Source organism: Dipodomys spectabilis, unplaced genomic scaffold (genome assembly GCF_019054845.1).
Source record: "Dipodomys spectabilis isolate Male_0828 unplaced genomic scaffold, ASM1905484v1 ptg000054l, whole genome shotgun sequence".
Classification (NCBI taxonomy): domain Eukaryota; kingdom Metazoa; phylum Chordata; class Mammalia; order Rodentia; family Heteromyidae; genus Dipodomys; species Dipodomys spectabilis.
In genome coordinates this window covers 32,229,722-32,373,900 of record NW_024870731.1, presented here as the reverse complement: position 1 = coordinate 32,373,900, position 144,179 = coordinate 32,229,722, and the positions used below count along the sequence as shown (strand labels likewise).

General features: G+C 44.7%; 1 protein-coding gene across 1 annotated transcript; it reads left to right on the top strand.

Moving 5' to 3' along the window:
- The first annotated feature begins 29,555 nt into the window (after positions 1-29,555).
- LOC122108010 (RING1 and YY1 binding protein) lies at positions 29,556-100,182 on the top strand. The gene is made up of 5 exons (XM_042679944.1): positions 29,556-29,735; positions 30,511-30,636; positions 95,475-95,651; positions 95,755-95,853; positions 96,186-100,182. Exons 1-5 carry the CDS (start codon positions 29,704-29,706, stop codon positions 96,436-96,438), a joined length of 687 nt encoding a protein of 228 aa, XP_042535878.1. The 5' UTR covers positions 29,556-29,703; the 3' UTR covers positions 96,439-100,182.
- Positions 100,183-144,179: the final 43,997 nt, after the last annotated feature.

The following is a 144,179-nucleotide window of genomic DNA, read 5'->3' as shown; positions in this document are numbered from 1 at the left end:
ACGGAGAATTTGCTTCCAAGATAGCTTATTCACAAGACTGGCAAGTTGGCAAGAGTCTCTGTTGCTGACTGCAAGGACCTCTCCATATGATTACTTGAGGGTCTTTATAACATAGCATCAGGCTCCACCACTACCACCCCTTCCTTCCAAAACGAGTGATCCAAGAGATAGAGGCAGGCAGAGAAATGCATAGGATGATCTGGTCTTAGAAGTCACACACTGTCATGTCTGAAATATGCTAAGGCTTACTCGGGCCAGCCCTGGTCACTATGCGAGATGACTGTCCAAGGGCCTGAATAACCTTGAAGGTGGGACTCATTTGGGACCATCGGTGGATGGTTGTCTCCTCCAGGTACTAGCTGTGAAACTAGATTTTTAGATTATAGGTCCAAAGTCCAGGATTTCTAAGTTAGATCTGACCACTTGCCCCTGTATGGTAAATAAAGAGACATGGTGAAGGACTGAGAGATTTATTCCAAGCCAGTATAGCTTCAGCCACCTTTAGAGGTATAGACATTGGCTTCAGGTTAAATAGGGAGAACTGAGGGCAGGAGGTGAGAAAAGTTTGCATAGCTAAAATGGTCCCAAGTCAAAAGCCTGGTTGACCATGGAGCTGAGCCTTTGTCCTTGGAGGAATTCTGGAGAAGTTATTCTGGGATCAGAACAGGAACTAGGTGGCCTCCTAAGTTTTTGGTTGTTTGCTTGAAGAGGATTAATAGAAGACATTGCTTGTTAGAGGGCCAAGTTGCCTTCCATGCAAGATTGCTTATCTGTGAACTTGGTCTTTCTGGAATCCAGGTCTGATCAAAGGGCACAGATTCAAAGTTGGGGGGCATTTGTTAATCCCCAGCAAAAGCATCTTTTCAGTAGCCTCTTAGAGCTATGCTACAGTTGTCAGGACCATTATTTCTTCTTTCTCCCTGAGTATGAAAGTAGCCAACTGTCAACCACACATAAAATCATTTTTGACATTTGTGCATCAGTGTCATCTTCTGGGATCTATTATTGCCCCATGCTGCAGATGAAATAATGAAGGCTCAGAAAGGTTCGGTGACTTGCCCAATATCCCAGCATAAGGAAATCAGCTGGGCCCTGGTGGCTCATGCCTGGACCTGAGATCTAAAAATCATGGTTTGAAGCCAGCCTAGACAGTAAAGAGACTCTTACCTCCAATTAACCAGAAAACTGGGAGTAGATCTGTGACTTCAAGTGGTAGAGCACTAGCTTTGAGCACAAAAGCTCAGAGACAGCTCCCCGACTCTGAGTTTAAGTCCCACAACAGACAGACAGACAGATGGAAAGAAAGAGAGAGGGAGAAAGAGAGGGAGAAAGAGAGGGAGAGAAAGAGGGAGAGAAGGAGGGAGGGAGAGAGAAAGAAAGAGAGGTCAGGAGGGAGAGAGAGAAAGAAAAAATAAGGAAGAAAGAAAAGAGAAAAGAAAGAAGGAAAGAAAGTCCTGCAAGGCTAGGGCTAGGAACTAAGTCCATGTGTGTGGTACATTGCCACCAAGTCTCAGAGATATTCTTTGCCTCTTATCTTCCAGGGCAAATGTAGATTAAAGGCTGCTGTAGTATAGCAAGAGAAATCTCATTTTTTTAAACCTTTAAATTCTTTTTATTGCACAGTTGACCTATCATCACTCATTATGGAAAGGTTACAAAATAGAAATAATTAAGGAGGAGAATGAAAAAAAGAAAAAGGAAAGAAGAATAAACATTCCCTTATAATTCTACCATCCCAATCTACCACTGTTAATATCTTACTGTATTCCCCTAAGAACAAAGGAAATGGATTTAAAATGCATTACATTTACAGCATCTCTAGGGCAAGCTCTGGAGGAAACCCCATCCAATCAGCTTCCCCTGCAGGGAGGAAGGCTGTGAAACAGGACCTTGTGTGTGCCACGGGCTGTGTGTGCGAGTGCACATATGTGCATGTGTACACATGTGCACACGTATGTCCATGCACGTGTCCACCAGTGCTTCCTCAGATGGAGAAAGGCTTGGCACACCAGCAGTTAGCTAAGTTGGCAGAGAATTGATGATAACCTCAGTAGAGTATTTTTTTCAAGTGAGAGGCTGGGCAGCAATGTTCCCGGGTGACAGAAATGGCTTGCCCTCCAGTTCAGTTCAAGTTCCTCTGGGCGGAGGAAGGTTGATTATGTTGAATTCAATCCGTTTGACCTCATATACTGCCTGCTGAGCTGGGGTCTCCGTGTGCTCCCAGGGCTCCCCAAGCCTCCTTTCATGATATATATATATTTCTTGTTCACGAACTGACTTCTTTGTCACAAGCAATCCTGCCACTCCCCCGACCTGAGACCAGCCAGAGCGGGGACTCATCTGCCTTCTTCCCAGAGTTCACCACTCGGCACTTGCCCCTGTGCCTGGCAGTCTGGAGTGGTCAAAACGAGTTAAAATGAACTGTACCTAGCCACAAGATCAGTGCTAAGAGCACTCACAGTTTTTGTCTAGAAGGACCCAAACTCTGCTTCAGGGAGGTAGGCAGGGTTCCAAAAGTATCTTCTCTGTTATTCATGTGTAACTCTGAGCCTCCAAAGTCAGGCTGCCACCACTTGGAGACAAAAGGGCCAGATTCACATTTTATTTTTTTCTTCCAAGAAATGCAAGAACTATTGCAGGGTGTTGAGCACCTGTTTTGTCTTGAACTACCGAGATGGAAGGAAATTTGTGGGGCTTCATCCTTCTCCCTCCATTCTGGCTTCAAGGTGTCTGGGAGACCCTGAGGTAGGGTTACACACTTAAGATGAACCAAGAATCTGCACTCCAGCTGTGTGAGCTGGGGGAGTTGTAGTGATGCCTCCACACCTGTTTCTTTTTTGTTTTTGTTTTTGTTTTTTAATTTTATTTTATTTTATTTGAGAACATACTGTACAGAGGGGTTACAATTACATGGGCAGGATAATGCATACATTTCTTACCAAGCATTGCAGCCTCCTCCTTTGTTTACCCTTCACCTCCCTTCCCACCCTCCCCCCCACCCAATGAAACCCCCCTCCCCCCCCCACTCCGACATTGTAAAACTGGTTTTGACATGACATTTTGTACTTCTCATTGTTGCAACAGGTCCACCTGAATCCTTAAACGACTTGTTTGTCCCCGTCTCCTCCACATGTTATACTGACATCAAATATAGTGAAAGCGGGGGTTACACTGTGGGGGAGGGACATACAAAGCAACAAAGAAATAATCTTATAAATTCATTAGAAACACATGCATGAAAGAAACAAAAACATTAAAATACATATTTGAGGGTTCGTTTTCCTAACATCACATTATCTGACTTTTTCCGCTTGACTCATACCTATACTAGATATTGCAAATAAGGGAAACCATGGGACCTATGTTTTTTTGGGCCTGGCTTACTTCACTTAATATAATTTTTTCCAAGCCTTTCCATTTCCTAACAAATGGGGCAATGTAATTCTTTCTGATGGAGGCATAGAATTCCATTGTGTATATATACCACATTTTCTTGATCCATTCATCTACTGAGGGGCATCTGGGTTGGTTCCATATCTTAGCTATGGTAAATAATGCTGCAATAAACATAGTTGTGCTGGTAGCTTTAGTGTGGTCTTTTTTGTAAACATTAGGGTAAATGCCCAAAAGTGGGATTGCTGGGTCATAGGGGAGTTCTATGTGAAGTCTCACACCTGTTTCTTGATCTGTCTAATGGGAATATACAACTTGCCAGGTGATAGTGCTCAAGTGAGATGAACGAGAGAGAGAGAGAGAGAGAGAGAGCGCAATGTGTTGACACATTGCCCCTAAACACGCATTGTACTGCCCCCTGGGAATGTCTCCCTTCGCCCTGACTCCTGTAGATGTACTAGGCATTGGACACTCGTACCTAAGGATGCCTCTCACTGAACAGCACAGAACCACCGTGAGGTTGGAACAGGCAAGAACACAATTGCAGGCAGGTAGAAGGCCTGTCACCCTCTGGGCAGGGACACCTAAGGACATGCCTCCAGCAAGTCAGGGCTGAAAAGAATGTCTGGGTCCTGAAGGGTGATGTGCATTCTGCACTAGGGACCTCGATCTTCAGGGTGGGTGGGGCACAGGAACTGTCTTGAGGAAGAATTAGCAGAGGAAGGAGGGAAAAAGCTGAAATTGTGAGTAGGCCAGGGTCTCAGATGACAAATCCAAGGACCTAGGTAATACAAAATGGATGAAGTTTGTCCCCTGTGGCTCCTCTGCCAATCTCCAGCTAGCCTACAACTTTTCTCCTTGCTCTGCTGGCATCTTTCTTATTAGAGGCTTTTGGTACTTGAGACTCTTTACTCTGACAAAGTCTTTCCCCCTCAAGACTTAGCTGCTAGCATGTCAAGAGTGTCTAATTCCCAAACCTAATACTCTTTCAGTCAGATTCACTTTGTGACAACTTAACATTTTCAGGCTGTAGGACTGCAGACATTATTTCCATCTTTTCTCCTGGATAAGTGTCATTCAAGAATTAGATATATGAGCCAGGTGCTGATGGCTCACGCCTGTAATCCTAGCTACTCAGGAAGCTGAGATCTGAGGATCGCAGTTCAAAGCCAGCCCAGGCAAGAAAGTCCGTGAAACTCTTATCTCCAATAAACCACCAAAAAACTGGAATTGGTGCTGTAGCTCAAGTGGTAGAGCGCTAGCCTTGAGCTGAAGAGCTAAGGGATAGCGCTCAGGCCCAGAGTTCAAGCCCCACGACTGACAAAAAAAAAAAAAAAAGAATTAGATATATGATATTTCTGGTGGTGACCAATCCAAAAATCTCATAATGACTTGTGCAGCTTATGTGTATGTGTGTTTTCTTTCCTCTGCCCTGTCTCTGATTCCAGAAGCTTCCAACTCAGTGTTACCTATGTGTAGACCAGCAGTACTGATGGCACTGGATCTGCATTTCTCCAAGACTCCTACTTCATTCCTATTCACTTCCGGATTTGAGAACCACTTTTGAGAACTCTTCTTTCCCCTGGTTCCTTTTTCTGTGATTAATCCAGCCCTAAGGGCCTATGAATCGGTAGGCTGAGTGGAGCTTAATCTTAACATATAAGACTCATGGAGTCCTAGTTATTAACATGTATAATGTACTGGGAGAAAAGATTTCTGTCTCATTTTCTGACAGTTTTTCCTTTTTTAAAAAAATTTAAACTTCTGAAAACAGGAGGCTTATTAATGGAATCCTTTTTAGACTGGGCAGAAGAATCCAGTATGTTGAACTTCAACAGAGAAGATATGGCTTGATAAATGACCATCACTGGGTGGTGAGATGTATGGGAAAGCACTTATAAATTATTAAGTGGTGCACAAATGTCATGTATATTCCTAGGCTGCAGAAGCATAGAATGATATCCTTCATGAGCCCTCAAAACTTTGGTCAAACTGTTTCTTGAGAATATGGCATGAAATTTAAAATTTTTCAAATAGTCTTGTTAGAAGAGACCCCTGAAGGTACTAGAATGGTAGTAGTCAACATGGCCTATCCATCATAAACACTGGAAAGCTTGATCTAAAAATAGGTAAATCTGGCCTCTGGCCCTGGATTCTGTCATGAGGTCTTGGGACTTACAGTTGATCATTCATATATATATTTGGTACCAGTAGTAGAGTTTGAACTAAGGGCCTAGGCATGTCCTCTAGCTTTTTCATACTGTAGCTCACTATAGCTCCACTTCTGGTTTTCTGGTGGTTAACTGGAGATAAGAGTCTCATGGACTTTCCTGCCCCAGCTAAATCTGGACCACAGAGCCTCAGATCTTAGCTTTTGTGTAGCTAGGATTATAGGTGTGAGCCACTGGCACCTTCTAATACATGCATATTGGTTTTGTGAAACAGAGTAGAAAAAAACAATCAAGCTGCCCGGAATATCATACCTATAGAGGTGTGAGATGCATAAACTGTGTTATTTCTCAGTCACTGAGTTGGGGTAATTTGTTATGGCAGCAATAGAAAACTAATATATATATGTATATATGGTATTTATTGGTGGTTGGTTGTTTTTTTCAATACTTTCCTACTGAGCAGCATTGCAATGCAGATGTTTTGTGATGCTATTTATCACTTTCCACTTACCCTGCTGAAACAATCACTCACTATCTTTGAGCCTCTGCACATTTTAGATTTCAGGGTTGCCTGCATTATTTTTGGGATTCTTTGAGAAAGACACTCCTTCTTTGGGAAACTGGCATCTGGCTGGAGAAAGACTGAGTGCCTTCTAAGGCACTAATCAATACTTACCATTAGGACAACAACTCCATGCATCAGTAAACTTTGACCTTTGTGCCCCAGAGCTGTCCCAAGATGCCAATTGATGCATAGGCAATATACATATCCCACGAACACAATACGCCTTTCATGGACTTCCCTGAATTTAATTTTAGAAGCCTTGGCAGTGGTAAAACAATGATGCTTATGTTGCAGCGTGCCAGGTTTGGAAAGGATGCTTATGCTTTTTAAAGGATCTTTCCGAAGGACTCTGCGCATGGAATATTGAGCGGATGTCCCTACACAATTTGGTGGTAATGGTGTAAAATGTCCCATAATCCAGTCAGAAAAAGGTCAAAGATCTAAAAACAAGAAGATTGGAGCTGGGAAGGTGGCTCAGTGGTAGAGTGCTTGCCTTGCATGCATGAAGCCCTGGGTTCAATTCCTCAGCACCACATAAGCAGAAAAAGCTGGGAGTGGCGCTGTGGCTCAAGTGGTAGAGCGCTAGCCTTGAGCTGAAGAGCTGAGGGACAGCGCCCAGGCCCAGAGTCCAGGCCCCACGACTGGACCCCCCTCCCCAAAAAAAAAAAAGAAGATTGCCACCCCGACCCTTAGAGATGAAAAGACAGGCCTAAAAGAACCTCAACTGTGTTTCTCTTTCATCTGCAACTTCTGGAATTCTATTTTCCCAGAGCATGTGTTTTCCAGGAATGTTAACCATCATCGTCGTCGTTAACCATCACACTGCTGTGTTCCCAGAACACAGTGCTGAAACCTCTGTTTCCCTGGATGAGTTCAAATGGACTCCAATGCCAATCAGCTGTTAGGATTCAAACCAAACCGTTAATCAGGCTATCAGGAGGTAGTTACCTTGATAAGGGGGAATCATAGCTGAATGGCCTTTGGCAGCTTTTTAGATCTACTCAGTGGCCCACACACATCCGCCCATGCAATCTAGAGACACTGATGACTCACTCAAAAGCAGGTCTAGAAGAAGATAAGATGCAGGAAACCCATTTGAAAAAAAGGGTAGCAGAATCTCCAAACAATGGAAAATCCTTGAGGAACTGAAGAAAGCATCCCCTCCATCTCTTTCCCTCTTCTCTCTGCAGTCATGCAGCTTCTCCTTGCTGTTTTCCTCTGCAATTTCCTGCATATTTAAGGCAGCAAACTCCCTCAGCCATCAGTCTCCATCCCCTCCAGTTCTGTGCACTGGCTCCATGGGCACACTTCTTCCTGGGCCTGAATGCAAATCAACGCAATTCAAAATTCCCAGGAAAGAGTTTGATTGGTTTGGTGTGACCACATGTCCAACTCTAGTCCAATCAACTGTGCCTAGGATGAGTCAGGGGTCACATGACAGGGTAGGCTGGCTTTTTCAGGTAGATGAGAAGGAAAGGATAGAAATGTGTAGAACATTTTCTGAACTGACAATAGCAGGTGACTCTGCTGCTGCTTTCCTACCATTTTGCAATTTTTTATGTCTATCTTTAACCATCATATTTTGCTGAATGCCTCACTCACAGAAAATGTTTAATTGTACATATACATACATATATATCATATATAATGTAGATATGATAGTGCTGGCAGCTCACACTTGTAATCCTACCTACTCAGGAGGCTGAGATCTGAAGATGGTGGTTTGAAGCCAGCTGGCTAGGGCAGTCTGTGAGATTCTTATCTCCAATTAACTACCACAAAGCCAGAAATGGAGTCACGGCTTAACTGGTAGAGCTAGCCTTGAGCAAAAGAGCTCAGGGATAGCACCCAGGCCGAGTTCAAGTCACAGGATTGGCACCAATGTGTGTGTGTGTGTGTGGTTGGTCATGCCTACTTTCAGTAGTGCTACTGGATATTGAGACAAATAAAGGATCAAAGGCACTAATCACACACAAGTTCTTTTTTCTAGCACCGCATGGGTTAATAACAGCTATCTCTGATTGCCTAATTTCCTTGAGGCAAACATTATGTAAAGTGCTTTATACATGATTATCTCCTTTATCCACTGCAATAATCCTACGAGGAAACTGGGCTCAGAGAAGTGCAGTAACTTAGCAAGGACACAGAGTTCCAAAGTACTGTTAGCAGGTCTAAGCCAGATGCATAGCTCCCCTCCGGTAGAGCAGAGGTAGCTTGTCCTTCCTTCCTCCAGCAATGTGAGGAGCTGTTGAATGAGGCTCAGAGGTGAGGCCGCAAGCAGATGAGAAGAGGTGTTGGCGAGGTCAGTGTCAATTTTGTGGAACTAAACAAAATTGTTCCATGCTAACAGTTTCTGAAAGCTTTTTGAACGTGGCCTTGGGCCTTTTCATGTTTCTGAGGTTTGCCTACAACTCCTCCAAATTGAATCTTTCCAGACTGAGCTGCATGATTTAAGCATTTCAACAACAAAACAGTTCTCAGAATTTCCCTTTTTGCTGGATGAAAACACGTCCCCAGCTTTCTGCCTTGACTCACTGGAAAATATCCTGGACATCTTCAAGTAGAGCTGGTCAGGGCTGCCATTTTCTGTTGCATCTTCATGGTGAGGGCCAACGTCTAATGACCTCCACTCACTGGGTCATGTTCCCTGACCCACGGCTTGACCATGCATGGGAAGAGGTACCATGTTTTCATGGATGTCCTGTGATGCCCTGTGGGTGGGAGCAGCTTGGGATGGATATAGCATTGTTGCCTGTTTATAATGCTGTCCTGTTATGACTTTTCTCAGAATAACAGTTCTCATCTCTACTTCAACCAGAAGAATCCAAGTGTAAGTCAATTCCCAAGGGAGAGAGGAGGCTTGTCATCGGTCTCTAGAACCTGCTTTCCATGTATTGGTAGGGTAGTTTTCTCCTTGTCACACTCTCCCCACCCAGTTACAAGGAAGTGTAGGAAAGGTGAGGAAAATGAGGATGGCTCAGGGGCCTCCTACAATCTGGAGAGGTCAATGTTAATCTCAATGAAGGCTGGCTTGTCTTCCAGCCCTTTCTTTCTAATTAAACAAAGTCTTCCATCCATCCCAATGAGCTAGCTAGGCGCAGCAAAGGGTTATGGAATATTATTGGCCTTTTTTTTTTTTTTTTTTTTTTTTGGTCACAGGGCTTGAACTCTGGGCTTGGGAGCGGTTCCTAAGCTTTTTAGCTCAAGGCTAGCGCTCTACCACTTGATTGAGCCACAGTACCATTTTCGGTTTTCTGGTGGTTTATTGGAGATAAGAAACTCATGAACTTTCCTGCTCTGACTGGGTTTGAACTGCAATCCTTAGATCTCAGCCTCCTGAGTAGCTAGGATAACAGGCCTGAGACACCAGCATCCGGCTGGCCTCTTTTTATTTCTAGGTACTATTAAAATATTTTTCCAATATGCTGCTGTGGTTTTAATTACATATGCATGAAATATATTTGAGGTATATTTGGAATATATTCTTTGGAATATATTTGGAACAGAATTACAATTTAAAGAAAAAGATTGTGAGTTTCCAAATCTTTTATTTTTCTCTGACACCAGGGTTTGAATTCAGAGCCTTACACACTTGCTTAGTTTTTTTTCTTTTTTTTATTCAAGGCTGGCACTCTGTCATACCCCTAGTTCAAGTTTCCCACTTTTTCCTCTTGCCTCTATTGTCAAGTGTTGAGTGGATATCCAGTATATCAATACTGGATACAATGCCAATGTTTGTAGGGCATACTTAGGCAGTCATGGATAGTAATTAAAAACAGTCATTTGGAGCCAGGTATGGTGGTCTACCCTGTAATCCTGGCATTCAGGAGCTAAGGCAGAAGAATCATAAGTTCAAGGCCTGCCTGAGCAAAAAGGAAAAAAAATCAGAACCAATCATTCTGAAGGGACAGATCTGGGGTTAGGTTCAAGTCTCATCTCTGACATTGGCTGGCTATGTTGATCACCTTCCGCAAACTGCTTGTACTCTCTCAGCATCATTTTCCTCCTGTGTGAATTGGCTAACGGTTCTTCGTGACCTCCTTGGGAGGGTCAGTGAGCTGATGCCTGCGGAATGCACAGCATCACGCCACGATCATCACTTGTGCCCAGAAGTGCCAGTTATCTCCTTGTTCTCAAGTGATGAACCTCAATTCTTTGTTGTTGGTGGTGGTGGTGGCGGTCTTGGGGCTTGAACTCTGGGTCTGGGCGCTGTCCCTCAGCTCTTCAGCTCAAGGTTAGCACTCTACCAGTTGAGCTACAGCACCACTTCTGGCTTTTTATGTTTATGTGGTGCTGAGGAATTGAACCCAGAGCCTCATGCATGCAAGGCAAGCACTCTACCACTGAGCCACCTTCCCAGCCTGAATCTCAACTCTTGACAGGGAGTTTACTGAACACCTAGGATAACCTTTGTCATCTTTGGTTGCAGGTCTCCCCTGTCCTCAGTATGAACCCCTCAGATTTGTTCATTATCCCCAGATCTTGTCTACTCGGCTGCTGCGACAGGGAGAGCTCCGAGTTCCCATGGCATGCACGTATCATGTGAGTACACAGAACAATCTTGTTCCCCATCCCAGGAGCCCAGTGCAGGACTAGTGAGCTTGTTTAAACAAAGGTGCCGAGCTGCTAGGATGGACTGACTCTTGCATTCGCTTTAGTTGCAGATTTATCTGGGAAGCTGAAAAGCTGGAAACACAGGACCCTGACGAGGAGCGTGTGTGCCTGGAAGCCACTTTCTCTATTCCTACACACAACTGTTTCTCCCTCCACAGTAAAACGCATCACAGGGTCCTCTTTTTATTATTTCTTTAATTATTTTTGAGTGTGTGTGCCAGTCCTGGAACTTGAGCTAAGCCTGGGCCCTGTCTCTGAGCTACAACACTCTACCACTGGAGCCACAGCTCCACTTCTGTTTTTTGTGGGTTTTTTTTTTTTTTGGTGGTTAGTTGGAATTAAGAATCTCACTGACTTCCCTGCCTGGGCTGGCTAGGAATCTCCATCCTCAACTCTTAGCCTCCTGAGTAGCTGGGATTACAGGCATGAGGGAGCCTCATACCTGTAAATAACAAGCCCTCTTGTTATTTAAATGGGTAGTGGTAGTCCGGGTACACCATAGTGTAGAAGTAGCTGGTGGGGGGTGGGTTGGGAGGGGAAAGGATGTAATGACTGGGAGATTTTGAGCAAGTTATTGATCTGCAATTTTCTCCTCTATCACATGGAAGTATTAGCAGTCTCTTTCTGCCTTGGAGTTTTAGGATTATCATTTAGGATAAACAGAAAGTGCCCGATGTGTAGTAGGCACTTTAGCACCAGCAGGAGCATCTGAATTCCTGTTCACCTCTTGGTATTACTGAATATTAAGACATAGGATCTGTCAATGATCAGTCCACTGCCCACAGTGGGTTTACAACGCAGTATGTTTCTCATCTGAATATAAACTATAGAAGCCAAGTGTTCTGTTCACAGCTCTGTGAGGGCTCTGTCATTCAGTAGGACCCCCGCTGTACTCCCTGTGGTTTGTATTCACCGCGTGAAAGGACAGTTTCCTTTGGCAGACACTGTGGGTGGTCATTCTGATGGCTTAGGCCCCCTTCTTCCTTGTGGACAGAACACCAGTTTTGTTCTGGCAGCTATGTGCCTAGCTCGGGGTTCAATCATGATCTGTGCAAGCCATTTACGATGATCTCATTTCACTTTACCCAAATTGGTTTAGGGGAGGACATAAGACTGAGTTCTGGCCAATGCAACATGAGAAGAAGGACGACAATATAAGAGAGAGGAGCATGAGACATGCCTCCTCTTGGTACCTGCCCTCTTCCTCCCTGCTTCAAGGACTGACATGAATGTAAGGATGTGATGCTTGGCGCTACAGCTGCTATTTTGTGATCATGAGAATAAGGACAAAAAGCCAAATATGTTTAAAATGGCAGAACAGAAAATGAAGAAAGCCCAGATTCTACGAGATATTCCAAAACCGCCAAATCAGCTCTGAGGCTGCTTGTCTCCAGACTTTCTATTTAGTGTACCATAACTATCCTTATGCTTTGGGCTATTGTTAATCTGCTTTTCTGCTACCTAATTGGTATACTCATTTTCTGTTTGCCAAGCCTGGAAAATGACTGCTATTCAAATTCTGCCTAGTTATAAAGACATTCTGTTCCCATTTTCTTCCTGTACATTTGGGTAATCAAGTGTCTTTAAATAAATTCCACCCTCACCATTGTGGTGAAACTGCTTTTGAAAAGGTCACCGATGGCCTCTTGATTGACACGTCCAACAGCTTTATCGAATTTTGCATCTAGGTTACCCTCTGCTCTGCTGGACAGCTTAAGCAACTCCTTCCCTTCACCCTCTTCCCCTCCCCCATCCTCCTCCTCTCCTTCCTAGGTTCCTTTTGTGCCAATCCTGGTATTAAACTCAGAGCCTGGGTGATATTCCTGAGCTTTTGTGCTCAAAACTAGCATTTTACCACTTGAGACAGCTACACTTGCAGCTCTCTGGGGTTTTTAATTGAAGATAAGAGTCTCGCAGATTTTCCTGCCCAGGCTAGCTTCAAATTGTGATCCTCAGATCTCAGCAGCCTGAGTAGTTAGGATTGCAGGAGTGAGCCACTGGTGCCTGGTTTATCTCCTTTACTTTTGTCTGTGATGCTGCAGACAGAACCTTGGATCTTGAGCACGTTAGACAAGCAAGCTACAATTAAGTACTTGCCTAGTACCACAGAGCTCTAGGTTGTCTGGACTGACCTCAAAGCCTCAGTCTCCTGAGTGACAGGGATAAAAGGTACACCATGGAACCTGGCTCCCATATTCTCATTTTTTTTTCAGAGCCAGACAATGGCTTATTTATTAGACAGGATTAGGTCATTTAAGGAGTGAAAACAGATTTAAAAAATATGTGTTTAGTTTGGTGTTACAAATAACACAACTCACCCCGTCGTGGAAACAGGCCACCACACAACCAGAAAGATACTTGGCATGACATTCAAAATTCAGCTACAATGCTTAGGAAACAATTATAGGGAGTTACAAAGCATACTAGTCTCCAGTTCGCCCACCTGCATTTTGTGCAGCTGGGTCATTAACTTATAGTCACATTTGGCTGGTTCTCTGGTTATTAAGCAATGTGTCTTCCTGTATTTTAGAGAATTTTGATTGGTACATATTTCTGAATGTCAATGAAATCACAGTCCACTGCAGACTTAACTAGCTCACGGGGCTTGAACTCAGGGCCTAGATGCTGACCCTGAGCTTTTTCACTAACAGCTATAGCACTCTATCACTTGAGCCACTGGGCCACTTCTGGATAAGAGTTTCATGGACTTTCTGGCCGGGTCTGGCTTCAAACTGTCATACTCAGATCTCTCCTGCTATTTTCATGTCTAAGACTGTGGCTACTACTGACTCTCTCTTACCCACCCATATTTCCAAGACAGATTTCTTCAGTTCCAACTCCATGTTTCTGTGGTCAGGACCTGTGGCTATCTCCACAGGACCATCAACACAATAATGCCCAAACTGAACTATGTCTCTTTCAAATAAAAGAGCAAAAGAATAAAAATCAAACATTATCCTCTTAATTTTCCCCTTCTCACTGCACTGGTTACATTCTAACATACTAGTTGACCTATTACTCATTTGTTTCTTGATTATTTCATTCCTGTTAGCCTGAAGCTAAGAACCAAAGTCTTCCTAACTCCTTTTCTCTTAGCATCCAATTAAGCACTGAGTCAAAAATGTCCCTATTCTCACCAGGTGGCTCATTACTACAATTCTAGCTACTCAGGAGGCTGAGATCTGAGGACTGCAGTTCAAAGCCATCTCTGGTAGAAAAGTCCATAAGACTCTTATCTCCAATGAACCACTGAAAAATTGGAAGTGGAGCTGTGGCTCAAGAGGCAAGAGCCAGCTTTGAGCAAAAAAAAACTAAAGGAAAAAGGGTCCAGGTTCTGCATTCAAGCCCCAAACACACAGTCTGTTACAGTTTCCCCCTGGTCAGTTCCACGGTCTCCATTGATCATTTCTCCACTACCAAAAGCTTTCACTTTCTTCTAGTCTCTCCTCTTTTCAACCATCCGTATTGCTGTTAGAGTGCATTTGCTAAAATAAAGCAGAATCATACCATTGGCTCTTAAAATGTCCATGTGGGTAGCTGTTTGTGTATGAGAATGGGTGTGGGAATGATATTAGCTGTTACACATAAAGTGCACACTTTATGTCCCATGAAGACTGGTGTTTGTGTTTCTCTCTCACTGCCTAGTCACCCTCTGTCCTGCATCCAAGGCTCAGGATCAGATGCCAGGCGTTACATCTAGCAGTCTGACCCCTAGCATCCTCCAGTCTCATCAAATTGTGCTGCTTTCCTGAAGTATTTCCTGGTGCTCATTTGAGACCTGAGTTTCTTAAGCTAGAAGCTGCTGAGCTTTAGGGCTGGATAGTTTTTGGCTGTAGAGGTCGACCTGTATCTGGCAGATAGATTAATTCGCATCTCTAGTCTCTGTCTACTTGATGCCAGCAGCACCTGCCTCCTCCACTTGAGACAGCCAGAAGTGTCTCTCTTGCCAAATGTTTCATGGTGAGCAAAATGGCTTCTCACTGAGAACTACTGAACTAGATGGAGTCCTCTTCTCATCCTTGGCCATACTACTTGAGGCCCATTTTAGAAGTGGCTACTAAGATCACCTCTTCTGCCTCCACAGATAACAGGGCATCTCCCAGGGCCTGGTTGTGAAGCTATCCAGTCTAGCTTCACAAAAGAGTAGACTGGGGCCAGCAGCTTAAGCCTGTAATCCTAGCTACTCAGGAGGCTGAGACCTGAGGATCATGGTTTGAAGACAACCCAGGCAAGAAGGCTATGAGATTCCTATCTCTAATTAACCACCATAAAGCTGGAAATGAAGCAGTGGCTCAAGTGGTAGGATGCCAGCACACACACACACACACACACACACACACACACACACACACATACACACACAAGTGGGCTTCAAGTGGGGAGTGAGAAAATGAACTTGACCATCATCTCTAATACCCAGTGCAGTACTGTGCATGGTGTGTACTACATATGCAATGAACAAAATCATCAAATGCTCCCATTCAAGACACTTCTTTCTTTTGGCAACTTTTCTTATGTATCCTAGTTAAGGTTTTTAAATCTCATTACTTCATAATAAGTTGCACATGACTCTATTCCTCCAGCTCTTGGCACATCAATCAATGTTAGTCAAGTCAATATATTAATAAACATTTATGGGAGAAAAATCATACTCTGTCCATCTCAAGGCCCTTTTTTTCCCTCATAGAATGAAAAGAATTAGGTCCAGCTCTGTATTCTGGAATCTCATGGTCTAATTTGTCTCTGTACTGCTATATCTTTCTGTGGTTGCTCAACACAACCAACATACCCACAGAGAGAGAGAGAAAGAGAAAGAGAGAGAGAGAGAGAGAGAGAGAGAGAGAGAGAGAGAGGTTAGCAGCAGAGCTGCTGAGAGCTAGAAGTCACTCCTACTTCAACGCATCATTTTGCGCTGCTCTTCCCTATACCCCAGCCAAGGGAACAGAATGGAAGTGGTCTTAAGCACCAGGCTGCCCCTTGCTACCCTCTCCTAGAGATGAGAGACATCTCCAGCACACCCACAGCCTGATGAGCTGCAATGGAAGAGCCTACTTGTGGACTCCACAGTAACAGGAAGCTGAAAGAGCATTTGAGTCCACAAACATTGAAACAAGGAAATCCACCTGCCTGTGAGAGGAGTCCAGGGCTCACAGAAGAGCTGGGTCACTTTATCCACAGTAGGCACTTGATAGTCATCCCTGGGAGAGAAGATGCTGAAGTTAATAATTATACATGGCATCTACCCCTCTGCATAAGAAACAGCCTGGGGACCCTGTGTTTGGTTTGAGATCAACTCCCTTTTAAATAGCCAGGCCAGGTGCAGACACACATTCTAGACCTTTGAACTCTGCACGTTGCAATCCAGATGTTCAGCAAAGGTGATGAACTTGGGTCACTGACAGTTGGAGACTGTGTACTACTGTCTTCTAGTATCTTCCACAGGGAGCCCTGGACAGTAGACCTGGCCCCAAGCCCACTTTCTTCACCAGAGTCAGGAAACAGTAGCAGCTGCAGTTGTTGCTAAGGATGAGGGATCATGCACTGGGGAGTTGAGAGCATTGGGAGGGGGAACTGGGTAGTAGGAAGGAGGTCGTGAAATTGACCTTGCTTAGACTCTGCCCCCATTTGCTTTACCTAGAGACCTTCTGCAAGGAAAAATATTAGGCTTTTAATGACAGCCCTGACAAACAGGATCCATATGACCAAACCAATCTTAAAAAGCAACTGTTACAATTTGTTAAGGAGGAGTCATTAGATTACAAGGATCTTCTAGACTTTTCCTAGTCTGATATTTGGCTTCCAGTATGCACACAGAGCAAGGAGTTCAAACTTTTGGAGTTAAATACCAAGCACCTATGTTGTTTGCATTTCGTTGGATTTTTTTTCCACTCTCTGCAAACCATGCTATCTATCTATCTATCTATCTATCTATCTATCTATCTATCTATCTATCTATCTATCTATCCTTCCACTTTGTGATAAAATGCTAGAGTAAACAGAAACCCTCCAAAAGGTGTACTAGATTTCTAAGGAAAGTAAACAAACACCTTTGCTTTAGCTATATAAAAAAAAGAATTTAAAAATGGAGAAGAAGGGCCATTTCATTCACAGCTTATGGAATCCTACTGTTAACTGCTCTCCAAGTGAGTATATTTCTGAGGCAGGATTTAAATGGGACTTTTTGGGAAAGAAGCTGCTCCTAGCAGGGAAAGCACCCTACTGTTGTTGGCAGCCAGGCACTTTGGATTTGAGCCCTGACTTGAGTCCCCTGCTTCCTGGGCCCTCTGTTGCAACCCTTAGCCGCTGGAGTTCTGGTCCAGGAGAGGAAGGAAACCAAGGATGTGAGTGATTGACCCCAGGTTACATGGCTATGAGGCATCAGAATGTCAAGTCCTCAGGTTGCTCTAGGGGAGCCCTTTCCTCAAATACAAGAGTTCTCCATGTTTGGCTTTTTCTTCCCTCTGCGGGTGTCTCTACAGGTGGCTTAGACAGAGAGCTTGTCTGCAGTTAACTTCTGCCTGTATCTTCCCAAATCTGCCCTCTCATCCTTGTTTCCACCTGTTTCTAAGACATTTCAATTTGCACGTGCCAAAGTTACTTTGTAGAGTCAAGAGAGCAGACTTCCAGACGTCTTCCACCTCTTCCCTGAGAGCCAGCCCACCCAGTGATTACTGAAGGACCCAGTTCTGCCTATAAGACACAGAAGAGAGGATTTCTGAGGACATCTAGTGAGAGTTTTTTTGTTTTCCTCCTAAAAAGACACATGAAAAAATGTTTTTTTTTTCCCTTTAGAGGCATGTGTTGTAATATTGGGGTGGTGACAGCTATCTGCACTATGAGGAGAAACAGCTTTTGGTGAACATCAACAAAATGAGAAGAAAACTTGACCTTGGTTCGTTTGTTTGTAGTGCTAAGGGTTAAACCTGGAGCCTTTGTCGTATTAGGCGAATGCTCTATCAGAGAGCTGCACTCTCAGTCCTTATGTTATTAGGGCAGTGCCTTGCTATTAGCCTAGGCTAGCCTGGAACTCACGATCTTCCTACCTCTGCCTGCTGAGTGCAGGGACTACAGGTGAGGGACACCATGCCCAGCTAGAACTTGTATTCTCAATCACCAGCACTTCAGAGACCTGGGATTTCATTTATGCTAAATAATACATTTCCTATTGTTAGTATAGTTTATGTTTTTAAAAATTCATTTTGTTATTAGTGTTACTATTGTCCTAACATTCTAAGTGAAACTCATAACCTTGCGTGTATGTATTTCATCACGCTAGGCAAACACTCTATCACTGAGCATTAACCAGATCGCCTTAATCAAATTTATCATCTGGACAACTCAACTCATTATCTCCTCCTCTATGCAGTCTCTCCTCCTGATTCAATCTCTGTTAATACCACCATGATGAACTCAGTCACCCACAGGAGAAGCTTCCTAACTCCTCCCTCTGCTTCACGTTAAAATTCAATCTTGACTTAAGTCCAGGAGATTTGACTATTGGAAAAAACCTCTTTCCTTCCCTGTCCTTTCCAATTCTTTGCCCTTTTCACTGGTCTTCTGTCTTCTTTCTCAGCCTAACTCCAAGCTACTACCATCTAGATTCTTTATGAAGAGATTTAAAAATTAAAAAAAAAACAACAAAAAATGTTCAAGATGAATCCTACAACTTCCCTGACAAAATGAGTGAATGGCTCACCAATGTGTACATGTGTACATGATGGAATTCACTAGTGCGTTTTGCAAAATGCTTCCCCTATGTACCCAGCAAGTTCCAGCACACTGGGCCACCACACATGGCTGTTCCCTGATCCATCTGGCCATTCTTTGCTTGCCTCTGTCGTGATTCTGCTAGCCCCTACATTCTCAGGCACTTTCTTTTACTTCTGTCCAACACAGCATAGAAGAATTTCAGGAGAGCCAAAGATAGCATCTTCTATCTCCTCTGGATTTTTGTTTTGAACCCTGGTCTTTCGCCCTTAGTGTTGTGAGGGTATGTGGCAGGCTTCAGACATCTGTCCATCACAAGTTGCAAAGAGACATCCCTGGTTTTCTTCTTGGCAGTGTCTAATCCCAGGATGGTCATGCAAGATGGCTTTTAGCATCATCTGCACAGCTACTCAGGGCACTGCTCCTGCTCTGGGGTCTTGTCCCCTTCCTGGGGTCCTGTTTGTAGGCAGGCACCTCCTGCCATCTGCCTTATGAGTTCTCCACCCTCCCTCCTCACCTCCCAGCACCTGGGAAAAAGACTCCTTCCCTTCCTTCTTCCCAGCTTCTGTCCAGTCTAGCCCTACTTCCTTCCCTTCCCTGTGGGAATGTTGGAAGTTTAGAATTATGGAACATGAAAGGTAGGGGCTGGCAAGTTTTGTTTTGTTTTTCATTTGTTTGTTTGTTTTGCTTCTATTTCCTCCAGACAGAGACCTAAACAGTATGCTGGGGAGGATGAAACACTACCACCACCACCACCACCACCACCACCACCACCACCACCACCACATACACACACACACACACACACACACACACACACACACACCAAAAACCAGGAGACAAAAGAACCAGGAACAAACCACTCCCCTAGCCACCTGGCCACCTGGCCACCCCAGCTTTTCTTATCTCCTCACAAGCCCCATCTCTCCATGGCCCCCTCCCCTCCTGTGTTCCAGCTGCCTAGGCCTACAAGTCTTGTGTCTTCTACTTCAGTATTTTCAGACACTTAATAGAGATCTTAGACTTCATAGAGATCTGTCAATCTTGAGACTAGAAGGACAAAAGGCGTTGACTTTGGAGTCAGAAAACCTGGGTGAATCCAGCCACCTGCCTATGTAGCTGTGTGAACTTGGGCAAGAAACTTCCCTTCTCTACTTTTCCATAGTAGGAATGCATATGGAAGAGGACGAGGGAGGGAGGTGCAGGGTGCATGCCGAGGGGGGCTTTTATCCTATCCTGAGCCTTCTCATGTCTGGCTGATTTTGCCTTCTCCTCTGGTTCAAGCGGCTCATACTCCTGTGCCAGGTGCTCCTCCCATCTGCTAACCACATCCCTGGGGAACTTTGCGCTTCTCCAGGTGGTCTCTCTTCCTCCTCAGATGAACAATTTTCAGGATTCTTTACCCAGATTTTGGTGGGTGATGACATACAAATACTGGAAGTTCTGGTTCTCTCCCTCCCCCCCAACCCCGAGCCCCCCTCTACCCTGCCCCCAGGCTGTGGGACCAGTGTTTGAATCTCAGTTTCCTCATCTGAGCTATGATGGGAATGAAGACAACAAACTAACTAGATCCTTCACCATGTGAGGCCCTCAGCCCAGGTGATTTAGGGCTGATATCCCAGCCCAGTCTGTTTCTGAACCTATGACTCAGAAAAGTTACACACACACACACACACACACACACACACACACACACACACACACACACACACACACACACACACACACACACTCATTTATCCAAGAACACGATAACTGAGTCTCTCTCACAGTGCTATTGTTAAGAGCCCTGGAGTTGAAACACATGAAGTGTGTCTGGTGTGGGGGTACAAGCCTATCATTTCAACCCTTGGGAAGCTGAAACAGGAGTATCATGAGTTCAAAGCCAGTTTTGACACTCTGTCTCAAAAGAAAGAAAAAAGAAAGAAAGAGAGAGAGAGAGAGAAAGAAAGGAAGGAAGGAGGGAAGGAAGGAAGGGAGGGAGGGAGGGAGAGAGAGAGAGAGAAAGAAAGAAAGAAAAAAACTGGGCACGGTGGCTCACACCTATAATCATAGCTACTCAGGAGGCTGAGATCTGAGGATCCCAGCTTGAAGCCAGCTGGGACAGCAAAGTCCCTGGGAGCCTCTCCATCTCCAATTAACCATTCAAAAACCAGAAACGGAGCTGTGGCTCAAAGTGGAAGAGCACTAGTTTTGAGCAAAATCACTCAGGGACAGTGCCCAGGCCCTGAGTTCAAGCTCTGCAACTGACAAAACAAAAAACAAAAAACAAAAAAAAAAAAAAAGGAAAGAAAATAATGTAAAACACTTAACATGCTTAGCACTTGCCCAAGTAAACCCTACACCAGTGTGGGCTATTATTATCCTAGGACAGCCTCTCTTTAGCTACCCACAAATTCATGATGTGTACATTGGTTTGTCTGGACTGCCCCAACAAAATACCACAGCTCTGAGCTTAAATGAACTGAATTTTCTGGGGCTGGAAGTTCCAAATTGAGGTGCAGACCCAGTAACTTCTCCCAAGGCCCCTCTCCTTGAATTGTAGGTGGCATCTCTCTCTGTCCTCTCTCACATGCTCCATTTTGATATCTGTATGTTATGTCCAAATGTTGTCTTTTTCTTCCTTCCTCCCTCCCCTCCCTCCCTCTCTCCGTCCCTCCCTCCCACCCTCCTTCCTTCCTTCCTTCCTTCCTTCCTTCCTTCCTTCCTCTGTCATAGGGCTTTAACTCAGAGCCTAGACATTTGTCCCAGAGGTTAATTTTGCTCAAGGCTAGCACTCTACCATTTTGTGCTACAGCTCCACTTCCGGTTTTCTGGTGGTTAGTTGGAGATAAGAGTCTCACAAATTTTCTTGCCCAGGCTGGCTTTGAACCTAGATTCTCAGATCTCAGGCCTCTTTGAGTAGCTAGGATTATAGGCATGAGCCAGCAGTACCCAGTTTTCCAAATGTCTTCTTAAAGGGACACAAGGAAGGTTGGGCCCACTCTAGTGGTCTCATTAAGCTAATTGCCCCTTTAAGGATCCTAACTCCAATCCACTCATATTCTGACATCTTCACCATATGATTTTGAGTGGACCCAATTCAGGCCTTTGTAAGTTTACCCTGACATAGATATTCCTAATAAGTGTGTGGCTTCTCCTCCTTATGGCCCAAACCCCCACAGCCACCATCCTCTGAATTACCAACATCTGAGGACACTGGCTCTGGAAGGGTATTGGAAAAAGCCAAAAGTAATTCTTGCCAACCAGATTTTATACTCAGGTTTCAAAACTCTGCTTTTCTGGTGGCCAATTTCTTTCTAAGATTTTTTTGTTTGTTTTTTGGTTGGTCATGGGGCTTGAACTCTGGGTCTGAGTGCTGTTCCTGAACTCAAGGTGAGTGCTCTACCACTGGAGCCACAGTGCCACTTCTGGTGTTCTGGTGGTTAACTGGAGATAAGAGTCTCATGGACTTTCCTGCCCAGGCTGGCTTTGAACTGCAATCCTCAGATCTCAGTGAGCCACCAGTGCCTATCTCTTTCTAAGATATTACAAATGGAATTTCCCAGAAATTAACCATTCTGGTCCTCATTCATAAGAAGAGGGGGAGGAGTGTTGGTTCATGCTTGTAATCCCTTCTGCTCAGGAGGGGGAGATGGGAGTCATCGGCTTTTTCCTCTGAAGTAAATGAATGCTCTTGGCTCTAACTTTCTGTCTTCAAGATGTGATGGCTGTGATTGAAAGGGTAGAAATGTAGTTTGAAGGTGATGTTGGGGAAGCAATTTCTTGGCTTAAGGCCCCCAGAAATCTGGTTGGATAAAGGGACGAGATCGTGCCATTCCCAGGATATGAAAGCAGGGCTGGTCCTGTAGCTGTCTTGGGGACATGTGCCTGATCTGTACATCTCAGCCCCAACACAGAGCAGCTGATGAGTCTGCACTGGTCAAAACTGACACTATCACAGACCCCACACACCCTGTGTGGGGCCAGAAATACTTTTCTGTCTAAAAGGACCCCAGAATCCCCACTGCTGCCCTCCCTTCTTCAGTGACCCCAAACCCAGCTGGGTCTTTGAGAATGGGGTGTGTGTGTGTGTGTGTGTGTACTGGGGCTTGAAGTCAGAACTTCTATCTTTTTCACTGAAGGCTGATGGTACTCTACCATCTGAGCCACAGCTTCATTTCAGCTTTTCTTTCTCTTTTTTTTCTGTTTAATTGGAGAGAAGAGTCTCATAGACTTTCCTGCTCTCCCTGGCTTCAAATTGTGAGCTACAGATCTCAGCCTCCTGAGTAGCTAGGATTACAGGTGTGAGACACTGGCACCTGGTCAGCCTTTTCTTTCATAGACTGTGTTCTTTTATATCATTTCAAAGAAGTCTGCTTTCCATTGCCACCAAGCTTTTCTCCTGTATTTTCTTTCTTTTTTTTTTTTTGCCACTCATAGACCTTGAACTCAGAGCCTGGGATGCTGTCCCCAAGCCTCTGTGTGCTCAAGGCAAGCACTCTACCACTTGAGCCATAGCACCACTTCTGGCTTTTTCTGTTTATGTGGTACTGAGAGATTGAACCCAGGGCTTCATGCATGCCAGACAAGCACTCTACCACTAAGCTACATTTCTAGCCTCTCCCATATTTTTTTCTAGCAGTTTCAAGTTGTACTCTTAGGTCTATGATCTAGTTTAATTGCTGTAAATGTCGTGAGATGTAACACAGACATATTTTGTCTTGTGCTTTATTTTTCTTTTCTTTTTCTTTCTCCTACTGTGCAAGAGCTCAAATTGCAAAACACAGACACACACACACACACACAACTCCACGTGCACAGGTAACATTGTGACTGCTTGCAAAATCTGGGTAAGGTTCAACACAGAGGGTCAGTGAGCTCCACCTGACTCAGGGGTTGCTTCTTTAGAAGTTGACCCTATCACCTATTGGCATGCTCCAGATATCCTTCGTGATAGTAGCACCTTCCCTGAGCCAGTCCTTCCGTGCACTGAGTTACATTCTTCTCCTTTTCCAAAAACACTCAAGGTGCTTCATTGTTCCGAGAAATAATTTTCTCTCCCAAAGCACGTGGAAGGAATATTCTGCTCCGTGAAAGGAGAGGTGTGAGTTGTTAGCAATTAGGATCAAGATCTTAGCTTGCTAAGACTCTGTCCTTCTGGAGTGACCTTTCCAGTTGCCCGTGGCACTGTTTCTTCCTTCTTCCCTCCAGAAGTTTCACTACAGCCATTGAGATCTTGGGAGCCAGCACTGCTTTGACAACCTGGTTATTTGGCTACTCAATATTTTTTGAAAGATAACCAACTATTATTGCTATCAGTCTCTTAAAGAATGGACACTGAAATCAGCCAAGCCTTCATAAAAAGAGAAAACAAAAATTCAAGTTCTAAAAAATAAAATGTTGTCTTAGCCCAGTGCAATCCTCCTTAGAAGGCTGTTCTGAGGATTGAAGTTTGAAGCCAGCCTGGGCAGGGAAATCTGAGACTCCTCTCTCCAATAAACTACCAAAAGGCCAGATGTGGAGCTGTGAGTCAAGTAGTAGAGTGCTAACTTTGAGCAAAAAGAAACTCAGGAACAGTGCCCATGCCCTGAGTTCAAGCCCCAAGACCAGCATCAAGGGAAAAAAAAAAGTCATTCTTGGGTTGGAGGCATGGCTGAGTTGGTAATGCATGAGCCAATGAATGAAAATGTCAGGTACCAAGTTCAAGTCAGCTGGGATGCTCTCTCTCACCTGTAATCCTAGCTACTCAGGAAGCTGAGATCTGAGGATCACAGTTTGAAGCCAGCTGGGACAAGGAAGTCTGTGAGACTCTTATCTCCAACAAACTATTCAGAAGAATCCAGAAGTAGCGCTGTGGTTCAACTGGTAGAGTCCTAGCCTTGAGCAAAAGAGGCTCAGGGGCAGTGGCCAGGCACTGAATTCAAGCCCCAGAACTGGCAAAAAAAAAAAAAAAAAAGTCATTCTTTCTGAGAATTAACTACTGGCAATTTATTTGCTGTAGGCATCTCCTGTATTCTCCTCATTGCAAAGCTACAGCCTGGACCATGTTTTGAGGCTCCCATCATCAAGAATAATTTAGGTGGCAGGGGTAAGCCCTAAGGCGGCTTTTTCCTCTCACTGTCTATAGTACCTTCCTGCGGTTTTCCTAAGAGTCAAAGTCCTAGCCTAAGTGTTTAGGGTTCCAGCTAAGAAGTAGCAGTTGCAAACTTAAAGACAGGGGGGAGTTGATAACTTCGTAGAACTTCCCCTTGAGGTCTACCAGTGGCTTTCGGTTCTTTCACGAGCCAAAGAAAGGGAAGAAACTTCCTCAGGCTGCCTCTCTCAGAACAACTCCCAGTCCTGGATATTTGAAGGGTCCTCCCACTGCCTCCCTTCTCTCCAGGGGTCTGCCTCTTGAAGCACTTCATTCAGTAAGGCAGACCCACACACTGTTCTAGATGGATGGATTCTCAGTGGTTCTCATGAAATTCAGAATAAAGCTCTCCAGCCTGTCCTGGAGTACGGCAACTGACCACAGCCTGCTTTACCTGCTTCTTCAACTCTGCTCTGCCCCTTTCTACATCGTCTTTTCCTCCTTCACCACCTTCATCTTTTCAGGGAACTCTACTCACCTGCCCCTCAGCTGCATCATCACCTTTGCTAGTACCCCAATACCCCGCATCCTGCATTTTGTCTTGCTTCATAGCAATAGTCATGATTGCAATCAATCATTTGGGTAAGGCCTGGTGCCGAAAGTAAATGTACACTCTGAAACATTGGGAATTAAGTCTGTCGTGTCTTTTCAATCTTCTAGTCTCAGAAATGAGCATAGCCTATAAGCCTAGCTACTCAGATAGCAATGAGGACCAAGGTTCAAAGTCAGGAAAATCCTGGCAGGTAAATCCTCCAGACTCTATCTGCAAATAAGCAACAAAAAGCCAGAATTGGAGGCATGGCTCACATGGTAGATCACCAGCAATGAGTGAGGGAAAAAGCTGAAGGACAGCAAAAAGCATTGAGTTCAAACCCAATATTGGTGCGTGCGTGTGCGCGCGCGCGCACACACACACACACACACACTATTGCTAAATGTCAACTATTGTCCTCAACTCCTGCCACTGTTCCAGGCATTTGACAGGTAATAGCAGAGGGAGAGAGAAAACCACCGTCAATTTCTGACATTATGGATGTTAAATTCTACTGGTTTGATGATCTCCTAAACAAGGAAAGAGAACTTCGGGCATGTTGTGGTAAATGTCAAAGAGAAAAAAAAAGAAAAATAGAAAGGGACTCTTGAGGCATCAGGTTCTAATTATGAAGTTTTTAGACTCAGTCACCAAGAAAACCTCAATGAGAAGAATGTGACTTTTGAGTCAAGACTTGAAAGGAGTGAGGCAGCTGACAATGTGGATATCTAGGGAAAGAGCTTTGGGGCAGCAGCTAGTGCAAAAGCCCTGAGGCCCTGAAGGTAATAAATTGTTACAAGGAACAGTAAAGATGCCAGCAGGAGTACAGTGGACTAAATGAGAGGGAAAGAGTCAAACTGGTTTTAACCTGCCCTATACACTGATGAAATCAATGACATAAGCATTTCCTGGGGAGTGCTTCTACCTGGCATCTACACTGAAATCATGGGTTCCAAATAATTTTTAAGCAGAGGAACTATTCCTTCAAAGCAAATGACCTACAGTATTTCCCATCATGCTTGAGTTGAAATACCTCATCATAGAGTCAGGTGCCCTGGAGCATACACTACAGGAGTCCCCTCTGTTCCTACAACCCAATGGAGATTTTCCACATTTACCTCCAATACTTCAACAAAATTAGGGCCTCTCTAGTTGCAACCAGAGGATTATCTGTGGGCCTCCTAATGAGTTCTTAGAAATTAGCTCTTTATTTTCTTCCCTTAAAAATCATTTGTGTGTGCATGCGTGTGTGCATGCACGCGTGTGTGCATTGGTACTGGAGCTTGAACTCCAGGCCTGGACTCTGTCTCTTAGCTTTTTTTTGCTCAAGGTTGACACTCTACCAATTGAGATACAGCTCTACTTCCAGCTTTTTTGAATTAATTGGAGATAAAAGTCTCAGAAACTTTTCTGCCCTAGATAGCTTCGAACCATGATCCTCAGATCTCAACCTCCTGAGTAGCCTTAAAAAACTTTTTTTTTGTCAGTCGTGGGGCTTGAACTCTGGGCCTGGACGCTGTCCCTGAGCTCTGGGGGACACTTTACCACTGGAGCCACAGCACCACTTCTGGTTTTCTGGTGGTTAACTGTAGATAAGAGTCTCACAGACTTTCTTGCCCAGGTTGGCTATGATCCTCGATCCTTAGATCTCAGCCTCCTGAGTAGCTAGGATTACGGGCGTGAGCCACTGGTGCTTGGCCTTAAAAAAATACATTAAAAAAAACCCACACAATTAATTTTTTAAGGTACCAATGAACAAAGATACAAAAAGATGTACTGAAAACAGTCAGTGTCCTATGGATAAATAAAGTGTGATGGAAATTATAGTGGGATTCTACACACTTCACCAAGCAAACAAAGAAAAATGAACGATGGAACTAAGCAACAGTTGTGGACATAACACAAATATCATGTTGAGTAAAAAGTGCCAGCCAGACACAAGAGACACAATGTGACTTGTGGATATGCTGGTCATGAACAGGTAAAACTGATCTGGGGGCCAGGTGCCAGTGGCTCACGCCTGTAATCCTAGCTACTAAGGAGGCTGAGATCTGAGGATCATGGTTCAAAGACCAAAAAATAAAAATAAAAAACCTAATCTGGGCTGAGAAGTTGGGATGGTGATTACCTAGGGTGGCAGCCAGATGTGCTAAGGGTATGAAAATGTTGTATACTATCCTGATGCTGTGGCTTATGCCTTAATCAGAGTTACTCAGGAGGCTGAGACCTGAGGATCACAGTTCAAAGCCAGTGCTGGTAGAAAAGCCCACAGGTCTCAATTCTATATATATGTTATTAATATCTTTAGTTGTACAGAGGAGTTGCCATTCAACAAAACAGTTTATGAATACATTGCAACATGATCAATGTCACCACTTTTAACATTCCAATCCAACTAACCAGCAAGAAAGTCAGAAGTGGAACTGTAGTTCAAATGATAGAGCTCCAGCCTTGAATGAAAGAGCTAAGGGACAATGCTCAGGCCCTGAGTTCAAACCCCAGGACCACCAACGTAAAAAGAAAAAGAAAATGGTCTTTTCTTGCATCTGAAAAACAAAATGTTCTTTTCTTGCATCTGAATGATGTGCACGGAGTGGCAAAATGATTTGTGTATTTTACTGTACATTAATAATAATTATTTGTTTCCTTTCCACTCTCTGAGGACTCCTGCCATCCTGAGGCCACTCTCCCAGTAGGATTTTTTTTTTTAAATTAAATCCAGCGATAGGCATATAACCCAAGGCCTCTTGCATGCTAGGCCAGCACTCTATCCTTGATTTATAGGTCCTCCGCCCCTTCAATACTCCTTTCTTTCAGTACCTTCACATTAGGGGCAGTGTCTCCCGGAGTATGCCAGATAGACCCCAGAGACCAAGACTGCTGGCACTGAGCCAAGGCTGAAGTGTGAATTCCTTGGCTATCTCTGGGCCTCTCTTCCTCTAGGACTCCACCTTCTCTCCTCTTCCTCCCTTTCAGCCTCCTTTCACAGGAAGTTTCCGTGGCTGAGGCCTGGAAGGTTGCTGATTTCTTGCTAAACGGCATCGCTGGCCCTCCTCCGTGCGCCTGCTCTGGAGAGGACATAATGTGCAGATCAAGCTTATCACTGTCACACTGGCTCCCTTTTATTCTCTCCTTTCTGATGGGGGGACGGCGGAGGGAGAGGAGGGAGAGCGGGGAGAGGCGGGGTACGGATCCCATGACTTCCTGCTCCCCGCCTTTCCAGCCTCCACGTTCTCCCCCCCAGTCTCTAGTCCGGGTTAGGCTTCCCTCCCAAGGGGCAGTGTGATAACAACCTAGTTAGCAATGGCTTGTTAACTGGGCCTACACGCAGTCTTACTTCCCTGTGCCCCCACCCCCATTCCAGCATCACCTGGGGTTCCAGCCCCACCGGGCCAGTGCCTTTGATCTAGGGTAGTGTCCCCTCAACGCCCACAGGCACAGGGTGGAGTCATGTTCAAGTCTGTTTGGCCACTGCAGGACAGAAACTGAGCCCCCCCCCCCCCCTTCAAGGATCTGCTAAGCTGGGGGCACTGGTACCCCAGCCAGGCCCAGACACTTCGTAAGTGCCAGCCCACCCCCCTTCCACGTGCTTTCCACCCGTTGTGTGCCTGGATTTTCACGACCTCCATGGGAGGAGGGCCCAGCGGCCTCATTTTGGAGGGGAGGGAGCATCGGCACCGGGTTAGAATGCTGGCATGCAGTCGCCAGGGTCTGAATAGCAACTTCTCGGGGGAAACGCCCTATTCAGGCTCTCGGGGAGTCGGAGCCCGAGCCCGGGCCCCGGAGCCCGGGGGTTCGGCCTCGGGGCGGTTAGTTGCACCACACCCTGCCCGCAGAGTTCCCTCCCGCGTCGGAGGGCCGGGCGTCCGTCCCGGGAGCCGGGACTTCGGGAGAGGCACGTACAAAGCTCCGCGTGGCAGAGGAGCACAAGTGCGCGGGGAGGGAGGATGCGGGCCAACGGAGGCCCTGTCGGCTCCCGGGGAATTGCAAGCCTCGAGGCGTCGCGGCTGTTGCAAGCCCCCACGGCGCGCGCAAACTGCGCGGAACTACTTCTCCGGGGCGGCTGCGGGGCCAGGGTCCCAGCCGCGGCTTCACGGGGGCGGCCGCAAAGGGCCCCAAGTCGGTTGCCAGCTCTCGGGCGCGGCCACGTGCGCCCCGCCAGGCTCGCACGCTCCGCCGCGCCGGGCCGCGGGGGCCACCGGCAGGCACGCGCGCCCCCAGCGCGCACACACTCCCGGGCACGCACACCGACGGCCCGGCCCACGTCCGCCCCGCCCCGCCCTCCCCCGCGCCCCGCCCCCGCCCTCGCGGCGCCGGCCGCCGCCCTCCCATTGGCTGCACGGCGCGTGACGCGCGGCGCCCGGCCCCGCCCCTCGTCAGTCACTCGGCGGAGGCGGCGCTGGCGGGGACTAGTCTCGTCCGGAGACTGGCAGCGGCGGCGGCGTCGGCGGCGGCGGCCGGAGCTTGAGCCCCAGCGGCGGAGGGAGGGCGGGCGGGCGGGCGCGGGGGTGGGAGGGGGGCCGGTCCGCGACGACTCCCGGACGGCGGTTCTCCTCCGAGCGGCGCCGGTTTCGGCTTGGGGGGGGGGCTGGGGTACAGCCCATCCATGACCATGGGCGACAAGAAGAGCCCGACCAGGTACCTGCTCCGAGCCGAGGGGGCGGAAGGGGAGGGCGGCTGGGGGCGGGCGGGGGCCGGCGACGACTAGGCCCCGGAGCCACCCGGGGCGGGGGTGGGGGAGGCGCTGCTAAGATGGAGATCCGGGGGCGGGGGGAGGCGGCGGCGGCGGCGGGCGGCGGCGGCGGCGGCGGCAGCGGCGGGAGGCGGTGTCGCTCCCGCTCGGGGCCGGCGGCCGTGCGCGCCGCAGCCATGGCGGCTCCTCCTCAGCCGCCCTCCGCCGCCGCCGCCGCCGCCGCCGCCACTCCTCCCAGACAAAGGGAGATTTAACCAGGTGGGGAGGGAGGGAGGGAGGGCGCGAGCAGGGGAGGGGAGAGGGAAGACGCCGGCCCACTCCCCGCCGCCGGCCTCGGGCCGCCCCTGCGCGCCCCCCTCCAGATCCGGCCCGCGGCTTCCCTCACCGGCCTCCCCCCCCCCCACGCTCAAGTCCACAAGTCCGCCCGCTTCCTGCGCCCGGCGCGGCCCTTCCCGGGGCGCCGCCGCCGCCGCCGCCCGCGGCTCGAGGCCCCCCTCGGCCCCCGGGGCTCGCAGGGTGCCGGCGGGGGCGCCCGGCTGCCGCTTCCCCGGTCCCCGAAAAGGGTGGGTGGTCGCCCGAGAGCGAAGTTTCCAGCGCCGGCTGGATTCCTGCGGAATGACGACGGCTCACCAAGCCCTGTGTTTTTTTGCCTGTCTCTCCTCCTCTCTTTCCTGCCCACCCCCTGGCTCCCCTCCCCTCCGTCCCCCACTCCTCCCGAAGGCCGAAGAGACAAGCGAAGCCCACCGCAGACGAGGGCTTTTGGGATTGTAGCGTCTGCACCTTCAGGAACAGCGCCGAAGCCTTCAAATGCAGCATCTGCGACGTGAGGAAAGGCACCTCCACCAGGTACTGGAGAGCTCCCATCTCGGTGAAAGGACTTGGTTGTTGTTCTTTCAAGGTGGGCGAAGGGAGGGTAGTGAGCCGTACTTTCTTGCCCTCTTTCCAACTTGTTGATTGCTTCCTTTTCTGCATTTGGGGTGGGGGGGCGGGGTGGGTGGGTGATGTGCGATGCGTTTAGCCTTGTGCCTTTGCAGGGTGCAAGGCCCCCTGTTCACGGAAGGGAATTTTCTCAGGTCTTTGGTCTTTCTTCAAGCGAACACTGGGTTTGTTTGACACTTGTATCCTTTGGGTTTATTGGCGCTGACTCTCAAAAGAGGAAACGAGGCTGTTGCTATGGATTGTAGGACATGAGACCTTTATATTTTTGCCTTGTGCTGAATGGTTTTAATTTGCCTTTCCTGAGTTGTTTTTCTTTTGGAGGAATTTAATGGTGGTGTTACAGTAAGACTGGTTGTGCTTTTCCTGTCATGAGCTGAAAATTTCTGTTACTTCCTTGTACTTGAAAATAAATATGGAGAGTGTTGGTGAAATGCATTTTTGGGGGGGAGGGAGGGAAACGCTGATAGGTCGAGGTTTTTAATTAAGTTATGCAGAGGGTGGAGGACGATTGTGCAAAATGGTGATTAGAATGACTATTTTGAAGTGTGTGTCTAAAAGTTCTTTATGATGAAAAGAACGTTGGAAGAATTCCTTTTCATTTAGATGAAGGTGGGAAACTGTATGTAGCATCAAAACAAGTGTAACTACTCTAGATCTAACATTTAGATAAGTTGATAAAATGTCAAGGCTGATTTTACAGTCTTCCGGTCATCTTTTTAAATTTTATTTGGGATTTAAACTGTGAGAATGTTCTTGGTGTCATTTAATGACTTGGCAGTGGGGCGCTTGTGAAAGCCGGACTTAGTTCTTAGTGGATACTTGAAGACTTAAGGTTGATTGCCCAAAGTCTCATTTCATCAGGTATTTGTTTTGAATTGGCAGTGTTTCAGTGTACTCTGTAGTAGACTTCAGCAATTCCTACTGGATGACAGACACTCTTTGGGTGAAAATGTCTTGTTATAAGGCTTCATTGCTTTGTTTATACCTGAGATTAAATTGAATCAACATAATTACTGATGGAATTGTTCTGTGGAGTCCAGTAACTTTTAAGTCATAATACCTTTGAATAAAAAATACTCAAGAACCAAAAATATTTCCTCAGAGTACTTTTGGTTTTTTTTGTTCTCTCCTGAGACAGCCTTCGTGTGGAGTCCAGGCTGGCCTCAAACTCAACCATCCCGCCTTCTCCTCCCCACTTTGTGTGTGTAGAGTTTTTTTGCTATTGTTGTTTTGTTTTGTTTTTGCTCTGGTCCTGGGGCTTGAACTCTGGGCCTGGGTGCTGTCCTTGAGCTTTTCTTTGCTTAAGGCAGGTGCTCTAGCACTTGAGCCCTAGGGCCACTTCAGCTTTTTGGGTAGTTTATTGGAGATAAAAGTCTCTCGAATTTCCCTGCCTGGCCTAGCTTCTAACAGTGATCCTCATATCTCAGTCTCCAGAGTAGTTAGGACTATAGCCTTGGGCCACAAGCTCCAGGCTTGTAGTCCTTTATTTTTTTTTTAATTAGTGTAAACTTTTTATTGATTTAGTTACAATAAAAACCCCACCTCGGTGATTTCACAAATGTTGTTTTACTGTCTAAAATAGGGGATTCCATCAGATGGAATGAAAGTTTAGAAATGTGTTACTTAAATCAATAGTGATTGTGTATTATTTATGAGTAATGTTTTTTTACATGTAGAATCCCTCAGAGGCCAAACCTCTTTATTGTGGTTTTGCTTTGAGTGTTACTGTAGATGATGTTCAAGTAAATGACTAGGAAACTCCTAAGAACTTGAGAACCTTGCTGGTGAAAAGAAACTTAAACCAAATTCAAAAGTTTACATCTGATTTATTGCTGGGAATAATTACTTCATAGGGAAATACTATTCATTTTCTACATGCATTTAAAAAAAACTGACTCATCAACTTTTTGGAAGCACATGGCAAGTTAGACTTAAGTTTAAAGTTTTTTTTCAGAATTGCAGATAACAGTAAAATTCAGTTTTAATATATTGAATTAGAAATATTTTAGAATCTTTTCAGCAAAAGGATGCTGGAGTACCTACCCTTTTTAGATGGTTTTGTGGGGTTTTTTGTTTGTTCCTTTTTTTTTTTTTTTTTTTTAATGTCATGGAGTTGTTGCACACAGATTTCTCAGGGCTTTTAAACCCTATCAATTCTTGATAGTTCTACCTGAACAAAGTTTGTTTCATTTTGGTTACTGTTGGTATTTTGATGTTTTAGATCTTTTCAGAAGGGATCATAAATTGGACTACAAAGGACATTTTGGCTTCCTTATGGATGGGTTTCATATGGAGAGATGAGTTTGACAGGTATTCAACCTGTCCTAGGTGGTATAACAGCTTGGTTTGATTTCTCTGGTTCTGGCTACTGCAATAATTTTTCCCCCCAGGGCTAGGACTTGAACTCAGGGTGTGGGCACTGTCCCTGAGCTTCTTTTGCTCAAGGCTAGCACTCTACCACTTCAGCCACAGTACCCACTTCTGCTTTTTCTGTGTATGTGGTACTGAGGAATCGAACCCAGGGCTTCATGCATGCTAGGCAAGCACTTTACCACTAAGCCACACTTCGAGCCCCAGTTTATCATTTTTATCCTTATTGTTAAATCATCAACCAGCAACTCAGGAAAACAGTTTTGAAGTATAGTGTTGGTCCAGTAGGACACATACTACCTGTATTTGTCCATTGTTGATAGTTTGCTGTCCATTCAGAGATGATGTGTTGATTTCCTAGGATATAAAAGTCATTGGGCCAGGGGAGGAGAGTGGGAGTGTTGAAAGTCTGTTAAGTTGGCTGCCTCTAATTCTATCTACTCAGGAAGCTGAGATCTGAGGATCACTGTTCTAAGCCAGCCCAGGCAGGAAATGTCTGTAGGACTCATCTCCAATTAGCCACCAAAAAACAGGAAGTGGTAGTGTGGCTCAAGTAGTAGAGCATCAGCGTTGAGCAAAACAGTGAAGGGACAATGTACAGGTACTGCTGAGTTCAGGTACTCGGACTGGCACAAAAACAAAAAGGATGTCAAGTGACTGTAACTGAGTTATAAAGTCCTTTCACAGAGGCAATGTAATATAAAGTAAGATCCAGCAGTTTGACACTTTGGGGACACTATCAGGAGTCCCTCCTTCCATTTCATCTGATAAGGAAAATTGATTTCTTTGAAATCACCTGCTTTTTTTTTTTTTTTTTTTACTACTATTGACTTATGCACAGTATTTTAAATTCTGCAGGTGGTATCAAGTAGGTGGTTTTGGATGGGAACTTCATTTCTTTTTGGAGCAACAGAGAGCCGCAGAAAGGAAGGTCGGAAAGCTGTAAAGAATATGTTAAGGGAAAAGGAGGGGATACTTAATAGTCTACTTGGAAGTTCTGGTGCCACTAGAGATCTACATTTTAGATGTAATACTGAAGTGAAATGGGTGTTGGAGAATTTCTGGTTTGATTTTTGGGGAAGACTGAAGACAAAATCTTCCTATATATTTATGATCTTCCTGTCTCCACCTCCCCAATGTAGTAATTAAGAGGCATATGCAGCACCATGCCTGGCTTTCTCTGCTTCTTCCCTATGGTTCTTCTTTTATACTATGCCAATCTGTAGCCCTTATTATTTTTATTTATATAATATATATCTACATATATATGTAAATATAAATTTATATATTTACACATGTAAATATAGATTTATATAATAAATTTATATATAAATATATATAAACATATATAAATGGGAGGGGGGGGTCAGTTGTGGGGTTTGAACTCTGGGCTTGGTGCTGACCCTCCCTCAGCTCTTCAGCTCAAGGCGAGCTCTCTGTTGAGCCACAGCGCCACTTCTGGTTTTCTGGTGGTTTATTGGAGATCAGAGTCTCACAGATTTTCCTGGCTGTGCTGACTTTGAACCGCAGTCCTCAGATCTCAGCCTTTTGAGTAGCTAGGGTCACAGGTGTGAGCCACTAGCACCCGGCTTTATGTGTGGGTGTATGTATGTGTATGTACATATATGCATATATGTACATACACATACATACACCTATTTTATTTTTTTTTTGTCAATCCTGGGGCTTGAACACAGGGCCTGGCCACTGACCCTGAGCTGCTTTTTTTTGGCTCAAGGCTCCCACTCTACCACTTGGGCCACAGAGCCACTTGTGGCTTTTCTGTTAATGTGGTACTGAGGAATTGATCCCAAGGCTTCATGCATGCTAGGCAAGCACTGTTATCACTAAGCCACATTCCCAGCCCTGGTTATTATTTTAAGTGTGGTTTATTTATTGTTTAGAGTGCATCTATTACCACAATCCAGGTTTTAGAACATTGTTGTCTTGTCAGTAGATTTTTTTTTTTACTCCCCTTCTTTGATGGCACTGTAAAGTCTTCATGTGGAGTAGCTATGGACAACTGGGAAAGATGCTTCTCACTGTTCTGATAGACTAATCCTTGCAAGGTGGAAGATGATAAGCTTCTGGAGCTGTGTGGAGTGTGCATGATGGCAGGTGAGGGGGGGAACCCAGTCTCTTTCTCCGTGACAGCTAGTTTTCTCAGTCCATTTTGCCAGTCTCAAGAAGAGGGTGTTAGCTTTTAAAAGAAGTAGGTAGTAAAGCCTACAAATTGCAGGAATTTATCCTAAGACTTCTGAACTTCTCAAGTATCGGGCATAGTAACTTCCTAGATCTGGTTATGGACATATTTTACTTTTGTGCTCGTTATTATTCCTGAGTTCTGTGTTGCAGAAATTATTGGGCATCATGTGCTCATATCTGTAATCCTAGCTGCTTTAGGAGGTTGAGATCTGAGGATCATGGTTTGAAGCAAGCCCTGGCAGGAAAGTCCCTAAGACTCTAACCAGCAAAAAGTCAGAAGTGGAGCTGTGGCTCAAGTGGTAGAGCACTAGCCTTGAGCAAAAATGCTCCAGACAAGTGCATGCATGCACGCACGCATGCATGCATGCACATGAAGAAATTTACCTCTGGACACTGGTGGCTCACACCTGTAATCCTAGCTACTCAGGAGTTGATTTGAGGATTTCTGTTCAAAGCTAGCCAGGGTAGGAAACTTCAGTTAATGAGCAAAAAGCTGGAAGTGGAGGTGTGGCTCAAGTGGTAGAAACACAGCTTTGATACTGAATCTTGAACTGCGGGCCTTGTGCTCTGGCTTAGCTTTCTCGCTCAGCACTAGTGTTTTACTATCACTTGAACCATGCCTCCAATGTCCAGTTAATTGGAGACAAGAGTCTTGAGGACTTTTCTGTGTAGGCTGACTTTGAACCAAGAGCCTTTGGATGTTAACTTTCTAGTAGCTAGGATTATAAACATTAGCCACTAATGCCTGGATAAGAGCTTGTTTTATTTAAACTCTGATTTTTTGACTATTTTCATTCCGAAAAATTTACTGTCTTTAGAGCTTTTATAGACAAGTAGCACATTAGATATTTGTTACAGTTGTGTAAAAATAACCAGATTTACAAAAGTTTGGTACTCAGGGTACTGAATTGGAAGAATTAAAGAAGCAGCTGCTTTATGTGTAAAACATGTTCTTTGGTGGAAAAGTCCCCAATTGTTTGCAGTTATAACTTTGGACATTCCCCTCAAGTTGATACTCTGACAATTCAAAATCCCTTGAAAAGTCAGAGGTAACGTTGTAAAGTTTTAAGGAAAGATAGAACATAGTTGTGATCTTTGCTGGTGATCCTTTTTAGATAGGAAAACTCCCAGAAAGACAACAAGGTACCTATACTGGAACAGAGCCAGCTCTACTACCCATATTTCCTGGGAATATAACCACTGTGGTTTTGTGTTTTGAGTCACATTGCTTTTGTTTGTGTTTGTCAGAAAATTACCACTGTCTTCCAAATCATTAAACCTTCATCAAATCTTAAAACCTCAAAACTGGTATAAAAGCTGGCACAGTTTTAAATATTATTCTTACCTAGGGATGGAATAATTTATTTTGGCTAGGTGCCAGGGTCTCCCACTCATAATCCTAGCTACTCAGGAGGCTGACATCTGAGGCTTGTTGGATTGTGGTTTGAAGCCAGCCTGGAAAGAAAAGTCCATGAGTCTTTTAAGTCTAATTATCTAGCAAAAAAACTGGAAGTGGAGGCATAGTTTAAGTGGTCCACATGGAGCACCAGCCTTGAGCCAATATTGGCACTGAAAATAGGTGGGTAGGTAGGTAGGTGGTAGGTAGGTAGTAGATTGATTGATTTTTGTCTAGGCTCTAGGTGTGCAGTAGTGTAAAGACAGGCAAGGCCCTATTCTCATGAAACTTGAAACACTATATAGGAGAGGAAAAACTAAACAGAAAAATGAGGGAACTTCATCTGATGAAAAGTGATAGGAACTATAGAATGATGAGAACTGGACAGATGACTGCTTTATTAGTGCTTGAGATGTGCATTTGCCTACTTAGAAAACAGTAATGCTGTTTGCTTTTCGAGCAGGGGATAATTACTTCTGTAGGTTTATTTTCTTATTTAGCTATGGCAGTTAAGAGTTGTAGCCTTTATGGCCAAAATACTAAACTTTTCTTGTTTGTGTATTGTAAACTAATTTCAGGCCATTTGATGTTCTAGCATATTCTAATTAATAGGTTGGGAAGTCTTTTTTTTTGGGGGGCTGGTTGTGGGACCTGAACTCTGGGCCTGGGTGCTGTCCCTCAGCTCTTCAGCTCAAGGCTAGCGCTCTACCACTTGAGCCACAGTGCCACTTCGGCGTTTTTTTCTTTTTGTTTATGTGGTGCTGAGGAATCGAACCCAGGGCCTTATGCATGCAAGGCAAGCACTCTACCACTGAGCCACTTTCCCAGCCCAGGATAGGAAGTCTTGAATGGCTTCATTTCTGTAGTAGTCACATAGCATACTTTCATTGTATTTTCTGGGAGGTGCTCCATAATTTAGATACATTCCTCAAGTAATTGTAGTTTGTCAAAACACTTTACCAAAACTAATTCAGTTTTTAGTACTTACTTGGTCTATAATGTCTCCTTCATGATGTGAGCAAATACATAATGTCTTGCTTTTTTCTTGACTACCCCATTACCAGTGGTTTTTCTTTTTGTGGCATCTTTTAACACTCCAAAAGTAATGCTTATCTATTCAGTTAAGGTTTGGACCATTAAAGAGCAATACATAAATCAGTCTAAAGACTTGATGAATAAGTGAGCCCACTTTGTAACTGGCACCTGGATTCTTGATCATATTCAGAGAAGATTTCCAGAAGCCTTTTGTACACGGCCCGCTGTTATTCCTAGGCTGACTTCTGGCACTAGAGATTAATATTGCTTGTTTTCGTTTGAATCATACAGGATATGCACTTCTGGGTTCTTCATTAGCTCATTTTTATGATTGTGAGATTCATCCATGGCATTATATGGAGTTCTTTTCTTTTTTTCTTTTTTTTTTTTGGTTGGTCCAGGGGCTTGAACTCTGGGCCTGAGTGCTGCCCTCAGCTCTTCAGCTCAAGGCTAGCGCTCTGCCACTTGAGCCACAGAGCCACTTCCAGTTTTCTGGTGGTTTATTGGAGATAAGAGAGTTTCACAGCCTTTCCTTCCCCGGTCTGGCTTTGAATCTTGATCCTCAGATATTAGCCTCCTGAGTAGTTAGGATTACAGGCGTGAGCCACCAGTGCCCAACCAGTTCTTTACTAGTGCTGTTTTGTCCTAAGACTACTTTGCATACAGACCCTTCCTTACAAAAGTAGACAGGACTGCTGTTCATTTTCATCACCTGTGTAATGAAAATGTCTCTGGCTCCCTCCCGGGGTCACAAGTCCACAATCACTATGTGAGAAGAATGAAACCTGTATGTAAAACTATCTAGGCATCTAATTTTTGCCCCTCATCAATAGTGTTGATTAGTCATTTTTATTTCAAGGCATTGGTTAAATAAGTGGGAAATGTCTGCTTTTAAGCAATTTACCTAGCCTTTTGAAAAGACTAGAGTATAAAGATACCCAGTGATGGGAAGGTTATGGAGAGCAAAGAGTAAGGGAAGCAACACTGTTAACTGTATTGTGAAGGAGATTGGAGACTAGTCTCTTGGTCTTCATAAAGGAAGCTGTCACTGAATTGGACATAAACTTTGCCTTTGTGACTTTTGGATGTAAGTTAATGGTTCTGTTACTTCCTTGCTGTGCCTGCCCCCTCATTTTTTTTTTTTTGTCGGTCGTGGGGCTTGAACTCTGGGCCTGGGCGCTGTCCCTCAGCTCTTCAGCTCAAGGTGAGCTCTCTACCACTTGAGCTACAGCGCCACTTCCGGTTTTCTGGTGGTTTATTGGAGATAGGAGTCTCAAGGTCTCTCCTGCCCGGGCTGGCTTTGAACCGCGATCCTCAGATCTCAGCCTCCTGAGTAGCTAGGATTACAGGCGTGAGCTACCAGCGCCCGGCATCTGCCCCCTCATTTTTGAGATGGTTCTCTGTAGTTGATTTTCAGAAGTTCTACCTCACCCTCTGCAATCCTCCTGGTTTTGGGATTCTAGGTCCCACCACCATGCTAGGCTCCTTCCCTGTCTTCAAATGATGTTGACTGCTTTTTTTTCTCCTGAGGTGTTGGGGATGTAGAGCCTCATACAGATTTAGGAAGTGCTCTACTACTGATCCCAGACACACCAACCACACTCATGCTTCTCCCATCATCATCCCATGCTTGGATGCACAGGACAAACAAATCCATCTACTTCTTGGGCTTTTCCACCTGGATTGCTTAAAGGCAGTTCAAATGCCACAGGTTGAAAAGTTGAATTCATCTGTGAGAATGTTCAGAAAAATGTGAAATATCACTTCCATTCCTGGTTAAAGTTTTTCCCTGGTTCTCATTGCCTTTAGGATGAAATCCTATATCCTGAGTATCACAAGGAGTTTGTGATACTATACCTTTCTTTAGACTTTCTAGAAGCAATCTGCTAAGACTCTGAAGCAATCTGCTATGACTCTGCCCTCTACACAAAATATGGTTTATACCAAACTGCCTGGTGTTTGCTCAGTGGTGGACCATGATGTTTCACTTCCATATCCTCCACAAGTTCTTCCTCTTGGTTCTCTTTTAAAATGCTTTTCCTTCATTTTTGTATCCTGGCTGGCTTCCATTGGTCCTCCCAGATGCTTTGGAAGCCTTCCTGTCTGTCCCCTCCAGTTACGAGTCCTGGGGCTTGAACTCAGGCCTGGGTGCTATCCCTGAGTTAGTTTTTAGTTTATTTTAAAAAAAAAAATGTACCGAAGTTCTTTTTGCTTAAGGCTAGTGCTCTTATCACTTGAGCCTCAGCTCCACTTTTGGCTTTTTGGTAGAGTATCATGGACTTTCCTGCCCAGACTGGCTTTGAACTGTGATCCTCAGATCTCAGCTTCATGATTAGCTAGGATTACATGTGTGAGTCACTAGCAGTGGGTTTAAGCTATAGTTGAGAATGATTTCCAGTCTATATTTGTTATGATGTTAGTTTTTTGAGGGTAGGGCATTTGTTTTCTTAGTTTTGTTATCCTTTGTCTTTTATAGTCAGGTACTTGGTAGGAGTTCATTAGCTGTAATGATATAAATTGGTGAAAATGAGAAGAAGGAATTCCATTTAAGAGTTCTGGTGTTACAGAACTACTATGCTACATTCTAACTCCATTTTTTAGTTGTAATAAATGCCCTTCCATGTTTTCATCCTGTGTATTTAATGTTTCTGGATTAGGCCAAAGTTGTCTTTACGAAGCATGCCCTTAAAAGTAGTATTCCTGGTTTTGTTTGGAACTTAAACCACGATAACAGTCTTTGGAGACTCTAAGCAAAGCATTTAAAATAGTTCCTGAAGCCAGGTGTCCATGGCTCACACCTAGCCGATGCAGGTGCTTGAGATTTGAGGATGCTGTTTGAACCAGCTAGGAGAGAAAAATAGTTAAGAAGAGTTATCTCCAATTAACCACCAAAAAGCTGTAAGTGGAACTGTGGTTCAAGTCGTCAAGTGCCAGCCTTGAGTGAAAAGGTAAAGGGACAGCACCCAGCCCCTGAGTTCAAACTCTAGGACTGTGGCATAGTTCCAGTACTTTGAGGCTTCAGAGTTTTGGCATACTTAGCCTAATAACATTATTCATATCTTTTTTGGTTGTCCACTTGGTGATTTTCAGCATCCATATGTCACTTTGGCTATTTTGAAGGGGCTACTCATATGATACAAAACAGTTCTGAGGAGTCAGAAATGAACTGTGATAAAGAACTAGATCTAGAGTTGGGTGTTTGTAAACTGACACCTAAGGCAACTTACAAACAGTTGGAAAAACATTGTTTTGTTGGAAATGTTAATCAGTCTCTAACTTGATAGTTGGCACTATATATCTGATGGTTGTATTTTGTACACTGTACATTACTATTCTTTGGAATGACTTAGGTTGAAGTCTTACTCGCTCACTTCATTCAGCTCTGTTTTCATTCCCATGAAGTGACTGACACATACTGTGGTGCCAAAAATGAATTTTCAGGAAAAGCAAATATGACTATACAGTTACTCAGATCATGAATGGTTGAAATCACAAGGTAATCTAGTAAAATTTTTGTTTTTACTTTACTTTTTCCTCTCTTTTCCTCCTTTTGCCAGTTTAAAATATCTGTTTAAATTGTCCTGTGTTTGAGCAAAACTTAACAGAAAAAAAACTTTATAAAATACAAAAAAACTTAACAGAAAGGCTATATAAAAATACATTTGATTTAAAACTTATCCAAAGTATTTTTCTGTACAGTTTAAGAGCATTAGTAATACAAACTCATATGAAACTTTGTTAGCCTTTGGAAAGGACAGGAAATTAAGGATGATGTGAGATGCTGCTTTTGTTACATATTTGGTCTTACAACACAGTGAATGATTAGTCATGGGAAAAAAACTAAGTGGATGATGCTTTCTAAGAACAGTTCTGATATCACAGATGTTATCTTTAATTCTTTTATAAAACCAAACATTGTTTGATACCTATAAGTGCTGTAAGAATAGTAAATGTAAGAAGCAGGACTCTTAACTCAAGCTCCTTCAAAATAAAACTTACTGGCTCACATAGTAATGAGGAGGATAGCATTTAGACTAAGGGAATCAATGGAAGAACTACAAGAATCACTCTGCTGATTGCAGCTGTTAAAAATACTTGATCCATTAGGGAGGCTGAGAATGAGAGGATTGAGGTTTGAGGCCAGTCCATGCAGCAAATCCCTGGAGACCTCTTGGCAACCCATACATACCTGTCATCAAGCTACAAGACAGGCTAAGATTGGAAGGATTTTGAGGTACCTGTCAAGTCTGAGCAGAAAAAAATCTGAGACTCCCATCTACACTATGGGTGAGCTGGATGCAGTGGTTGATGCTACCTGCCTTTGATTTCAGGGGTTGCAAGAAAAGCTGTACATTGTTAGTAAGGGTATAAAACTACATTTCTGCCAGGCCTAGCTGCACAGGAAGCTAAGATCTGAGGATCATGGTTCTGAGCTAGCCTGTGCAGGACAGACTGTGAGACTCTTATCTTCCAATTAACTATCAAAAAAAAATCTGAAAGTGGATCTGTGGCTTGAGTAGTAGAGTGTTAGCCTTGAAGCGTATACTTACTTCTAATAACTTGGCTGGCTTCAAGACATGCTGAACAAAAAAGCCAGTCTTCTCAATATCTCGTATTGTAGGATGCCATTAACATTCTTGAAATAAAAGTTACCAAGATAGAGAACAGATTAGTGGTTGCCAAGCGTTGGGACTAGTGGAGAGAGAAAGATGGGTGTGAATATAAAGGGTAGCAAGAGAGGTCTTTGTGGTAATGAAGTAGATCTATATCTTGATTGTGGTTATAGATATATGAGTCTACATGTGTGATGAAATGGTATGGGGGACATTGAGGTTGAATAACAAGTACCAAAATAAAGTTAGGAGAAGTAAATTCTGTTGGTCTATAGCACAGTAAAGTGATCATAGTTTAATTTTTATTTTAAAAATAGTACTTGGGACCAGGTGCTGATGGCTCATGCTTGTCATCCTAGTTACTCAGGAGGTTAAGATCTGAGGATTGTAGTTCAAAGCCAGTTCAGGCAGGAAGGTTTGTGAGACTTACCTCCAATCAAGTACAAAAGATAAACACCTCAAAATGGTAGTTCACTAGCCTTAAAAGCTTAGGGACTGTGGCCAGGCCCTGAGTTCAAGCCCTAGGATAGGCACATGCACACAAAAAATAGTCCTTGAATCCTTTCAAATATTTCAGTTTCTTCAAATATCACAAAACAATATGTGAAGTGATTGGAATACTAGAGTTGATCATTTCACATTGTATACAAATATCAAGTTATTACTGTATTTAGTATCTACAGAATTAGTAAAAAAAAATTGTAAATGGATTTTTTAAATTACAGAGCACAAAAATCGGCAAAAAAAGATATACATGTACATTATTCCAGTGTTAGTTTTCTAGCTTTGGCATTTGAAGACTACATGACACCTCTAAACTATTTTTGCACATTTCTGATTAATTACTTTAGACTAAGTTAATAAAAAGTTCACTATATAATGATGGAGGAAACATTTGTAATACATTAATAAAAGTAAGTTGAAAATCATTGAGATTCTACTGCATGTCATATTGTCCAAAGTAATATACATAAATGGAATGTCTGATCAAAATATTTACTAATTAAGAAGTGATAGAGGGGCTGGGAAGGTGGTTCAGTGGTAGAGTGCTTGCCTTGCAGGCATGAGGCCTTGGGTTCAATTCCTCAGCGCTACATAAGCAGAAAAAGCCAGAAGTGGCACTATGGCTGAAGTGATAGAGTGCTAGCCTTGAGCTGAAGAGCTGAGGAACAGTGCCCAGGTCCAGAGTTCAGCCCCTATAACTAACAAAAAAACAACACAAAAAACCCACAGAAGTGATAGAGGCGTTTCTATAATTTCTGTAATATGTCTGAGATCCTAACCAGCCAGGGCAGATAGATCAGAGACTCATCTCCAATTAATCAGTGGCAGTATAGCTCAAGTGGTAGAACCACGGGGCTCTTAAGTTAAAGTCCCCGCCAGTCCTGGCACACACACACACACACACACACAAAATAATAAATAATTTTTGCTGTTTGTATTACAAAATACCCTGTATGATGTTACAAGTCAGTGCTGTTCAAAATAAATGCATTGTATGTGGTATACATGTAATTTGAAATTTTGTACTAGCTATAGGAAGAAAATAATAAAAACTAAGTGGAATTATTTTGACTGTTTAGTTTATTATGGTCAAAATGTTAAAAAAAATCTTCAGAATTAATACTTAAATTGTGACTTGACTGAAAGTACAAATACTGTATCAGGCCTTCAATATTTGACCATCAGTCTTAGGATATTTATTTACATTGCTGCACTTTCTGTTTTACTTGTCTTTTTTTCCAATGTAATACTCAAGGCAATCCTGAGAGGAGGTAGTTAACTTGAACTTTTACAACCAAAGAAACTTACACCAAGAAAAGTAACTTTATGGATTTCATACACAATAGAAAAAATGTTTTTACGAGCTTTACAACGTTGGTGGGGGGGGGGGGGAGGAGAAGGATTGGGATTAGGGGGGGAGGGGGGAGGCTGGGAAGGGATGTGAAGGATAAACAAAGGAGGAGGCTGCAATGCTTGGTAAGAAATGTACGCATTATCCTGCCCATGTAACTGTAACTCCTCTGTACAGTATGTTCACAAATAAAATTAAATTAAATTTAAAAAAAAAAAAGAAAAAATGTTTTTAATTAAGTGAGCAAATGAAAATTGGCTTAGTACCAGTGTTTTAACTGCTTTTTTTTTTCCTTTCCAACTTTGTCGTGTAAAGGGAGAATGGATCACCCTATTCCAGGGCCATTTAAGTTAGAGAGGGACAATAGTAAAATGCCAATTGAGTTGTTACCTTGCTCAGAATTATCCTGAGCAGATGAGCTTAATCAGATTACCTATAATGTAAAATATTAATGTAAGCTTATATAGATGAATGATTGATTTTGTTTGACGCTATGCTCTCTATAAACTTGAGAGCTTCTTTTCCTGTCTTTTTGAGAAATAAACCTGTAAAAATGGGCCAAGGAAATTCAGTATTAGCATAGTGCCTCAAAACCAGGTTCTTTGAAGTGCAGCTCATCGCTTGACTTACTCAGAAAATTACACAATTCTTGGAAAGAACATTGCATGCTGCCATTAAAATCACCGTGGAGAAGCAGTGAGTTTGTGAATGATTGACTCTCCGGAGGCAATGGTGCAGTGGAAAGCACAAGTCTCCTGGGCAAAGTCAGATAGAGCATATATCATTAGACTGTTCAGGCTCTGTATTCTGTTCTAACTGTATGCACTGGCTTTATTTGATTACAGTTAAAATATTGAAGATTGTCCTTCAGGGCTATGAGACAAAATGTACATATCATCTCATTTTGTCAAGTGTCTCATTTTCCACTGTTTGTAAAGATTGAGGCCTTTAAATCTTAACATCCATTATAGCCTATGCAAAAAACATACTATTTCTGATCTTGTTGAATATTTTTTGTTGTTGTTTGTCATGGGGTTTGAACTCAGGGCCTGGGCACTGTCCCTGAACAATTTTTCCTCTAAAGCTAGTGCTTAATCATTTTGAGTCACAGTACCAATTTGGTTTTCTGGTGATTAATTGAAGATAAGAGTCTCACAGGGACTTTTCTGTTTGAGCTAGCTTTGTTTGAGCTAGCTTTGAACGGCCATCCTCAGATCTCAGCCTCCTGAGTAGCTAGGATTATCATAAGCCACTAGAGTCTGGTTGATCTGACTGATTTTAAGCATCATGAAATTCTACCCTGTGTGTGTGTGTGTGTGTGTGTGTGTGTGTGTGTTTTACATCAAGAGGGTAAGGACATGGCTATTTTAATTGACTTGGGATGAAATTTGATGCAACATAATCATGTTTGAAAGGTTTCTGTTTTGAAAGAGTTATCTCAGTGCCTAGGATTTCTTAAAAGTTTCCCGGCCCCGGTGGCCGCGGTGGCTCACGCCTGTAATCCTAGCTTCTCAGGAGGTTGAGAACTGAGGATTGAGGTTCAAAGCCACCCGGGCAGGAAGTCCATGAGACTCTTATCTCCAATAAGCCACCAGAAAACCAGAAGTGGTGTTGTGGCTCAAGTGGTAGAGTGCTGGCCTTGAGCTGAAGGGCTGAGGAATAGCGCCCAAGCCCAGAGTTCAAGTCTCACAACCTACCAAAAAAAAAAGTCTTATTTATGTTAGGAAATAAAACCTCTAAAATATTCTATTATTGTAAAGTGTAATTTTATATGTGAGTAGAGATATAGTCTATGGAATTAAAATTAAAATTTTGAAATTCTCAGTACTAACTTAATTTCTGTGTTTACACTAGCTTTAAAATATTGTGATTTGTTGGTTTGAGCTATCTACCTACCTATCAACTAACCAACCAGGCTTATGAATTCAGCCTAATATACTCTCTTTGCTTCCTTGACTGGCTCTTCACCACTTGAGTCAGGCCTCAAGGTTGACATTTTGCTGGCTAATTGGAGATAGTCTTCTGGACTTTTCTCTTTGGGCTGGCTTTAAATCATTATCTCTGAATCTCAGCTTTCTGAATAGCTAGGAATAAATGTGTCAGCCACTGGTGCCCAACAGTTTTGGCAGTTTACATAGAAAATAATTTGTAATACTGTATACTTCCCCAGTAATTGTGTGTGTGTGTGTGTGTGTGTGTGTGTGTGTGTGTGTAAACAGTGTAAGCAGTTTGGCAACTCTCAGTAGGAAAGTTTTATATGTTAAAACCATTTTTACTATGTTGAGTTTATATGTTACCCAACAGTTTTTCTTAGTTATAAGTTAATTTTCTCATTATGTGATCTTTCATTTATGGATTAACTTTCGTTTTGCCGGTCCTGGGGCTTGAAGTAAATTGGAAATATGAGTCTCATGGACTTTCCTGCCTGAGTTGGCTTCGAACCTTGATCCTCAGATTTCAACCTCCTGAGTAGTTAGAATTATAGGACCTCCTGAGTAGTTAGAATTATAGGCATGAGCCACCAGCATCTTGCTTGATGATCTTTTTTTTCTTTTTTTAAAGGATTTGCTACTAAAAGCTAATGCTGAATTGTACCCCCATAGTAAAGCTTTGGGTATTTTTCTCGCTTTGGGTTTATTGCACATCAGTTGTTTATTGAATATGCTAGGTGCTGCAAGTTGAAACCCCAAAGTGACTTAGCCTATTTAGAGGAGTAGGGCTCAGCTCATCATAGACCTCATTAGTGATTTTATAACCAGCAATGATTAGAACTAACATTTATTAGGCATTTCATATATAATAGATACTATGTTAAGCCCATCTTGTGAATTTCCTCATTTAATCTTTATAAGGTCACTTATTTTTTTTTTTTTTTTTGCCAGTCATGGTGCCTGAACTCTGGGCCAGGGCGCTGTACCTCAGCTCTTCAGCTCAAAGCTAGTGCTCTACCACTTGAGCCACAGCACCACTTCCTGCTTTTTCTGCTTATGTGGTGCTGCTGAGGAATCGAACCCAGGGCCTCATGCATGCAAGGCAAGCGCTCTACTACTGAGCCACCTTCCCAGCCCAAGGTCACTTATTTTTATTTTTTGCTGCTAGTCTTGGGAGATGAGCTCAGGGTCTGGGCACTGTCCCTGAGCTTTTTTAAGGCGCAAGACTGGTGCTCTACCACTTAAGTAATAGCTCCACTTCCAGCTTTTTCGTGATTTCTTGAAAATGAGAGTCTAAGGCTGGGAATGTAGCTTAGTGGTAGATGCTTGCCTAGCATTCATGAAACCCTGGATTCGATTCCTCAGTACCACATAAACAGAAAAGGCTGCAAGTGCTGCTATGGCTCAAGTGGTAGAATGCTAGCTGTGAGCAAAAGAGGATCAGGGACAGTGCCCAGGTCCTGAGTTCAAGTCCCGGGACTGGCAAAAAAAAAAAAAGAGTCTCACAGATTTTTCTGCCCAGGCTGGCTTCCAACTGTGATTCTCAGGTCTCCTGAGTAGCTAAGATTGTAGGCATGAGCCACCAGTTCCCAGCTTATTATAATGTTTGCTATTCTGGCTGGGTGCCAGTAGCTTATGCCTGTAATCTTAGCTATCTCTCAAGAGGCTGAGATCTGAGGATCACAGCTCAAATCCAGTCCGTACAGGAAAGTGTGAGACTTTTATGTCCATTTAACCACAGAAAGCTGGAAGTGGAGCTGTGGCTCAAAATGGTAGAGCAGTAGCACAAATGATCAGTGACAATGCCCAGACCCTGAGTTTAAGCCCCAGGACCATCCAAAAAAGTTGTTTTAGCAAAGGAGTTCCAAGAGACGGGCTAAATAATTTTTTTGTTGTTGTTATTGGGGTCGATTATGGGGCTTGAACTCTGGGCCTGGGCACTGTCCCTCAGCTCTTCAGCTCAAGGCAAGCGCTCTACCACTTGAGCCACAGCACCACTTCTGGTTTTCTGGTGGTTAATTGGAGATAAGAGTCTCTGGGACTTTCCTGCGTGGGCTGGCTTTGAACCACAGTCCTCAGATCTCAGCCTCCTGAGTAGCTAGGATTACAAGCGTGAACCACCGTCACCCAGCTAAATAAATTTTCAACAGTGTTGTATTAACATTTATCATCTGTTGTCCAGGGTGATATCCAGGATGATATGTAATTTTAGAACTCTGATCTGAATTTCGTGAGAGAAGACATTTCTCCTCATGAATTGGAATTTTTTTTTTTTTTAATGTTTTTTATTGTTTGTGGGGCCTCAACTCTGGGCCTGGGTGCTGTCCCTCAGCTCTTCAGCTCAAAGCTAGCATTCTACCCCTTGAGCCACACCACCACGTCTAGCTTTTTCTGCTTATGTGGTGCTGAGGAATTGAACCCAGGGCCTCATGCATGCAAGGCAAGCACTCTGTCTTTCTTTTGGTCAGTCCTGGGGCTTGAACTCTGGGCCCCAGTGCTATCCCTGAGCTCTTCAGCTCAAGGAGAGCACTCTACCACTTGAGCCACAACGCTACTTCCGGTTTTCTGGTGGTTAATTTGAGATGAGAGTCTCCTGCCCAGATAAGACTTTCCTGCCCAGGCTGGCTTTGAACCGCGATATTCAGATCTCAGCCTCCTGAGTATCTAGGGTAACAGGCATGATCCACTGGCACCTGGCTCCATTTTAAATTAAGACGCTAGACATTTCATAAGCATTTAATTGTTCAGCAATAACTTTCAGATTAATCAAAGTAGAGACTGTGCAGAACTATGAAGTTAGTTTTCAGAAGATTTGGGGGGGGCGGTAATTTGAATAGTTAGAAAATAGATTTATAGCCAGGTATGATACATACCATCAGGAGTCTGGGGCAGAAGTGTTCTTCGTTTGTGTTGTCAGTATTTTTATTGTCTTTAAATAGTTGTACAGAGGAGTTGTCATTCACCAAAGCAGTTTATGAATATAGGGCATCTTGATCATTGTGTTGCACCTTTCAACATTCTCACCCACCCCTTCCCTGTTTTTTGTTTTCTCTTTTCTTTTTCTCTCTCTCCCTCCCTTCCCCTTTCTTTCTCTTTTTCTCTCCTTTCTTTTTTTCTCTCTCCCTCTCTCCTCCTTCCTTCCCTCCTTCCTTCCCTCCTTCCTTCCTTCCTTCCTTCCTCCCCTCCCTCCCTCCCTCCCTCCCTCCCTCCCTCCCTCCCTCCCTCCCTCCCTTCCTTCCTTCCTTCCTTCCTTCCTTCCTTCCTTCCTTCCTTCCTTCCTTCCTTCCTTCCTTCCTTCCTTTCTTTCCCTTCCTTCCCTTCCTTCCTACCTTCCTTCCCTTCCTCCCTTCCCTTCCTTCCTACCTTCCTTCTCTCCCTTCCCTTCCTTCCCTCCCTCTCTCCCTCTCTTCCTTCCCTCCCTCTCTTCCTTCCCTCCCTCTCTTCCTTCCCTCCCTCCCTCCCTCCCTCCCTCCCTCCCTCCCTTCCTTCCTTCCTTCCTTCCTTCCTTCCTTCCTTCCTTCCTTCCTTCCTTCCTTCCCTTCTTTCCCTTCCTTCCCTTCCTTCCTACCTTCCTTCCCTTCCTCCCTTCCCTTCCTTCCTACCTTCCTTCTCTCCCTTCCCTTCCTTCCCTCCCTCCCTCCCTCTCTTCCTTCCCTCCCTCTCTTCCTTCCCTCCCTCCCTTCCTTCCTTCCTTTTTTCCTTCTTCCCTCCCTCCCTCCCTTCCTTTTTGCCAGTCTCCAGGGGCTTGCACTCAGAGCCTGAGCACTGTACCTGAGCTTTTTGCTCAAGGCTAGCACTCTACCACTTGAACCACAGTGCTACTTCCAGCTCTGTTTATGTGGTATGGAGGAATTGAACCCAGGACTTCATGTATGCTAGGCAAGCACTACACCACTAAGTCACATTCCCAGCCCTTGTTTTTTGTTTTGTGTCAGGCATAGGCTTGAAGTGAGGGGCCTGGGTGCTGTTCCTGAGCTGCTATTGCTTAAGGCTAGCATTTTACCAGTTTAGCCAATGCTCCACTCCCCAGAAGTATATTTTTAATGATTACTTTTGTTGTTGGTGTGGAGGTGGGGGCCTTGAAGGACTGTCCCTGAGCTTTTTTGCTCAAAGCTAAATGCCCTACCACTTCGTGCAACAGCACTACTTTCACTTTCTGGTGGTTAATTGGAGATAAGAGTTACAGGTACTTTCCTGCCCCAAACTGGCTTTGAAACACAGTCCTCAAATCTCATCATCCTGAGCAGGATTACAGGTGTGAACCATGGGTCCACAGCTGTAACATTTACCTTTATTCAGATAAAAATTAAGAAAGTTACTCTGGTTCTGATTTTTTTGTTTGCTTGTCTTTTTTCTCTTAAAAAACTTTCAATATATTTCTGTTTTCATACGTGCATATGATGTACTGTGATTATATTAACTATTAACCTTGTTGCCTATTCCTTCTTGCTTCCCACCAATATTTCTCACTTTAATACTCATAAATTTTTAAGAAAAGATTTACAGTTAGGCCAGATGCCTGTAGCTCTTGCCTGTAATTTTACTGACAAGGCTGAGATCTGAGGATTGTGGTGCGAAGCTAGCCTAGGTAGGAAAGTATGAGACTCTTATCTCCAATTATTCAACAGAAAACCAGAAGTAGCGCTGTGGCTCTAGTACTAGAGCACTCACCTTGAGCTGAACAGCTGAGGGACAGCGCCCAGGCCCAGAGTTCAAGCCCCACGACTGACTCTCCCCTTCCCCCCCAAAATTAATTTCTAGTTCTTAGAATCTGAAGGTGTTGACTCACTTTTCACTAATAATTTGTATCCTCTTGATGTAGTGGCTCACCACATTTTATTTTAATATATATATTATACATCAGAGGATATATATTGATATATTATTTTATACTTATTTGAGGAATCTACATACTGATTTGCATTTCCACCAACAGTGGGTGTGGGTTTCTTCTCATTCACCTCCATCCTTGCCAGCATTTATTTTCTTGATAGTAGATAGCCATTCTGACTGGAATAAGATGGAATTTCCTTCCCATTATGGCTAGGATGTTGAACATTTCTTCATGTATTTGCCATTTGTATTTCTTTTGAGTACCATCCAAGACTTCCACAGTTTTACATTTGAGGATTTAATTTTACCTTCAGTTTAACAGGTTCTTTATATTTGGTTCACTGCAAATGAATGAACATGTTTATTTGCCATCTGTGTGTTTTCTTTAAGTGTCTGTTCATATCATTTACACATTTTTAAAATTGGTTGTCTGACTTGGTGAATTTTGAGGATTCTTTATACCAGATTTGGATATATGTACTTTTAAGAGTGTTTAAGGAAGCTGGGCACTGGTGTTTCACGTCTGTAATCCTAGCTATTCAAGAGGCTGAGATCTGAGGATCTTGGTTCAAAGCCAGCCCAGGTAGGAAAGTCTGTGAGACTCTTTTATTTCCAAGAAACCACCAAAAAACTGGAAGTGGCACTGTGGCTCAAGTGGTAGAGCACTCGCCTTGAGCTGAAGAGCTGAGGAACAGCGCCCAGGCCCAAATTTCAAGCCCCACGACTGACCAAAAAAAAAAAAATGTTTAAGGAAACGTACTAATTTTTAAGAAGTCTAGTTTTACTGTGTTATACTACAATTTACTTTTAGTATTTAAGAAATCTTTGCCACGCCCAAGATTATTAAGATTTCCTTTTTGCTTTGCTTTTGTATGTTTTATAGCTTCACCTCTTATATTGAGGATGTTTGGTTTGATTTTTACATATGGCCTATTCAGTCCAGTACCACCATCTTTTAAGTTGTACAGAGGAGTTTCCATTGACAAAGCAGTTTAAGACAATACATCTTGATCAGTATCACTCCTTTCAGCATTCTTACCTATCCCTCCACTCCCCAACTTTTCCCTTGCTCTTCTTAATTTTGTGTGGGGTATGCATTGAATTCTTGACACATTCTTTCCTTAATGTAGCTTTATGACTAGTTTTGAAATGAAAAAGTATAATACGGCTTTCTTTGTTCTTTTGCAGTTATTTTGGCCATTCTATGTCTTAAGAACTTTTAGAATCAGTATGCATTGTGATGCTTTGACTCTGAGGAAAACTGACAATCTTGATTGTGGGGCTTGAACTCTGGGCCTGGGCGCTGTCCCTCAGCTCTTCAGCTCAAGGCTAGTGCTCTACCACTTGAGCCACAGCACCACTTCTGGTTTTCTGGTGGTTAATTGAAGAGTCTCATGGACTTTCCTACCTGGTTGGACTTTCCTACCTGGTTGGATTTGAACCTTGATCCTCAGATCTCAGCCTCCTGAGTAGCTAGAATTCAAGTGTGAGCCACCAGCACCTGGCTTCACTGTTACTTTCATCCATGTGAATAAACTGTTTGGACCATATCCATCCTCACCCACCCTCTTCTACAACTGGTTGATTTAGTTGTTTTAGTGTCTTTAGCCTACTGGTCTATCTGCAGATGATATACTTCTTTCACATATGCTATAAGGACTTTATAGTAGTTCAGATGCCTGTTTCCTTCCTCTTGGACTTTGTGCTATTTTTGTCCTGCATTTACTTCTATATATGTTGTAAATTATATTGTGACATTTTAAAATAGTAGTTCTTTATATGAAAAAATTAGTCATATTTCCCACGTATTTACATTCAATCTGGTTCAGTGTGGCAGTGTTTTTCTTCTGCCTGGGAGGGACTTCCTTTAATATTTCTTAAGGCATAAAGAGAGTTAAATGTCTTCTTCTCTTAATGTGTGAGGCTTGAATTTTCTAACAGCTTATTAAGATATAAATTCATATATCATACAGTTTATCTTTGAAAAGCATGGAATTCAGTAGTAATTGGTATATTGAGTTGCAAGCCATTGCTATATTCCATTACCCCTGAAAGATAGCCTATCATCTTTAACCATTAGTCTGCAACTTTACCCCAGCCTCAGATATAGGGAGCCTATGTTATACTTATGTTTTTCAATGATAAAGCATTTGGTCTTTTGTGTCTGGCTTTTTTTTTGGGGGGGGGGGCAATCCTGGGGCTTGAATTTAGGGCCTGGGCACTGTCCCTAAGCTTCTTTTGCTCAAGACTAGCACTAGACTAGCACTCTGCCACTTGAGCCACAGTGCCACTTCTGTCTTTTTCTGTGTATGTGGTACTGAGGAATTGAACCCCGGGCTTAAGGCATGCTAGGGCAAGCACTCTATCACTAAGTCACATTCCCAGCACCTCCCCCCACCTTTTTTTTTACTAATAGGTTTTCCAACTAATATCTCTGATGTAATGTGTAATATGTTGTTTGGGGGATTTTTCTCTTGGAAAAAAATCCCTTAAAAGTCTTTAGCTGGGTGCTGGTGGCTCAATCCTGTAATCCTAGCTACTAAGAAGGCTGAGATCTGAGGATCATGGTTCAAAGCCTGGGCAGGAAAGCCTGGGAGATTCTTATCTCCAATAAACCACTCAGAAAAGTGGGAGTGGCTCTGTGGCTCAAGTGGTAGAATGCTAGCCTTGAGCTGAAGAGCTGAGAGACAGCGTCCAGGCCCAGAGTTCAACCGACCAAAAAAAAAAAAAAAAAAAGGCTTTAGAGATCATTTTATCCAACTGTCCTAAGTGATTGTCTCGAGGTGATGGACCAGGGCTATAAAATATAAACTTGATCCTCTCAAAGTATGCTATCTGGCACCTGGAGCCATAGGAAGATAATCTCTGGACGATGATGTGTGACTGCCACCATACTGTTATATATTTTCTGTGTTAGGGCCTCTGTATGTCTAAGACCTAAGGAAAAAAAAATACAACATGCTTCATTTTCCTGGCTTTTCTTCCACTGTTTGTCTTTCACAACTGTGGAAGACATGTATTATTTCATAATGAAATAAATGCAGCCTCCTAATGTCTGTTTCACTTTCTCCAGATGAACACCTCTCTACCATAGTCCCATAAACAGTGCTATTTAGATTTCCAGTGAAGAAATATTACCATGTGTATTGGTACAATAGTATTGGGTTTGCCTTGCTAACATCATACAGCAGTTATTATAACAAATAAACCTTGTGTAAAATGAGGGACTTCAGGGTGTGAACTTTTGTCTTGACATATTTTCTTTTCTTTGTCCACTTAATTGCCTGCAGTGAGAAGTATGTATAAGTTGGTATTTTGTTTTTCAGTTACCATTTGTAGCGCATCTATACTGCTTCCTTTTATAAACTTTATTAGTGAACTTGTTGTCCTGAGTTCAAACCCAGTACTTCCTCCGCAATATAAACTGATTGTCTGATAGCAGGGAACCAGTTTACCTTATTTTACGGAGTATATATAGTAGGAGATATATATACATATATATATATATATATGTATATATATTTTTTTTTTTTTTTTGCTGGTGGTGAGGCCTGAACTCTGGGCCTGGGCACTGTCCCTGAGCTCTTTAGCTCGCCAGTTCCGGCTTTTTCTGCTTATGTGGTGCTAAGGAATGGAACCTCCAGGTCTTTATGCATGCAAGGAAGCATTCTACCACTGAGCCCCCTTCCCAGCCCCAAGATTTTTACATTTTTCCAAACGTTAGGTTCCTTGAAATATTTACATATAATAAGATAACTTTTATTTGGTATTACACCTTATGGAAGGAAATGGTAGGATTTTTTGTTGTTTTTGACTGATCCTGGGAGTTGAAGTCTGCCTGGGCATTGTCCCTAAGCTTTTTTTGCTCAAGGTTGGTGCTCTACGACTAGAGTGACAGTGCTGCTTCTGGCTTTTTGAGTAGTTTATTGGAGATGAGCATCTCATGGACTTTCCTGCTCAGGCTGGCTTTGAAATGTGATCCTCAGATCTCAGCCTCCTGAGTAGCTAGGATTACAGGTATGAGCCACCAACAACTAGCTAGGAAAATTTTAATTTTGAAAAATGTTAGGTTTCTTGAATTTTTTATAGTTAAGATGAACCCTATTTTGTGTGCAGATCTATGGATTTTGATGGGCTTAAATCTTATAGCTTTGTTCAAGAAAAATAATATTTTTACCCTTCCAGAAAGTTTCATTTTGCAATTTCAATGGTATTATCAATTTCAGCTTCTCTGCATCATCTTCAATACTTGATATTTTCAGAGTTTCCTTAAAAGCCACTGTAGTAGAACTGTTCTGATTGTAACTCATAGCTTTAGAGTTTATGAAATAACTAATGATGAATTTCCTTAGATCATTTCTATTTGGGTAAACTCAGATTCCCCCACCGCCCCATTTAAAAATTAAGGTTCTTGTTACTCAGCTTTCAGAGTTTCTCATTGATGTTGGATAATAGTTCATTATCTACTAAGTGTTCCGCAAATAGTTTTTTTTGTCTTTTCATATTTCTAAATACTGTCTTTTGATGAACCACTAATGTCAAATATTTTCAAAATCCAATATATCTTTTTTTCTTTATGGTTTATGCTTTATAAAACATGTTTGCTTAGACACGGACCATAAAAGTTTCCCTTATGTTTTCTTACACATTTTATAATCAGTCACTTTGAGGTTTTGCACTTGGTTCCATTTTGAGAGTTTTGAGGGGAGAGGGATACTGGAGTTTGAATCCAAGGCATCATGCATGCTACACAGGTGTTTCAGCACTCAACTGTACACTTTCCTGAGTCAGTTACAGAGATGTGGATTCTTAAATGTTATAGATGCCTATCCCATTTTTACTTGCCATTTGTTGAAAAGACTCTTTGTTCCATCAGGTATATTGGCATCTGTCAAAAATTCAGTGGCTGTATATATCTAGATTTCTTTGCATTTACCCTGTTTGTCTGACCTTTTATCAACCACAGTCTTGAATGCTGCAAATAATCAAGGCAAGTCATGACATCCCGATATTGTCAACCCTTTAGTGTAGTATTTTATCAGAATTGTTTTGGCTGTTTTAAGTCCCATTTTTCCAAATATATTTTAATCAGCTTTTCAGTTTCCATGAGACTTGGTGGATTTTGGCAAGATTGCCAAAATCTGTACTGCATGATTTTCTGTAATGATGGAAATGTTTTGTATACTGTCCAGTAAGTCTTTTAATCACTAGTTACATATTATAGCTCTCAACTATTTAAGATGTGCCTTGCATGATGCAGGGAATGCATTTTTTCCTCTTAGTCCTGGGGCTTGAACTCAGGGCCTGGGCACTGTTCCTGAGCTTCTTTTGCTCAAGGCTAGCACTCTTACCACTTGAGCCACAGGGCCACTCCTGTTTTTTCTTTGTATGTGGTAGTGAGGAATCTAACCCAGGGTTTTATGCATTAGAGGCAAGCACTCTACCACTAAGCTACATTCCCAGCCCGGGAATAAAGTTGATTTTTGATATAAATTTAAATTCAGGGACAATGATTTCTAACAGTTACTGTAATGGGTAGAACAACTGTCGATCATTTTAAAGCAGTCATACTTCTTAACAATATTTTGAGTTTTCCAACCAACCCACAAATACAGTATTTAATCACTTATTTTAATCTTTTGATTCTCCCAGTGTTTTGACTTTATAATAAAGCATACAATTCTCATATATTTTGCTAGGCTAGTCCCTGAGTATTTTGTGGCTTTGGGATGCTGTTTTAAGTAATTACTTTTCTTTTCAAATTTGCAGTTATTATACAGAAATAAAACTGACTTTGTAAACAATGACTTTGTAAATGATGACTTTGTTAGTATTACTTGTTTTCTAGTAGTTTTTCCTGACTTCTTTGGAATTTTTCTACAGTCATTGTGTCAACTGTTAGTAAACAGGTTTCTTTTTCAATTTGTGTGCCTTTGAAGTATAATTCCCTCTTTCTGTCTACTGGGACTACCAAATAATGTTGAGTGGAAGTCTTTAATTCACTGAGCTTTAAAGGTTTTTTTTTTTCATCCATTTAGATGATCGTGTAGTTTTCCTTTAACTTCTTACATAGTAAGTCACATTTTTTTCATATAGTAAACTCCCACCATACCATGTATTACCCCCTTTTTTTTTTTTTTTTTTTTGCCACTCCTGGGCCTGGGTGTTGTCCCTGAACTTCTTTTGCTCAAGGCTAGTGCTGTACCACTTCAGCCACAGCACCAGTTCCAGTTTTTTCAGTAGTTTATTGGAGGTAACAGTCTCATGGACTTTCCTGCCAAGGCTGACTTCAAACTGTGATCCTTAGATGTCAGACTCCTGAATAACTAGGATTACATGCATGAGCCACCAGCACCTGGCTTATTTATGTATTATCTTTTTTGTACATGCTATGGTCATTGTTATAATATGGGTTGAATATCCTCTATCCAAGAAGCTTGGAACCAGAAGCAGTTTGGAGTTGTGAAAATGTTGGTATTTGGGGGATATTTTCATATTCATACTGAGGGGATACCCTTAGACACATAGTCTGAAGTTAATTTTTTTATCACAGTATTTATAAAGTACTTACCTGTCAATTCTGTCTTAACATAGGACAGGGGTAAATGTTTTCACTTCATATTGGCATGGTATGGTTTCACATGACTGTAGTCACTAGCATGTAGGAAGCTGAGGCAGGAAGGTTGGGGCTCTGCCAGGGGCTATTTTTGGACTGAGATCTTCCAGATTTTGGCCTCCTTAGTAGCTAGGATTACAGGCATGATAGCTATCTGTACTTTGATTGGTTGATTACATACTTTCAAGAGCTGTTGCTAGATTGCAGTGTGGGCTTCTTCCATATTAAAAGCTGTCAAATTGAGTGCTTAAGCCAGCATCAGAGTTACATGAGAGAAGAATCTAAAAATAGGAGATATTTCATTGTTTTAATATATACTTCCCAACAATATGATTAAACTTAAAATTTTTAAATTATTATTTTGGTATAGTTATCGATTTGAACTTCTGAATTTATTAACTTCCTGGAGCACCAAGATGTTTTACTCTTCTGGAGTAAAGGTCATGTGAAACTTCTGTGGTTTTGCCCTCCCCTCCCCTTTAAATTATTCTTTGTTGTCTCCTTTCCAGTGTTTTTAGTTATCTGTTTAGTTGAAGGGACTCTAGAACTGCACAGTTTGCTGTGCTAATCTTGGGGTGCTCTGTCAGGAAAAGTTCAGCTTTTCAAATGGCTCTTTTATAGCTAGATACTCCTTTCTTAGAAATAGAGATGGGGATTTCTTCCTTACTAATTTTCCTTTTCTTGGTGGTTTTCCATTCTATTTAATGACTGAGCACCATCATTAAGTCACCAGTATCAGAGGCTGAAGTACTTTTCTTCAATGGAGAATAAATAATAGGCCAAGATGGAGTCAGGACCCTAGCACTGAATTGTAAGCAAAATGATCAGGTGACCAACCTGTTAGATGTCAGGGCTTTAGAAGCTTAGATAGTGATAAGAATTTACTTGATAAAAATCCATCTGCAACACATTATAGAAAATGCCTTTCTGATTGATGAGATTGTTCTTGCCTTCTGTGAAGTTGTAAATCTACCTCTAGAAGTTGTTATATGTAGCTTTGTGTAAAAAATTGTGTTGAATTTCTTTTTTTTTTTTTAAATGTTGGTCATGGGTCTTGAACTCTGGGTCTAAGCACTGTCTCTCAGCTCTTCATCTCAAGGCTAGCACTCTCCTACTTGAGCCACAGTGCCATTTCCGGTTTTCTAGTGGTTTATTGGCGATAAGAGTCTCAATGGACTTTCCTGTCTGGACTGGCTTTGAACCATGATCCTCATATCCCAGCCTCTTGTGTAGCTAAAATTACAGGCGTGAGCCACCAACTCCCAGTTTGTTGAATTTTTTTCTCACCCATTTCCTTTCTGTTTTTTAGGTATCAAAGTTAATTGTTGATTATCATCACATTTCATAGGTTTCCTACTAGAAAAGGTTTTTCACCCCTAAAAGAATAATCTGTTGCAAGAATTAATTCAGTTTTATGTAATGGCATTCCTTAGATGTACAAATACAGTAGTACATTGATTTGTCCTTTTTGTTTGTGTGTGTGTGCTGATCCTGGGATTTGAACTCAGCCCTGAGCCCTCTCTCTCTTTCTTTTTTCTTTCTTTCTTTTTATCCTTTTTTTTGCAAGTCCTGGGGCTTGAACTCAGGACCTAGGCATTGTCCCTGAGCTTCTTTTGCTCAAGGCTAGCACTCTACCACTTGAGCTGCAACCACTTCCAGCTTTTTCTGTTTATGTGGTACTGAGGAATCAAACCCAGGGCTTCAGGCATGCTAACAAGCACTCTACCAATAAGCCACATTCCCAGCCCTCGGTCCTGAGCTCTCACTCGGCTTTTGTTTTTTGTTTTTTTTAATAGGCTGGTGCTCTGCCACTTGAGCTCTGACTTCAATTCTGGCTTTTTTTTTTGGGTCCGGTCGTGGGGCCTGAACTCTGGGCCTGGGCACTGTCCCTCAGCTCTTCAGCTCAAGGCTAGCGCTCTACACTTGAGCCACAGCGCCACTTCCGGCTTTTTTCTTTTTGTTTATGTGGTGCTGAGGAATCGAACCCAGGGCCTTGAGCATGCAAGGCAAGCGCTCTACCACTGAGCCACCTTCCCAGCCCTCAATTCTGGCTTTTTGTTGCTCGATTAGAGACAGTGTTCTGGACTTTTTCTCTCCCACTGGCTTTGAATCTCAGTTCTCAGATCTCAGCCTTCTTTATATCTAGAATTACAGTATTGATCTGTCTTCATTTATAAGAATTGTAGAACCACATGTAGTTGTAAGAAATATGTAAGGAATGCCGCAAAAAGTCTCATATTGCTTACCCGGTCTTTCTCAATGATGATAATTTACACAGCTGTAGTGTAGTATATCCAGGAATTTGATGTGATACTATCCATATGCTTTCTTCAACTTTTCCTGGATTTCTCTATATTCAACATGCATGTGTGCATGTTTCTATGTGATGCCATCATATGTGATTGTGCTCTGCGAAGAATCTGTCCTGCTACTCTTACATAGCAGCTGTCACTGGGCTTCATATGGTTTTGAGTATACTTAACAATTTTATTGAAGTACAGTTTACATTCCATACAAACTGACCATTAAGCAGATAAATGATTTTTAGTGATCTTATATAGTTATGAACCATTAAAATGAAGTATTGTTTTAAAACGTCATCCCAAAAGTGCCCTTGTGTCTTTTTGCAGTCTTCTCTCAGGAGACAATTACTGACCTGCTTTTAGCTTCTTAGAAACTTCATGGAATCAAATAATACAGTCATTTGAGTCCGGCTTCTTTCATCTAGCATACTGTTCTTGGGAGCTTGTCAGCTTTTGTTGCATTATCTATCAATGCTTCATTCCTTTTTTTTTTCTTTTTTTGGGTCTGGTCGTGGGGCCTGAACTCTGGGCCTGGGCACTGTCCCTCAATCCTTCAGCTCAAGACAAGCGCTCTACCACTTGAGCCACAGCACTACTTCCTGCTTTTTTTCTTTTTGCTTATGTTGTGCTGAGGAATCAAACCCAGGGTCTCATGCATGCAAGGCAAGCACTCTACCACTGAGCCACCTTCCCAGCCCCTGCTTCATTCCTTTTTATTGCTGTATAGTATTCTGTTGCCTTGATAAACCACATTTTCTGTATTCTTTAATAGATAGATTGCTCTCAATATATTAGTTACAAATACTGCTTCTATAAGTGTTTGTGTAGAAAAGTGTGGTCACTTGTGTAGATGCATCATAGTTGTGTGTTATAACTTTGTAAAGGAACTTTCTGGGCTGGGAAGGTGGTTCAGTGGTAAAGTGCTTGCTTGCATGCATGAAGACCTGGGTTCGATTCCTCAGCACCACATAAGCAGAAAAAGCCGGAAGTGGCACTGTGGCTCAAGTGGTAGAGTGCTAGCCTTGAGCTGAAATGCTGAGGGACAGCGCTCAGCTCAGGCCCAGATTTCAGGCCCCACGACCAACCAAAAAAAAAGAAAAGAAACTTTCTTGCAGGGCACTGGTAACTCATGCCTGTAATAGTAGCTGCTCAGGATGCTGAAATCTGAGAATTTAGTCTGCGCAGCAGACTTACCTCCCAAGTAACCTCCAAAAAGATGGGAGTGGAGCTGTGGCTCAAGTGGTAAAGCACTAACCTTCAGCCAAAAAGCCCCAAACTCTGAGTGCCAAAAGAAAAAAAAAACTTTTTTTAATTTCTTAAGAAATTGGATTGCAACATGTTATATAACTACAATTATCATATGAGATATTCTAATTTCTGTTTCTTTATTAGCATTTGATATTGTCTTTTTAAAATGGTTTTAATTTATATTTCTCAAATGGCTGTTAGCATCTCTTCATGTTTGTTGGCCATTTTCAGATCTTTGGTTAAGTTGGTCTTCAAATATTTGCTTATTTAAGGTTTTGGGATACTCTTGGTGAGTTACAAAGAGTGATGTCTATATTCTAGATGGACATCTTAGTCATGACATAACTGTACCATCCTCCCCTGCTCTTTTTGTCTGTTTCTGAAACCATCCAAGAATTAGCTATGCCTTTTTGGAAGTTATTTCTTTCTGTTTGCATTGTACACGCTTAATGGAGGTGTCTTAATAATTGGAACACCTGCCTCTTGAAGCCATCTATCTAACAGTTTTTTTCCCCACCAGGCAAGTATTTTAATAAGCATGTTGTAATCTTTTATACATGCCCAACCTTGTGTGTGTGTGTGTGTGTTTGTTTTTTTTTTTACTGTGTTTCCAAGCTGTTGAATTGACCATTAGCTTTTGGTTAGACTATGTGTGGTTAGCATGTATGTAAAAGATCTTGTCCTCTTAACCAGCGATGTTTTAGTAAATGGAATGGATCAGCTGCCTGCACCCAAGCTGATTTGTTTCCCTAAGTTACAAACCGACTAACATGTTTTCTGGACTTGGGAAAAAAATGGTTAAAAATAGGTAACTAGACTTAACTGTCTTCTTAATTCCCCCCCCCCCCCCCCAGCATAATAGGCTTTGCTTTTTTTGATTACCTTTTCACTGAATGGTTGGAATTAGATTTTCTTTGTAGTGTTAATGCTGCATTCTGTGTGTGTATGTGTTTTACTATCATAATGTAAATCTGCTAGGAAAATGGAATGCTACTTTGTGCAAGATAGAAAATAAGCCAGGCAACAGTGACTCACCTGTAATTCTAGCTCCTCAGGAGGCTAAGATCTGGGGATCATGGTTAGAAGCGAACTTGGGCAAGAAAGTCTGTGAGACTCTTATTTCTAACTACCAAAAAAGCTGGAAGTGGAGCTGTGGCTCAAGTAGTAGAGCTCAGGGACAATACCTAGGCCCAGAGTTCAAGCCCCAGGACTGGGGGGAAGAGGGGATAGAAAATAAAGTTTGGTTTAATCTGTTTTTCTCTTTTGCACTGTTGGTAGTACTCTACTGAAGCTTTTGGGAGTGACAAGCCCACCTGCCTCTCTTATAGATCTTGACCCTTAAGGTATTTGCCAAGGTGACGCATCTGTAGTCATGGTCACCTATGAAAGATTTTCTTGGTAGATAAGCAACCCCTTTCTTACTTTGCTTTCTTTCCCCTGGTAAACATGGAGGTAGTGTCCTACCAATGAATTAAAAGTTGACTACATCATCCTGAATCTTACCTTGCTGGTTGGGAATTTGTCTTTTGGGCTATGCAGTTGATTGCTTATTCGCTCTATATATTAAATATACTTAACTTTTTCTGAGATGTGTATATTATTTAGAATATGTTTCAGAGTTTCTAAATAGCTCACAATGAAAGAAATAAACATTTAAAATCTATGACATAATGAAAATAAAACACCTTTTTCTTTTCTGGAACCCACAGAAATTCAAACTTGCTTATTCCCTTTGCTGAAGTGAAGGGGTAAATGAGATTGATATTAAGGTTGAATTTATAAAGTGTCTTAATATAAAGCCTTAAGGATGCAAGTTTTATTTAACTTTCTTTAAAGTTCCTACAGAATTGGGTGTTTCCTTGCTTGGCACATTAGGGACTGCTTCCTCTCATAGTAAGCAGATTTTCTCCTTGATCAGAACAAGTGTATAATACAGTAAACAAATTTATAAATATATTCAGACTGAGAAGTTTGACATTGAAACACAGTGTTACTTTATCTTCTCAGTTATTGCTCTTGCTGATTATTGCTCAAAGAAGACCTTCACACAGTGGAAGGTGCGTGTGATAGACTAAGAGTACTACTAGATTAGGACACAGACTGGCAACTATGCAGGAATCTGTGTGCTCCCTGTGTTCTCTGCTTCACCATGTTACGTGCATGTGTACATGTGTAGCTCCTCACATCCTGGGTCTTGAACTCTAGGCCTGGGCTGTGTCCCTGAGCTTTTTTCTGCACAAGGCTAGGGTTAATTGGAAATAAGAATCTCAGGGACTTTCTGCTGGCTTTGAAACTTGATCCTCAGATCTCAGCCTCCTGGGTAGCTAGGATTACACGTGTGAGCCACTGGTGCCTGGCTCTTTAGTATACTTATTTTTTCTTTTTGGCCAGTACTGGGGCTTGAACTCAGGGCCTAGGCACTGTCCCTAGCTTCTTTTGCTCAAGGCTAGCACTCTACCACTTAAGCCACAGCACCACTTTTGGCCTTTTCTGTTTATGTGGTACTCAGGAATTGAACCCAGGGCTTCCTGCATGCCAGGCAAGCACTCTACCACTAAGTCACATTCCCAGCCCTGGTATACTTTTAAAGCTAACTTTTCTGGCTTTTGTTTTCTAATGTGTAATACAAAATGCTCAAATTTGTCAGATCCTAGCAGTACTTTTCAGCCCTAACTTCTCTGTTTTGTGGTATGATCTGAAATAAATAAATGTAGCTGGGCTTCCCATCAATGGATTCTGCATTTATAGAATCAGCTAACTGTACATCAACAAGATTTTTTTTTTAAAAATCACATCTATAGACCATTTTTCGTGCTATTATGCATGGTATAATGCGCAACATTTTCATTTCATTATTCTATTGTATTATAAGCAATCTAAAGATAACTTAAAATATGTAGGAGGATATGCATTGGATTTTTGTTTTGTTTTGGTTGGTTGTGGGGCTTGAACTCTGGGCCTGGGCGCTGTCCCTCAGCTCGCAGAGCCACATCAGGTTTTCTGGTGGTTAATTAAGAGATGAGAGTCTTGCAGACTTTCCTGCCCCGGCCTACTTTGAACCAGGACCCTCAGATCTCAGCCTCCTGAGTAGCTAGGGTTACAGGTGTGAGCCACCAGCGCCCAGCTATGCACAGGTTTTATGGGAATACTGAACATCTGATGATTTTTTTTAATTTTTTTTTTGGTTGGTTGAAAGGCCTGAACTCTGGGCCTGGGCGCTGTCCCTCAGCTCTTCAGCTCAAGGCTAGCGCTCTACCACTTGAGCCACAGCGCCACTTCCGATTTTCTGAGTGTGTATGGGAGATAAGAGTTTCACAGACTTTCCTGCCTGGGCTGGCTTTGAACCACAATTCTCAGATCTCAGCCGCCTGAGTAGGATTATAGGCGTGAGCCACCAGCGCCCGGCTAACATCTGTCAATTTTGATGGGAGCTATCCTGGAGCTACTCTCTCGTGGATACCTAAAGATAACTAATGCATGATATGTTACTTACAAATTAAATTAATTATAAATACTTTGCAGATTATATTGAATAGCATATTTCATTGTTTTCCCTCTTTTGTGTCTAAAAGGAAAGTACAACAGCAATGAAAGTTCTTCATTAATTTTCAGATATGTCCTAAACCTTAAATTGATAAGCAAGTAGGTTCAGCACTCAACTGAAAATACAGAATATTCTCATCCCACAACCTTTCATAACATGTTCAATGAGAACTGAGTTTTTACTTTCTTACTTCCTTGTAATTACCTTTTTACCTATGCTTACCATAGGAGACTTGAGAAAAGTAATTATTTGTGTGTGTGTGTGTGTGTGTGTGTGTGTGTGTGTGTGTGTGTGTGTGTGTGTGTTCTGTGGTTCTGACTGAAAAAGGCTGTGGCCCCTAGAAGGCTGTGGCCCTGATATAATTAATCCTCATATGAATTTACAAGTGCAAACAAAAACTGGCTGTAAAGATATCCTTTGTATTTAACATCACCACTTGGCATATGTTTTTACATATTTAAAAAAAAATTCCTACTAACTTAAATGGTGAATATCTGTCCTTTTTATTAGCATACATTAACTATACAAAAAGAGGATTTCATTGTCATTGTCATTCCATCCATGCATGTATACAATGTAGTCCAATCATTGTTTCTCTATTACTCTCCCTTACCCTCTTCCCTCCCTCCTAATACAGTTTCAACAGGTTTCTGTATTCTATTTTCATACATGTCACCAGTCTATTTTAGCCATTTACATTCTCTTTCAACCTCATTAACCCAACCTGCTTTCTTTCATCACCACACCCACCCCCAAGTCTCTTAAGCCCTTTCTTTCATTGGTGATAATGTGATTTGGTTGCCTAAATTATTGGAAGCACGCCACACTTAGGTATTTGCACTCTGGGTCTATGACTGTGTCTCTTACATACACATACGGCAGCCCTTCTGCTATGCACCTTCTTTCTATTCCTCTGGTCACTGCTGGTGGCTCATGCCTGTATTCCTACTCAAGAGGCTGAGATCTGAGAATCAAGGTCTGTGGGACTCTTATCTCCAATTAACCACCAAAAAAGCTGAAAGTGGAGCTGTGGCTCAAGTGGTAGAGTACTAGCCTTGAGCACCAAAACTCAGGGAGAGACCCAAGCACTGAGTTCAAGCTCCAGGACTGACACAGAAAAAAAAAGTATTTTAATAGAATTGTCTCACCACTTCTATCCCTGTCCATGACAAGAGGACAAGAATTCTTAAATTTGTTACCACCTAATATTGGCTGTATGTTGAATGATTCAGTCTTGTATGTAATTGGCATCTTCAGTAAGGTTTGCTATAGTAATAACACCGTATCCATGCACCAAACAGTAGAACCCCTTACCCTACATAGGAAAATGCATTCTTGGCTTCATTACTCCACATTCAAACCAACTGAATCCATAACCACAATCTAACAGGAGCATTTCAAACATGCTCATAATACTCTGGGTAACAGATAGCAATCAGTAGTAAAGAATGAGCCAGCATAGTGTTTGAAAAATAAATAAGAAAGATATAAAACTCATATTGCCTGCAAAATCACTACCATCTCTGGGCCTGTACTACCATTTTCTCATTTGTGAAATTGTTTTTGAGAGACTTTGTTGAGAATAAGAGTATTGAAAGTGACCGAAGCAAATACATGGACTAAAGAAGTATAGAGAAACCTAACACATTATTAGATGGAGTTAATGAGAGGTATGTGCTCTTAATAACTAATCTTGTCAATCGGAAAGAAACAAAACCTGATACATAGTGTATACATCTAATGTTGAGTCACTGAAATGCAATTTAAGGATTTAATGGATATAGATGGCACAGTAGGTTGAATTGTGATCCAGAGGGAAAAGTATAAGCAAAAGATACCTCTGGAGAAAATCTGATTAGTAACGCATTGTGGGACTCTTCACTTTGATGAAGGTAATGGAATAATCAGTGTAGTGAAAAAAATGACCTCTCACACTTGCTGTGAGAAACTAAACCTAGGTGAGCTGTACTTTGATTTACATCAGAAAGTGGGATAAAAAGCATTTATTGAGGTACCATTAAAAGCCAGACCCCACAGCACAGGGTGATTTGTGTATGATTTTTATCTTTGTAGCAGCCATGAGGACACTTGTTATAACTTCCCCTTAAAAGATGAGGACACTAGTCATCCTAGCTACTTAGGAGGCTGAGATCTGAAGATGGCTGTTTGAAGCCAGCTGGGGCAGGAAAGGTCAATGAGATTCTTACCTTCAATTAACTACCAGAAAACTGGAAGTGGTGCTGAGGCTCAAAGTGAGAGTGCTAGCCTTGCGTGAAAAAGTTCAGGGAAGCTCCCAGGCCCTGAGTTCAAGCCCCACAAGTGACAAAAAAGAAAGGGGGGTGGGTGGAGAGAGAGCAGGTAGAAAGCAGTAGGATTTAGTAACTGACTTGCAGAGGAAGTCACATAAGTGGTAGTTGTCATCTTTGGAAGACTTGCCTGGAGTACTGAACCTCTCTTATGCTTTGCCTTTTACACGTTTGGTGGAAACTGAGCTAACTTTACCTTAATTTGAAATGACTGCCTGTCCCTATTTTATTTTATTTTTTTTGACCGGGAGGGGGGAAAGACTTTTATCAGAATTCAAACTCAAGGCCTCAAACTTACTTAGGTTAACTTACTCAGCTGGCACTCTACTTACTGCTTGAAGCACACCTCCAGCCTGGCTTCTTGCTGGTTATTTTTAGAAATACTTGTCTCCCAGACTTTTCTACACCGGTTACTATTCTTTTAATCTTGATCCTCTAGATTTCAGCTTGAGGTTACAGGCATGAGTGACCTAACAATTTTCTTAATAGCATTTATTCTTAAATGCTTTCATAGCTTTTCTTTATTTCAAGAGTCCCCATGACATCAGTGTAACACTGACAATTCTACCTGTGTTATATAGCTTAGACACATTGCTAAATATATAACCTTTAGTTAACATTAGGTAGAAGCTGTAAGAAGCCTACATTAGTCTGAATATAGTCTGGTCAACGAAAACTCTGCAAGTATAGTTGTGAGGAGACTGGGGTGTGAAATGGTATGTGTAATGTTAATAATGTAAGGCACTTTTGACATTGATAGGAAGCTTTGTGTTATCTTAGAATGAGTTCTCAGAGATAACTAATTTAAATTTTCATTGTGCCACTGGGAATTGTTCTTAGGGTGCGTTTTGTTTAAAACAGAGGACAGCTTCTATCCTTTCCTTTTGAAGAAATTTTGGTAAACTAAGTCATACTTATATATAAAATATTTTTATTATATAAAATTGATTAATGGTTAAATGTGTTACCAAGAATTATACAGCCTGATAGTGAACAAGCAGGTAAACTTACTGAAATTGAGAATTATTCATAAAGTACATTTAATTTGGAATTCTTGTATCTTATCTCTGTGTACTTAAACAATACCAAAGGTAGAGTACAATTATTTCAAGCAGTATCTGCTAGCATTTTCCCCACATATTGAAGCACAAGTTTATGAGCCAAGTCTTTGTTTAAATTCAGACATCAGTTTAAAAACTGACTTGTATTTGACTTGAGTTGTGCTTACAACTTTAAGAATAATTTTGAATAAATGTACAGCCCTCCCTCTGATTTTTTGTGACTTGGTGGTGGTGGTCGTCGTCGTGGGGCTCGAACTCATGGCCTGTCCCTGAGTCTCTTCGTACTCAAGGCTAAGGCTCTACCACTTGAGCCACAGCACCACTAATAGCAGACTATGCTGCCTAGCTTCAAACTGTGTTCCTCAGATCTCAGCGTCCTAAGTAGCTAAGATTACAGGCATGAGCCACCAGCTCCCAGCTTTTGACTTGTTTTGTCAGATACACAAGTTTTTTGTCTGGAACACAACAAGCAAATATGAATTCAGTAATTTCTTTCTTTGTTCTTTTTCCTTTTTGGATGTTGTGGGTATGACAAGACACTTCTTTGTTGAATAAAAGTCACTGTTCTCATTTGGTCTGCCACTTTGTTAGGATTTGACCTTGTTGTCCACTAAGAATTTGAACGAAGAGTATCCAGGAGTGATCTGGTTTTCCTGGTAGCTAAGTCATATGAGTACAATGCTGTTTGGTCAGTGTCACCCAAGGAAGGGACTTAGAACTTTCTGAGAAGCTTCTCTATCTGTAAGACAGATGATTCTCTACAGGTATTTCTTGTCAGAGAGTTCTTTCTGTCTCTTCCCCCACCTCTTAACCACTGCATAAAATACCCTTTCATTTGTGGTCTTTTTATTTATTTATTTATTTATTTATTTATTTATTTATTTATTTATTTTTGGGTCCGGTCGTGGGGCCTGAACTCTGGGCCTGGGCACTGTCCCTCAGCTCTTCAGCTCAAGGCTAGCGCTCTACCACTTGAACCACAGCGCCACTTCTGGCTTTTTTCTTTTTGCTTATGTGGTGCTAAGGAATCGAACCCAGGCCTCAGGCATGCAAGGAAAGTGCTCTACCACTGAGCCACCTTCCCAGCCCCTCATTTGTGGTCTTGATCTCACACATTGTCATTGTCTCTTCTGGTGGGTTCAGTGTTGATACAGTGTGTATGTGCACATGCACATGCCTCTGTTTAAAGCCATTAAGTTTTAGACTAAGTTTTTTTTATATGTGTACCAGTCCTGGGGCTTGAATGCTAGGACTGTATGCTGTCCCTGAGCTGCTTTGCTCAAGGCTATGATCTACCTCTTGAGCCACAGCTCCACCTCTAGCCTTTTTTTGGTACCTCTGCTGGCTTCGAATGGAGTGGGATCCTTCATATCTCAGCTTTCTGAGTAGCTAGGATAACAGGCATGAGCCACCTGCAATCTACTCATTGTTCTTTTTAAATTTCCCAGCCGATCTAATGAGCAGTCAGATTTGCAAACCACTGATTTCTCAGGGTAAGCATAGTTGAGAAATGGTTTACTGTGACCTGGTAGGATTGCCTAACCAGCTGCTTAATTTTTTGCTAACTTGTATTTATTTTGTTTAATCTTGAAAGATGCCTATTGGAGCATTTAGCTTATTCAGGAAGGGAAATTTTTCTGACTAGAGTGGCAGCATAGGGAAAATTCATGGTACTTGAATAACAGTGCTTACAGGCCTCTGATGGGAGTTTTCCTGACCGGTCCAGTATGTCTAGTCTCTGCAACTCTGCTAAATAGCAGTGTATGTCAAGTAACAGTATGATTAGCCTTCCTACCACATTCCCACATTCCCATGTTTCTTTGGTTTGGGACCACCCATCCTTGGCACTTAGTTACCTCCCCTCAAGCCTGGTTTATTTCCTAACTTCATTAATACTCTCTTGTATTTCTGCCCATAATAGTTCCCTCCGTTAGAATTTTCTGTTTACTTGTATAGTTGTTTATTTCTTTTGCTCCCTTTATTATACCAAGCTCTCTAAGAGCAAGGACTTGCAGGTTTTTATCTACCATTGTATTTCTGGCATCTACACAGTGCTTGATTTGCAGTGTATCTTGAATGAATGAATAATTGAAAATGCAGGGTAAGTAGAAATTCCGTGTGTTTATGGAACCAAATAAATAGCACACAATATACAGTAGTAATGTAAAGGCTACCATGGACAGGAGCAGCTAGGGGTGCCTCTGAGTCAAAGGTAGAAATGGGAAGGGTAAGGGTAGTAATGATTGTTTTAGGGGTGAGAGCTAGTGAACTAAATATGACTTGGGTTGTTGGAGCATTGCATAGGAATAAGGACACCAACTTGAAAACTGATTCAGGCAAAGTTTACTTGTACAGAAGAATGCATCATCAGCACACAGAGCAGGAAGGCTGCTTCCTTTTTATCCCTAGCCCAGCAGGCTCTGCCCCTTTGCTGGGATTGGATGAGCTCAGGTTCACAATCTGCAAATGGATGTGGCTTAATTAACAGGAATAAGATGTGAGTAAAAATTTAATGAACAAGGGACATGCCACATGTGGCCAAAGTAGGATCTTCCCAGAAAAACGACTCTCACAAGATTGACAGAAAGGAAGCAACCAACTTTAATAGAAAAGAGGGCTTTGTCATAGGGAAAGTAGCCACATTTATTTCATGTGTTTTGGTCATGCTGAATGATAGGCATTGGATTTGTATGATATTGTAGGGTTTAAACTTGAGTTAAAATTTTCTACTGAGGAATAAATGAAGAGTCTCCATGACAAATCTGGGGAGAAAATAAGTAGCCAGTGTTTATAAAAAAGTAGAGACTTAAAAAAAAATTGTTCTTGTACTGAGGCTTGCATTCAGACCATGGTCACTGCCCCTGAGCTTCTTTACCAAAGACTGGTACACTCACTTCGTCTTGAGAGCCACAGCTCCATATCTGTTTTTTTGCTGGTTAACTGGAATATGAGAGTCTCATGGACTCTGACTGTGCTGGCTTTGAACCTTGGATCTTAGATTTCAGCCTCCTGAGCAGCTAGGATTATAACAGGCATAAGCCCTCCCTCCTTCTATATTCAGAGTAATTTTTTTTTTTAACCAAATAATTGTTAATGCTTGCAAAAAAGTTCTAAATTGTTAGGCAAACCACTTAAGCCAGGTAAGTCTTAGTATGACTATAATATTTTGGAAATATGATTTTGAGCTGGGTGCTGGTAGCTCATACTTATATCCTAGCTACTCAGGAGGCTTGAGATCTGAGGCTTGAGATAGGAAGCCACCCCAGGCAGAAAAAAAAATCTCAGAGGTAGTTCCTAGGCCCTGAATTCAAGCCCCAGGACTGGAGGAGGGGGGGGAAAAAAAGAAATGTTTTATCTATGAACAATACCACTAGAATATTTGTATGAATATTATAAGAAAGGCAGTGTTACAGAATTTAAGCAAGTGTTCTACCTAATATTTGTAATAAGTAGAGAGTAGTAAGACCTTTGACAAGCCATTAATTTCATTTTTGTCATGTATCCAGTATAGAAATAGATCAAGTATATTCTAGCTGGAAGAGGCAGCTGAACATGGTTCAGTATTATTATTATCTGAACCTTCAATCCCCCCCTCCAGCTTAAAGAAGATATATATATTAATACAAGGAAGAAAGAGGATAATCATAGAGCCAGGCGCCAATGGCTCAGACCTGTAATTTTAACTGTCCAGGAGGCCGAGATCTGAGGATAGTTCAAAGCTAACCCAGGCAGGAAAGTCTGTCAGACACTCAGCTTCAATTAACAACTAAAAATCCCGGAAGTGGTGGTGTGGCTGTAATGGTAAGAGTACCAGCCTTGAGTGAAAAAGCTAAGGGATGGAATCCAGGCCCTGAGGTCAAGCTCCAGTACCAGCATATACACAAAAAAGATCATCTTAGGTTGGTATTATTTTCATTAACTGCCCCTATTTTTAATTGTTCCAGGAATCAAATCAAATGCCTAGGGATTTCTAAGATTCTCTGCTAATGACTACCTGTGAAGGTGCCTAACCCTTTTGTAGCTAAACTCACTCTGATGCATTGTCAAAGCCAAATTTCTATAGTGGTGTTTAAGGATTTCTCTGATCTTGGTAGGCATCAGTTCAGAGCATTTGCCATGCCCAGTGAGTATCAAACAAGCAGGGACCTTATCTTCCTTTACCCCAAGGAACTTGGTTGTGATACTGTCCTTTTCCCTATGTCTTTCTTCCTACCCATTCTTCTCTTTGCCTCCATATTTTCATCACAGATGAGAAAATTCAGAACTAAAAACTGAAATTGTTTATGATTAAAATTGCTTTTCATTCAATTTTGTGTGTGTGCATTTGTGTGCATGTGCACTTGTGTTGGGATCTACTTCATCCTTCGTAGAAAAAAATGGATGGGAAATAGTGATTGAATGGCAGTGTCTAATAGGATCACTTAAAACATTAGTTTAATGTCCACTCTGAAATTTTTTCTCCCTCTTCAATCTCCATTAAAATAATATGTAGAATCGATTTGTGTGTGTGCATGCATGTGCGCACACCAGCTCTAGGACTTGAACTCAGGGCTTGGGTGCTGCCCCTGAGTATTTTCACTCAAGGATAGCACTTCACACTTTGAGACAGAGCTTCTCTTCTGGCTTTTTTGTGGTTAATTGGAAATAAGAGTCTCATGGACTTTCCTGACCTGCGGGCTTTGAACAGTGTGATCCTCAGCTCTTAGTCTCCCGAGTAGCTGTGATGACAGATATGAGCCCCTGGTGCCTGGCTAGAATACAGTTTGTTGATTTTCTTTTAGGAGTGTACATCAGTGTGTATCCTTGAGCATATCCATTATTTTATACTTAGTATCTTGGTGGTGGTGGTGGTGGTGGTGCTACTGGGGTTTGAGCTTAGGGCCTCATGCTTGGTAGGCAGGTGCTCTGCCCTTTGAGTCACTCCACCAGCCTCTTTTTGCATTGATTATTTTCAGTGTGGTCTCTTTATATGCTGTGCTGACCTGGACTGTGATCTGTTTATTTGTGCTTCCCCATGTTGCTGAAATAAACAGATGTATTACCACTGCACCCTGCCATTGTGTCCCATGCCCCAGTCTTAACAACTTTGTATTTTTTGCCTTGGTTTTCAATGCCCTGATCTCTGCCTTCCAACTAGCTAGGATCACAGGTTTAAGCCCCCATACCTGGTTCTGAAGTCTTTTTTTTTTAATTAGTAAGTTTTTTTATTGTAAAAATACTGTACTGAGGGGTTACAATTATATGGGCAAGGTAATGAGTAGATTTCTTTTCAAGCATTGTTGCCTCCTCCTTTGTTTTCCCTTCCCATCCCTGCCCTCCAATCCCCTCCCCCCTTCTGAAGTCTTTAAAAACAGGGTTTTTTGGTTAGTTTTTTTGCCAGTCCTGGGGCTTGAATTCAGGACCTGAGCACTGTCCCTGAGCTTCTTAAAAACAGTTTTGAATACATAGTAAGCTGAAAATACAAGGTTCCCTTACCTGTTACTTGAAAATGAGATCTTCCCCTAAATGTCTTTAGTCAGCAAGTGGAATATCATGTAGCCAAGAATATGCAAGACTAGTAATTTTGCAGTCTGTTCATTTATGGCAGATGTAGCTACATCCTATTTTTTCCTTTGGGGGTATTGAGGGTCATTGAATGGCCCAACACACTTTGAGGAAAGACATTTAATGTATGCTTTCTTTGGAGGAAAAGAATTCTACTGAGGAGATTAATGGGTCTAAAGACAGAAAAAAATACTCTCAAGGCAAATGAATCAATGAGATTGGCATTCCCTTTAGAAAAGACTTCACTGATAAACTTGGATTAACTTTAATATGAGAACTAAAAGGTATAGTATATTTTCTAAAACCTAACTTCTTTTCACTTTCCTGCTCTTTTAACTATAAGAACACCTGCTTACCACCTATTATACATTAAGTAGACAAAATTGTTATTTTAGGTTTCTTCACATTGGTTTTAAATATATGTTTGAGTCATACATTTTTGTCATCAAGAGGAATAAACTGAAATAAGTTAGGACTTCATCATGAATAATGAATCTCAGAGCAAACAAACAGTCAAGCAAAGGTCACACCGACATAAGAGCAAGGGCTAACTATTAGAGGTCTGTTTCTTCTTTTGGGGGGGCGGGGGGGGTCCGGTCGTGGGGCCTGAACTCTGGGCCTGGGCGCTGTCCCTCAGCTCTTCAGCTCAAGGCTAGCGCTCTACCACTTGAGCCACAGCACCACTTCTGGCTTTTTTTCTTTTTGTTTATGTGGTGCTGGGGAATCAACCCAGGGCCTCATGCATGCAAGGCAAGCGCTCTACCACTGAGCCACCTTCCCAGCCCCTAGAGGTCTGTTTCTTCCGGCTTTTTTTTTTCTTTTTGCTTATGTGGTGCTGAGGAATCGAACTCAGGGCCTCAGGCATGCAAGGCAAGCGCTCTACCACTGAGCCACCTTCCCAGCCCCCTGTCAGCTTTTTTTTTTCTTTTTGCTTAGAGGTCTGTTTCTTAATTACCATAATTGTGAGGATTTTGTAGTTAAACTTGATTCCAGGTATCTAAATACATTGAGTTTATCAAGCTGTGAACAAACCCAGAAACATAGGAAAGTCACAACTTGTGGAATTTTAAAGCCAGAGAACATAAAGACAGAAGTTGAGCCTGGTTTCATTGGATGGATGACCAGTGTCAGCCCTTCTACTAAATCCCTTTACTTACTTGCTTGATGACAGCTAAGTTTATTTATCTAGAATCTTGCTACCACCCCCCCCCCTTTATGCTGTTTTAACAAAATACTATAGGCTTAGTAGTTTGTAAATGAGCAAAATTTCTTTCTCAACAATCCTAGAGTCTTTGAAGTCCAAGATCACATTGCTGCTCCCTCTCCCTCTCCCTCTCTCCCTCTCCCTTCCCCTCCCCCTCCCTCCCCCCTTCCTCCCCTCCCTCCACACACACTTTTCTATAGACACAGATTTCATTCATGAGGGTTCTGTTCTTCTAAAGGTCCTGTCTCCTAAGGTCCTCTTGCCTTAGGAGTTAGGGTTTGGAGAAGAAAAGTTTAGACTATGGCAACCCTATTGCTTCCAATACCTTAAAAGTTTTAATAGTGTTTCTCTTAAGAATTACCTGTGCATTATGGTTAAGTCCTTTGAAATACAAGTACTGAACTTGTGAACAAGTACTGTGTGGTTTGCTTTAATGTGAGAGAACCCATTCTTGTAACACTGTAGAATCTTGCAGGGCCTACAAGGCCTAGGAACTTGGATTTTTTTTCCAGCATTTTTAAGTAAAATGTTGATTTTTTTGCTTCTTGGCCTGTAAGGCCTGATCCTTTACAGAAAGTTTGCTGGTAATTATTATTGACAAAATGCATTTGAATATCTACAAAGTTTGATTATGGGTCAGAGCTACACATTTTGATTTTTAAAAAATGGGTCAAATATACAATGGTGAATCCCATAAGGTTATAGGATAGAGGACTTACTTATCTGATACAATTAAAAATACATCAGTTGTGAGTTAAAATGTTCTCCTTAGAATCTGACCCTTTCTTTAGAAATTGGGGGGGGGTGGGGAAGGATTAGGATCATGTAGGTACTACTTTGTCAGTTTCTTGCGGGCACATCAAAGCTGACATTCTTAAGAAAAATTACTGGTTCCCTAAACCAGGGGTTACTCATCTGTAGAGGGAATCTGTTGTTACTTAGTGGCTTTTACAGTGAGATTATCCTAGGAATTGTGATATTTAACATGTTTAAATTAACTGCTAGTTAGTTAATAACCCAAACATGGACATCTTAAACACTCTATAAATAGACTAATATGGTCCTGAATTTGCCATCCTGCCTTGGCCTCCCAGGGCTGTAATTACCATGGAATTACCAGCAGCTCACACCTGTAATCCTAGCTACTCAGGAGGCTGAGAACTGAGGCTTGTAGTTCAAAGCCAAGCCCACTGGACTTATCTCCACTAAACAACCAAAAAAGTCAGAAAGTGCATCTGTGGCTCAAGTGGTAGAGCACTAGCCTTGGGCAAAAGAAGCCAAAGCACAGCACCCAGCCCCCAGTACTGGCACCAAAAAAAAAAGAGGAAACAGTGAACCCACAACTAGAACAAAAAGAGAAATCATCATCTCTAGCCCCTCCCCCCAAACACCTGTCTGATACTTGTTAGTGGGAAGCATAGGTAGAAAATAAAAAGACAAAAACAGTATAGTTAGAATTTCAGTGACTATCATAAACAAGCAGAACATGCAAAAGCAAAGATCCCATGATCAGATAAAAGGGAATCATTGATTGAAAAGGTCATGCAAATTTCAGAGCTTTTTAACTTGAATGTTGACTATTATGAACCTTATTAAGGGTGTTACAGCATTTTTTTCCATATTTCTTTCTTCAAAACAGATCCCCCCCACCCCCCCCCCCCGCCCCCACCCCCCACCCCCCCTCGTTGGTCAATGGGGCTTGAACTTTGGCCTGGGCGCTGTCCCTGAGCTCTTCAGCTCAAGGTGAGCATTCTACCGCTTGAGCCACAGTGCCACTTCCAGTTTTCTGGCAGTTTATTGGAGATAAGAATTTCATGGGCTTTCCTGCCTGGGCTGGCTTTGAACTGTGATCCTCAGATCTCAGCCTCCTTAATAGCTAGGATTACAGGTGTGAGTTGGCTCAGATCCACTTCTGTAACTCACCTGACACTGCATGAGAGAATGGCTGGGCTTCTATAAAGTCGTTCTAAACTACAGGTCTTAAAGTTTGCAAGTTATTTTTTTCTTTGCAGTCCACTTAAAACCTCCTCCACAAAAATAATTTTCATCATACCAAACGAATGTATTTTCTCATTCTTATCAAAACTGTTTTGATGTTTGTCATATTTCACATCATATTATGGCACTAAATCAGGGCCTGTGAACTTGGAACAGAAGTGAGAGTCAAACTTTTTTATTATTATAATAACTACTTTGGTTTCTTAGCAGTACTACTGTGCACAGTTAAAAATGGAACTTGAAACAGCAGATAGTTGAACCAAGAGATCAGCTTTTTAAGATCTAGATTTACATGGGCAGTTTGATTATCAGGCCCCACACACCCAATGTAGTTACTGCAACAAGGAAAATGGGAATGAGGGGCAGAATTACTATATGTTCATCTCCTTATTACCTCTTCTATTTTAAATATATTTGTGGTTTTCCTGAGTTTACAGGACAGTTTTGCCAGAACCTTGTCAGCAGGGGTTTTGTCATATTCTTTAATACTTGAGAAGATTGAATAAACTTTATTGTATTATTACTTGAGCCAAAAAACTAAATTTGTAGTTTGTTGTTAGAAATGGCACTGGGTGTTAGGGTGTCAAATAGGAATAAGGCCAACTTCTGTAGAAGGGTGCACCATCAGCCAAAAATCTGGCTTATTTGAGAGGACAGGACTCTTTTAGAGACACTGAAGATGTTAAATCAGTCATGAAAATGGAGCTCATAATTGTGGTCTGCTTCTGAAAGAGTTGTATTCTAAAAACATAATAAATGCATTCCAGTCTTCCAGATTGAGGGCTCAGTTGACTACTCTTGTAAATTAACTGTAGCAAGCCAGGCACCCTTGGCTCATGGCCTGTAATCCTAGGTACTCAGGAGGCTGAGATCTGAGGATTGTGGTTCAAAGCCAGACCACGCAGGAACGTCCATGAGACTGATCTCCAGTAAACCACCAGAAAACCGGAAGTGACTCTGTGGCTCAAGATTGCTCGCCTTGAGCTGAAGAGCTCAAGGACAGTGCCTAGGCCCAGAGTTCAAGCCCCACAACCAACCAAAACAAAAACAAAACTGCAGCAACTATGGGTAGTGGCTGGTAATACTGAATTCCATTTTAGTGACTGGAGTTGCTGGTGGTGCTCAGAAAATGTAGTATGGCAGCTAAGATTTGTCTTTTCTCATGTCAGAATATTTCTTAAATAGATCAACCCAAAGACATTTGTCTGAAACTTGGGGGAAACATTCACTTAGTTTTACTGAAACCAGTTTTAAAAACATGTTTTTTATTTGGATACCAGTGGCTCATACCTGTAATCATAGCTACTCAGGAATCTGAAGTCTTGAGCCTCATGGTTCAAAACCAGCCAGGGGAGGCAGAAACTTGAGAGGCTCTTCCTTTAGGCATTTATGAAGAGCTCAAGTGGGAGAGTGCCAGCCATAAGCCAGAAAAGCTGGATGCCAGTGGCTTGTGCCTAATAATCCTAGCTACTCAGGAGCCTGAGATCTCTGAGGATCATCATTCAAAGCCAGCCCTGGCAAGAAGGTCTGTGAGAGTCTTATCACCCGTTCACCACCAAAAAGCTGGAGATCGAGCCATGGCTCAAGGGGTAGAGAGCTAGCCTGAACAAAAGGCTCAGGGACAGCACCATTCTGCGTTCAAGCCCCACAATTGGCACACACATAAAAAAAGCTGAGCACCAATGAGGCCCTGAATTCAAGCTCCAGAGTACTAGCATAAAATAAAGTAAATTTTGATGTTGATTTATGAATTTGCATGCAAAATTTTTTGAGAAACAGCTATTCTATTTTCTTGCCTGTTTTATTAGTATAACATTGTATTTTGCAATCCTATTGTGAACATAATGTGGGACAGGTATATTTTCTCCTTTCAACAGTTAAGAAGTGCAGTATAGTGGCTCACAACTGTAGTGCCAGCCAGCTTCTTGGGAGGCAGATTGAAAGGACTCTGGTTTGAGGTTAGCCCTGGGGAAATTTGATAAGCCCCAACATCAGGAAACAGGCCAGGTGTAGTGGTTCATACCTGTAATTCTACACAGGAAGCATAAGTAGGAGTATTACAGTCTAAGGCAAGCCCCAGGCAACAGTGTGTGGCCCTATCTGAAAAACCAGAAGCAACAAAGTTGAGCAAACTGGAACTAAGACATGTTCCCTTAATATAACTCATCTAGAGATTGATGAAAGACCAAAACTGCATTTTGATTGTGTTTTTGTTTGGCGCCTGTACTGAATTTGTACTCACATCTCCATCTCCTGAGTATCTAGGATTATAGGCATGAGCAACTATGGGTAACTGGCTTCAGTTTTCTTAACCTGTATAAGTGTTTCCACTAGAGAAGTCACAAGCAAGCTAGCGGGATGGTGATGGACTCTGGCTGTATGAGCACTAAGGAGGTTCCGGGCAGGAAGACTGTCAGTTCAAAGCCACCCTCATCTCCATTGTGCGATCCTGTCCGCAAAAGAAAAACAACCAGAATATAGTAGGCATTTGTCTCCATAAGTATTGCTACCCTGTTAGATTTTACACTGATTTCAGATTTATGATTCCAAGCACTGAACTCTTGCAGATAGATTTTTAATTGTTATCCCAAGTAATAGCTATTCTTCCAGCCATCCTTTGTGGTCTTTGTCCCTTGGGTACTGTGTCTACATCCAATTCACTGATCTTACAAACGTGTATACATCTGGGCCAGCTGATGAGTTTTTTCCCCCTCTGGGCCTAGGCACTGTCCCTGAGCTGCTTTTGCTCAAGGCTAGCACTCTACCACTTGAGCTACAGCACCACTTCTGGCATTTTCTGAGTAGTTTATTGGAGATAAACTACTCAGGCTGCTCAGGCTGGCTTCAAAACTGCCATCCTTAGATCTCAGCCTCCTGAGCAGCTAGGATTACAGGCATGAGACATTGGCACCTGGCTGAATTTTTAAGAATTGAATGATAAATGTTTTGGGGTGTTTTGTTTTTCATTCTCTTTCAAGACACTAAAATATTCTTCACATATAACTTAGCAGGCTTTTGGTTTATTTTCTCTTTTTAAAAAATTGATTTAGGGCTGGGAAGGTGGCTCAGTGGTAGAGTGCTTGCCTCGCATGCATGAGACCCTGGGTTCAATTCCTCAGCACCACATAAACAGAAAAAGCCGGAAGTGGTGCTGTGGCTCAAGTAGTAGAGTGCTAGCCTTGAGCTGAAGAGGTGAGGGACAGCGCCCAGACCCAGAGCTCAGGCCCCATGACTGACAAAATAAAAAAATAAAAAATAAATGATTGATTTAATTGAGACACAAAAGTAGAAAGGACACTCTTCATAAATGCTGTACCAGGTTACTGAAGCCATCTTTTATTGTCCTTGTGTAAAAGTGATTCCTAGGGCAGAAGTATCATCATCATGAGAGAATCGAAGGTTAAAGCCATATCAAAGTGCTACTGCATACCTGTTTGATTAGTACACATTAAAAACACTGATAGTATACCCATTGTTGTTGAGGATAGAGAGCTTTCCCTTTTCTAGAGGGAATGTGAAATGGCATAATCCTCTTGAAAGAGTTTGGCAATGTCTTTTAAAGATAAATATAGATTTGCCATAGAGCAAGAAAAACGAAAACATATGTCCATGCAAACATTTATACTTGAATGTTCATCTCTCCATTAGCATGGTAGCTTGAAAACTGAGGAAAAGCCTGAATAGCAATCAACAGGAGACTGGATAGAGAAAATACGCATCATGAATTCATCTCACCAATGCTGAAATCAATGAGAATAGCCATACATGAAAAAAGAAATATGTAGAGCATAATTCCACATGTGAAGCTAGAGGAAAAAGACAAGTCAGGTCCATAGATAGAAAATAGGTTAGTGGCCGCTTGGAGCAGGGAGAGGGCTTAAGGCAACATACGAAAAGAAGAGAGTGTGATTGTCTTGTACATTAGGGGGAAGGAGAGTGAAAGTATGTGCAGCCCAGCGTGGTAGTATATATCTGTAGTCTCAGCTACTGAGGCTGAGACCAGAATAAGCAGCATAACATAGTGAAACTCCCATCCTTTAAAAATAGAGGGGCTGGGAAGGTGGCTTAGTGGTAGAGTGCTCATCTAGCATGCATAAAGCCCTGGGTTCGATTTCTCAGTTCCACATACATAGAAAAAGCCAGAAGTGGTGCTGTGGCTAAAGTGGTAGAGTGCTAGCCTTGAGCAAAAGAAACTCAAGGATAGTGCCCAGGCCCTGAGTTGAAGCCTCAGGAGAGAGAGACAGAGAGAGACAGACAGACAGACAGACACACACACACACACACACAGTGCATTTTATTGTACACAGTTGTCTCATTAAAATGTAGCATGGGCAAAACTTGACCAAGTCAACAAACTGCTTTTATTCTTAGTGTGCGTGCACTCTCCTCTTCTCCCCTGCCTCCCCCCTTGGTTAGTTGATTGAAATGGCAAGTGTTTGGATGCCCTCGGAGCAAGGAGAGAGTAATCTCAGGGTTGCCTACTTAGCCTTCAGTTCTCCTCGAGCTCTGGAGAGACTCAAAATGAGCAAACAGGGAATCCTTGCTCTCCTTCCTCCCCAACAGGCTATTTATTCTCCTTGGAAACACCCATTCCACTTGGCTCTTACACTTTTATTCCTGGGTGAAATAGCTCTAGTCCTTCCTGAGCCTTGAAGTCTTTTGCTGCTACTAAAATTACAGAAACTAGAGAGTTTTTCATCTAACCAATTGGAATGGATCCTTAATTTTCTTGGTTTTTGTATTTTTTTTACTACACACTGTTTTGTGATAAAGTACCTCTTTAGAATATAAATTAGTTTAAAAATCAAGAAACACGTCCATGTTATCTTGAGCCCATGTAGAGTAGGCATCAGGCTGCTTCTGGCGATAGTTTTGCTATCCAGTATGTAAAGTGCATTGAGACAATGTGTAATTATTTATCTTCTTGCACCAGTGACTAGTGACTATTTTATTTTTTTCTCTAGATGTTCTGCAGGGGCCTTGAATGCAATGCTTATTAGTACAGGCCTAAGATCATTTGGCACTTGAAACATTGTAGACTTCCAAGTACTCAAAGGATTGAGATTTTGTCAAAAGAGCACAAGGGCCAGCCTGAAAAGAAGTTCCTTGTGGTCAAAGCTGAAACAATTACAAGGAAAAAATTCATAATGATTGCATGGGACTTTAACTACAGGGATAGAATAAATATCCACATATTTATATTGATAAGAGTTGAATAAATGAACACATGGGAAAGAAATACTTCTTTAAAAAAGTCAGATAATAAATATAAAAGAAGTCACATGTAGCAGCACAACTCTGGTAATTTCAGCACTCTGGACACTGAGGTAGGTGAATTGTGAGTTCAAGTCCAGTCTACACTTCATAATGAGGCCCTGTCTTGGGGTAAAGGAAAGGGAACAAGAAAAACAATCAAGTCTTGGTGGCTCAAGCCTGTTATCCTAGCTACTTGGGACCCAGAGATCAGACAGAGTTAGTTCAAGGTTCAAGGCTGGTTCAAGGCCAGCCCTGACCAAAAAAAAAAGGCAGTGAGATAATACCTTTGTTCTGTAGCTGATACAGAACAGTGTGGGAGAGGGCGGGCAGGTAAGAAGGATTTGGTTCTCATCCTGGTGGTGGGGGATGCACAAGAAGGAGGATCACAGTCTAACCTGGAAGGGGTAGGGGAGGGAAACAAGACCCTGTCTCAAAACTAACCAACCCCAAAACGCTAGCAGAATAGCTCAAGTAGCCAAAAGCCTGCCTAGCAAGTGCGAGGTTCTGAGTTCAACCCTGACCACGAATTTTGTGTAGGACCCTCACATTTGGACAGAAGTATCTAGAACTTTGAGGAGAAAGTATATTTAAAGTCCAAATAAAATTATCTCCACCAAGAGATTTTGAAAGATTCAAGCTATAAAAGTGGATACAGGACAGGACAACATAACAGACCTCTGAGACCACTGTGTTCCGAGTAGAGTGCAGTGTTGCTGCCTTAGGACTAGCACATGTTGCCCTTATTCTGTCTGAGGGGCACAAGACCCACGTGAAAGAGAATTTCTACACCATAACTGACTGGCGCTCTTCAAAAGTACTAAGGCCAAAAAATAAAAATAGCCAGGCACCAGTGGCTCACTCCTGCTACTCAGGAGACTGAGATCTGAGTATCGAAGTTTGAAGCCAGCCAGGGCAGGAAAGTCTCTGAGACTCTTACCTCCAATTAACCACCAGAAGACTGGAAGTGGTGGTGTAACTCAAAGAGTGCTAGCCTACTATTAGCAAAAGAGCTCAGGGACAGTGCCCAGGCCCTGAGTTCAAGCCCCATGACTAACCAATAATTAATCAAAAGTACCAAGGCCTCGAAAGAGCTATAACAGGAGGAAATGAAAACAGGACCTAGAATCTGAAAAGGGACAGGAGTGAGAAAACCAGTGAGGCTATATAATAGGGCCTTCCTATAATCTATGTACAATAAGGCGTATATACATAGGATTATAGGACCTGTAGCACAGTGAGCAGTATTGTACGACCACTGAAGTGTTCTGGTTTTGGTAGGTGTATTGTTTATATGAGATGCTAATAACATTAAAGGAAATGGCTGAGCTATGTATTATACGGATGTTCCATGCTGGTTTTGTAGTTTTTCTCTAAAATTAAAATTCTACTTCTAAAAGCATTTATAAAAAGAATATTGTCTCTTCAGATTTATGGAAGAAATTTTCAGCAAATTTTTGCAGAAAGTGCACTGGCAGTAGTTTAAGAAAAAAATTATGGAATCCTGGCCTTTTTAGACACTTTTACAAGCAATTAAAATTAGATTATTTTGATATCAAAGGCAGTTTCTAATTTGGAGTGAATACTAAATTGAAAAGTTCTTGTAACTGGATGAAAATACTTTCATGTGTGCAATATAAGATCATCCCAGTTTATCCACATATCCCTTTATAAGCTAAGGATTTAGATAGTCTGTGAAATTGGAGATCTTACTGGTGGTATAGGAATCCCACTTGATGCCACTTCTGTGATAATGTGGTTTCTCTAAGGTTAATAGGCTTATTAATTTTGCCATGCTTTGGAGATTCCTTTTTACTGTGCTTGACCTTTCCTTACTTTGATAAATAGAAATGAACAAGAACATTCTTCAAGGACTTAGACTTAACTCCTAAGAATTTTTTCCTACTTCCTTGACCCTAGATAGTTAAAAATTGAAGGCATTGTGGAACTGGTTGTCTAAGCCTGCATTGTTCATGCCTATGGCTCTGGGGGGAAGGGGGGGGGCGGTCATTGGTTGGCGGCTTGAAATCAGGGCCTGGGTGATGTCCCTGAGCTTCCTTGTGCTCAAGGCTAGCACTCTACCTCTTGAGCTACAGCACTACTTCGTTTTTGAGTGGTTAATTGGAGATAAGAGTCTCATGGAGACTTTTCTGCTCTGGCTGGCTTTGAACCACAATCTTTAGATCTCAGCCTCTCCTGAGTAGCTAGGATTACAGGTGTGAGCCACTGAAACCCAGCTCGTTGCTCTTTATGTTGTTGTTTGGTGCTGGTTCTGGGGCTTGAACTCAGCCTGGGGGCTATCCCTGGGCTGCTTTTGTTAAAGAGTGCTCTACCATCAGTGCCACAGTTGTGCTTCCAGCTTTTTTGGTGATTTAATGGAGATGATTTCACAGACTTTCCTGCCAGAGGGGCTTTGAACTATAATCTCTGCCTCTAGAGTAGCTAGGATTACAGGCGTGGGCCACCAGTGCCCAGTTGTCTATGTTGTTTGGAGTAGATGTGGAATGTGTTCCAAGTGATTGGCGTATTTGAGGCAGGAGAGAATAGTAGAGGGGCTAAGAGTTATGTGTGTCTTCTAATAGAAGTATTTGGATGAGAAACAATTCAGAAGGATACCACCTTGATTACTGTGTTCAGAGCCTGCTCTCAGTTCTCTTTGCTGTACAGTTCTCCGTTTTTTGTTTTGTGGGGTTGGGGAGACCTCAATGTTGGTTCTCAGCTAACTTTAGCCACAGCTCCACAGCAATTTATTGGAGGTAAGAGTCTCACAGTGCTTGCCTAGCATGCATGAAGCCCTGGGTCCAGTCCCTTAGTTCCACATAAACAGAAAAAGCCAGAAGTGGAGCTGTTGCTCAAATGGTAGAGCTAACCTTGAACAAAAGAAACTAAGGCAGCCAGGTGCCGGTGGCTCACACCTGTAATCCTAGCTACTCAGGAGGCTGAGATCTCTGAGGATCATGGTTCAAAACCAGCCCGGGCAGGAACATCCCGTGAGACTGTTATCTCCAGTAAAACATTGGAAAACTGGAAGTGGCGCTGTGGCTCAAGTGGTAGAGTGCTTGCCTTGAGTTGAAGAGCACAGGGTCAGCACCCAGGCCCAGACTAAAAAGCCCCACAACCGGGAAAAAAAAAAAAAACCGCTAAGGGACAGTGCCCAGGAACTGAGTTCAAGCCCCAGGACTGGCTTGATTACTGTGTTCAGAGGTCTGCTCTCGGACCTCTTTGCTATAGCTTTCTCTGTTTCTTCTTTTTCTTTTCTTTTTTTCTCTCTACCCCTAGAGCCACAGTTCATGGCTTTTTTGGTAGTTAATTAGAGATAAGAGTCTCACAGACTTACCTGCCCGGGCTGACTTTGAACCACAAACCTCAGATCTCAATCTCCTGAGTGGCTAGGATTACAGGCATGAGCCAGCTACAGGAGCTCAGCTTTAACTTTGAAAATTATTGACCATTCTTTCCTGTGAACTTTTTTTTTTTCAAGTGTGTCACATTCTCCTTTGCTTCTTTCTCCACTGTTCATTTCCATTCTTCTCAAGGTTCATTGGCAGGCAGTATGGTTTAGTAGAAAGAGCATACATTTGGACTCAGCCCTGCTTATGCTAGTTTTGTACTGTGTTTATTGATGAGATCTTTGCCCTTTGGTTCCTGTAATGACTTCAAAAAAGTGAGGACTGAAGTGTGTGCTCCATACTGCACAGTGGCTCAGCAAGAAGCACTCATTTTCTGTTAATTTTCTTTGTCTGTGCTGTAGACATTTGTATATATTGAGAACCTACCATGTCCCTGGTTTTCTTTATTGAATGGCAGTATCTGTAAAAGTCCCCAAAGAGTTCTCTTCCTGGGGCCCAGACATAACTAAGTGTGGTATCATCGTTGTTCTGCATGCTGATACAGCATCTGCTGTGTGCTCTACATTATACAGAGGCCATATATTCTTGGAGCCAGCACTAACTGAGCTACTGTCAGGAAACAGTATTTTGAATTTCTGAGTATAACATTGAAAAGGTCAGTACTGCCTCAGGGATGTTTGTAATCTAGTAGGGAGAGGCACATAAATAGGGTGGTAAGACAAAATATGAAGTGGTAGACAGATCCATGAAGGTGATTTGGAAACTGGTAACACTGGCCAAGGATTGTTACTTAATAGAAGAGATTAGAAAAGAAGTGACATTGAACTGGGTCTTGCAGGTATAGATTTTGCAGGTAAAAGGGCATTTCAGAAGCTTAAGGGACAATACATTAGCAACCACAGCAGGTGGCAGAAAGTACTTCTGAGAAAGATAGCTTGTTGGTGCTCCAGTTAGTATGCACAAGCAGCCTGGAGCTGCCAGTGCTGAGAGTTGTTGGAATAAAACTGAAGAGCCTGATTGATGTGTCATGGTAGGGAGTTAAAATTTCATCCTGCAAGCAGCAGCTCTTGGCAGAGATTTTAGCAGAAAACTAGGCAATTGCATTTTCCTTTTAGGACTTTTATTTCCCAGCCTCACGCATGTAAGATAGAGGAGGTCAAGCGTTAACTAACTTACACAAGGCCTTGGGCTCAATCCCATGAAGATGTAAGAAGGATGGAAGAAAGCAGTGAAGATGGGATAATCTGAGATCTCTCTTTTTTATATGCGGAGATAAGAAAGGGAAGTGGGGGAGAGTTAGGGTATTGCAGCACAAACATAATAGTTACTTTGTTTGCTGAAGATAGTACTCATTCTGAAACATGAATTTAGAATCATTTCACACAGTTCCTTGCCAGAAAGAAATTTTCTTGGTTAAGCAAGAAAATTACAAATGGGCAACACTATTAACTTTTTATATAGAACTACTTGTTACTATAATGTCTTAAACACCATTCCTTTTGTTCCTTCAGAATGAAAAGAGTACAGTCTAGAGTATGGCAGTACATCACAGCATTGAGATCTGTGTTCTAGCTAGGCCATCCATGGTCATTTCACCTATTAAAGTCCTGGGCCCCCAGCGTGTGTGACTGATAGGGCTCCATATAATACAAAAAGCCTTTACACAAGGGATCGAGGCCATTTAATATCTTACTAACATTTATGTTGATGATATGGATTGGAAGTATCAAAAAACACCCTTAGCTATCTTCAAAGGAAGTCCTCCTCCCACCCCAAACAATGTAAGGTAATGATTTTCTTTGTGTGATAACATTCAATTAATTTGTTCTTTGTCCTCGAGCATACTTTTTGAAGAAATGCTGTGTGAGACCTATAGGGCATGTTTACATGGACATGTACTTGTAGTACTATAGTGACCACAGTACATTCCTGGCTTTACAGGTACCCCAGGGAGAGGAAGTTAGAAGTAAGCCAGACTTATCATTGATGGTTGAAATTTTTTTTTTTTTTTTTGGGTTCCGGTCGTGGGGCCTGAACTCTGGGCCTGGGCGCTGTCCCTCAGCTCTGCAGCTCAAGGCTAACACTCTACCACTTGAGCCACAGCGCCACTTCTGGCTTTTTTCTTTATGTGGTGCTGAGGAATCGAACCCAGGGCCTCAGGCATGCAAGGCAAGCGCTCTGCCACTGAGCCACCTTCCCAGCCCCGATGGTTGAAATTTTTAAGCTCAGTTTTGGAAAGTAGTGCTGGTGTTCAGTAGGTTTAGAGTGTTTTCAAAGTGTTTCTTTAGTCTGCTGCAGTTAAGAGGTAATAAATATTACTTTGTACTTTTTTTTTGAAGTTTTGCTAAGAAAATTCAATCTCTGGGGCATTGTACTACAAGTTGCCTTCTTCCTATTGTTTCCTTTCTTTCTTGTTGTACAGCACACTTATACACTGAAATGTTTGGTCAGAGTATCCCTTGGACTCTTTAAGATTATTAACCCAGGCTGGGAAGGTGGCTTAGTGGTAGAGTGCTTACGTAGCATGCACTAAGCCCTGAGTTCTATTCCTCAGTACCACATAAACAGAAAAAGTGAGAAGTGGTGCTGTGGCTCAAGTGGTAGAGTGCTAACCTTGAGCAAAAGAAGCTCAAGGACAGTGCCCAAGTCAGTGCCCAAGTCCTGAGTTCAAGCCCCAGAACTGGCAAATAAATAAATCCTAAATAAAAATATTATTAACCCTAAGGATCTTTGTCCATCTTGGCTATATCTATAGAAAGTTTCCATATCAGAAATAATATTGGGCTGGGAAGGTGGCTCAGTGGTAGCAGGGGGAAAAAAAGCCGGAAATGGTGCTGTGGTTCAAATGGTAGAGTGCTAGCCTTGAGCTGAAGAGCTGAGGGACAGCGCCCAGGCCAGAGTTCAGGCCCCATGCACAACTGGATCCCCCCCCCCCCCAAAAAAAAATATTTACAGAATGAGCAGATGCAAGTTATTTTCAGTGATATCACATATCTGCAAATCTCCACTGTAAACTCATAGAATGAATGGGAAAGGAGATTCTTAGAATTATTATGGGAAGTTTTTACCTTTTAGACCTTGCTGAAGCATCTTCAAACCAATATTTTAAGAACCCTTGGACTCCTACAGCCAGCATTATACTCAATGGTGAAAAACTAAAGCCATTTCCTCTTAACTCAGGAACAAGACAAGGATGCCCACTCTCTCCACTTCTCTTCAATCTAGTATTAGAATGCCTAGCTACAGCAATAAGACAAGATGCAGACATAAAGGGGATCCAAATAGGGAAAGAAGAAATAAAACTCTCCCTCTTTGCAGATGACATGATCTTGTATTTAAAGAATCCCATAGACTCCACTCCCAAATTACTCAAGCTGATTCAAAACTTTGGCAAAGTAGCAGGTTATAAAATTAACCCCCCAAAATCAATGGCTTTTCTGTATGCCAACAATGAGAAAAGTGTGGCTGAAATTATGAAAGCAACTCCATTTGTAATAGCCCCACAAAAAATAAAATACCTAGGAATTAACTTAACTAAAGAAGTGAAGGACCTCTATGATGAAAACTTTAAAATCTTGAAAAAGGAAATCAACACAGAACTTAAAAAATGGCAAAACCTCCCATGCGCCTGGATTGGAAAGATTAACATCGTGAAAATGGCAATACTTCCCAAGGCTATCTACAAATTCAACGCAATACCTATCCAAATTCCAACCTCATTCTTCAAGGAAATAGAAGAGGCAATCCAAAAATTCATATGGAACAATAAAAGACCCCGAATAGCAAAAACGCTCCTGAATGGAAAGAACACTGCTGGAGGAATATCAATACCAAACTTCAAACTCTACTATAAAGCCATAGTAATCAAAACAGCTTGGTATTGGCATAAGAACAGACCTCAGGACCAATGGAATAGAATTGAAAACCCAGAAATGAACCTACAGATCTATAGCCATCTAATCTTCGATAAGGGAGCTAAAACAATAGAATGGAAGAAAGACAACCTCTTCAGTAAATGGTCCTGGCAAAATTGGTTAACTACATGTAGAAAACTTAAGCTAGATCCTTATATATCACCCTGCACCAGAATCAACTCCAAATGGATCAAAGACCTTGAACTCAAAGCAGACACTCTGAAAACATTACAGGATGGAATAGGAGAAACCCTAGGTCTCCTTGGCTCAGGCCGAAATTTTCTGAATAGAGACTTGGAAACACAACAAATCAAAGAAAGGTTGGACAAATGGGATTGCATAAAGTTGCAGAGCTTCTGCAGGGCAAATGACATAGCTAGCAAGATCAATAGAAAGCCCACGGATTGGGAGAAGATCTTTACTAGCCATACAACGGACAAGGGTCTCATATCTAAAATATACTTGGAACTCAAAAAATTAAACCCCCCAACAACAAATCCTCAAAGAAACAACTGCCCAATAAATAAGTGGGCGAAAGACTTAAAGAGAAACTTCTCTGAAGAAGAAAGAAGGATGGCCAATAGACACATGAAGAAATGTTCAACATCCCTAGCCATAAAAGAAATGCAAATCAAAACAACATTGAGATATCACCTCACTCCAGTTAGAACAGCAAAAATCAAGAACTCTAACAACAACAGATGCTGGAGGGGATGTGGACAGAAAGGAACCTTACTTCATTGTTGGTGGGAATGTAAACTTGTTCAACCACTTTGGAAAGCAGTATGGAGGTTCCTCAAAAGACTTCACATAGAGCTCCCCTATGACCCAGCAATCCCACTTTTGGGCATTTACCCAAATGTTTACAAACAAGACCACACTAGAGCTACCAGCACAACTATGTTTATTGCAGCATTATTTACCATAGCTAAGATATGGAACCAACCCAGATGCCCCTCAGTAGATGAATGGATCAAGAAAATGTGGTATATATACACAATGGAATTCTATGCCTCCATCAGAAAGAATGACATTGCCCCATTTGTTAGGAAATGGAAAAACTTGGAAAAAATTATATTAAGTGAAGTAAGCCAGGCCCAAAGAAACGTAGGTCCCATGGTTTCCCTTATTTGTAATATCTAGTATATGTATGAGTCAAGCGGAAAAGGTCAGATAATGTGATGTCAGGAAAATGAACCCTTAGATGTGTATTTTAATGTTTTTTTCTTTCATGCATGTGTTTCTAACACATTTATAAGATTATCTCTTTGTTGCTTTGTATGTCCCTCCCCCACGTATAACCCCTGCTTTCACTATATTTGATGTCAGTATAACTTGTGGAGGAGATGGGGAAAAACCAGTTGTTTAAGGATACAGGTGGACCTGTTGCAACAATGAGAAGTACAAGTTGTCATGTCCAAAACGAGCTTTACAACGTTGGTGGTGGGGGGGGAAGGGGGGAAAGGAGAAGGATTGGGATTAGGGGGGGAGGGGGGAGGCTGGGAAGGGATGTGAAGGGTAAACAAAGGAGGAGGCTGTAATGCTTGGTAAGAAATGTACGCATTATCCTGCCCATGTAACTGTAACTCCTCTGTACAGTATGTTCACAAAATTAAATTAAATTAAAAAAAAAAGAAACAAAAGTCTGTAAAACAAGATTAACCTTGTTAAAAAAAAAAAAAAAAAGAACCCTTGGACTAAAACTTGCCTGTGGCTACCAGATTTATAAACACTTGTAGCTCTGTTTTTTTTATTTATTTATTTATTTATTTTGGTCGGTTGTGGGGCTTGTACTCTGGGCTTGGGCACTGTCCCTGCACTCTTCAGCTCAAGGCAAGCGCTCTACCCATTAAGGCCACAGCACCACTTCCAGTTTTCTAGTGGTTTATTGGAGATCAGAGTCTCACGGACTTTCCTGCCCTGGCTGGCTTTGAACTGCAATCCTCAGATCTCAGCCTCCTGAGTAAGCTAGGATTACAGGCGTGAGCCACCAGCGCCCGGCTCTATTTATTTATGTTCTTAAGTGCTTTCACTTTCTGGTGCTCACATTCTGAAGTGTGTTTTCAGGAGGTGAGAGACATTTGAATGTTGACAACAACCATGTCAAGCCCCAAAAGTTGATCATAATTCTGCCATTAATAAAAGTTAGAGATGCTTGTTTTTCTGCTGGAGCCTGATGTGCCTGACAAATTTGTATCTGATGAGACTGAATTCCTGTGTCTTGTTTTATAATTATAACCTGGTGGCTTCCCCGGAGGCATCTTCTTTTTAATAAGGATTTGTTTTGCAGTTCTGGGCTTTTGCTTCCTAGGCAGGTAGGTACTCTAGCACTTCAACCACAACCCCAGCCCAGCATCCTTTTTTAAAAACCCTTTCTAGAAATGAACAAGGAAAGGTGGCCTCTGCATAAGACTCCTTAATGCTACTGTTGCTATTAGACAGCAAAATGTGCTTTTTATGTGCCATAGGCAAAAGATTTGTGTCTCCACTTTCCAGGGCAGACTTCTTAGTTTCTTGAGTGAGGTAAATCTTTCCAGTTGCCTCCCAGTGTCTGAGCAACTGTGGTAGACACATTGGCCACTGGTGAAGTAGTAGTTTGGAATGTATTTTTACCAGTAATTATTTTACTGCCTATCTACATGCACTGTGACAGGAGTTGAGTGAACTTTACATGATTTGATCTTGGCTTAGCCCAGTTAAATGTAGCTCGTTCTCCTTCCCAGTAATTTACCTAGGCTCAGTAGCAAGGCCTCGAGAGTTGAAAGGCTGTCTTCACTCCAAATCTGATACTCTTTTTACACTAAACTTTTTCGCCCTGTCCCCTGTGAAGATGACAGAAGGAAACATAGGTGGGAGAAAGGAGATGGCTTGAGCTGTTACATTTCATAGTTGCAGTCAGATTTGGGAGGATAGTACTTTCTAGTACAGAGCACAGTGGTTCAAATCAGGCATGTAAACTTGTGAGAAGGGTAACCTAGAATTGGATTGACACCCAGTATGGTTGTCCAGTGGCTCATTGTTAAAGTTGAACTGGGGATTTGAGATATTGAAGACAAATGTTTCTGTGGAAGAGGGAAGTACTATTTAGTAGAAAAAGAATTGCATATCTAAAGAATTAATACCCCCAAAGGTATGATCTCTGTCAAGTTAAGAGACAGTTGAGTTTTTAAATTACCCAGTTTGTAATGGTAGCTGGCTTAAATAAAATCATGAGGACTTTCCTCTCCAGGTCTGGCTTCAAATCATGATTCTCAGATCTCAGCCTCCGGAGTAGCTACCATACTCAGATTTGCTTGTTGGTCCCAGGGTAGCATAAGTAGCATTACTTTGTCAAGTGTCTTGAAATGATGCGAGGCTCTCGGACTCAACTTGGTTTGGCCATTCTGGGGCCAGTCTCTCAATTAATTAACTGAATCTAAAATTACATTCTTTTAACACCTGAGTGTTTAAAGTGTAGCTGTCTGATTTTCCTCTTTAAACTGCTTGGTAGTCTGTATAGATAGCCTATCTGTTTGTTTACCCAGTGAATGTTTTACTAAATTTACTGTGTTTCTTAGTGGTCATTCATTGTCTTTTTCTATGTTGGCCAGATCATACTTCCTTTATTCTTCCTCTATGTGTTGGAATAGCTGCTGTTAAAACAGTAGAAAAAGTGAGATTCTCTGGGTTTGGAGCCAAGGCCCTGGACTCAGTTCATTTCCTCTTTTCCTGGGCACTTTGATATCTGTGAGCAGCTCCCTACCTCAGTGATATGGAAGTGATGTACTGTTTATTCTGGTAAAACCGTACCATATCCCTGAACTGGTACTGCAGCCCCAGGCTACCTTGAAGCTGTGAAATGGTTAGTAAGCATCTGTCTCTTCTCTGCATCCCTTGTCTTGCACCTGGAGATTGTTTTCATATTTCTCATTTGCTAAATTTTGTGAGAATTTTTAAGGAAGTTTGTTTGTTTTCTTTGTCTTAGAATTCTTTATTTTGTTGTTTTTGTTTGGTGGTGGTGGTGGTTTTGTCAGGTGTGGGGCCTTGGCACTGTCCCTAAGCCTCTTTGTGCTTAGGCTAGCACTCTACCCCTTTGAGCCACAGCACCACTTCCAGTTTTCTCGTGGTTAATTGCAGATGAGTTTCTCCCGGACTTTTTGGCCCAGGCTTCAAACTGCGATCCTCAGATCTCAGCCTCCTGAGTGGCTAGGATTATAAATGGGAGCCACCAACTCCCAGCTATTGTTGCTTTGTTGTTTTTTGGTATGTGCAGGTAATGGTGCTTGAACTTAGGCCTGGATGTTCTCCCTTTGCTTTTTTTGATCAGTGTTAGCATTCTGCTACTTGAGTCATAGCTCTGTTCCAGCTTTTTGGTGGCTAAGTGAAGATAAGTCTTATAGAGGTTGGTTTCAAACTGATCCTCAAAAGTCAGTCTCCTGAGTAGTATTATAGGCGTGAGCCACTGGCCCCCAGTTTCTTTTCTCTCCTCTGCTAGTGCCACTTCCCCTGATAAACCAGACCTGGCGATAAGCAGGAACTCTAGAATCTGAAGGGGCCATGCACTATGGTATGGCAGCCAGTTTCTCTACCTGAGTGATTTCCCATTTTGTACTTGGCATAGTCTATCTCATTATAAATGTCTAGATGGGATGTCTTTGGAAATTAGTATATCTGTAGTCAGTCCTCTCATACTACTTCTCACATTTCAGTTATAGTCAGCCATGGTCAAATATTAAGTGGACAACTTCAGTTTACAAGTTTCAAATTGTGCACCTTTCTCTGAGTAGTAGGAAAACAATGCTTTACGGTCCCCTTTCTGTCCTTGCCGAGACACAAACCAACCCTTTGTCCAGCATCCCTCTGCACTGTGGGCCATTTGACCTGTAAACATTTAGGAACCATCTCAGTTGCCCAGTCTGTCCCCATATGGCAGTCTTTCAGTTGAGGGGTTCCACACAATCTTTAATTCCCGCTACCGGTTGGTGGTCTTTGGAGCACAGGGCCACAGATAAGGAGGGGCTACCACATACAAGTAGGCATCCCTGTCATCCTTCTCATTTGGGTCTGTGAATGTCCCTGCCTTGTACAAGTGTTCAGTGCCACTTAGAATAGAATCTGTACACAATAGCACTGAGAGCCAGTGTCAGTTGGAGATTGGCACTGACATAATTGTTGGTGGCATAGTCAATGTACCATTTGTCTAAGTTGTTTTTTTTTTTCTTCCCATAGTGACTCTTAAGTCTTCACCCCTTGGGAGCTAGTGTGAACCACAGTTACCTTTTATTGTTGTGTGCTGTCTGTGCCAATCACAGAGCTACAGGGGAGCAGACCTAGTTGGAATAATTAGATTGAGGAGTGAATGTCACACTTCTAATTTCATTTTCTTTTCAGGGGATTACCAGTGTCCATTTAATAAAATGAGATTAACCCTCTGCAGCAGAAGTATTTGAAAGCTGTCAGTCAGTATAATCTTGACAGTTCAAAAGAAGTGTTCTCAGCATGCTCACAAACTGTCCTGTTGGCTGGGCAGTGTGGGTTTGTACTGGCACTAGTGGAGAAAGAAAGCTTTGTGAACTCACCTAAACTGTTGAAATAATGGCAGAGTGATGCTGTGTAATTTGCTTTTAGAGTCTGTGATTGTAGCTCAGTGGTAGTGTTCCCCTAGCATTGTGCAAGACTCTGGGTTCTAGCCTCAGCTCCATTTTCTCCTCTTCCTCCTCCCTTCCCCCAAAGGAGTTGCCACATACTACAATAGAATAATGCTTAAGAAGTTGGAGATCACATAAAACAGTTGGGAAAAATTTTTTCATGTCAGTATTGGTGTTGAACTCAGGGTTTTAGACTTTTTTTTTTTTTTTTTTTTTGCCAGTGCTGGGGCTTGAACTCAGGGCCTGAGCACTGCCCCTGAGCTTCTTTTACTCAAGACTAGTGCACAACTTTTTGGCCAAAACCTAGTACTCTACCACTTGAGCCACACAGCTCTGCTTCTTGCCCTTTGCCCTTGGCTAAGAATCTCATAGACTTTCCTGTCCCAGCTAATTTCAAATTGCTATCCTCAGATCTCAACCTCCTGAGTAGCTGGGATTGTAAGTGTGAGCCACCAGTGCTCTGCAGAAGTTTGAGTTCGGTTTTTGTTTTTTTGTTTTTTAAACAACTAATAAACTGTCCTGTATGTTCCACGCTACAGGAAACCTCGGATCAATTCTCAGTTGGTGGCACAACAAGTGGCACAACAGTATGCCACACCACCACCTCCGAAGAAGGAGAAGAAGGAGAAAGTGGAAAAGCAAGACCGAGAGAAACCTGAGAAAGACAAGGAAATCAGTCCTAGTGTTACCAAGAAAAATACCAACAAAAAAACAAAGTAAGTTCCTGGGTAGCTAAATATAGTGAAGCACTTTGCATGTGAATCAAATATTAAGTGGCCTTTTTTTTTGTCTCTTCTCTCCCCCCTGCCACTCCCCCAGGCCAAAGTCTGATATTCTGAAAGATCCTCCCAGCGAAGCTAACAGTATACAGTCTGCAAATGCTACAACAAAGACCAGTGAAACAAATCACACCTCAAGGTACTTCAGAACTGGAATGAAATACAAAAGGCTATTCTGAATTTCTTCATTACGATCAAACCCAGGGAGACCTTATACCTGTGGGTTTGAGGCTGAGGGAGGTGTGGAGGGAATCGCTACGGGTGGGTATGATGGCCTTTTCTATCACTGTGTGACTAAAACAAGACTTGAGAATATTAATAATTCTACAGTTTTAGCTGTCTGCTGAAGTCAGCACACTTTTGAGGGCAGCTAGCATGTGTGATCGGCAGTTACATTTATTTTCACAGTGTCTTGAAGTCTTCCTTGTACTGATGATGCAGCTTACTTGACTGACCCCCTTGGTGTTTCAGGCCCCGGCTGAAAAACGTGGACAGGAGCACTGCACAGCAGTTGGCAGTAACGGTGGGCAACGTCACCGTCATTATCACAGACTTTAAGGAAAAGACTCGCTCCTCCTCCACATCCTCATCCACAGTGACCTCCAGTGCAGGGTCAGAACAGCAGAACCAGAGCAGCTCGGGGTCAGAGAGCACAGACAAGGGCTCTTCTCGTTCCTCTACGCCAAAGGGCGACATGTCAGCAGTGAATGACGAATCGTTCTGAAATTGCACATGGAATTGTGAAAACTATGAATCAGGGTATGAAATTCGAATCCTCCACCTGCCCATGCTGCTTGCTGCCCTGGAGTCTTCTGTGGACATCGACCTTAGTGATGCTGCCAGGATGATTTCTGCTGGCCTTGGGCATCTGGCCACCAAGGAATTTCGCACCCTGACGATTACTCTTGACACTTTTATGTATTCCATTGTTTTATATGATTTTCCTAACAATCATTTATAATTGGATGTGCTCCTGAATCTACTTTTTATATAAAAAAAAAATCTGCTGTGCACAATTTTCCATGTACATTACAACTGGTTTTTGTTTGTGTTTTGTTGAGGGGCATTGGGGGGGAGGGAACTTTTATTTATTGTGTTCACAAACTCCATCCTTTCAGCATATCCTCTTAAGTTTAGTTCTTTCTTCAAGCTATACTATGTACTATCAGTTTTGATATAACTATATATAAATATAAAATTATATATATAAAAGGTTATTTGAAACCAATCCATGGCAACGCTGGTGCTTGATACACTGTGAAGTGAATACAACATTGAACAGCTAGCTCTGGGACAATGCCTTCTGTGAACATGCTGATGTTGAATTCAAGTCAGTCTTACATGAAGGAGGTTCCAGCCCACATGGGAACCTGACTCTCATCTATCTAAAGAGTACTGGACGATATAAAATATATATTTTTAAAACAATGTGATCTCAAATTTAAAGACTGCTCCAGATAGCCTGCATTTGCAATGGATAACTGACAAATCACAAGTGGTTTAATTGGGGAGGGCTTTGATCATTGAGAAGTAACTCAGCTCCAGAATGCCAAGTATTCATGTAAATTACGGTTACATGTTACCATTGCTGTTCCTATATAAGTACTCATGAAAATACAGTGTTCTGTAACTTGAATCCAGTTTCCAGACCACTACTCATGTCTGAGGTAGATCTAGTAATTGTCTGTTTAGGATTACAACAGTCTGAAACTGCAGTTTGGTCTACGCTGTCCACGGAAGCAGTCCCTGGTTCCTACTTCCCATGTGTCATCAGGGTGGTGGTGTCTCTATAGATAGTTGGCATTTGTTGGCTTTGCATCCTTCAGACCCTTCCCCACCAAGGCAGTTGTGACGATTCTCCCTTTTTCTCTCATAATACCTGCCATGGTTCACTTTCCTAAACAGAGCTTGTGGACCACACATCCAGTCCCCACAGGGAGCTCTTCAGTGTCTGGAGCCCTTTCTCAGTCCTTGGCTGTGGGAAAGGACTGCAGGAGTGATGGCAGGGCTGCCTTGCGGGGAAAAGCTTACTTACAGGGGATCTTTGTCTTCCTCGACAGACAGACACACAGCTTGAGTAAATGCTCTGTGAAGTTTATCTCCTTTCACTATCTTAACAAAAAATAAATAAATCACCACTAATACAATTCCACCCTTCCTCCTTTTAAAAAACAACAGAAAAACCTGTTTTCTTTTGCTTTTATTTGTATTTGGGGTCTATTGTATTTGACTCTTTACATCCACTGAGTTTGTAGTATATCACGGTCATTTCCAGCATGAGAACTTGGTGTTAACTGTCCTTTATATAATCATACTTTAAGGACTCACGGGAGGGCATATAATGTAACAAAACACCGCATTTTGGTGTTAAGAACCTGAATTGCTTATTAATAACTGATTTCTGACTGTGGAGGCAACATGTTAAAAATTAACAGCTTGAATTGAGTAGCCAACAAGGAAAGGTTCCTTTCACATTTACATTAAAACTATTCTGTAATCACTAATGTACCATAACTTAAATTCTGTGCTCAAAGGTATAGATTATAAAGCAGTGCCATTTGTTGCTGTGATCCTATTCTCAAATGCATGGACAATGTTCCCCTCTTTTTAAAATAAGGCTTGTATCTGGGATGCAAGCTGTGCTTATCTTTTTAAATACCTTTTTAAAGTATTTATTAATGAACCAAAGGAAATCAGGTGCTTTCTGTAAGCATCCGAATATATAATACATAGTGATTTGACTATGAATTTTAAATCCACATTTTAATATTAGTGTGATATTGCAAAGACATTCCTTCTAAAGTTTTAATATTCCTTTTATTAAGGGTCTCAGGGAGGGTAAATTAGTCAGCCATATTTATTTTCCAGAGGTGTAAGGAATTGCTAAGTTTTTAAATTAACTTTTTAAAAAAAAAATTTTAAATGCCACCAAACTCATGGGTTGCACTGCTATTTGAACCAATAAGTGTTGGTATGCACTTTGTTCAGAAACACTGTGTACTTTTTCAAAATTAGTTTCATGTAAAGTGATTGGACCCCCTAGACTAGTGGAAAAAGCTGATTAGCCAGCTACTCATAGGCTGCTAATTAATGCATTGCCAGTGTCTTGGGTTTTCAGTTTGCCTCCGTGAAAAAAAAAAAATTTAAAAGAATGGGGAGAGGGGATAGCAGGGAGGGTTTCTTCAGAAGAGTGGGGTGAATTTGCCATTTGGGTAGAAGTTGCAGCTGACTGGGGGTTATCTGTGTAATCAGGTGGTACAGGGCCAGCCCTTCCACTGGTCTCTGTGTGCTGTTGGGATGGAGAGGTGATAGGAACTTCAGGCTTTTTAATTTCTGCAATTGATGACATCCCTCAGGCATGTATTCTGGAAATGGAATTTTAACTTCCTGCATTTGCAGTTAGCGCTACAATTAGTAGTAGGCAGTGCGTTAAAACACTAGTGTAGATTATGAAGATAAATATGAAAAGAGGACCAGAAATACTTGGTATTCAGTGGCACAGAAAGCAGGTTTTAAAAGAACACACACACAAAAACAAAAAACAAAAGCACAGTGTTAACACTCAATTTTCCATTTGTTTTATTTAGTACACGTGTGATGTTTCACACTCGTATGCAGACACATACAGAGCTTACCTAGCTTGCTCTGCTTGAGTCATGCAGTTGGGGAAAATAAAGACATCTTAACACCCACAGAATATTTTAATCCAAACCTTTCCGTTTCAATATGGATATATAAAAACATTGGCAGAAGCTTCTGTGAGTTTAGTTCCTCTAAGACGTTTCACCTGCCTTATCAAGACCATGCTCAGTCTACTTTTTTAAGCTACCGTATCTTAAATTATTGAAAATTTATTAATTGCTGAATATATAATAACCTTTGCTTGTATGTAACCGGAAATGGTTTAAGAGCCAACATTTAGAGTATGACAATGGAGCTGAACAGTTTTAATGCGCAAGCAGTTCTGTTCTTGTGTAAGACTCGTAACCTTAATTTACTGTGTAAAGATGGTTACATTATTTCCTTAGCTTTGTTTGTTGGAGACAAATAGAGAATGCTTGTTAAGTATGTCAAAACATAATCTTATCTTGTGAATTTTCGTTAATGTATTATACGAGCTCTATTTTCCATTTGCCCAGAAAGACAGCTTGTATAACGCTTTTGGAAGTTTCTGCTCCGTAACGTCTTTAGAGCTGACAGTCGGTTAGGTTTGTTTTCTCTTCATGCTAAAGTGTCAGTTGGTGGTTTTGTGAACTGGTCAGAAATTCACAGGTCTTAAATGTTTTGGGGAAATTTATATTGGACACTGCTCTTTGTCTAGCAAATAAAAGATGTTAATATATTCCTGTTACTGGCATGTGCACGACTATGTTATTAGAAGCCACTTTATCATTTTCCTGCTTTAAATAGAAATGTCTATTTATGAATTCTGCTTGTAGTTTTTTCACAAATAAAATAGTAAAATTTACATTGGAAATCTGTATTTTCATGTTGTGTAGATCCCAGCCTTAAGGAAAAGTTCTTTTCCAAACCTGGATTTTTTTCACTTATGGAGTGTTTCCAGTGTTGATAGGAAGCCCATTTTCCTTTTGACAGCTTGAGTTGCTTATCGGAAGTTGCAGTTGGCTCTGGATGTCTTAGGATGGGCCTCAGAGGTGTAGCAGACTCTATGCCAAAGTGTGAAAGTCCCCGGGTGTGCGGCGATGTGAGGAGAAGAAGTGGAGATACATGCCTTTTGGTGTTAGAAAGAACTCTTGGGTTCTAGCCAGGAGCAGCTAGGTTAGCGAGGACTCGGAGGTACCACAGAGCAGTGCCACAAGGCTGCTATAGGGTTCCAACACTTGGCACTGGCCACCCACTTTCTCTTCATGATTCAGTCCCCACCACTTAGTCTCAGCTCTGTACCTGAGCTTGAACCAAAGTGAGGAGAACGTGCACTTTACCTGAGAGTCTATCCTGTTAAAAGGATGTTTTCAGTACAGCGTTGCGACAAAAGTGTGGCTCCTAGAAGAGTGGAAGGGCAGGTTTTAAGCAGCTTTGCTGGTGTTTTCCTGCTGGTGATACATAGGCTCACAGGCCGCCTGTGACCATCCCTGCTGGTTTGAGGATCGTTGTGGGGTGCCCATTGCTGGTGAGTATGGAGCTTCTGCTCTCACAAGGTGTGGGTATGCAAAGGTCTTAGAAATAGGGCCGGCCTTCCAGTTGTACAGGTTGGAAAGGAAGGGAAGACTGTTCTTAGTCCTTCCCTGAATTACGTCCTGGATGCTGGACCTGCAGACTGTCAGCTGAGGAACGTGCTAAGAGGCATAGACAAATGGCCTGAGTATGGAAACGGCAGCTCTTTGGGCAAGGCAGAGAACTGAAGCAGTCCCCTGGCCCTGAGTCATCCTGTCCTGATCTCAGCAGCCCTCCCATGCCTGAAAATCAGCAGGGACAGGTCTAGATAACTGGAATGAGGTCTGATTTGCTAATCGCTTTAAGAAGCCAGTGCCAGACTTGGATGGCGTTTGATTAGTGAATCCTGCCATGACACGTGTTCTAGAGAGAGCCTAGCACAATCTGGAAATGAGAGGAACCTGCAGCGAAGGTAGACATGCAAGTATTTGGTTAGCCTGGTAAAAATCTCTCACTCAGAGCTTAATCAGAAGGTTGGGTGAAGACTCTGTAAGGCATCTAGGTCATAAGCGTGCAATTCTCCCTAATTATGCATCCAAGGCTCTCCTAAAAACAAGCCGTGAATGTGGAGGGAAGAACAAACTTGCCTGGCCCTTTCCTCCCAGGTGCTAATAGCCATAATTAACCCATGCTTCCTTGAGATCCTGCCCAGGACAGAACCTACCCAAAGCAATGCTTTATGAACTCAGGGCATCCAGGGATCCAAGGAGACCAGCTGAGAGGCTTGGAGCCATAGGCAGGAAGAAACCAAAATATCTAGGCCCTCACTCCAAACAGCTCAGCTTCCTGTAGGAAAGAGGATTTCCCAGGCCTCCAGCTGCTTGTGGAATAGACGAATGCTGAGTTTTGTCACCTTCAACTGCAAATAACAGCCGGACACTGCACAACTGAGATCTGGAAGCAACAAGGTAAGGACTTGGGGTTCAGAGTTGGGTGACACCCTGGCCTTCACTAGCCTGGTCAGCCACCCACACTCATTGTCCTTATCACCTGGATAGACCAGGAGTCTGGTCGGACTCCCCACCAAGTGTGGGACCATGCCCCAGAAGGTGGATGTGTTATTAATAACAGGAGCAAACTCTCAGAAGGCTTTGAGATCTGAGGATTTGTGTTCTGAGCCAGCCCAGGGGACAATCTCCAATTAACCAGCCAAAAAGGCAAAAGCGTGTGACTCAAGCAGTAGAGCTGGGAAATGGCAAATCAAGAGAGAGAGGCCCTGAGTTCAAGCCCCAGTAATAGCAGCAATAAATCATTAATAAGAAAAAAATAACTAGAACAGTTGTTTCATGATTGCTTAACCACCACCATGCTTTAAATGAATAAAAAAATTGGCATGCTATCGAGATGTCATGCCTGTAATCTTAGCGACTCAGGAGGCTGAGATCTAAGGACTACAGTTTGAAGCCAGCCCAGACAGGAAAGTCCATGGGACGCTTATCTCCAGTAAACTACTCAAAGTCAGAAGTGGAGCTGTGGCTCAAGTGGTAGAGCTCTAACCTTGAGCAGAAGCAGCTCGGGGATAGCACCCACCCACGCCCTGAGTTCAAGCCCCAGGACTGGCATGCACATACACAAAGGAGGTATTAGGATTTAAACACAGGACTTAGCTTTCTAGGCTGGCGCTCTACCACTTGAGCTACACGTCTAGCCTCGATTTCTGTTGTTTTTGTTTTGAACTCTTGGCTTGAGGGGAGGGGAAGGCTGTTTTGTCCTCCGCTGAATTCTGTCCTGGATGCCAGACCTGCAGACTGTGGGCTGAGGAACTTGTGAAGAGGCACAGCACCACTTCCGTTTTTCTGGTGGTTTATTGGAGATAAGAGTCTCACAGACTTTCCTGCCCTGGCTGGATTTGAACCGCAATCCTCAGATCTCAGCCTCCTGAGGAGCTAGGATGACAGACTTGAGCCACCGGCACCCTGCTGTTGGCATTATTTTTTATGTAGAGTCTTATGAACTTTTCTGGCCCAGATAGCCTAGAACCTGGGCTCTTTCATTCTCAACCTCTGGAATAGCTAAGATTACAGGTATGAGCCACCAACACCCAGCTAATCTCTTAGTATTTTTCTTGGTCCAGAGACAGGAGCAGATGCTAAAAAGCCACATGTAAGTAAAAAGTCCAGTGATACTTTTGACAGTTGCTTGGTATGTCTCTGTCTACAGTGTTAAAACTGAGTATGACTTTGCTTTTCATTGTTAAAAGTCTTTTTTTAATGTTGTCATTTGTATTGTTGTTGTACTCTCTCTTGGCTCTCTCTCATGGCTGGCACTCAACCACTTGAGTTACACTTCCACTTCCAGCTCTTTGCTGGTTAATTTGATAAAAGGCTCGGATTTGTTTGCCCAGGCTGACTTGGAATCTCAGATCTCAGCCTCCTCAGTAGCTAGGATGACAGTAGGTACTAGTCACCAACATCCAGAATTTTATACGTTTTAAAATTGTTGAACAATGTTGCAAAAATAATACTTGAATAAAAATCATATAAAATTGAAATGTCAGGTGTCTTACAAATAAAGTTTTATTGGAACACAGGGATCATTCACATATCAAATACTCAGAGAAGTCCTGCGGGAAAGAGACTTATTTAACGTTCTTCACTCAGGTATGTTTTAAAACAATGGAGAAGGGTATATTGTGGGGGCGGATGGCGGGTCAAAATGAAACTCCATGTACAACTGTTTGATGCTAATAAAAATTATTTTTCTCAACAAAAGGAAACCAAGTGTGTGCGGCTCACACCTGTAATCCTAGCTACTCAGGAAGCTGAGATCTGAGGATTGAGGTTCAAAGCCAGCGGGGACAGGAAAGTCTGAGACTCTATCTCCAAATAACCACTAGAAAACCGAAATGGCACTGTGGCTCAAAGTGGTACAGCTGTTAGCCTTGAGTGAAAAAGCTCAGAGATAGCACCCAGGCCTGGAGTTCAAGCCCTACTTAGGACTGACCAAAAAAAAAAAGAAAGAAAATATTTCATCAAAACTAGCAACTGGGGAAGACTTTGGAAAACTAAGATGATTTGATTGAACCTCTTTTCTCTGTGGAAGCAAGGTAGATATAAGGGTGTGGGGGGGTATGTGTGTGTCTGTTTGCCAGTACTGGGGCTTGAATTCAGGGCCCTGGGTACACTGTTCCTTAGCTTTTTTTTGTTCAAGGCACAACTTCCAGTGTTTTGGTAGTGAATTGGAGATAAGGGTCTCATAGACTTTCCTGCCAGGGCTGGCTTCAAACCCCCATCCTCAGATCTTAACCTCCTGAGTAGCTAGGATTACAGGTGTGAGCCACAGGCACTTGGCAATGTCAGGCTTCTTGAGTTGAGTTCCTGGCTTTGGGTAGAATGATGTTGGTTCCCTGGGCAACGGGTGACGGGCAACCTGCTATTTCCCACCCTGGGATCGCACTGAAGTCCACTTGCTTGCGGAGTGCTCATTTCCCGTTCGAGTGCCCGGCAGTGACGGACACTCCAGCGCCCTCTACAGAAGGGGGAGGCTTTGCATCCTGCCTGCGGGCTGGGAAAAGGAAGGCAGCCCAGGCGTGCCCCCCCCCCCCCGCCCCTCTCCAGCCCTCCACTCCCACGCTGTGGGCTCTGGCTGTCATTTTCCTGCAGAGATCTAACAGCCCGGCCGCTGACTGTCATGGAAAGCACTCTCCCTCCTGTCCCGCTGCTGCTTAAGTGAGTCCTTCTGGAGACCCTGGACATCAGAGGCCTTTCTTCCTGACAGCAGGCCAGACGCTGCCAGGCCCTGACCATCCACTTCAGCAGCTGCAAACATCCTTGGTTGCGTTGATATGTGAAAAGTACTTCATAGACTCAGACTTTCGTGACCCCGGCTCTACTCCCCCCCTTGGCCCCCAGAAAGGTGGCAGGCCATGTGGCATGCATCACACAGCCACAGAAGATAGCCACGCCCCAGGGCCTCTGCCGCGCGGCAGCTTCTGCTTCACTGCACCTGACTTAGAAGCCTGTGTGGCATTCCTTCCTTCCCTGTTCTGGCTGCTGGGCACCTGGCTTGGGCAGTGGGGGATGGGATGGGAGGGAGGAAATGCACTGCTGCCAAGTCTGGAGGAAGGGGAGTGGAAAACTTCCTCTCCTCCCCTTCTTCATCCTGTGGGCTAGAAATCAACTCTGTAGCTGGATTCACTGGAGGAGTCCCGGTTTGAAAACATGCCTATCTCACCGGAGTCTCAGGCAACTCTGGGAAGCCCCAGACGATTGTGAACCAGGATGTGGGGGGCTGGGACGCTGCCCTGGGGGGAGAGCAGTGGAGACCAGGTGGGCCTTGTTATGCAGATGCAGTCTCTGTGGGGAAGGGAAGTGGTAGAGGCACCTGGTCTGTAGGGTTCATCTTGAGTCTCTTCCCTGCCAGCTCAGTCTTTAGCAGATAAGGGAATTGCAGTAAAAGCCCTTCTTGAGACCCAGTGGCCTCTCAGCCAACCAGGCACCCTCCGTGGTCTGATGACCCAAGGGTGCGGGGGGTTGTGTGGTGGGGGGAGCCAGTTCTGTAGTTCAAAACTCAGCAGTGTAAGCCCCAGAGAGGCTGGGTGCTGGTGGCTCCAGCATGACATCCTAGCTACTCAGGAGGCTGAGATCTGAGGATCATGACGATTCAATGCCAGACGGGACTGGAAAGTCAGTGAGACTCTCAGCTCCAATGAACCACCAGAAAACGAAGTGGTGCTGTGGTTCAAGTGGTAGAGCGTTCACCTTGAGCTGAAGAGCTGAGGGACAGCACCCAGGCCCAGAGTTCAAGCCCCATGACATGAAAGATAGTCCCAGACAGTAGGTGTTGGCTTCCAGGCCCTACCCCATGCCTTTATTCATTTCTGGCAGTTGGCAGATAGAGCCTGAAGCCTTCTCTGTCACTCACTCCTGATGGCTTTTGCAGTGCCTGAGACGCACCCTCAGAAAGCAGGGGGATCACCTCATCTTTCCCTAGTATGCCTGCCCCAACAAAGCTGGCTCCCGCCCCCTACCCCCAGGAAGACCCACCCTGACTCTGCTGTATTTGCTATTCAGAGAACACAGTTCCCAAACAGGAACCCGCCCCCAGCCCCCCACCTGCTCCCCTGCCCCTCCCAGACAAGAGTCTCACCTTACCTTATAATTTTCTTGGAGGGCTGCGCTACCCCTCCCTCTGGGCCTTGGCAGCCAAGAGGCCGCCAGGCTCCTGGGGAGGAGCCAAGGGGGTGGCGGCTGTGTCCCTGGTGTGGCTCTGAACGGCTGAACATTGTCTTCCCATGCCTGTGAGTACAACCCCGTTTGCCGGATTGTCTCTTCTTAAGTCATATGATACCTCCACCACTGCCACCCCTAAATCTTTGACCAAAAGATCCCCTCCTGGAGAGCAGAGTCTGACCTGACCCCTGCTCTCTGCCCTGACCATGCAAGAGTACCAGCACCTTCTCCCAAGACTCTGTGGAGGAGGGAAAGGATGGCTCAGGATCCTCATTATAGAAGGCTTAGGCTCAGCAGCCTGGCTGAGCGCCAGTCATGGGGCTTGAACTCAGGACCTAGGCACTACCCCTGAGTTTCTTTTGCTCAAGGCTAGCACTCTTTTTTTTTTTTATGTCCAATCAAATCATTCTCTTTTTTTTATTGTGAAAATACGGTACAGAGGGGTTACAATTACATGGGCAAGGTAATGAAGGCTAGCACTCTTAACGCTTGAGCCACAGTGCCATATATGTCCAGACTTTTCTGTTTATGTGGCACTGAGGAATTGAATCCAGGGCTTCATGCATGCTAGGCAAGCACTGTACCACTAAACCACATCCCCAGCCCTGAAGTGGAGTCTTAAGTAGACATTTAATCATCTCTGCTGTAGAAGCATAGTTTACCAAGACTCAAAATGCTACCTGCATTGGCCTTGCTCAGCATGCTGAAATGCTGGGCAAGGCTCCAGTGGTCCAAGCCTGTAATCCCGGCTATTTGGGGGGGGGGCTGAGATTGGAGCCAGCCTAGGCAGGAAAGTCTGATACTCAAAGCTCCAATTAATCATCAGAAATCTGGAAGTGGAGCTATGGCTCTAGTGATAAAGCACTAGCCTTGAGTAAAAAAGCTCAGAGACTGAATCTGGGCCCTGAGGTGGAGCCTCAGAATTGGCGTGTGTGTGTGTGTGTGTGTGTGTGTGCGCGCGCGTGCGCGTGCATGCGTGCATGCGCACGTGCCCATATGCACACGCTCATGTGGGAGGGAGCGCACGCACATGCACACACACTTGAGCACACACACACACACACACACACACCACAACTGCTTAACAAGCCCAAGGCAGTGATAGGAAACCAACACCCGCCCCCATCCTGCCCTGGTCACCAAATTCATACGTTAAAGCTCTAACCTCCGTTAGGACTATACTTAGAGATAGGATTGGGAGAGGAGATTAAGGTACAAGGTCTCAGGGTGGAGACTTAAGTTAGAGGTCCTAACATGTGAAGTAGCAGCTAGGAACCCACCTACTGGAACCGAGATCTACTTAAGCCTCCAGGACAAATTCCTGTAGCTCACCTACCCATTTTGTTTCTGCAAAGCTAGAAAATCAATACATTAGGAACCCTAGCATCCAGAGCTATTCTTTCTCTTTCCTCAGAGAAACCTTTATTCTATGTCTTTGTTTCCTTATTATATCTTCCTTTATCTCTGGAGAATCTGGCCCAGTGCTCCCTCCCCTCCCCCTTCTTTTTCTTCAGTTGTAGGACTTGAACTCTGGGCCTGGACACTGTCCCTGAACATTTTTGCTCAAGGCTAAGCGCTCTATCACTTTGAGCCACAGCTCCACTTCGGCTTTTCTGCTGGTTATTTGGAGATAAATCCCGGAGCCTGGACTTTTCTGCGTGGTTTGGCTTCAGCACTCGGGTGGCCGGGATTGAGGATTGAGGATCCCAGCCACCTGAGTAGCTGGGATTACAGACATGAGCCACCAGCACCTGGCTCGCTCACCTTTTATTATGGAAGGGAGACCCCGACTCCTCTGCCTGCCTCATTCCACGTGAGCAGAGACATTCCTTTGATCCCTCCCAGCTCCCCACTATCAGGATACCATATTTGCTTACATCAATCCTGAGCATTTCTGTTGTTTTTGATGTGAACATCACAGTGGAGTTTTATGGAACAATTACTTTTCTTGCACATTTTCTTTTTTCATTTCCCTGCAGTTAATCCTTACTTCTCTTTGCTTACTTACCCACCATTCTAACCACAAACACGCACAGGCTTTGGCTGGAGGGGCAGTTAGCCCAGAGCTTGAGCTCTATAAATGAGGACAGGTGAGGCTCAGGATAGAGAGGAGGCGGGGACTGAGCTTCTGTGGGAGCCGTGGCCAACGCCAGGCCTAGAGGGCCAGGGAGGAAACAGCTCCTGGAGCAGGAGCACCGGAGATGGGGAGCCAAGCTGGGGCCGCCCTAGAGGACCTGGGGGTGGAGAGCTGCAGCTGAAACTTAGTTTCAAAGCAGCTAGGCATGGGTGCTGACTGCTCTGGGCCTCCGTCTTCCTCCCTTCCCTCTCTGGCCAGCACCGCCCCTTGAGCCACACCCAGTCAGAAGCCGGAGGGTGAGAGGGAAGCTGGAGCCCCATTAGCAGTCACTCTCCCGGAAGCTGCTGGTCAGAGAGCAAAATAGGAGTAGAGCCTGCCGCTGGTGGCTCACGCCTGTCATCCTAGCTACTCCAGTGGCTGAGATCTGAGGATCACGATTGGAAGGAAGCCAGCTCGGGCAGTAAAGTCTGTCCGATTATTATCTCCTGGAAACTACTAAAACATCAGGCTGTGGAGCTGGAGCTCAAGTGGTAGTGCTAGCCTTGAACAGAAGCAGCTCAGGCACAGTGTGTAGACCCTGAGTTCCAGCCCCAGGACCAGCACACGCATGCGCACACACACACACACACACACACACACACACACACACACACACACACACACACACAATGTTAAGTGAAAAGGCATTTAAGACATTTAACCTACATCCTTGCTTAGCAGCTGCTACAACCGTAGCATCCGCTTTGCGTCCTTTGTGATCATGTGACTTTGTCATTGCCTTTGTCCAGCCCAACAGATCAAGAGAGACAGACTGCTGTCAGTGTGGTTGTGTATGACTGTAATTCCAGTACTCAGAAGGATATAGCAAGTTCCAGTTCATTCTGAGCTTCCTAGCAAGATCCTTTCTCCGAGGCAAGAGGAGGAGAGTGACAAAGAATTGCTGGCTTGGGAATTTGGACTGCAGTTTCTATTAGATAGTTATTGTTTTCCCATCCTTTCAAGGAAAAAAATAAACAACGATCCTATCAGCCAGCAGCGTAAGGCTGGGTGGTCGCTTACTAGTATTTCATGCTTGTGCACGTCCGTGAGTCCTTATTTCAGGTACCTACTGCCCAATGGACCCTTTCTGGTCAAGGACTGACCACGTGAGGGACTTTCCCTGAAACAGTCCACTGATGATTCCCTCCTGCCCCAGCCCTCCCGGCACCTCTGCATTTTGGAACTGCAGTTATTCAGATATTGAACCTCCTCTGATTTGTCTGCAAGTTCCTCACTTGTGTCTTAGGGCTTTCTGGTTTTGTGCTAGGAGATTTCTTCATGTTCCAGGTGGAATTATGTCCCTCCCCCAGAGCCTGTGACTATGACTTGCATTGGAAGTCAAGATAAGATGAGGTCATTCTGAGGGTCCTCACCCAAGAGGGCCGTGTGGACACATACAGGGACGATGCCACGGGACATGAAGGCTGAGATGGTGGGGTGCGCGCTCATGCCAGGGACTACCCCAGACCACCAACAATGCAGAGGTCAGGAGAGGCCGACCCTGACACCTCCAGTGGCTAGGATTACAGGGGTGAGCTGAGGAAGCAATTTTGCTGGCCAGCAGGAGCCAGCAAAATTATGATATTCCAGGGATCCTCTTGAACAAAAAGCAATGAAGCTTCTAGCAAAAGGTGTTTGAAAATGAAGCTATAGTCAATATTTCTGTGGAACCTGATATTTCTTTTTTTGTTGGTCATGGGTCTTGAACTCTGGGCCTGGGCGCTGTCCCTCAGCTCTTCAGCTCAAGGCGAGCGCTCTACCACTTGAGCCACAGTGCCACTTCCAGTTTTCTGGTGGTTTATGGGAGATAAAGAGTCTCATGAACTTTCCTGCCTGGGCTGGCTTTGAATCGTGATCCTCAGATCTCAGCCTCTTGAGCAGCTAGGATGACAGGCGTGAGCCAGCGGTGCCCAACTAGGAACCCTATATTCCTTAGCTAAATGGAGGGAGAAATGGCTGTGTGTTAATTCCCAGCAGAGCCCTGTCTTGCTTAGCTCCGTTGTGCACAGTTTGGGTTACCATATGCCGAGGACATGGTGGACAGGCAGGTCCAAATGGAATCCATGTGTCTCAATCTGTGTCATTTCCCTTTTCCTCCTGGATGTGACCCACAAGCTGGACCTGAGTGTCACTGTGGTCCTGGCTCCAGTCCCTGCCCTCACTTCATCTGCGACCTCACAGACTGGTCTCCAAGCCATAATTGAGTTTGTATTTGATCCTTGTGACCTGTGCTTGCCACAGATCCATGGCCTTGGTGGGCAGAATGAACTTGGGAGCTTGCAAGGAGTTGCTACCTGTGTCCTTTCTGGCAATAAAAAAAAGTACCTCCAGGCAGGCTCACTGGCCCATGTAGGGGTTCGGCACAGGAATGCCTGGAGATGCTACATTTCTTTGCCCAGGCTGCCACAGAGACTGGGTGGCTTGAGAAGCTGGAATTGCTCACTTCCAGGGTGCAGGCCTGAGATCTCATGAATTTTCCTGCTGGGCTGGCTTTGTCCTGAGGTCTCTCTCCTTGGCTCTGTGAGTGGACACCTGTCTCTCTGTCTTCACATTGTCTTCCTCCTGTCCAAATGACATCAGTCATATTGGAATTGGAGTTACCCTTAATGACCTCACGTTGACTTCACTATTTCTCTAAGCCAGCCTGGGCTTCATAGTGAGATAGGGAGAACCTATCTCAAAAAAGGCAAAAGAGCAGCCTGCCTATAATCCTAGCTACTCAGGAGGCTGAGATCTGAGGATCAGAGTTCAAAGCCAAGCCAAGCTGGAAAGTCCATGAGACTCTTATCCCCAGTTAACTACCAAAAAAGCCAGAAGTCGAGCTGTGGTTCAAGTGATAGAGGGCCTGCATTGCATGAAAAAGCTCAGCAGTAGAATACCAGCCTAGTAAACTCAAGACCCTGAGTTCAAACCCCAGGATGGCATAAAAGAAGAAAGAGGAGAAAAGAAAACAGGGAAGAAAAGAGAAGAGAAACAGGAAAGAGGTGTTTGGCAGCACCTGTCAATGCCTCTGGGCAGTTTCAGGGCCGTTTTGGGGCAGAGAGGCGGGAGGAGGCCTGGAGTCTGTCCCTTGGCACACAAGGTCATTATCCTGACCTCTGATGGCAGCAAATGGGACCCTCAAGGCTCACTTCACCTAAGTCTCCTCTGCTGGAGTCCCAATCCCATGGGACAGCAGGAGAACAGATGTGTGTGGAAGGGAAGCACCCAGAATGCTCTCTTCCTCCAGCTGAGTGTCCCAAGGCCTGGCTAACACCGTGCAGAAGAAGCTGCCTGAAAACAGATATGCAGACCAAGAACTACAGAGGTGAGTGTGCAGACAGATGGCCGCATTGCTGGATAGATGATATATGTATGCATGCATACATATGGTGAGACAGTAGTCTTCCCTATGTAAGCAAGTGAGAACTTCCTTCCTTCCTTCCTTCCTTCCTTCCTTCCTTCCTTCCTTCCTTCCTTCCTTCCTTCCTTCCTTCCTTCCTTCCTTCCTTCCTTCCTTCCTTCCTTCCTTCCTTCCTTCCTGCCCTGGAACTTGAACTCGGCCTGGGTGCTCTCCCTAAGCTGCTTTTGCTCAAAGTTAGTAGCACTCTACCACTCGAGCCATAGTGCCACTTCTGGCTTTTTGTGAGTAGTTTATTGGAGATAAGACTTTCACAGACTTTTCTTCCCATGCTGGCTTTGAACTACCATCCTCAGATCTGAGCAACCTGAGTAGTAGAATTACAGGCATGAGGGGCTGGGAAGGTGGCTCAGTGGTAGAGCACTTGCCTTGCATGCATGAGGCCTTGGGTTCGATTCCTCAGCACCACATAAGCAAAAAGAAAAAAGCCGGAAGTGGCACTGTGGCTTAAGCAGTAGAGCACTAGCCTTGAGCTGAAGAGCTGAGGGACAGCGCCCAGGCCCAGAGTTCAGGCCCCACGACCAGACCCCATCCCCCCACCCCCCCCCCCCCAAAAAAAGAATTACAGGCGTGAGCCACGAGTGCCTGGCTGCGAATGTTCATTTATCAACAAAGATTTCATAGGCAACAGTTAGGTTCCATTTGCCCAGCCCTGATTATTTACAGTGCACGGAGAGCTGAGTTCACCACCTGTGCTTGACGGTACTGAAGTCTGTTGTGAAATCTCACAGCCTGAGCCAACAGAAACTGATCTGATCCCTAGGCTTCTCCCACCCAGCCCAGCATCTGCCAGAAGGCCTGGTGCCTACTTGAGGAATCTTGAAGAGACTGATAGGCTCCATTGAGTCAAATCAGGAGCAGACATACCTGAATTCAAATCCTGAGTTCTTTTACTTATTAGCTTTGCGGCCTTGGGCAAGTCATTTTGCCTCTCCCAGCTTTAGTAGTCACCCTTGATTGATTTGTTATGTATTTTGTGCTCCTGGTAAGTATAACATATTATTCTAGTTGCTGAGGACACTCAGCAAAGAAAACAGACAGTATCCCAGCCGTGGGGCATTTACTACTTGAGAGAATAGACAAGTAAACAGGAACCTCTGATACAGCTGTGAGTGGTGAGTAGAACAGAAAACAAAGCAGTACCAGGGGAATGAGGAGCACCGGGAAGGGCCATGAAGAAATGAGCCATGAGGATATGTGGGAGGAAAGCCTTGAGGACAGAGCCACAGCAAGTGCAAAGGCCCTGAGGCAACGGTGCTAGGGATCTGGAGATGCAAAGATTATCCAGGGGGAGCAATGTCACCAAGGGTCCTTCTGACAATGGTTTAATAGCTGGCTTAGCCATGGCCTCAGGAACTCACCAGGCTGACAAGCACATTTCCTGGGCACCAGGGGCAGGAGGGCCTTGGCTCTGCCATCTTACACCGGCTGCAGGCCAAGGCATCTTTGCTGGCCTCCTTCCTGCTGACTCCCGCCCCTCCAGCAGGCCTCATGCCCCTATGGCCAACTCCTCTGCCCTGTCCCCTTCTCTACCACGAGCCCCACTTGGCTTGCTCGGTGCCTGTCTAGGCCCGGGCACCTCTGACCCTTCCTCTCCCTGCATACCCCAGTTTCTGGATTCCTACTCCTGGGCTTTGCTTTCTCTTGAAGAGTAAGACAGGTACCTTCTATGCACAGAGGCCCACGGTGTACCAGGCGCTGGCAGTGCTGTGTGAAAAAGCCCTCCACTGTGCAGTGACCCCAGGGGGCAGGTGCCAGCTCCACAGAGAAATAAGGCTGCTGCCCCCTTGCTGGCCTGAAGACCGAATCGCCTCAGGGCGCAGCCTGGCTCCTTCACGGTGAGAACTTTCTGGGAGAGCGTGGGAGGGGGTTGGGGGTGACCTGGTTTGTTGTGATCTGCAGTTTGCTGGAGGTAGCCACGGTCACATGAGCTCCCTTCCCTGGAAGCTTGTGGACAAGAAGATGGGGGGGGGGACCCTCTAGGGGCCCAGACCCGGATTCCAGGCCTGCAGGTGGAATTCTGCCTCTTGGGCTCCAGAGGAGGCCTGGCCTTTCCTTCTGCTCCCAGACCAGGCTGTTCCCCCCACCCCACCCCGAGTTCCTCTCCTGAGCTTACGCCCTGGGCTGTCCTCCTGGTTTCCCTTCCCATCCCTGGGGACCAGGCCCGAGTGGCTCTGGAGTCAGGAGCAGCTGGTGCCTCCAGAGTCTGTAGGGTTCTTTGGGGGACAGCAGGTGGCATCTGGGGTGGAGGACTGTTACCAGGTGGCACAGCTGAGCCATCCCTGTGGGGCTGAGCGCCAGGGCTTCCCGGGGATGCTGGCCTCAGCGATGTGGATGAACTCAAATGCCCCCCCCGACAGCCTGAGTATGCATTATCACCAAAGTGCCCATTTCTTCCTTGTTTACGGTGCCAAAGCTGAAAGCTGCTTTTTGTGACTGAGTGCTGATACTGGCTTGAACTCAGGGCTGCATCCTCTCAATTGGGTTTTCCCTCTCAGCTGGTGCTCTACAGCTTGAGCCACACCCCTATGTCCAGCTTTTTGGGGATTAATTGGAGATCGCTGTGTCGGCTGGGCCTGGGCTTCCAGCCTCCCGGGGAGGTAGAATTGAGCTGAAGGCTGGATTGGGTTTGGTTTCTTTCTCAGGAGCATGAAGAAGAAATGCTATGCCCTCTGATCCCCTGTGTGGGGAAGAGTCCTAGCCCTTTAGGGCCAAGAACCTGCCCCCTCCCCGCCCTCCGTCCCCCCATAAAATGGCAGAGGGAACAGAGGTGTAACAGTCAGGCACGCTGCGCCTTCCTGTCTCCCCCGCCCTGCATGACAAGGCCTGGATTTTCTAGGGCAGAGTTTGGCCCCCATCCAAGCCCCATAAACAGCAGTCAGCCGCATGCCCCACCCTCACCCCGCCTTCCTCCTCCCCTCCCCCAGCCTGAGCCCCCATAATTGGAGTCCTGTCAGTGAGTTATGGACCTAAAGACTTTTTATAGGTTCCCCCCATTCCCCTCCCCACTGGGCCCCCAAACAGGCTCCATATGACTGGAACCAAAAACACAGCTCTGAGGAGGTGTGCCAAGGACCCAGCTCCTGAGAGAGAGGTGGAGAACTTTCCATGTGGGCCCAGCCCTGGGCAGGGCCTGTTCCTGTCTTTCTCTGGAAGGTCCCACCTCCGTCTTCCTGCCCTGCTGCTCCACAGAAGCCGCTCTGTCCCCTCAGGCTGGGCCAGCCCAGCTCCGTTCTCTGAGGACTCTGGAAAGGGTAGGGGCTGTGCTTCCAGACTGACCTGCAGGCAGTCAGCCAAGAAAAGTCAGTCCGTCTGCCACCGTCTGATGGACTCCAAGACACAGCCAGAGCCCCACAGCAAGACAGGCACCTAAAAACCACAAGTCACGGTCATGGTCAGCCAAGCACTTGGCTAAGCTCAACCAGTTAGTCGGTCAACACACCCAGCCAGCCAGGCCGATAGATAGCTGTCATCCTACAGCAGGTGCTATCACGCTAGTCGGGGCGTCCGGTCATAGCTGTTGCCTTTGACAGTCGCAGTCAAAGTGGGTGAGTCCATTAGTCACTGTCTCATGGTTAGATTGTGTTGCTGTCAGACATGGCCACTCACACTGAGTCACTCCCATGGTCAGCAGGTCTCCTCTGCCTGGCTCAATCTGTCAGCCAGTCAGTCATTTCCAACAGCTCGTCAGCTGACAAATTCATGGGTCCATGGAATACAGGGTCACAGCCAGACTCGATTCACTGTCAGAGCCATCCAGTTATAGCTGCTCACACCTAGCTGTCTCCAGCTTGCGGGGCCTGCCGGCAGGCAGGACAGCTCAGCATCTACGGCCAGCAGTCAGGCACGTTCTGTCAGTTGAAGAGTCGATCACAGGCAGCCTCAGTCTGTAGCCTGGACAGTCACAGCCACAAAGAAATAACAGCCAACCAGCCGGTCCCTAGATTTCCAATTGTCAAGCATGCAGTGACACAGCCTTCTAGTCTGAAGAGACAGCCATCCCTCCGCCAGCTGCCAGTCAGTCAGAGTCACCAAACAGGTCAGTCACCCATACATCCAGTCTGCCTCAGCCAGCCACCCCAACTCAGAGTCAGTGACAACCATCAGGCAGTCAAAAAATAGTCACCGCCGGTGATCTAGTTACACAGTTTGAATCGGTTAAACAACCAAATAACCGTTCATCAGGCCCACTGAGTGTCAGTCACTTGTGGTGAGCGAGTGGGTCTCCTGGTCCACCTCTGCTCCAGCTGGGCGGTCTACCTCCCCTGGTCAGTCAGGGTCACTGATCCCAGCCTGTTTTCCTACCTCAGAGTAAATGCCAATCAAGGACATGGCAAGTTTCACAGAAGAGAAAGCATCTATCTACCAGGTGGCCTGGTGTGAGAAGATAAACACCTGCTTCTCTGAGGATGGGTTAGGGATATTTCCGGGATAAAGCAGCAGGTGGTCCCTGGGTAAAGTGGCTCACACCTGTAATCCTAGCTACCCTGGAGGTGGAAATGGGAGGTTGAAGAGAAGGTCACTGGTTTGAGGCCAGCACAGCAAAAAAGAAAGAAAAAAATCCCCAAGATTATCAGATTAAAAATCCTGGCACGGCCGCACACACCTGACACCTAGACTACAAAGAAGCATAAGTAGGAGGATCATCACCCAGATTGGTGTACAAACAAGAGACTGCAAAAAAAAAAAGAACTGAAGCCAGGCACCGGTAGCTCACACCTGTTATCCTAGCTACTCAGGAGGCTGAGATCTGAGGATCAAGGTTCAAAGCCAGCCAGGACAAGGAAGTCTGTGAAACTCTTATCTCCAATTATCCACCAGAAAACTGGAAGTGGCACTTGGCTCAAGTGGTAAAGCACTAGCCTTGAGCTGAAGAGCTGAGGGACAGTGCTCAGGCCCAGATTTCAAGCCCTACAACTGACAAAAAAATTACTATGGACTTATTGTACTGAAAATGTTAAACTTTGGAGACTGTTAGCAATTCACAAGGTTTGAGGTACCTAACACCCATATATGGTTTATATTGGTGACTCTAAACTGAATGTCATTGAGGCTCCCATTTACTGCCCAAAGAGACATCAGAGCTATAAAGTTATAAGTTTAGAAAGACCATGACTATTAAGAAGTACATCTTAACAACAACCCAATTAATAAATGGACTAAAGATTTAAAGAAAGACTTCTCTGATGAAGAAGTAAGTGGTAGAATGCCAGCCTTGAGCCAAAGAGCTGAAGGATGGTGCCCAGGCCTAGAGTTCAAGCCCCACGACTGATAAAAACAAAAAAAAAAAAACTGAAGCCAAAAGGGCTGGAGAGCTGGAGGTATGGCTAAAGCAGGAGCAGGTTCAGGACCTGTATAGTGAGCACAAGGCCTTAAGTTCAAACACTAGTATCACCCTAAGAGGGAAGGAATGAAGGAAGAAAAGAAAGAAGGAAAAGAAAGAAATGGGGAAGAAAGGAAGGAAGGAAAGGAAGGAAGAAAAAGAAAGGGCTGCCCTCCCTTCATCCCGCCCTCTCTCTCTCTCTTTTTTAAGATGACCTATGGGCTCTGTAGCCAGGCTGGTCTCAACCACCACCCCCCCCTTAGCATGCTGGGCTGCAGGCATTGGCAGCCATACCTAGTCTCCTCTAGTTTCAACCGGTTTCTACCACCATCACCACCAATCTGGCCAGTCCCGATGACAGCTGGCCAGCCACTATGAAATACCCAGCTGGCGACCATCAACTGGCCAGTCCTCTCACCTTGTCACTGCCAAGACAGCCTGACCTTATGGTACTAAACGAGGTGACTGTGAACCACTGATAGAAACTTGAAATCCAGCTGAAAAGTTGTCTTACTCTATCCAGAGCCCCACTTGGACCACCTGCTCCTGAATCATCAGAAGAGCCGGGCAGGGAGGGCAGGCTTGTGCACACCTGAGTTCAGGATCCACTTCTCAGCCAGGGAGATCATAGACAGGAGGCCACAGCGATGGCACAGGAAACACTTGGGGCTGGTTTTGTTGTTTGTTTTTTGTCGGTCGTGGGGCTTGAACTCTGGGCTTAGGGAGCACTCTACTGTTTGAGCCACAGTGCCATTTCCAGTTTTCTAGAGGTTCTTTTGGAGACAAGAGTCTCACAGAGTTTTCTGCCCAGGCTGGCTTTGCACCGTGATCCCCAGATCTCAGCCTCCTGAGTAGCTAGGAGTTCAGGGGTGAGCCACCGGCGCCCAGCTGAGGCTGATTTTGTACCATACCACCTACACAACTTCCAGAGTACTGCTGCCAGAAGTGGGCACAGCAGGTATGAAGTGCTTCTTGAATCCCTGGCCTCCTTCCCTTCCCTTCTCTTCTTCTGACCCCTTTCCCTCTTCTTCTTCCACTCGTGTTTCCTACCTGCCCAGCCTAGAAGGAAGCTCAATCCCTTACTTAGCCTCACTTAGCCTCCATCCTGACTTCCCCCCTTCTATACACACACACACACACACACACACACACACACACACACACACACACACACACACACACACACACACACAGACACACACACACACGTGCGGCGTGCAGGCAGCTCTGCGTCTTGACTGCCTCCTTTCAGAACATCCTGTTCCCTGTGGCCTGGGAGAAGCCATGGGCCCTCCCACAGCTCCCAGGACCTCAGCCTGGCCCCTCTCTCCACGCCCTGCACGTGCACGGGTCCTATTGTCCATCCTCCTGGATGACAGCGATGGCTGGAGAGCCGCCCCGTGCACTTTGCTTCCAGCACCAGGGCCCGAGGCTCCCTGCAGCTCACATCCCAGAGTGCTGGCTGGAGTCCAGCCTGAGAGAGAGAGGGAGCCAGGGTTTCTCAGCCTGGGGGAAGGGCTGTTCATCGCTGAGCCCCAGAATGCACTCTGCTGGAATGGGGCACAGGCCTTCCAGAGGGCTCGCTGCACCCCCTTCTAGCTCTGGGGTAGCTGCCGATGGGCCGGAGACCACCTGGGCACCTTAAAGAGGGCTGGAGTCCAAGCTGCTCCTGGCGCACACGGACACGTGACAGCGGACGCACAGAAAAGGCTTTGGCAGGGGCTGATGGCTTCTGCCAACGGAGCTGCTTTATGACATCCGGGTACTTAGTGACCCAGGTCAAGGGCCCCTAAAGGCTTCTTCCCACACCCCTCCCCGCAGTCTGATTCGGTGACCCCCTGCTCTGTTCCAGTTTCCAGGGTTCCTGAGTGCCACACACCCTGCTGGGTGCTGATGACACAGTCCCTCTCTCTCTCCCCAGAGACCTTCCTCCACCCCCCACCCCACCCCCACCCCTTAGAAGCAGACTCTTGCTCTCTCACTGGTAAGAGGAAGAGAGACGCTCTGCCAGCTCAGCGCATTTGCCACAGTTGCAGGCGGGAGGGCAGAGCCAGGACTATGGATGCTGGGAGGTGACGCACGCTGCCTGCCCTGTGGTGGCTCTGGTTCTCCTCTGCCCCTTACCTCCTCTCCACTCCCCCCTTTCAACTCCCCCCCCTTTATTCTGCTGCCTTGAATTTAGGTTTGCCAGAGCTGCGCTCTCTCTCTCTCTCTCTGTGGTCATCAGATGTGCTAACTCTGCTCTAGCTTGGGGTGCCCCTTCCTTGGACAGCAGCCTCAGGATAGCCACCCATCCTTCCGCGTCTCCCCCGGCTGCCGTTCCAAGCCTGGCAAGCACTGCTGTTTGGGATCCTCTCTAGGGGACGTGGCAGGGCGGTTATTTCCCCCACCCAAGGCCCGGCAGTCTCCCCGGGGTGCCCGGAGCCTCTTCAGGTCCTATCTGCTTCTGCTCAATTCAGTCTTTTCTCCTGGGGACGCAGCCCTGGAGAGTCAGTCTGGAAGGTCTGCAGGAACCCCAGAGGGCCTGGCTACCCCCTGGGGTTCACCTTGAGCCAGCCACAAATAGCTTATTCTCCTTGTCCTTCCTTTCCAGCAGCCTGGGCAAAACAAACACGTACAAAAGAATCTCGGCGGGGACGTTGTCTCCCTGGCCTGCTGCGCTGTTTAGATCCTTGATCTCTTGAGAACTCTGGGCATCGTGTCCTGGGTGGTGCCCAGCAAGCCACCCAGGGTCCCAAGCAGGCCAGGGCTGTTTCGGTCAGGGGCCTACACCAAATTGCTGGGGCCCTGCACTGCTCTCGGCACCAGTCTTAGGGCTGTAAAGACAAGCCTTGGAAAAGCTTGCCTAGGGCAGGGCAGGGCAGGGCAGGGCAGGGCAGGGCTGGGCTGGGCTGGGCTGGGCTGGGCTGGGGAGGGCCAGACAGGAAGGGGCGGGACTTCTCCACAGTCACTCCTCCTCCCCTCACATGAGGTCTTTTGACATTTGTTGTTTGGGGCTGGTACCAGAGGCTGGCAGCTGGAGCTTCAGCCTGGGGAGGCCCCAGGCACCCTTGAGAAACTGGTGTGGCCCTGGAATTGGGTTCAAAAAGCAATGTAGGAGGCACAGACCAGCCATGTTGGGAGGAGGAAGCAGAGGAGGCAGACAGAAGGCCTCTGAAACCCGCCTCTCCCCAGTCTGGGCATCTTTACTGGACAACCAGGATCCTTAGGATAACCCTTGCAGCCTTGGAGCCCTGGGTTGTCAGGGGACAGTGTCCGGCTGGATAGGGCCTTGGGGGGCCCCTGGGCAGTGCCGAGAGGTCTATTTGCAGACCTGCTTGGCAGTGATGGCACATTTGGGGGTGTTGCAGCTGAAGCCCTCAGTTGCTGAGCCCTGGGGCAAGGGGGGAGCTCTGCAAAGATGGTTTCTCCCCTGCAGAGCACAAACCCACCATTTCCTCCCTCCCCGCTGCAAGAAGCAAGGCCAGGCCCAGAGCACCATGCTCTTAGAGCACTCCTGCTGGGGTGACAAGAAAAGGGCAGATGGCCCCCCAGGACCCCCCCCCTCCAGAGTTTCCGCCTGCTGCAGTACTAAGACCACCCTCCTCCTGCCCCGCCTCTGGGCACCGTGCCAGCCCTGCCCTCACCCCTGAAGCCATTCTGCTTCAATTCTTCAGTTCTTGGGCAGATCTGGCACCCCTAGCCACCCCTCTGGGGAGAATATGCTTCCTCCATCGCTTCTGGACTAACCGCCCTGCGTCCTTCAGGACTTGGATGTCCCTCCTCGAAGAAGTCTTCCCAGAATGCCTGAGGCACACACACTGGGTTAGGATTCCACTTGCCAGCTGGCTTCCTCTCCGAGGGCTTCCAGAATAAACTACCACAAACATCTCACAGTCCTGGAAGCTGGACCCAGACCTTAGGATAGCTAAAGGAAGGGTTGGTTCCTTCTGGGGGTGCTGAGGGAGCCTCTTTTCTGCCTGGATGGCCTCAGGCGTCTTTGACTCTTAAATGTTCTTCCTGTGTCTTCACCTCATCTTTCCTCTGTGTGACGTCTTTTTAGAAGTTCACCTGTCGTAGTGGATTGGAGTCCACCCTAATGACCACATGCTTAACCTGATGGTCTCTGTAAAGACCTTATTTTCTACAGGAGGTGCTGGAGGTTAGGTCTTCCCCGCACCCTTTGCAGATGGAGACAGTTTAGTCCCTTCACATGCTCTGTGACCTTAAATGCATTCATTAGCTTCTCTGAACCCTGCTTTCCTCATCTGTTATGGGGAGATTATGAAAGGGAGAAAAAAAATACCCAAACTGGGGTTGGGAGGGTGGCTCAGTGGTAGAGCGCTTGCCTTGCATGCCTGAGGACCTAGGGTCGATTCCTTAGCATCACATAAGCATAAAAAGCCAGAAGTGGTGCTGTAGCTCAAGTGGTAGAGCACTAGCCTTGAGCTGAAGAGCTGAGGGACAGCGCCCAGGCCCAGAGTTCAGGCCCCACAGTCAGAAAAAAAAAAAAAAAGCCCAAACTGTAGATTTTCTTCAAGGCTGGGCCAGCTGTGTGGCCTCAGGTAATCTCTTAACCTCTCTGAATCAGTTGTCTGAACTTTCTTTGTTTTCTTTTTCATATGTTTTTTGTTGTTGCCAGTCCTGAGGCTTGAACTCAGGGCCCGGGCACTGTCCCTTTGCTCAAGGCTAGCGTGTTCTACCACTTGAACCACAGCACCACTTCTGGCTTTTCCTGTATGTGGTACTGAGGAATCAAACCAGGGCTTCCTGCATGCTAGGCAAGCACTCTACCACTAAGCCACCTTCCCAGCCCTTTTGCGTCTTCTTGAAAACAACAGCAAACCACATCCCTTTTTGCCTGTTTAATTTCCTAGCTGCAAAGAGGCTGATGATGGCGACCCCACTGTCTCCCAGGGGTCTGAGAGGGAAGCGTGCGCCGTGGTCAGATTGGCACAGGATCTGGTCTGTGCGGCCCCCGGGCTGCAGGCGTCTGGTTAGTCAGACCCACTGCATTTCACAGGCAGAGATGGGGCTTGTGTCTGAGGTGTGGGGTCTCGTGGCGGGGGCTCCATAAATGTTCGTTGACTGAGGACAATTCTCATTTGCTGGGCATAGAAACAGGACCCTTGGGATCTGACGCGTTTGCGTCTCAGGGCAGGCATGCAGGGAGGCCCCTTGGCATGAATGAACAGACAAAGCCATCAGTCTTGTCTGAGTTGTGCTGAGATCCTACTGAAACACACCCAGAGGCAGAGACTTGAGAGCAAGGGCTTTCTGTGGGTGGCTGAGAGTCTAGGAAGCACAGGCAGGGTGCAGGGAAAGATAGGTTATTGTACAGGGGGGGACCAGGACGGTGGCTGGTATTTACCTTTTTTTTTTTTCCAGTCCTGGGATTTGAACTCGGGGCCTGGGCACTGTCCCTTTGCTCAAGACTAGTGCTCTACCACTTGAGCCACAGCTCCACTTCTGGCTTTTTCTGTGTATGTGGTACTGAGGAATACCCAGTGTTTCCTGCATGCTTGGCAAGCACTCTACCACTGAGCCACATCCCCAGCCTTGGTATTTACCTTTTGTTTTTTGGTTGGTTGTGGGCCTGAGTGCTGTCCTTCAGCTCTTCAGCTCAAGGCTAGCGCTCTACCACTTGAGCTACAGCGCCACTTCGGTTTTCTGGTGGTTTCTTGGAGGTAAGAGTCTCATGGACTGGGCTGGCTTTGAACCTCAATCCTCAGATCTCAGCCTCCTGAGTAGACAGGATTTACAGGTGTGAGACACCGGCGCCAGGCTTACCTTTTAAACCTCTATCTCCTAGGCCCCTTTGCTAGAGGTTGCTTCTGGGGGCCATTTCCTCCATTGTGCCTATTAGGCCCAGCCTTGCCCCAGTGCCAGAGAAAGTCCTCAGAGGGGTGAAGGTCACAGGTGCTTGCCTAGGATGCCTTAGGGTATCACAGAGCCGCAAGGGTCCAGGAGATATAGGTAAAGCATCCAGAGACTCAATGCGGGCCCTGAGGGCTTTCGATTCCCAATCTTCCAGGGAAGGCTGTGATGCTGACCGTGAGCGGTGAGTGGTGCCTCTTGTCCTTCTGTGCCCTGCAAAACCTTGCCTCTCCCTCTGAGCTCTGGTCTCCACAGCAAGCCCCTGGCTTTTTCCTCCCGGTCCCAGGAGTTTCTGCTCACTGGGAAATGGGCTGAAGTTGGGGCTGGCTGGGAAGTGGGTGGGCAGGTTTGGTAGCCAAGGGCAGGGAAAAGCTGCTCCACACGGCTGTGCAGAAGCTGGAGAGCTGGGACCGTAGTTTGGAGGAAGAGGCACAGATAAGGCAAAAGCCGTCTTTTTCTGTCGGTTTGTTACAGGAATGTCTGGCCAGGGAGCCTAACACTGGGTCCAAACACCTGTATTAAGAGAAAAGCAGGGGTTAGAGGCATGGCTCAGTTGGTAGAGCACTAGCCAATGAGCCAAACCATCCATCAGGTATTGAGTTCGAATCCTGGTCTTGGACCTGAAAAGAAAAAATGACATCATATATACAGAAATGGAATGGTGAGTAGATTTATAGTTTTGATCACAACTAGGGAGGGAGGGATTCTGTCTCTACCTGGTCTATAGGCAGTATCACAACTACAGGATGACATAAAAGGGAGCCAGTGTTATAAGGAGACTGTACTCTGGAGAAAGGAGTCTTCCTTCTAGCTCCAGGGTTTCTGGGGGCCAGTGGCCCAGCATTAATCCTAGGGTGGAATTTGCTGGAGGATGCTCATTCCTGGGCCTCCTAGGATGAGGGGCACACTGCCTGCCCAGCCCGGGTTAGAACTTGACCTTTTCAAGTCACCTTGCACTTGAGCTCGCATTCTAATTTTGGCTGAGTCCTTTCTGGCCATGACCTTGGATGAGCGTCCAAGTTCACTCTTCTGCCTGTATAAAATGGGCGCAGTTCATAATAGCAGCCTTCTAGGGCTGATATGACATAGCTGTGGCTGTGTTGGATAAACGATGGAGTGGAGGCTGAGTGGCTCCTGGGTCTTCCTGGAATCTGGGGCTGACCTAGGTGTGTCCTTGGAGAATTTGGGAAGTTGGGAATGCTATTGGCCTACATCTTGTCCTGGGGGTGGGGGTGGGGGTGGGGGGGAGGAGCACAGCCTGATGGGAGGGGCTTAGAGGAGAGGAGGCAGTGGACAGGACACACAGGTTCAGAAGCAGGTGGGAGGTATCATCCAGCTGCTCCCTGCTCAGCCAGAGAATGAAAGATACTAAGTGGTGCTCTCAGTGGGGCAGAGGTCCAAAGTCTTTATCTTTGCCAGTACCCAGCTTTGATTGAGTGTCTGCTTTGTGCCCGGCCCCATGTTGAGTGCTTGCTTGCCACAGTCGTATTTCAGACTGGGAGGTGAGAAATGAGACAGGAACTGGCCTCACTTTACAAATGAGGAAACTGAGGCTCAGCAGGGAGAAGATGACCCCTGGCAGCAGAGCTGGGATCAGAAGTCATGTCTGGGCAATTTTAGAATGTGGATCTCACTGAGATCCACATTGACTGGGATCAGAAGTCATGTCTGGGCGATTTTAGAATGTGGATCTCACTGAGAACATGGTAAAGAGAAGATCCCCCTTGACTGGGGTGGGGGTCGGGGGGTGAGGGCTGGAATACTAGATGGAGATGGTGGAGAGCGAGAACGTGTGGACCAGAGGGGCTGGCAAAAGGTCAGGAGTGTCTTGCCAGGACAGCCATCCCTGTGAGGGACAGGATGCCATGTGAGGCAACAATGTGGGGATCCTGCCTAATAAACGATGGAGTTTCTAGCTGAGCAGAGCAGAGCAGAGCACCAAGGCAGGAGCCTTCTATGTGTGGGGTCTGGACAAGGTCCTTTGACTTCTAGGTCACTGTTCCTAATGGCCCCTAGTTCCTGGCATCCAGCTCCTGGTATTGAACAGCGAATCATACAGACGGGCTCCCTGTAATGGTAGAGGCCAGGGCCAGTTTCTCAGACCTAATGGCCTGGGTTTGGACCCTGGATTCCCCTGGCTTGCTAGCCATGACCTTGCGTGACTTCCGTCGTCCTGCAAGACAGCCTTAGTTTCCCCATCTGCACAGTGGAGCCAAGTGGTCGTTTTCTAGGCTTCCCGTGGGCACGTTCAGGACAGCGTTGGTTGTGGTGACTGACTCACCGTTCAGCAACAGTAGCTAGGACAGTCATTAGTCCCCTCCACTCCACTTCCCCACTTGTGTAGAACCCCCCCCCCCCAAAATAAAAAAGGCCAGATCCCCGCTGGGGGCACCTCTGCACTCTTCAGCCTGAGTGGAGAATTACCCAGGCTGAAGTCTCCCAGCTCCAGAGGCGCCTCCTTCCCGTCCCCTCCCCCCTCCCCAGGCTTTTAATGAGTTTAGTGTTTTCATCAAATCATTCTTCCTACAACACAGGGCTGGGGGAGGCTAAAAATAGCTCCCCGAGTCACGTGACAGCTCCAAATGCAGAGGCTCCCAGCAAAGGTACAAGTGCGACTCCCTGTTTCCTAGGAAATGAGAGTCATTGTGATGCCTGCCGCCAGGCTGCCGCCAACGCAGCCCGGGCGCTTGCAGAAGCACATTGTTTCCTGCCACATCCCCGAGCGTGGCAAGGGAGGGTGGAGGGGGCAGCCACATGCCTAGAGCTGGTAGATCCATGGCCTGGTGCTCTGGGGGTTGGAGCCAGCCGCTGCCCCAGACCTTCAGGAGTAAGGAGTCCCACAATGGAGGAGGTCTGTCTCATACCTGGATCTTCTGTCCCCAGCCTTTCTGCAAGGAGTCCAAGAGGGCAGAGTGCCCTGCCTACTCCTTGCAACAAAAGGCATTTGATGATCTGAGGATGACAGTGGATTGACTGGCAAATACATCCTATGGGAACCTTCCTGAACTCCTCCCCACCCTGCTCCCTGCTGCATTACATGCCACTCGGTTCCCTCAGGACACACAGCCCCGTACTGGTGGCTCACACCTGTAATTCCAGCTACTCAAGAGGCTGAGATGCAAGGACTGCAGTTTGAGGCCAGCCTGGGCAGAAAAGTTTGCTAGACTCCATTTTCAAAGTTGCCAGCAAAAACTAGACTTGGAGATGTGATTCAGGAGATAGAGCCCCGATCTAGCAAGCACCAGACCCTGAGTTTAAATACTTGTACTGCCAGGTGCTGGTGGCTCATACCTGTCATCCTAGCTACCCAGGAGGCTGAGATCTGAAGATCACAGTTTGAAGACAGCCAGGGCAGGAAAGTCCATGAGACTCTGATCTCCAATTAACCACCAGAAAACTGGAGGTTTTCTGGTCTTGAGCAACACACACACACACACACACACACACACGCACGCACGCACGCACGCACGCACGCACGCGCGAATTTCTAGCCTGTCCCTGAGAGTTGCATTGGGGAAGAAACTTTGAGACCTGCTGTCCTAGATACCCACCAACTTCCCCTTCTCCCCATCTCACCCACCACGTGTTGTAGCTGCTCTCAGTAACTTCTGGGGTATGCTGACACTTGCTGGAGGATTCCCGGCTTCTGGGTTTGCCTAGAGCATTCTGCATCCTCCTTCCCGCTTGGTTCACTGCTACACGTGTTGATCTCTAACATAGACCCCTCACCTGTTCAGTTCTCTGCCTTAGGCCCGGTTACTGTCCCCATTCCTAGGTGACAAAACTGACTCTTAGATGGAAAACCACAACCCCAAGTCACAGGGGCCAGAGAACCATGTTGGAATTGAATTTCAAATTCACAGCTCATCTGTTAGCGCACTCAGGAAGCCTTCTGCAAAGCTTCCAGAATGGATTTCATATTTCTTTTTTTCCTTTTTTATTGTTGTTGTTGTTGTGAGACCAGGACTCAAACTCAGTACTCGATACTTTGCTCATTGATTGTGATTTACCTATTAAGCCATGCCTCCGACCTCTGGATCTCATATTCCTGCGGACGCTCCTATGCTCTGCGTGTGTGCCTTTCTCCATGACCCATGGCCTTGTACAATAGCTGACTGTGGATGGGCATGTTGTCTTGCTCAGGTCTTCTCTTGCTTAAAGGCATGGACTTTGTCACAGTCATGGCATCCCGAGTGTTCAGTGCAGGTTTTCCTAGTAGTAGGTACTCAATAAACCCTAGCTTTCTGGCTGACTAAATACAGACTGCTCAAATATTTGTTGAATGATTAAATAGATGCTACCTGATCACTATTAAGTAAATAAGTAAACAGAAGGTGCTCATTGCTGAGTAGATGAATAACTTCTTTATGCTGGCTGCTTGAGGGAGTGAATAAATTATAGCCACTAATAAGTGTTTTCTGGGCCAATCAATGGGTATAATAATTAATGAATAGTGGGTGCTTATTAAGTGTTGATTGCCAGGCTGGTGGATGGAAGTGCAGGTTGGTAGATGATGGGTGAATAGATACTAGATGAGGGTGGATGGAAGGGTAGGTTGGTGTACGGATGAGTGAATGTGTGAGTATATGGAGGGAAAGGTGCGTGGGGTGGATGGATAGAATGGCTGGGTGAATAGGCAGAAGGAGGAGTGATTATTGGTGGATGTGTGGGTGGGTTGCTGTATAGATATGTGAATAGATGGAAAGACAGGTGGGTAGTTTGATGAGTGGCTGTTGTATAGATGGAGGGTTGGAGGCGATGGATGGATGGATGGATGGGTGGGTGGATAAGTGGATTGATGGTTGGGTAGCTGGAAACGAGACCCACGACTTTGTCATTGTTAGCACGTGGGCCATCTTTGTGATGTCACTTCTGCTAGATAAGTTATTCCAAACTCTAGAGCATGTGGAGTCTGCAGCCAGAGGGCAGCCCGAGGGCTCTGGGCCACCAGCTCTGACCTGGCAAACCATATGGATGCCCTCTCATGAGCATCAGGAGGGGTGGGGCCTCCTTTAAATGTCAGGATGTCGCCCAGCTGTGAGACTGGGGCTTGACGTTTGTCATGCCCCCGAAGCACCGGTTTTAATGATTAATTATCTTCCCTCTCCTGACATGGCTCCGTGGAGGGGAGCAGGCAAGCTTGGCTGGAAGCCGGAGCCCTATGTTTTGCAACTGAATTCACTAACAAGCCAGAAATGAATTAACCCTGGCCTGCCAGGTGTGCAGCGAAACCTGTGGGCCCAAATCCCAGGCCTAGCCAGGTGCTGCTCAGCTGGGAGTTCTGCCAGGGCTGGTTGGCACCTGCAAGATTCCAGAACAATTAAGCCAACCCTCAGGAGGATGTCTGGAGATTGGGGGTAAAGGCAGGTTGCTGGCTTAGACGTTGTTTGATTTTCATCTACACGGAATGCTCAGCCAGTGTTTTCAGGACCGGCTGTGCGTGGGGCCTTATAGAGATGCTCCTCAGGAGCCAGCTGCCGTTCTTGCAGTGGTCTTTGAGGGGATGGCTCACATCACCACCACCTGCACTTCACAGCTGAGGACACCAAGGGACGGAAGTCATGGGAGAAGTCAGTCACTGGTGGCTCACTGGTGGTCACTCAGGAGGCTGAGTTCTGAAGATGGTGGTAAGAAACCAGCCTGGGCAGGGAAGTCCATGAGACTCTTATCTGCAAGGAACCACCAGCAAACTGGAAGTGGAGCTTGGCTCAAAGTGGTCGAGCACAAGCCTGGAGCTGAAGAGCTGAGGGACAGCGCCCAGGCCCAGAGTTCAAGCCCCAGGATCTAGGTCCTGTCTTCTCCCATGCCGTTGAACACGGGCTGAGGTCAGTGGCTCCATTCCAAGATATTAGAGCAGGTAGAGATGTCACGTGATGCAGCATCCCCAGCTCTTTCTCATTTGATGCATGACCCCAAGCCTCTAAGAAATAGGTTGGGCTGTCTTGAGCACCATGCGGGGAGACAGTGCAGGGAGGCCTCCTGAGCAGAGCAAGAGCCTGAGTCCCAGGTACTCTAGTGTGAGTGGTTGGCATATGCCTCTCGAAGCCAGGCAGCAGGAGTGTGAGATCCAGCCCCTGCCCTTCGTCCCTGCCTGGCTGAAACTTGCACGATTGAAAAGACCCAGCTGAGCCCAACCTGCCCCAGAAGCATGAGTGATAATAATACATAATGGGTCTCACTAAGTGTGGGGTGCTTTGTTTTGCATCCATCATTGGAACAATGGTGCAATCAGCCGCCCTGATCGCACCACCAAGATTCACTGAGCCCTGAGCTCAGCCAGGGATGCCAGCAGCTCTGCCCCTTGCCATTTTGCTGACATCATACACACATTGCATTGTGGGATACCCCTCTCCCTCCCACCCCCACCCCCTGCACTTGACTCAACTTTGTAGATCTGAAGGAGAATGCATTAAGTCAAGAACAGCATTTGGGTTCAGTGCCTAGGGCATGATACAGCATTTGGGCATTTGGGTTCAGGGCCGGGGACATGGGAGGTCTGCCTGCCTTGGGTTTACTGTGTTCCCATGTTCACAAAACTTAGTTCCCAAGACAGCGGTGTCCAGGCAGCTCTTCTCTGGCCCTTCTGCCTTCTACCATGGGACAGTGCAGCACAGCGTGCAGCTGGAGGGGGCCTGGCTCTTGGACTTCTTGTTTCCTGAATGGTGAGAAGTTAGTTTCTGTTCTTATCAATTGCTCAGCCCCAACTAGTCTATCACAGCAGTGGAGAAGAGATCAGGACAGCATCTTAGTTAATGGGTAACTTTATCTGTAAACCTTGGCGTGAGCCTTAGAATTTCCCCTGTTCTCACATCCCCCAGCTAATAGGCCACAGTTCTGTTTGCCACTATTTTCTTGTGACTGTTGCCCCCCTCCCCTGTCTCTCTCTCTTTCCTGATCAGGGCTGACCTGAATCTACTTGTATCTCTGTCACATCCTCGTGGCTCTCCCTCCTTCAGTCTTGGCCTGCCCTCCTCAACACAACACCCAGAGATAGCCCAATAAGCTGACAGCCAGAACCTTTCCTCCCATCCCTTTTTCCCCTGGCTTAGCACCCTGGTCCCGTTTATTCCTGCTAGTCCCAGAATACACAGGCCTCTACATCCTGCTTCTGGGCTTTTCATCAGCGGTTCCCTTAGTCTGAGTTGTTTCTTCTGTTGCTCTCTGCATGCTTTAGTTCCTCACCTCCTTCGGGCTGTGGCTCAGATCCCTTTATCCCTTTTTTGGTGGTACTCGGGTGTAGACTCAGAATTTTTGCACTTGCTAGGCGGGTGTTCTACCACTTGATCCACACCTCCAATAGCCTATTTGAAATGATTCTTGCTGGGCTGGGAAGGTGGCTCAGTGCTAGAGTGCTTGCCTTGCATGCATGAGGCCCTGGGTTCGATTCCTCAGCACCACATAAGCAAAAAAGAAAAAAGCCAGAAGTGGCGCTGAGGCTAAAGTGTTAGAGCTCTAGCCTTGAGCTGAAGAGCTGAGGGACAGCGCCCAGGCCCAGAGTTCAGGCCCCACGACCGGACCCCCCCCCAAAAAAAGAAATGACTCTTGCTTCCCCGTTCTCGGTCCCTTTCCCTTTACATTTCCCTCCACAACACAATTCTTCTCTAATGTACTTATTTTTTCCTTCCGTCTTGCTCTCCCTATTGAATTCTGTGCCTCAGGAGATACAGAGACTTCCTCTGTCTTTTTGATCACTGCCTGCTTCCGGCTTCAGAGTTTGGGGAGTTTTTCCTAGCTTCTTCCCATGGCTTCATGGGAACTGTTCCATCTACCACAGAATGCTGCTAAGGGCTCAGCCTACTGGGAAAATTGTCAGATAAGAGACTCGCCTAGGGCTGGGAAGTTGGCAGAGTTGGTAGAGTGCTTGCCTCACATGCATAGGACCCACATAAGCAGAAAAAAGCCAAAAGTGGTGCTATGGCTCAACTGGGAGGGCACTAGCCTTGAGCTGAAGAGCTGAGGGACAGGGCCCAGGCCTAGAGTTCAGGCCCCATGACCGACAAAAAGCTAGGTGCCAGTGGCTTACGCCTGTAATCCTAGCTACTCAGGAGGCTGAGATCTGAGGATCGTGGTTCAAAGTCAGCCCGGGCAGGAAAAGTCTGTGAGATTCTTATCTGCAATTAACCACCAGAAAACTGGAAGTGGCGCTGTGGCTCAAGTGGTAGAGCACTCACCTTGAGCTGAAGAGCTCAGGGACAGTACCCAGGCCCTGAGTTCAAGCCCCATGACTGACAAAAAATAAATAAAGACTTACCCATTGCTTTGAAGGTGACAATTTTCCACTCACCCATCACACAGCCAATTCCTCTTCACCAAAGAAACATGTTTCTCCAACCCTTCTTTCCCCAGCAGTCAATTACATGGGCTCACATGGCTGCTGCCATGCAGGGATCAGTTTTGGGCACTGCTGCCTGGATTTCTAGCCCCTTTCTTCAACCATGCTGGTAGGGCTGGGAGAATAAAACTATAGAATGGACTGGCCTTTGACACTTCCACGGAGAAATTTGTCTTCTCTGGCGGGGAGGCCCAGATAGAATCTGGGCACAGCAAGATCTGTTTGCTTCTGTCCCTTCTCGCCTCTCGGTTCATCTGTCACTGTTAGCTCAGTCTCAGTGCTTCTGTGGGATCCGAGCACTCGCCAGCTTTGGCAGAGAATTGAGCTGAGACCACTGGCCCCCCCAGCCTCCCCCCTCTAGCAGAAATTTACTGTGTTCACAGACAACACAGACATCTGCTGTGGATGTTGCTGGTAGGGTTGGGGTTGAGGTGGGTTTTGCATAGAGAATGGAGTGTGTGTGTGTGTGTGTGTGTGTGTGTGTGTGTGTGTGTGTGTGTGTGTGTGTGTGTGTGTATGTGAGTGTGTGTGTGTCTTCATGCCTGGGCTAAGATTCAAGGCATCTGTGCATCACCTACAGGGACTTGAGAAACTATGCATCTACCACCCTTGAGCGTGCACCAGCCAGTCATAAGCTACTGCTCCATTTCAACCTCTGTGGAACCCTTCCACATCAGACTGTAGCCTGTTCCTTTTTAACCATTGCATAGTATTTCCTCGCATACATGTGGTGTGGCTTCCATGATGATGGAGCATCATGGCATATCACGCCATCCCTAGACCACACAGCAGTTTACAAGGTGCCTAGCAGGCATAATTATTCACATTGAGACCATATCACCCTGCCTCAGGAAGCGGGGGCAGGCAGGGTAGTAAGTCATTTCCTCCCTGAACAACCACAGGTGAGGAGACTAAGTCCAAAGAGGTTAAGATGCTTTCCCGAGATACACAGCTGGTATGAGGCAGAGCTGGATGCAAACTCAGGCCTGACTGACCCCGTAGCCCCCGGCTTAGTCCTTGTCTCTCTCGAGGAAGGGAGTACAGCTGATTCTCAAGGGCCAGTCCTGCTGAAGTCAGGCTGTTGATAGAGAAGAGAAAAACCCAGCAGTCCAGGCCCCCAGGCCTCCCTGAGCCTCTTAGAGTCCCTACCGGGATAATAACTGGTCCCTGTCCACACCCAGCTGCCCAGCTGCTTCCAGGAGCCACAAGGGATCTGCGTGCTGTTCCTGACAGAGAGCTGAACTTCTACAGCCTTTGGCTTTTGGGGCTTTTGCTTGTGCTTGAAATAACCAGATAATTATAGCCGGCTGGAGCTGCAGCAGCCACCGCCTCCCTCCGGCACTGTGGCCCGCAGAACCGCCTGCTGTAGGGGTGGTTGTCAGGACTGTCGCTTGAACTGTGGCCTGGGTTCTGTTTCTGCTGCAGCCCCGTCCCTCAGGCCCTGGGGCTCAGGTGGAGCCTTGGGGGGGGTATAGGGTTGGGAGTGTGTGTGTGCGGGGGGGGGGGGTACTGGTGACCAGGGTGGGGTCCCTCTGCCTGGCAGCTCCTGGCAGCCGGGTGGCTTGAGGCTCCAGCCCGCTGGCTCTTGTGTATCCAGTGTCCAGGCTGGGCCAACACTAATATTTATGTTTAAAGGCAAGGCTGTAGCTCCTGCGGCTTCCAGGCCTGTGCTGTCCTGGGCCCAGGGAGGCTGTGGAGGAGTGGGGTGTTGGGGCACAGCTTGTGTGGGCTGAGCCAGAGCTCAGGAGGTGGCGTGGCGGGCAGAGAAAGGGGCCTGTGGCCTCAAATAGGAAAAAAAAAAATCAAGCAAGCAAACCCTATAAAGACAATGATTGCAATCATTTCTAGAGCGTTGACCCTAAGCTAAGATATTACACCCCTCCAGCCCACCGCTCCCCGCTCCATGTATTTTTATTCTAGTTCTTTCCACAGCATTCTATGCAGGACTTTCTTTGTTTTGCAGGCTAGAAAGTGGGGAGGACGGGGGCGGGGTTGGGGGGGGAGAGCATAGAAAGAAACTTGCCTGTGGCCTCCCAGCCACCATGTAGGTGATGGGGTGAGTGGAGTTTGAGGGGCTGAAGGCAGTAGGGTGAACCTGGGGTTCGCAGGTGAGGAAATGCGCTTGCTAGCGCCCACCTCTCACTCATTAGGTCCACTAGCAGTTGTAAGCTCGCTGGTGCCAACTTGTCTGATTTTCAGTTTTGCAAAGCATAACACACTTGTTTTCTATAATCAGGAGGATATATACATAGTTATACACCTACAGGTTTTTATTTGAAGACTTCCTTTTTTTTTTGGTCAGTCTCGGGGCTTGAACTCTGGGCCTGGGCATTGTCCCTGAGCTCTTCAAGGCGAGCATTCTACCACATGAGCCACAGTGCCACTTCCAGTTTTCTAGTGGTTTATTGGAGATAAGAGTTTCATGGACTTTCCTAACCAGGCTGGCTTGGAACCACGATCCTCAGATCTCAGCCTCCTGAGTAGCTAGGATTGCAGGCGTGAGCCACTGGTGCCTGGCAAGACTTCCAAACTTTGAATGTTGGCAACACAATCCTTTTCCAAAAACAAAAACACAAAAACACCCAAGGAGCCAAATGAGACACGTGCTGCTCTGCTGCCTTCTGCCCAAGGTGAGAGCCAGGGCCTGCTCACCCGTGTGCTGGGGGAGGCCCGCTCCAATGTCCCCCAGGTCCAGGCCTGGAGTCCTGCCCCTTGGACCTCCTCCATCTTGGCTGCCTTCCCCCAGGGAGGAGACCTGCTGGGTTCTGGAATCCTGGAATGCCCTGTCCCAAGGCCTCAGTCTGCTTTCAGTTCCTGTTCTCTGTTGTATGATGTGCCACTTTGTCCTGTTCCTTCCTCTCTGTTCTGGAGCTGGTTGAGTCCGTGAAGTTGAGTCTAGGCAGATGGTGCTGGACTGGAATCGCTTGCAAGTCTGCAGCAGTGTTGGCCGGGGCTGAGGCCTGGGCGGGGGCTGGCGGCCATCACACCACTAGTGATATCCCCAGCACTCAGTCCTCCCTTCCTCCCTCCCTCCCTTTCCCTCTTTCCTTCCTTCCTTCCTTCCTTCCTTCCCTCTTTTAGGACAGTGTCTTGCTATGTGGCCTGGGCTGGTCTCAAACTCATGATCCTCAGCCTCCTGAATGATTACAGGCATGCATTGCCAAGTCTGGCAAGGATGTATATTCTAAGGTCAGTTCTAACAATAGTAACAATGATGAACATTTGCCAAACACCATGTTCTTTTTTTTTTTTCTTCTTTTTGTTGGTCGTGGGTCTTGAACTCTGGGCCTGGGTGCTGTCCCTCAGCTCTTCAGCTCAAGGTAAGCGCTCCACCACTTCCAGTTTTCTGAGTGTTTATTGGAGAAAAGAGTCTCACGGAGTTTCCTGCTCAGGGTGGCTTTGAACCAAGATCCTCAGATCTCAGCCTCCTGAGTAGCTAGGATTACAGGCATGAGCCACCGGTGCCCGGCTCCAAACACCATGTTCTTTACTGCTACTTTGCTCATTCTACCATTCCTACAACCTGTCTGTGTGTGTGTGTGTGTGTGTGTGTGTGTGTGTGTGTCAAACACCATGTTCTTTACTGCTACTTTGCTCATTCTCCATTCCTACAACCTGTCTCTGTGTGTGTGTGTGTGTGTGTGTGTGTTGGTCCTGGGGCTTGATCTCAGGGTCTGGGTGCTGTCTCTAAGCTTTTCTTTTTGCTCAATGCTAGTGTTCTAGCACTCCAGGCACAATTCCACTTATAACCTTTTAGTGGTTAATTGAAGATAGTCTCATGGCCTTTCCTGCCCCAAGTGGCTTTGAACCACGATCCTCATATCTCAGCTCCTTGTGTAGGTAGAATCATAAGCATGAGCCTCCAGCTCCTGGCATGAGGCAGATAGATGTTTTAATCCCCATTGATAGATGGGAAAACTGAGACTCCGACACTATGACTGGTTTGTGGCTAACTCTGAGTTGGGATTTGAACCCGGGACTGTCAACTTCTGGATGTGATACTTGGAGAGAGGTGTTGGTATGAATGTAGGAAGTTGGAGACTTGGTCTAGAGGAAACAGAGCCAGTGTGAATGGGGTTTCAAGCAAGTGGTGCCTTGGAGTAGGGACCCCTGTGGGGGAGAGGGTGGCTTTGTGGTGTGGAGGGCAGGTGGGAGGGTGGGTGTGGGTGTGTAAGGGAGGTGTCAGGTGAGTGGGAGGACGGCAGACTCCTAGCAGGCACAGCAGATCCTTTGAACCAAGGCAGAAGGTGGGGGGTGGGGAACTGGACGACTTCCTTCCACAGCACCTCTGGGCCTTGGGCCTGCTGTGCCCTCTGCCTGGATCTCTTCACACATCTGTGTGCCCCTCACCCTCCTGCCTGGACTATCACTTCCTCTTGGGGGCAGCCAGTCAGGAATGGAGTAGCTCGGTATTCTTTTTTTGTTTTTTTGTTGGTTGTGAGGCTTGACCTCTGGGCCTGGGCGCTGTCCCTCAGCTCTTCAGCTCAAGGCTAGCACTTTACCATTTAAGCCACAGCTCTACTTCCGGTTTTCGGGTGGCTAATTAGAGATAAGAGTCTCATGGACTTTCCTGCCCTGGCTGGCTTTGAACCTCGATCCTCAGATCTCAGCCTCCTGAATAGCTAGAATGACAGGCGTGAGCCACCAGCGCCTGGCTAACCTGGTATTCTTTTTTTTTTTTTTTTTTTTTTTTTTTTTTTTTATTTTTTTTTTTATTGTAAAGCTACTATACAGAGGGTTACAGTTACATGAGTGAGGTTATGAGTACACTTCCTCTTGAACATTGTTACCCCCTCCATTGTTTTCCCCCTACCATCCCTTCCCTCCCTCCCTTCCCCGAGGTTCTTTTTTTTTTTTTTTTTTGATTGTGATTAAATGATTACATAATTTCAAAGTCACAAGTTCATTCTAACTTCTCTGGAGCAAATTGTCTACCACAGTCTGTAATATATAACAGTGTTCACATGTTATATACCATATTTGTGATCAGCAGCATGAGGATATTTAGTAGTGGTTCAACCAGATGAGCGGGAGTTCTTTGTTTCTTAAGTCCTGTTAGTTTTGTCGTATCACCTAACCTTTTGGATTTAGCATCCACTTATGAGGGAGACCATGTACCGTTTGTCTCTTCGTTCTTGGCTTACCTCGCTCAACATGATTCCTTCTAGCTCCATCCATTTCCCTGCAAATGCCATTATTTTGTCATTTCTAATGGCTGCATAATATTCCATTGTGTATAGATACCACAATTTTTGGATCCATTCATCTGTGGTGGGGCACCTAGGTTGTTTCCATATCCTAGCTATTGCGAACAGTGCTGCAATAAACATGGAGGTGCACGTGTCCTTGTATATTGGTTCCTGTTGTTCAGGGTAGATGCCTAGAAGTGGTATGACTGGGTCGTAAGGGAGGTCAATCTTTAGCTTTCTAAGGACCCTCCAGACTGCTTTCCAAAGTGGTTGTATAAGTGTACATTCCCACCAGCAGTGTAATAGGGTTCCTCTTTCTCCACATCCCCTCCAGCATTTGTCGTTGGCTGATTTGTGGATGTGGGACATTCTGACTGGGGTAAGGTGGTATCTCAGGGTTGTCTTTATTTGCATTTCCTTCACCACCAGGGATGATGAACATTTCCTCATGTGTTTCTTTGCCATTTTTATTTCTTCATTTGAGAAGTCCCTCTTTAGTTCCCTTGCCCATTTAGTAATTGGTTTGTTAGGTTTGGGAGGGATTAGTTTCTTGAGTTCCCTGTATATACAGGATGTTAACCCCTTGTCTGATATATTGCTGGTAAATATTTTTTCCCAATTAGTTGGTTGTCTTTCTAGCTTAGTTGCGATAGATTTAGCTGTGCAGAAGCTTTTTATTTTAAGGTAGTCCCATTTGTCGAGTCTCTCTCCAACTTGTTGTGACCCTGGGACTCTGTTCAGGAAGTTCCTTCCTGTGCCTATTAGTTCAAGTGTCTCTCCTACTCTGTCCTGCAGTAGTTTCAGAGATTCAGGTTTAATGTTAAGGTCTTTAATCCATTTTGAGTTGATGTTGGTGCATGGTGATAGGCTGGGGTCCACTTTTAGTTTTCTGCATGTGGCTGCCCAGTTTTCCCAGCACCAGCGGTTGAAGAGGCTGTGTTTCTTCCATTGTATGTCTTTGGCTCCTTTGTCGAATATCAGCTGGCTGTAGGCCTGTGGATTTATATCTGGATCTTCTATTCTGTTCCATTGGTCTTCGGGTCTGTTTTTGTGCCAGTACCATGCTGTCTTTGTGATTATAGCTCTGTAGTAGAGTTTGAAGTTCGGCATGGATAGCCCTCCCATATTGTCTTTATCCCCTAGAATTGTTTTGGCTATTCTAGGTCTTTTGTTGTTCCATATAAATTTTTGGACTGTTTTCTGTATTTCAGTGATGTACGTCATTGGGATTTTAATAGGAATTGCATTGAATTTGTATATTAGTTTTGGAAGTATCACCATCTTTACTATATTAAGTCGGCCTATCCAGGAGCATGGGAGGTCTTTCCATTTCCTAGTGTCTTCTGCAATTTCTTTCTTTAACTTTTTATAGTTCTCATTAAATAGTTCTTTTACATCTTTGGTTAGGTTAATTCCTAAATATTTTATTTTTTGGGAGGTTATTGTGAATGGGGTTGCTCCCTTTATTTCCCTCTCTTCCTGTGCGTTATCAGTGTATAGGAAGGCAACTGATTTTTGTGGGTTTATTTTGTATCCTGCTATTTTGCCGAAGTGACTTATGATTTCTAAAAGTTTGGGGATGGAGTTTTTGGGATCGTGGAGGTATAGTATCATGTCGTCTGCAAAAAGGGATAGTTTCACTTCTTCTTTCCCTATGCGGATCCCTTTAATGTCTTTTTCTTGCCTTATTGCCCTGGCTAAGGGTTCTAGGACTATGTTGAAGAGGAGTGGAGACAGTGGACATCCTTGCCTTGTTCCTGTTTTTAGGAGGATTGGTTGTAGCTTTTCCCCATTAAGTATAATATTGGCTATTGGTCTGTCATAAATGGCTTTTATTGTTTTTAGAAATGTTCCTTCTATTCCTATTTTCTCCAGAGCTTTTAGCATGAATGAATGTTGAATTTTATCAAAGGCCTTTTCTGCATCTGTGGCGATAATCATGTGATTCTTGACCTTGGCTCTGTTGATATGCTGGATTACATTTATTGACTTACGTATGTTAAACCATCCCTGTGTCTCTGGGATGAAGCCTACCTGATCATAGTGTATTATTTTTTTTATGTGTTTCTGGATTCTGTTAGCTAGAATCTTGTTAAGGATCTTTGCATCTGTGTTCATCAAGGAGATTGGCCTGTAATTCTCCTTTTTGGTTGGGTCTTTGCCTGGTTTGGGGATGAGTGTGATATTGGCTTCGTAGAATGAGTTTGGGATAGCTCCCTCCTTCTCTGTTTCTCTGAAGAGCTTGAGGAGTATGGGTATTAGTTCTTCTTTAAAGGTCTTATAGAATTCTGCTGTGAATCCATCTGGTCCTGGGCTTTTTTTTGTTGGAAGACTTTTGATAGCTTCCTGTATCTCATTATAGGATATTGGCTTATTTAATTGGTTAACTTCTTCTTTGCTCAGTTTGGGTAACTTGTATTTCTCTAAAAATGCATCCATTTCCGCCAGATTTTCTTCCTTTAGAGAGTATAGCTTTTGAAAGTAGTCTGTTAGAATTGTTTGGATATCTTGGGTGCGTGTTGTGATGTTTCCCGTGGCATCCCTAATCCTATTAATATGGGTTTCCTCTCTTCTTTTTTTAATTAATCTTGCCAACGGGCCATCAATTTTGTTTATTTTTTCAAAGAACCAGCTTTTTGTTTGGTTTATTTTGGTTATGGTTTTCTGATTTTCTAATTGGTTAATCTCTGCTCTCAATTTGGTTATCTGGCTTCGTCTAGTAGCTTTAGGTCCCATTTTTTCTTGTTTTTCTAGCTGTTTTAGTTGCAACATGAGATTATTTACTTGGTCTGTCTCCATTCTCTTGATGTGGGCACTGAGGGCAATAAATTTGCCCCTCAGGACTGCTTTTGCTGTGTCCCACAAGTTTCTTTGTGAGGTGTTTTCATTTTCATTGAGTTCTAGGAAATGCTTTATTTCTTCTCTGATCTCTTCTGTTACCCAGGCCTTGTTAAGGAGTGTGCTGTTCAATTTCCATGTATTAGAGAAATTTCTGCGGTATGCTTTGTTATTGAGAGCTAGCTTGATTCCACTGTGGTCAGATAGGATACAGGGGATTATGTCGATCCCTTTGTATTTGCTTAAGTTCCTTGAATGAACTATGATATGGTCTATTTTGGAGAAAGTTCCATGAGCTGCTGAGAAGAATGTGTACTGTGTTGTTTTAGGGTGAAATACTCGGTAGATGTCAGTTAATTCCGCTTGAAGTATGGCCTCACTTAATTCGGTAGCTTCTTTACCAATCCTCTGGCTGGTAGACCTGTCCTTTGGTGAGAGTGGCGTGTTAAAGTCTCCTAGTATTATCGTATTGGGATCTATTTTATTCTGTAAGTTTGAGAGCATTTGTTTAACATATCTGGGTGCACCAATATTTGGGGCATATAAGTTGATGATGGTTATATCCTCCTCTTGGATTGTTCCCTTTATTAATATGTAGTGTCCGTCCTTGTCTTTCTGTACTGATTTTAATGAAAAGTTTATTTTGTCAGATATCAGGATAGCTACACCTGCTTTCTTATTGGGGGAATTTGATTGGTAGATCCTTTTCCACCCCTTCACTCTGAGTTTGTTTGTATGTTTGGCTGAGAGGTGGGTCTCCTGAAGGCAACAGATGGATGGGTCTTGTTTTCTGATCCAGTCCTCAGTTCGTTTTCTTTTAATTGGCGAATTCAGCCCATTTATATTAAGAGAAAGTATAGAGAGATGCATTGTTGTCCCTGCCATTCCGTTTTCCTAAGTTTTTCTTCTTTCCTTTCCTCCTGTGCTTGCTCAGTTAGACTTTGAGTAATGCCTGTTTGGGGCAGGTCCCAGTTCCTGGTTGCTTTCTTCAGGTTGTGTCCCCCCTCTTAGAATTCTTTGTAATGCTGGCTTAATGTTTATGTATTCATTTAGTTTTTCTTTGCTATTAAAAGTTTTCAGTTCTCCATCGAATGTGAATGCTAGCTTTGCCGGGTATATCAGTCTGGGTTGGCAGTTATTGGCTCTCAGGGCTCGTATGGTGCTTTCCCAGGCTTTTCTTGCATTCATTGTTTGTGTGGAGAGATCTGCAGTGATTCTAATTTTTTTCCCGTTGTAGTATAGCTCCTTCTTCATTTTTGCTGCATGCAGGATTGTTTCCTTATTATTCAGATCCATCATTGTTACTATTATGTGCCTAGAAGTGTTTCTCCTGGGATCTTGCTTGTTGGGTGTTCGATAAGCTTTTGTGATGTAGTTAACATGGTCGTTTTTGAGGTGGGGAAAATTTTCATTGACTATCTTGTTAAATAGGTGTTGCATTCCCTTGCTCTGGAATTCCTCACCTTCGTCCACTCCGATTATGCGAAGGTTAAATTTTTTAGCATTATCTGCTTGCTCTTGAATTTCCCTTTGGTTTAATTTGAGTGATTTTTCCATATCTGTCACTTTTTGGTCCAGTTGGTGTATTCTGTCTTCTGTATCTGACACTCTACCTTCCATTTCATTCACTCTGTTGACTGTGGCTTCTATTGTGGTTTGCATGGTGGAAATGGATCCCTTTATGGATTCAATGTTGGTTCTCAGAGTACTGATCTCACCTCTCAATGAGGTGAGATCAGTATGCATTACCTCTAATTTGGCGTTTATCTCACTTCTTACTGAGGTTTCTGCAGCTTCTATTTTTGCATCCAATTTTTGTTTGATATCCTGTATATCTTTTGATAGTTCATCCTTGTGCTCTTTCAATTTCTGATCCATTTCTCGCTTTATTTCTTGAGTCATTGCCTCCAGCAACCCTTGGATGTAGTTTTTGTCTTCCATTCCTGCTTTGCTCCCACTGGGGCTCTCCCCTGCGTGGCTGCTGGCTTTTGAGGTGAGCTTGCTGTCCTGGGTAGTGGTAAACCTTGTGATTTTTCTCTGTGATTTTCGCATGGGGGTTCAGGAGACTGCTCTTCAATCTTGTTTTTGTGTGTCTGTCTTTGCTTGGTTGCTGATTCTGTATTGGTAGAGAGAGTCTGTGCCTGATCTGGATTCTGTTGGGAGCCTATTTCCAGCTGCTATTCACTTAGGATTCTCAGCTCTCTGCTGTAGCAATTCCCGCCTTTGGAAGGGTTGAGCAGCCTGGACTGCTTGTGTTTGCTCCTGCGGGTGCTCTTGGGAAGATCAGATGCTCTGGATGCACTCTCCCAAATACTGGAGTCTGCTATGGGCTCCTGATGTGTTTTTGTTTGTTTGTTTTGGGCTGGTTGTGGGCTTGAACTCTAGGTTTGGGTGCTGTCCCTCAGCTCTTCAGCTCAGGGCTGGCACCCTACCATTTGAGCCACAGCCCCACTTCTGACCCTTTTTGCTTTGTTCAGGCGCCGGTCCCCTGGCCTGGTTCCGGCCCCAGCCTGGAGCGCGCTCGTTAGGCCTGTGCTAATGTGTATACCACCTTGGTTATGCAGCCTGGAGGACACAGTTCAAATTTCTTCTACTGTTGGTAGTCTTGACCCAGGGGCACTGTTCCTGGCTTGAGCATTTAAGCTCCCTTCCATGGGCGCTCTTGCTCTGGCCTGGCCAGCAGAGTGTGCTCCACCGGCTGGTGGAGCTCTCGAACAGTTCCCAGTTTTAGTGGGTCCTGTGGTCCGGGTGTTGGGGTAGGGAGTCTAGGTCAGGGTCTGGGGATTCCCTCCAGCTCTGGTCTCCCTTGATGGATTCCCTGTCCCCTGATGGGTACTCACCCTGTAGGTCTTCAGTTGTTGTTGCAGTCCGTCAGTTGTTGTTGCAGTCCCCTAACCTGGTATTCTTGAACAGCTTCTCTCCCTGTCTGACCCTCAGTCTCTGCATGGATAGAATGGAAACAGGAAAACAGGGGAGACTTTGGGGGGGCCAGTGGGAGGGTTCCCCACAAGCCTGGGATGGGGGAGGAGGCTCAGGACGAGCCTGGTGTAGAACGCACAGCCTGCCTCCAGCGCTTCCTTTGAAGTGTGTGCGTTGTCTATCTGCCTGCCCACCTTCCAGGCTGCAAACCCTCAAGGGCACCGCAGTCCAGTGCCTGGCACTGTCAGGCATGCAGTGATGGCTGGACACTTGTCCAGCTGTCTCCTGTCTGGCAGCCAGGGCTGACCATAGAGTGCTTCTCACCAACCAGGTGGTCCTAGGTGGGGTTTCAGAAGTCCAAAGATAATCAGTTATCAGAAATAGCCTTAAGGTATTGTGATGTAGAGAGTGTCTGCATAGAACCCTGTCCATCTTCCACTGTACTTAAAAAATTACTTATTGTTATTATAAAGGTGTTTGTACAGTTACATAGGCCAGGTAAAGAGGACATTTCTTTTAGCACAATGTCACTCCTTCCCTCCCTCCCTCTCTCCCAATTCTTTCCCTCCCAGCCCCACCCACAAGTTGTCTAGTGCATTTCCAACATAGTGTCCGGTCAGTATCACTGCTGCATTTGTTCACCCTTTGTCCCTCCCTTCCTGTGTGCTTTGTCATCTCTAGATTACATACAATACTCAGTAACAGTGTAAATACCATGTATTGATTGTCTTACTGTATGGTTTAGGGGATAACAAAAAATTAATCTGTATGTATTCAGTACTTATGCCACGCCCCTCCCCCACCCCCCTGCTTAAATATATTTGCTGCCATAGTGATTGAATGGTGAATGCAGAGCCCAGGAGAGTGCCTACTGAGGGTCATTCCAATGGGGGGCCAAAGGAAGGTAGAAGGAAGATTCTGGGGTCCCTGAAGGTAGAGTGTAAAGGAGACGTTGGTGGGCAGGGGCCAATGCCTCTCTTGTGAGGAAGTAAGTGTGAAGGATGCAGCCTCTACTGGTGACCTTCCCAGCTTCCTCTATCTACCATGCAGATTTCACAGCCGGGGTTGTCTTCTGGGAATAGTAATAATCACTCAAAGCAGTTGTAAGTATTAAGTGAGAGAATATATAACAATGGTTAGTAGAGTTTCTGGCACATAGTAGGTCCCCAATGAAGAATAATATATTAGTCTTATTCCCAGTAATACATTATTACCTCTATTAGACCCTGTAGCAGATATGTAAGACCATATGTGTGCAGTGTGCGCAGAAAGTTCATGAATCTGATAGGAGGGGCTCATATTAAAGACAGGGTGGACACTGATATTTCTATTTTGTGGCTAGAGATAGGGACTGTAACACCTGTGAAATGTCCTTGACTGACTGGTTTGTGACTGGCTCTCTCCCAGCAGCCCCAGGCAGGAACTCATGATGTGTGTGTGTGTGTGTGTGTGTGTGTGTGTGTGTGTGTGTGTGTGTGTGTGTGTGTGTGTGACTTAGAATCATTACCTACTTGGAGATAAATTCAGCAGGGAAATCTAAGCAGTAATCTTGTACTCAGGATCCAGCTTTGGCAAGGGTCCCAGGGTCTGAGGCAGGGGCTCCAAGCTTGTCTTTCCTTTGGTCAGCCAGCCCCTCCTGTCCCTCCAGGCCTTTGTGGAAAAAGCCTGAAGAGACTAATAGAGGTACTGAAGACACTGTCCAGAAAAGCTGTAGCCTGGAATTGTCTTGGTTGGGGCGAGTGTTGTGTTTCCAAGCGAGTCCCTGAGCAAGCATCTCCCTCATTAGAACTTGGTGGGGGCTGCTGGTGAGAGCCAGAGAGACTGGGACTACAGCAGGTCTGCCCGTGGCTATTCTATCTCCTGAGAGGAAGAAATGAGCTCACCTGAGTCTGGCCTTCAGCCTTCCCACTCTGGGCGAGGAGGTTTCCAGAATGTTTTCGCGTTAATTGGTAGAGTTATTGAAATTGCATTGGCTCTGCCACTACATTGGGAAGCATTGAATGCTCCCATTCAAAGTGGCTCAGACCTGAAGCACATCTAATTTCCTTATAAGCAGAGGCTGAACACAGCCATACTCTCTCCACCTCCCTTCACACCCTGGCCACCCAATGCTCTGTTGCACAAAGTTGCTTTCCAAGCAGTGAAA

Excerpts from the sequence above, each read along its gene's own strand:
- LOC122108010 (XM_042679944.1), top strand. The coding sequence starts at position 29,704 with ATGACCATGGGCGACAAGAAGAGCCCGACCAG. Across the intron at positions 29,736-30,510 it reads GACAAGAAGAGCCCGACCAG|GCCGAAGAGACAAGCGAAGC; the intron begins GTACCTGCTCCG and ends CTCCTCCCGAAG. Across the intron at positions 95,854-96,185 it reads GAAACAAATCACACCTCAAG|GCCCCGGCTGAAAAACGTGG; the intron begins GTACTTCAGAAC and ends TTGGTGTTTCAG.